The following is a 144179-nucleotide window of genomic DNA, read 5'->3' on the forward strand; positions in this document are numbered from 1 at the left end:
ATATGCATGCCTGGGAATTTGAGGACATTTGCCACCAAGCCATATATAAAGTTTGAGATTTCCTGGAGTCATATTGTTGGCGGTCTGGTCTACATGCATTAACTAAGGTATGTACCACCTGCTGTGAACTGATGACAGATTTTGAACTGTGTTCTGACTGTAATAATATTTTATCACTGTGGTATACAGAATACAAAGATGCAGGCTCATGGTGTATTTTTCACTTGTTTTGATTATAAATATGATTGTTCAGTGTTTTTTTTCCTATTGACCTTTTATATCAATAGTTCTTTGATTTCCAGAGCACAGTTTTAAATCAGTTCAATGTAAGAAATGTTTTCCAACCTGAAACATGGACTTTTTAAAACACATCAGCTAATCTTACAGACAATATACTAATAACAAAGGAAGTAATGCTTTTGATGATGCCGTTTAAAGAACTATATCTTGTTTTGCAGTTTGTACTCAGCTTTAGCATAAGTTTTATTAAAGTTTGGAAAGTATACAGACTGTGGAATTACATTGAAATACAACTGTTGACATTTTCATAAATTGTAATTGTATGATTTTTTCTTGTGTCGTTAAGTGGCTTTATGCAGGAATATCCATTAAAACGTTTAATTCACAACGCCAGTTCTAAATGTCCTACAGTGTCTAGTTTTTTCAAACATGGGAAAACAAATTCTAAAAATTATCTATCTAAAGCTGTAATGAAGCTCTTAATGTTAGTGGTAATACAAGATGTAAGCCTATTGTCCAAACTTCCGAAATTAGATAATGAAGCACAAATTAATGATGACTAGAAAACCACATTTTAAGAACGAGACATAAATGACATTATGGATTTATAACCCTTCCTGTCTGTCTGTCTTTACTGTTGATGGAAATATAATATGTTGGTTTAAAACATCAATCCATCAGTTAGTTCTGATACTCTTTATTATTGTACAAATGACTGAGAAATATGAGTGGGGTGCCTACATATATACTGTAACTACATTTTCAAATGTTATTCACATAGATCTATTTCATGTTTTTGATTTAGTATGAAGGGCTTTTCATATGGGGAGTGATTGTCGCGCCTCGTAATTCATGAGAGGCGAGCGGGCAGGTAGGGGGGGCAGAGGCAGTTTGACAGGTGACGCGACTAGCGGGAAAAATCCCATGAAACTGTCGCATTCATGCTCGTCACACGCACACGCCCGCTGCGAGAGTTGAATTGCCACACATTGATCGCATTGTCCTTCACATGAGAAGCGTAGTAGACCCCGTGGATCCACGCAACTACGCAGGCAAAGTGTTACTCCACGTGTGAAAAGCCCTTAAGGCTGGATCTAACAATTCCAATATGTTCATTGTTTTTATTTGAATGACAAGTGTTTATTCAAAGCTGGGTGTTTTAATATTAATATATTTACCTAAAAAGTATCTTACCTTACAAAGGGCCTATAATTCAGAACTGATTAAAATTGTATTGATGATTAAATAGAATGCATTTTGATTATGTCCTCTCATTTTCTTTTACACAATGCACCATTCTGAATTCATTCTGAACTTAGTGAACCAACATAAAATGTCATGTATGTTTTATTGCTCTAACTTCTTTTGGTCAAAGTGTCTCTTATGCGCAGAAAGTCACACAAATATGTAATAATTGCTGTAAATGCTTACTTATGACTGAAGAGTATGTATCTTTTCTTTTCAATTCATAGAGATGAACAGGTCATCTGCCAATGTGACGGTGGTTTTACAATATCGAGACTCCTTGTCTAAAGCTGTGATCAAGAATGTGATTGTTGTGGTTCTCGGGATCTTCATCAACTACATCAATGCAAGCCTCATTCACACCTTCTGCAAACACCAGGTCTGATGCATCTTTCATGCCATGCTACGAGTAAAACATAATTTACTCTAGATATTTGGTAGAAATGAATATTCACCTCATCAGCTGTATAGATGTTACTCTTCAATAACACATGCATTAAATGTTAGTGATAATTCTTAAACACAAATAAGATGAGGTAGGTTAGTGAAACATTCGGTCACAAAACAGAGTAAAACTACACTTTAACCAAATACATCCAACACAGAAAGCAGCACTTATTTGATCTAAAATGTCCACTCCTTGATGTCTGAGTGGTGAAAGTGCATGTCTACATATAGGAAAGTATGTATAGGTTTGTCAACTTTTGATACAACAGTGACACAAGTTCACCATTTATACTTGGCATTAACATGCAATCTGTATCTGGATATGCTGTCTGGACCTAGAAAACTGCAAGTTAATGAAAGTGTAAATTCACAGCTGCAACTTGAAGGGTCACCTGACCAACCTCTTCCTGCAAGCTCAAGCAAGCATGGCAAAAGCTACATGAAGTAACAGTAGCTCTCATGTCTTTCCATGCAAAAAAGTGATTTAAAAATGAATGACGCCCTTCCACTATACTCAGCATCCAGATTGGGATCACAGGTTTATTTCAACTGTAAGTGGGGCAAACGTTAGCACAAAGATTGAAAGCAAATATTTGCTAATGTCAACACTGAAAAAAATCTACCCGCTGTTGTTTAAACGTTCATCCATACTTCTACCCTCCAGATCTTCTACATGAATCCACGCTACATCCTTTTTATTCACCTGGTGGTCAACGACATGCTCCAAGTGACGCTGACCGTCATCCTGTTTGTCATCAGTTACACCATCTACACAATTAATGTCTCCCTGTGTTGCATCTTCATCCTGTTTGCTCTTTTCACCACTGAAAACACCCCGCTGAACCTGGCTTGCATGGCGGTGGAGTGCTACATTGCCATCTGCATCCCCCTTCGCCACGTGCAAATCTGTACTGTCAGGAGAACTTTAATGCTGATTGGTTTAATCTGGAAAACAAGCATGTTGTCTGTTCTTTCTGATCTGTTCATCACTTTGGCCACAGAGCCACTGGACTTCTTTCATTCCAAAGTATTCTGCATCAGACAAACTGTCTTTCCAAATCCCATCATCATCAAAAAAAGAGATATCACATATTCTGTGTTTCTAGTTCTAGTTTGGATCACTATCTTTTACACTTACTTCAGAATTCTGTTCACTGCAAAAACAGCGAGCAAACATGCTAAAAAAGCCAGAAATACAATCCTCCTCCACGGGTTTCAGGTGCTCTTGTGTATGACAACATATGCAGCCCCCCAGCTTTTAACTGTTCTGCAGCAATGGTTTCCTAAGAATTACACAGACTCTCTGTTTGCTTGCTATGTTATTGTACAGATCCTGCCACGATCCATTAGTCCAATCATCTATGGGGTACGAGACAATACTTTCAGGAAGTACTTGAAAAAGTATCTTTGTATAGTCAGCACACTGTAAAACGTAGGACTTTTCAATAAAAGTCAAAAAAAAAGGAAGGTTTGCACAAATTCAGGCTCAAATTATTCTGGGAGTTAGACAATATATATGTATATATGTGAGCTCCTGTTTTATAAGGGCAAATACGTCTGGTGCCCCTCCAGTTCACATAAATTTCCATCCGACCTGGCCCAGGTCATGCCAATCACAACCGTTTATCTAATATTGGGCGAGCTTCAGAAAACGGCAGACAACTTTTGGAGCATTCGTGTGACACTGTGGCAAGCATAAACATAGCTAAGTAAAGAGGAGAGTTGTGATGGCTGCGGCTGGTGTGTAACTTACTGTTGAAATACTATGCTGATGGCAAAAACGGCAATTTTAACAGACATATTGACGCTACACCATTACAACTATAGACTGTAAAAATAATGGACAAAGCTTCAGGACTTCTCATTTCCAGCAGAGGGCTACCTCACTATCTATGAGAACATGAGCCTACTACTCACTATATTTATTATCGCAGTCAACATTTTCATAATGAGTTTATAATCTCAATCACTAGTTTCAAGTCTTCTTCAATACAGCATGATGTTCAATTAGTTAATTATGCACCCCTTTATTTTAAAATTGACGTCAATGCAGTTTTTCAGTTCAGAAGCATGTGAAACACTCTTTGAATCTGCTGTAAAACCTTATTTTGCAATAGCACAGTCATATTAAAGCAGATTCATGTCCAGATTAGGCCAGGAATACAATCCTGCTCCATGGCTTTCAGCTACTGTTGAGCTTGCTAACCTACATAGCCCATGTGTTACAAAAGGCGCTGTTGTACTGGTTCCCTGAACATTATGTACTTGTACTCTTTGTTTGCTACATCATCATCCAGATCCTCCCCACGTTTCTCAGTCCTATTGTGTACGAGCTATGAGACAAGACATTCAGACAGCATTTGAAAAAGTATCTGCTGTGTTCAGTAAAAGCAAACACACAGACTGCATGCATAGTATAATCTAAAGCCCAGTTCAGACCAAAGATTCAAGACGAGAAGAAACGATTTTAGAGCATTGCAGTGAAAGCTGCAGTGGTCTGAACTGGCCTGTCTCAGGTCGACTCACACCAACTGATGGTGTCGCTACGCCTCAGCTTGTGAAGTCGACAGCCGCTGGTTTTAAATCATAAGAGACGTCACCTGTTTCAACAGCCAGTTGAGAATCTATTTCTATGTTACAAACTGTCAACTGGTGGAAATGGTTTTAGACGGAGGCTCAACGAGCTCCCACGAGCACGGAATTTTGATCGAGTGAGCTAGAGAGTGACTAAAGAGAGGGAGCGGCGTTATAAAGTAGTTGTAGTCGTAGTTTCATCAATTCTAGAAATTAAACTGTAGCAAGTATCTCACTATCACTAATGTTATCCTCGTTCATATTTTAAAATGGTACAAATTTTCTAGCTACAAAATAGCTGAACTTCTGAAGTTAGAACTAAAGTACAGTATAACGTATGTGTTTATACTTGCTGCACACCTAATCGCCCTTCGGGGACACAAATAAAGTTGAAGAGAGTTGTTGCTAGAAAGTCTCGTCGCATCGGTGTAAAATGGCAAGTTTTAGAACGTTGCAGACCGGTGCGTTGCAAATAGTTGTAATTTCAACTCATGATGTTGCAAATCTTTGGTCTAAACTGAGCTTAACTATAAAGCAAGGAATCTGAGTTTGTGTGTCTATCATTCAAATATCTCAAGAACTGGTCATCCAATGTACTTCACACTTGGCGGGAATGTTGCTGGGGAGCCGATGGCCTGCAGTGTCGATTTTGATGTAATTTGTGATTGCGTACAATTTTAATAAACAAAACTATGCAAACAGCTGTTAGCGGGTTCACGGCTTTGTGGACTTCAAGCATGTTGCAACCAATACACATATTTAAATCAATAACTCAGCTAAGTGTCTTTCATTGTGTGCATTTCTTACCGCGGATGCTGAATATAAAAATGTGACAACCGAACTCTTCTTTATTTCCCTCAAGTCAACAACTAAGAGCGGATATCCTACAAGACGCCACTCTGCGCCTGCAAGAACAACCTGCTGCTGCGACAGTATTGATACGGGGCTTTCTGTTTGAAAGTCAAAGCAGAAAAAAACATTTTTGTTTTGTATGTTTGTTATTTGTGCTGGCATTAAAATGATTGTGGTCATTATGTATTATTTTAAGTCTGTCAGGAAGTCACTTTTTACAGTAATGTCTCGTATTTAATTGTAATTTTATCTAAAATGTAGAACTTTGAAACCAAACTTATGAGGCATAGTGCACACACACACACACACACACACACACACACACACAGCTGATCTTGATCCCATGACAATTGCATGTAACTTCTATATAATAAGTAATTTCAAAATACATCTGACACTGTGTGTATGATTGCCACATATGACCTTTGCTAAGGTGAGTACATACTTTTTCTGTGTTATTATCTGTGTATTAGGAGACATTATCTTGATTTTTAATTCACTTTTGTGTGCATGGCTCATTTTGTACATTAGATTTTAAGAAAGATGTTCTCTACTCTAGAGTGAAAAAATAATCGAAAAAATAAGTTTTAATATCTCTTAATATCATGGTTTGAATGTTGCTCTCTTGATTGCTTCAAAATGCAAATGTTTGTGCTTAAAATATTATTTGTTTCTGTTTTGGTGTTCCATGAATAACAGAAAATGATCAGAGAATAGTCTTTTTTCACAGCAGACATTGTTACTATTTGTAATTTTTGATACTATTTTCATACTAAATGATTTATTACCAAGAAATGTATGAGCACATCCCTGGTTAACCAAAGATTAAAATTTGTATTTTGCATTATTCTTTGAGGAGAAACTCAGTTTTTACAGATCTGTGGATTAAATCATCTAATTGATTAGTCGACAAATCATAAGAGTGTTAGTGTTATTATTTCTTTAATCAAGGACAGACCTAGTTATCACATTGTTTTATGGTGATTTTTGTGTAAATGTCAGTCATAAAATGAACTACATATCAAACAAAAAATAACTAAAAGTGTGTATTGTTGATGAATACACCGTAAAAGTGTTATTCAAATTGAATTGACTCTTTATGGCCTATATGAGTCCAAATCTAGTAGTGTTTTTCATTTAGCATTGTAAAGCTTTGTATATATGAGAGAAGCTTCTTTCAAGATGGAGATTTGTGTCTGGCAAATAACTCAACCTTCTGATCAATAATATTCTATCATTTTGTTCTCTTTAACTCTAAAGTAACCAAGAGCTGTCTGGTGAAACAGATTTGGACAGTCGACTCATGAACCTCTCAAATACTGGCAGCAATTTCACAATAGCTGTGTATCGGGACACTTTAAACACAGCTATAATCAAGAATGTGATTACTGTGGTTCTCTGCATCTCCATCAACTATGTCAACAGTACCCTGGTGTACACATTCACAAAACATCAGGTCTGAGTCTTGTCTATTTCTAGAAATCCATTCAGCATGTATGCATGTGTGTACCAAGTTGAAATTCATTTAATCACTTCTTAGGATTAAACAGTATGTTTTGATATATTCTAATATAATCAGTGCCTGACATGGACTGGTACTCACTTCAGATTTTTGTTTACTAGTATGGTGTTATAGTTGTGCCTCATTCTTGAGCGAGCAGTTGTATATTTTGAGCACAGAGAAATATGTGTGGCAAGCACATACATTACATTTTGAAAATAAATTATACACAAGCAAAAAATTAAACAAAGTGGGATAAAGAGAGGAGGGCTAACTAGTTAGGCTGAGGATAACGCCTTATCTGCTACCACTACGCAGCATTTTCCTCACCAATGTACAGTCTTTATTTTCCTGGACTACAACATCCTCCTTAGCAACGAAGTAGGCTGTGTTAAATTTCAACATCTCTGCCTCATCTGCGCTCTGATTTACAGCCTCTTGTCTTCTAAAAGCAACCGGCAGTGGCATTGCTTTTTCATTTATTAACGTGTCACGGCATACTGTATGCTTGAAGCTAAGACTGTTTAAACTGCGAAGTGACTGCACTGTTGGCAAACCGTGTTCCCCACAGTTCTGGGATAGTGACTGCAACATTCGCAGTTCATGAAGTTTGTCTCCTTACAGTACATCAACCAGCTGCAAAATGGAGGGATTTGACCTCTCACGATTTTAACTGGTTGAGGCGGCAGATAGGGACTTGACTCCGGTCAAAGAATCAGGCTCCACAGGAAGTATGTCTGGTTAACAGAGCTTTATTTTGAGTTGCATTGGTAGTTTGAGTTTGTGGTGTTTTCCTCACGAATGCACAAACCAGACAGAATGAAGAAAAGGAATAAGGAGAAAGTCCGCTGCCTCTCTAAACAGACATCAAAGCAGAGAGCCGCTCACTCAACCGACACAGACTGCAGTATTGCCGTCCACCTGCATGGGGCGTGGACAGGCTCTCCAACACAGCCGCTCCCGAATGTCTATCGGGACATTTGATATCATGAGGAAAGTCTGTCAGCAGGTTTGTCTTCGTCTTCCAGTTTGGGCAGCTTTACCAGTCGGGCCACAGGACGTACATAAGTCCTATCTTTGACCTGAACAGCAGCAGTCCGGATGCAGCCATCCGTTCCCTCATAAGTCTCTGTGACCGTGCCAACAGGCCAAAGAGCACGTGGGAGTTGGGGATCCACAATTAGTACCACTTGTCCATTAGTAAGCTCTTTGGTGTCCATCCTCCACTTCTGCCTCTCCTGTAGACTGGGCAGGTAGTTGCGGATGAACGCGGACCAGAAGTTGTCAGCCAGCACCTGACTGTGTCTCCATCGTCGCTTCCCCAGCAGATTGTGGGGAGCGTACAGAGCTTGAGGAAGTGATGCATCTCTGCGTCCCTTAAGCAGGATGTTAGGCGTAATGGGATCCGGGTCGACAACATCAGCCGACACGTAGCCTGAAGGTTTCGCGTTCATAATATATAATAATAATTTATAGTGTTTATTGATCCCCAGTGGGGAAATTACAATTTACACTCTGTTTGTTAGGAATCACTACACACACTTCATGCACACTTCATGCACAAATGGAGAGATGTCAGAGTGAGTGGGCTGCCAGTGCTGGACCAGCGCCCTGAGCAGTTGGGGGGTACGGTGCCTTGCTCAAGAGCACCTGGCAGTGCCCAGGAGGTGAACTACCAATCCACACTCTGTACTTTGGTCCATACTGGGACTTGAACCAGGGACCCTCCGGTTCCCAACCCAAGTCCCTACGGACTGAGCTACTGCCACCCACACTGCCGTCAACTTCAGTGAGTACCGTCTGCAACACGGTCTCTGGCACAGACTGCTCTTTGAGGATGACCTTCAAAGCTGTCTTAACTGACTTGACTTCTCTCTGCCAGGTCCCACCAGAGTGAGGAGCACTTGGTGGGTTGAAACAGAAAGTGATTCTCTGCTCGGCCAGCTGTTGCTGCAATGTTGGGCCCATGGTGTAGAATGCCTCTCGCAGCTCCCTGTCCCCTCCGACAAAGTTTGTACCATTGTCTGACAGTAGCTCAAAGGGCTTACCACGTTGAGCAATGAAACGTCGCAGGGACATCAAGAAGGCATCTGTATCCAGAGATTCCAATAAATCTAGGTGTACACATCTCGTTGTCATGCACTTATACACAATGCCCCATCTCTTCTCATTCCCCATCTCTTCTCATTTACGGTAAAGGGGCCAAAGCAGTCCACTCCGGTTGAGTAGAACGGTGGCTTGTAAATGCGTAGACGTGCTTGCGGGAGGTCAGCCATCTTTGGAATTTCAGGCTTTGCCCTCCAAAACTGAAATTCTCGGCAAGCATGCTGGTGTTTCCGTACAGCTTCCCGTCCCCACAGTATCCAATACTGTCAACGTAACTCTGCTAGTACCATCTCAGGTCTGGAGTGATGAAGCTTACAGTCAAACTCCTGAATCAGTAGCTTGGTAATGTGATTACTGTGATCCAAGACAATAGGATGCATAGCGTCCCTTTCTAGATGTTCAGTGTGGCGCAGATGACCCCCAACTCGGATGAGTCCCGTGCCTTCATTGTACTCTGGAGAAAGGGAGCCAATCCTACTGTCGGGCAGGATAAGTCAATTGGAAGTGAGGGCCTTGATTTCATCAGGAAATGAATCCATTTGGGCATGTGCCAGAAGGATCTTCTCCGCTGTGATGAAGTCAGCTGCGTTATAGGACTGGCGGGAATCAGTGGAGGCCGCCCTGTGAAGGGACTGAACAACCACTTGGACGAGGTCTTTCCAGGTTTCAAATTGACCCGAGTCAGGCAGTTGAGACGTAGGTGCCATTGACATGGTGCCAATGAAGGCGGACTTCCTGAGCTCACTTTCCTCAGGCTCGGTACTGGGGGTAGCCACTCATCTGGAGGTTTGTGCAGAAAATCTGGGCCTTGAGTCCATCTGTGGGGACATGCCAACTATTTCAAAGTCAGTCCCCTGGACTTCTGCGGATTTCTGCAACAAAAGTTCCGACAAAAACTTTGTAGCAACACGTGCAGCACAGTGGTGGAATCAGACCAGAGAAAGATTTGCTCGATGGGCAGAGTGAGCTGGGAACCAGTGAGAGCCACACTCAGTTCAAGGCGAGGCATGTACAGGTGTTTTTTAGGTGCCACGCGAGACCTGGCAAGCACAAAAGAGACATAAATCTGGCCTGTGTAATCAGTTGTGCGCAGATAAAGATGTGGAGCTGTCTTGTCGAAGCAGGGATGTCAGCACAGACTGGAGTGTAGGGTCGAGGAAGCTCCAGGTGAAGCAGGTTTGGGAGTTCCTCTTCCTAGCCTTCCTGAGCCACTGGATGTATTGGGTCATCCCAGCCGATGTCTTGCATCCACAAGTCCTGAATGAGAACCTTAGCCCTGGTAGTGAATGGCACGATGAAACCGATTGGATCATACTGGCTAGCCAGGAGCTTATACAAGTCCTCATGGTGGGCTCTGAGGGTTCCATCTGTGGATGTTTGTACCCTAAGGTGTCGCTGAGACAGTTCCATCTTAAGCCCAGGGCTGGCTCTTGGAGGTCGCTGCTGCTCCTAGACAGCCAAACCTCGCTACTTGCTGATCTAGCTTCATGGGGAAGATCCTCAATGACTGAAGGGAGATTACTCGCCCATTGTCTTATCTCGAAACGACCATCGGAGAGTAGCTTCTGCAGGCTGTCAACCAGGTCTTTGGCTTCTTCTACAGTGCAGGTGCTGTGTAGGAATTTGTCAACATAGAATGACTGTTGTACCGTGTCCTTCGGTATCTCGTTGCAGTAGGACTCTGCTTTCTTAGGGTCTCTGGCGAGTTTGCGTTCTGTGCTGTGAAGACTAGGCAGTACAGCTTCTTTGGGAGCACGAAGAGTTATTTCTGGGGTACGCCAGAGCAGCGGTGTGGCATAGCGCAGGGTGCCATTGAGGTCTACTCACGTTGTAGCTGTTTGGAGCAGAGTGAGGTCTTGTTGATCCTGCTTGGAACGGGTGACCACCTTAGCGCTGTAGGGAAGTGTGTCCAGCTGCCAAAGGCGCTCAACATTCCGGAGGAACTCTTCAGCTGGTGCTGTGGCCAGGTGTAGGCACTGTTGCTCAGTCACAGTGTCTTGGGTGAGTGACGTCGGACCCTGAAGGGACCAGCCTAGTTTAGTGCACACAGCAATGGGGCTACCAGATGGCCCGGTGCGCACTGGTTGAATGGGCATAAGGAAAAGTCAGAGAGGCACAAGCTATCAGCAGTGAAGGCATGTGAGATCTGATACCTCTCTATAGGTGCATGAATGGGGGACACTTGTACAGTAACTGATGAACCATCCAGCTGAGTGACCTTTTGATGAACAGTCCACAAAGGAAGGGTCTCTGGATGTCTGAGAAGCTTCAACTGATGCACCACCTGTGGGAGAACAATACTACGTTCTGATCTGTCGTTAAGTACAGCGTAAGATTCCAAGGTCGCCGTTGTGCAGGAGGATTTTAATGACCTTCAACATAACCTTCTGAGAGGTGTTAGGACGGTCTAAATAGATCCTAGTAGGTGGTAGGCTGACCATGAGAACGGAGCGATGGACTTTCTGGACTGGCTCATGCAGGATGGTGAGGTGTGTTTCCTTACAGACTTTGCAAGGCCACTTAAGGGTGCAGCTGTCCACAGCATGGCGTCTACCGCATCTCCAGGACCTTGTACCCTCCTTAATCCACTTTGTACCCTCCTTAATCCACTTGACAATCTGGCTGGTGGTCAACTTCTTGAATTCTTCACAGGAGTTGAAGTAGTGCTCCTTATTGTTGCAATAAGGGCAATAGGGCTTAGGTTTAGCTGTGTGTTTGGCTCTAACCAGTTCTGGTGTGTCTACCTGGCCTTCCTTTGTGAGGAAGACTGACTGACCTTAGAATGAGTGATTTTTTGGATCCTTCTTGACTGGCTTGGGTACTTCACTCTAGTACAAGGATGTTGCTCGGCTGGAGATAAGCTTTGGTTGTGACTTAACCTGCAACCAAGTCGCTAGATCTGGAAGAGTGTAGGTTATGTCTGTACCAGTCTGCAGAATGTGGTGACTCAGGCAGTATTCAACAAACCCGTCACGATAAGCAGGAGGCATTTTACTCAGGAGCCGGTCCACGTGCGAGCCACAATGTAGCTCATATCCATTCTCCCCTTCTAGGGTCCTCAGCATCCCCACCAAGGACTGAACTGATAGTGCAAAGGTGTCGAAGGCATTGGCATCACCATACTTTAGCACTGGGCTGTTGAGAATGGCGCCTAGCTGAGGGGTCCATGGGCATTGAGTAAGTTGTCCATGGCCATCTTCAGTAGAGCAAAGTCACTTTCACAACCACTCTCGAACACTGGAAGAGTAGGCTTAGGAATGCCATATGCGGAAGCAATCAGCATTTCAGCTCCGGGGACTTGCATATATCCTGGATACTGAGCTGTGATGGCTGAAGCAACCTGAAGGGGTTGGGAGACTGCGTATGCCGATTTCGGCCTCACATGGTAATGCATAGCATGTCCTGGCACAGAGTGATGCGCACCTTGAGGTGCTGGCAGCGTAAGGTTGGCTGCGGCAGCAATGTTCTGTGCCTTGGCGGGAACTGCTACAGGTGGCTGTGCCACTGGGCCCATAAAGACGGGTGGTGTCACTAGAGGTGCTATTGGAGGTTGGGCTGCTAAGAAAGCAGGGGGAAGTGACGTTACCTGTAAGGACCCTAAAGGTGGCGCTGGTGTAGTTGGGGGGAGCTCATTAACCGTGGGTGTTGGAGCAGGGTGAAGGATGGCTGCATGCTGTAATTTTTAATTTTTTAATAATTTTAATGTTTAAATGTCGTTGGTGAGGGGAGGAGATCAGCTTGGCCTTGTCAGCTTGTGATGACTGGGGAAGAGCAGCAAAGCTATCTGATGTTGGGGGGTTTTCCGGTGGAGCCTCTGCATCATGTTCTTGAAGCAGGGATGATACTAGCTTTGCTACCTCCAATCTATTCTCGGCCTTCTTGAGGTGACGCTGGCGCTCCAACTGCTTTGTTAATGCTTCTTTGGCTGTGAGGGCGGGCTTCCTTAGCCTGAAGCTCTAGCTTTTGGCATTCAATGTCAGCACATGAGTCCTCTTCTATCTGACGTCGAACCTCTTTAAGCTCCATCTCCTTAAGCTTCTCCTCCAGAATGGCGGCGTGTTAGGTAGATTTGCCACTGCGGTTGCTATTTGAGCAGGGTTGAGCAGGTGGAGGATGAGCCAGTCGGGGAAAGTATCCAACTTCATAACCTGCCAGATATGGACTTGACTCCGGTCAAAGAATCAGGCTCCAGAGGAAGTATGCCTGATTAACAGAGCTTTATTTTGAGTTGCATTGGTAGTTTGGGTTTGTGGTGTTTTCCTCACAAACGCACAAACCAGATAGAATGAAGAAGAAAAGAAGAAAAGGAATAAGGAGAAAGTCCGCTGCCTCTCGAAACAGACATCATAGCACAGTGCCGCTCACTCAACCGACATCAGACTGCAGTATCGCCGTCCACCTGCAGGGGGTGTGGGGACAGGCTTTCCAACCAGCTGAATTCTCGCAGGCACTCTTCCCGAAAATGGTGAGTTCGGGCATTTTTCGCCACACAAACCTCTGACTCTGAATCATAATCCGACTGTGACACTGTAGACTCTGGAACTAGCACACTAGCTGCAGGTCGGAAGAACAAGTCAATAGTTTGCTTGCTCATTGTTCAGACGCATTTAGCAGGTTGTGACATCTGTCTCCTTCCCACAGACATTTACGCACACTTAATTATCTCTAGGACCCAAACATACTTACAGTGGCCTTCCCAATCCTTCTTACACTCATTGGCCTGCCACAGATTCCAGATTCATTGACGCACCCCTTCCACGTTAACGTAGCCCTGTGTCCTCTCATATACTCTTGCTTGGTGCTCTGGCAAACTGCTGCTGCACACCTGTCATGTCTCTATCAACCTCTCCACTCTGCCCGCACACACTCACACACTCGCTTTCTCTTCAAAATGTAATGTATGTGCTTGCAAAATATATTTCTCTGTCACAGTTACTGGTGAGCGAAATGTCCATTTGTAATGAAATGCATTAAAAAATAAATTTGAAGTGATACACATAAGATATCACAGCTTGACAGTAACGGTTGCCCGGTTGCCCTAGGCAACCATATTGAGTCAATTGGCAACTGTTTCATGGCCTCTGGTTGCCCCCTTTGGCAACCACCTGTTCAATATTTGTGTTTTTTTTAATATATAAAAAAAAAATCAAAACCTACAAAACTGGAAAATCTTATTTTAAAAGAAGTCAATATTTTATTTGGTTGTCTCCATAAAGTTTAAACACTACGTTCATGCACAACACAACATTTCAGCTGTTGTGTGACCATTTTCCACACGCATGTTTGTTGTAAAAAGATACAGTCAATACACTTTTCTGTTCACGTTAAGGGTGCATGTTAAAATCCGGTGCTAATATGGCACCGGTGCCAGGTATCTACCGGACGGAATAACAATTAAAATGTCCCCCTTTTTTGTGCTGATTTGAAAAAAAAAGTTCTGTAATACGTTGCATTTTGAGAGGGATATGAAATTATATATTGCAAGCCATTTCTCTCATTGTCTCAATATTAAAATGTGTTGTATAGTTACATAGAAAAAATTAATTGCTACAAATATAGGCAGATTTAAACATGGCAACCGTATTGTCAATTTCAGCAACCAAAAGCTGATGCCTGGTTGCCAAGCCTGGCAACCACATTAAAAAGTTAGCATTGAGCCCTGGATATGGTAAGACACATTATGTCATGAAACTGCTTAACTAAGCTACTAGGACCTTTTGGGTCCAATTCAGGCACTGAATATCATCAAAGGTACAGTTTCTACTCTTTTCCTCTTGTTTCCTTATCACTTGTGTCCTCCCCTGCAGGTTTTCAAAATGAACCCTCGCTACATTCTGTACATCCACCTGGTGATCAACGATATCATCTTGCTGAGTCTGTTTACTCTCGTTCATGTCCTGAGTTACATTGTTTTCACTCTTAAAGTCTCTCTATGTATCATTCTGGTAATGATCGCTACATTTGCAAGTCTAAACAATCCCCTAACACTAGCATTTATGGCAGTAGAGTGTTACATCGCCATATGCTTCCCTCTACGCCACACCCAGATCTGTACAGTCAGGAAAACGTATGTTGTGATCGGCCTGATTTGGGCGATAAGTATACTCTCGATCCTACCAGATTTATTTGTGGCCTTGGAAACAGAATCCCTGGAATTCTTTCGTTCCAGAGTTTATTGTGTCAGAGACATTGTTTTTAGAAACTCTAATCTGACAGTGAAAAGAGATGTTTCCAACTCAGTGTTTATGGTCATTGTTTGGCTCACTCTTTTCTATACATACTTCAGGATCCTGTTCGCAGCAAAGGCAGCTGCCAAAGATGCCAAGAAAGCGAGGAACACTGTCCTCCTCCACGGCTTCCAGCTGCTGCTTTGCATGCTCACCTACGTTTATGATCTCATGCTACAGGGTCTGACATACTTGTTACCAAAAGAGGTGCTTGTCATTCGCTACACTGTCGCAATATTTATTCAGGTACTACCTCGACTCATAAGTCCAGTTGTTTATGGGCTACGAGACAAGACATTCACAAAGTACCTGAAAAGATATCTGCTCTGTACAACTACTGCTAACACTCATCCACTAAACACTTTAAAGAGGGCATAAAGTCCTGTTTTTGAGTTGTTCATGCTATGCTTACACTGTTTCATAATAAAGGGATAGTTCAGATGTTTTGAAGTGTGGTTGTATGAGCTACCTTTTTAATAGTTAGTGTTTTAGCAGTAGATGGCGGTTGACACGGCCCCAGTTTGGAGAATCAGGCAGGTTGTAACAAAGGATACCAAACCCCAAATTGATGTGAGTGTGTGTGTGAATGTTTATCCCTCCCCTCCTGATGAGATGGCACCTTGCACATTAGGGCAGCAGCTACTCGGATGGTGTGCATTTTTTCACCGGTAAAACTCTGCCTGAATACTTGTGTCACAAGGGTTGAAAATCTGTAACTTTCCTTCTTTAGCGATGGACAGAGCACGTGTGATGTCACCCATTGGTTTGTGGAGATCTGCTATGAGTCGTCGAGTTTGCTGTTACCGGCGCAGCAATCTTGGTTGCGGATGTGACAATTTTAGACAAGAGGGAGGAGTGAAGAAGGAGCCCTTACACTCCATGTTACGTTACACATTTTCACTGGCAATCACATCATAGCCACACCCTAAAACACCCCCTGATTTATCGACGATTTTAAAATCAACAAGGCCATACTTCAAAAAATGAACATCATCCTGTGTTGCAGAAGACTTACAATTAGCAATTGAGACCATAAACTCCTTATGGAAATGTTTACTGAGGTAATCAAGTGAGAAGTGGGTCACACTCTCAACTCACACTCACTCTCTACAGAAACTGACCTCCTTTTTCTCCACACATGTCACCCCCTGCTGGAATTCAGATAGAATGTAGGTTTAAGGCACTTCCACATTTGCAGCACTTTGCCGAAATGGATGCTTTGTCCATTAATATGACTGACTTCCTGCTTCTAACAGTGCAGACGCTTTGCTGCTTGCTCCTGCCTCTGCTTGCATATTTCTGCTGATAATCTTGCTTTTCCTCTGAGAGAAACTATGAGCAGCGGCTCTTGAATACTTATAAATCACTGGACTATACATTTTTTGTAGGCTTAGTAGGCTAAAAGTAAAAACCTACAGGGAAAGCTAATGACTGGGCCCCAAACTCTGATTGTGGGTGACTCTGCTGTAAAAGATATAAAAAGCAGTAAAAACACCAAAATACTCTGTTTTCCCAAAGACATGGTGTCTGACTTGGCCCAAAGAATCCCGGATATTGTATTATACTGCATATAGGGTCAAATCATGTTCTAAAGCAAGAGTCTGAAATACTGAATAGTGACTTTATGAATCTGCTGAACACAGTCAGCTCCCTAAACGCGAAGGTGTCTATCAGTGGCCCTATACCGCCAGTCAGAAGAGGAGCTGATAGATTCGGCAGACTGTTGGCACTGAACAGATGGCTTTCAACTGCATGTACCGACCATTCTCTGCAGTTCATTGACAATTTTAAAATTTTCTGGGACCGCAGACATTTTTTTTTTAAAGCAGATGGACTTTTCATTAACAAGCCAGGAGTAAAGCTGTTCACCTCTAGCCTACTTTACTTTCTGCACCACACATCTGCTCCCTTGGCCAAGGACACAAGATGAATCAAAACAAGAGGAAGACACAACACAGTGCAGCAGTGATCCACCACAGCCCCCAAATGAGCAAAGATTTGACCATGGGAGACCACAGAGCGAAGACGAGAAATATCAACCCCCCTTTTCACCCGTCCAACACTCCTCAAACCCCCTTACCAACCCCGACGCCTTTGAGGATCCGTCACTCTCCCCTCTTTTCCCCATCCCCATGTTGGAGTTCACTGACCAGATAAAGCAGCTGGTGGATGCTGGAACCAAGTATGCTGTCTATAATCTGTATTAACTTTGACTTATTACTTATTATTACTCTTATTACTGGTGATTTTAACATTCATGTTGACAACCCCCAGGACCGAGGGACCAAAGAACTGTGTTGTGTTTTTGACAGCTTTGGACTGACTCAGCATGTGACACAGCCCATGCACAATAAAGGGCACACACTGGACTTGATTATCTCCAAGGGTCTAAACATTTCCAAGGTTGTGGTGACTGATGTTGCTCTCTCTGATAATTCCTGTGTTTTCTTTAATGGCTCTATCTCAGTGCCCAAAAGTGTTCAAACAAAGTTAATCAGAAAATGGTATATCACTGAAAACATCAGTGAAACATTCATTCAGCTTTTCCCCTCCACACCCACCCTCATTGGGGCCTCAGTCACTGAGCTTGTAGATAATTTCAACTGTAAAATTACAAATGTTACTGATGCTATTGCTCCCACTAAGGTCAAAGCTGTCTCTGGTAAGAAAAGATCTCCATGGAGAAATGTTATAGTGGTTATAGTGGCAGGTGGCAAAAAACTAATCTCCAAGTTAATTATAACACCTATAAAGAGAGACTTCGCATTTAGAATTTGGAACTAAGGAATGCATGGCGGTCCTCCTTCTCTGACATTATCGCCAGAAACAATAATAATTCACCTGCTTTGTTTGCTACTGTCGATAGATTGACAAACCCTCCAGTACCAGTAGCATCTGAACTGTTGTCTACCAAGGCTTGCAATGACTTTGCCTCCTTCTTCACAGACAAAATTCAAAAAATTAGACAAAACAGTCAGTGCCTCCATATCAAGTACAGGATATGTGTTGTCACAGTGTTCCCGCAAAACAAATTCCAATATGACACAATTTCATACAATCAACCATAAAAACCTGGAGGACATTATACAACATCTGAAAACCTCCTCCAGTCGGATCCCAAACAAGCAAAAAACGTTTCTGCCGATCAAGAATGTGGAGACCACGGTGTTTTTTTTGGTTAATTTAATAGTCCGATGGATAATTGCTGCTTGTGAAAACGATTGTTGCAGCGTATTTTTACATTTCGCACCAATGCAGTGCATGTTCTGAAATAGAAATAAACATTGCCCTGATGTACACACAGCGTTGTTTAGGTTTTTTTAGTCAGAGAAGCTACTAGGCAGTGTAATATTTTTTTTTGTTCTGTTACCTCCAACCCCCGTTTTGAGTCGCCGTATACACCCCACCCCCTCTGCGCTCCGGGACCTCCCACTTTACAAATTAAGCACTTCATGCTTAAAATATATATCAAGGGTTAAAGGACTTATGTCTCAGCAGGATTTGGAAAAACTTGTCCATGCTTTTATCTTCAGTAGACTTGACTACTTTAACAGTGTCTTTACAGGTCTCCCTAAAAATCAGACAGCTGTAGCTGATTCAGAATGCTGCTGCTCGAGTTCTCACTAAGACCAAGAAAGTGGATCACATCACTCTGGTACTGAAGTGTTTACACTGGCTTCCAGTGCCTCAAAGAATTGATTTCAATATACTTTTGCTGGTTTATAAATCACTAAACGGTTTAGGGCCAAAATACATTTCTGATCTGCTGCTACACTATGACCCACCCAGACCTCTCAGGTCGTCTGGGACAGGACTGCTTGTTGTCCCCAGAGTCAGAACTAAACACGGGGAAGCAGCATTCAGTTTTCATGCTCCACATATCTGGAACAAACTCCCAGAAAACTTCAGGTCCACTGCAACTCTCAGTTCTTTTAAATAAAGGCTGAAGACCTATCTTTTTGATGTTGCATTTCTTCAAATAACTGTTCATTTGTTATACTGAAGTTACATTGTTGAAACTGTATGACAATCTTTATAAGCATATAAAGAGAAATTCCAGTTTTATGTTTAACTGTTTTAACTGCTGTTTAATGTTTAATTTCTTATACTGCACTGTAACTTTTATTCCCGTATTTAATCTGTTTTTAATTTTTTTTATTATCTGTTTTCATGTAAAGCACTTTGAATTGCCCTGTTGCTGAAATGTGCTATACAAATAAAGCTGCCTTGCCTTGCCTAATATCATACAGTCTATGTATTTACCCTTTAGCTTAGCTTAGCACCATTGAAACCATAAACATCACTGGCCTGGACACATCATCCTAACCAGCTCTGCCCTTTTGTCCAAATATGGTCAATTCTGACACAAAATATACCAAGATGGCAGCCAGCTAAATGCAAACTGCTGGCTTCAAAACTGCAGTCAAGCCAACCACAAACACAAATCAGACTAGAGGTCACATCCAGAAAATGCACATTTTTAATGTGCACATCTAGTTTAAACAAGGGACTGTTCGTTATTTATTTAAGGGGCCACCGGAAGAGTTTTGGGACCTTTAGTCAAAACAGACCTGACCCTCCCTTCATCAGCAATACATTTTGAATGACCCTCCAACACGATTGGGAGAAATAATGATGAAACTCCACAACAATTTATTGTACTGATTTGCGCTTAAAAAATCTGTACAGATTTCCATTTTTTTTTTTTTTTTTTACAGCCACAACATTGGTGGCTAAACGGCTGCATTCTCATCTGACGCATCACACTCCTCTGTTACGGTGTGGTGGCCATTTCAGTAGATTTACTCACTAACATTGTTGTAGAAACACAATAAGCATGGAAACTAAATGCACACGTCCTGCATTACTGCATTACTTAAAATACTAAGTTACTCCTCTAGTAAACTAGTATTCACATGAAATAAAACATTGAGACCATTCAGCAAAGCACACTGGGTAATTCAACACTGCTTTCTATGGACTCGTCACTAGGCTTCCTCAGTCATTGTATATTTTAGCATAGGTAAAGCTGCCAAAGCTGAACATTATCCAAAACTCCATTTCTCAGACGAGCGTCAATTTGGGAGCTTGCATGCTACCACTCCTTCCTTCTCAAATTCCTTGAAAAGGCTGTCGTTTGCACAATTTCACAAATAATCACCGGGACCGAAAGGATATACCTCCCGTCTCATGCCTTCCCAGCTGCCGGCTGGTGCTATCCGGGCACGAGTTTCGGCTTTTCAAAATAAAAGCTTGCTTCTGGTCAGCTATGTTTTCGTATGGTGTTTTGGATGTTTTTAAACTAAACAGTACGGCAATCATGCTAATGAATAAAATTATTTTTTCAGCATACAGCAGTTACAACACAATTGAGCTAGCAAAGCAGTTTTGTGTTTATATGTGCGAGCAGGATTTATTCAGTTTGGGAAATCCCATGTTCTCTAAGCTACAGGTCTGGCTGACTAAATAGGGAGGGACCCATCTGCTAGCGAAAGGGGCTGAGACTGAGAGAGCTACATGGATAAATATGCACCAAACAAGCCACTTTGAAATTTTGCTCTTCTTATTAATACAAAAGTTGGGAGACCCTCCCCCATAGACAAAAAATAAATTGGATGACCCTCCCATCAACAAAAAATAAAACACATGACCCTCACCTATTTTCCTTTGGTGGTCCATTCCATAAATTCCGAATGGTCCCCAATGTGAGGAAAAACTATGGGCTGAAATATGTGCCACCAGAAACTGAATTTGAATAATTTATATTTGAATATGAATTGGTAAACTTAAAAAACTGCATTGAAAAACTGAATTTGAATCACATAATTTGAAGTTGTATTGTTTAATTTGAATCATTGCATTTAAAAACTGAATCTGAATAGTATAATTTTAAACTGAATTTATTCGTTTGGAACTGAAGTCTTCACATTCAGTTCTCACAATTCAAATTCAGTTCTCAAAATTCAATTATAAGATACTGTGAAAGACATCCGGGCAGTTGAAGGATGAAGGAAGAGCTTTCAAGCGCATATCAATAGATAAAGTTCATTAGAGCAGACACACAGGACTCCTCTTCAGCCAATCAGCACCTACGTTTTGGAGCACAGTACCGCCATGAAATGATGCAGAAGTGCTTGCCTTGCCCCAGAGACTGGCGTGAGCCTCGTGACCACCATGGATTCGGCTGGGACAAATACGGTAATGACAATTTAATATATATTTACGATTTAACAATCTTTTGTTTAACTGTTGTTAATGCTATAGCTATTTTGTAGAAATGTTTGGTTTTGTCCACAAGCATGAACAAATTATGTTTACAATTACATTTGACGACTAGCATGTAAGCATTGTTTGAGCTATAATTTTAGCAACGCAGGAACAAGCGCTGGAGCTAGTCTACAAAGAGCAGTGCGTACAATAACGATTGTAATAGCTATAACATTAACAACAGTTAAACAAAAGATTGTTAGATCATAGATATAGGTTAAATTGTCATTACCGTATTTGTCCCAGCCGAATCCATGGTGGTCATGTGGTCTCAGAGTCAAGGCAAGGCAAGCAATTCTTCCTCGTTTCATGGCGGTTACTGTGCTCCAAAACGTAGGTGCTGATTGGCTGAAGAGGAGTCCTGTGTGTCTGCTCTAATGAACTTTATCTATCGATCTGCGCTTGATTGCTCTTCCTACATCCTTCAACTGCCCAGATGTCTTTCACAGTATCTTGAAATTGAATTTTGAGAACTGAATGTGAAGAAAAATTCAAAAATGAATTCAATTTCAAATTATACTAATAAGATTCAGTTTTTCAATGCAATGGTTCAATTTAAACAATCAATTTCAAATGATGTGATTCAAATTCAGTTTTTCAATGCAATTATTCAAGTTTAGCAATTCAACTTCAAATATAAATTATTCAAATTCACTTTCTGGTGGCACATATTTCACCCATAAAAAAACCTGCTGCTTTTACAGTATTGATACAGGGCTTCCTGTTTGAAAGTGGAAGCAAAAAAACATGTTTGTTGTTTTGTAGTTTTGTGCGTACAATTAAATGATTGTGGTTGTGTTGTTGAAGGGTTTAAATTAGATTATTTTTGCTCTCATTGGAAGTCACTGTGTACAGATCACATCTGACAAATCAGTGTACAGTAATGTTATTTTATTGTGAATTCATCTAGAATTTACAACTTGGAAACAAAACTCATGAAACACTGCACAAACGACATAAAATGTTTCAGTCCTCCCTCTCCTAATGTACAAGCGCGTGCACACACACACACACACACACACACACACACACACACACACACACACACACACACAAACACACACAAGCCCATGACATTTGCATTTAACTTCTATATATAGGTCATTTCAAAAGACATCTGACTAATGCGATTGCCACATATAACCTTTGCCAAGGTGGGTACATTTTCTTTCTTCTATTTTATTATCTGTGTATTAGAAGACAATATCTTGATTTTGATTGCACTGTTACTATGAATGTGTATGGCTCATTTTGTACATTAGACTTGAAAAAAGATGTTCTCTACTCTAGAATTAAACAATTTTTGTGCTCATATATATATATATATATATATATATATATATATATATATATATATATATATATATACATATAACATTAAGATGATTTCTTTTCCGATTTGATTCTATATCGATTCGGTCAGGGATATTTCAATTACACACCAATTTTGCGAATATGAAGGACATTCTCAGGAAACTAATGCTTAAAATTGTACAAGAAACCCTTTAACCTGTTGCATTATTAAATTTTTAATGTTGTTAAGAATTGACCCCAAAGTAGTTACATAGAGAAAGAAAAAAATTAGTACAAGTGCTTTCTGAAGTGCAGAGGGTATGATGAAGAGAAGGACACCTAAAGCCGAAGATCTATTATGAATTGATATCGGTAAAGATCGATTTAAATCAGAAAATGGATTTTTCAAACAGCCATTATTGTTACATACTAGCAAGTTTTTAGTAAAAAAAAAAACTAATTAATAACTGCATTTCAGATGCAACACAGCCAGCAATAATTTTAATCATCACATTTGTATTACTGCTTAAAATTAACTTCATAAATGTAATGCATGTATTTTATAGATTCATATAATGTCTGATTGACAAAAAGGTTTATGGGATGCGCCTCCTTCAGTGGACTGACTTGTCTTTGACCTATTAGGAAAACTCCAGGTGTTACTAATAACCTCTATTATAGCTTTGTTCTGTGTCCCAGTAAGTTATGACATGAACAGCATGAACAGAACCAGGAACCTGAAACTGAAGCATTTATTTTTTCTTGTATTATTTACACCTGTGTTTTTGTTTTACTCTAACATTTGAAAATGTCTCCTATAAAAATGGACTATTGTAGTTCAGATTTTGAGTACATTGATGAAAAATAGCAGGTTTACGTCAAGTATTTTATTCATTTTAATTAAGTTCACAGCTTTTTTATATCAGCTCAAAGGGTTTAACTGGTTTGAAATGGGACACAAGGAGAATTAGAAATACTTTGATCTATAACAGGACAATACTGAATACAGAGTGTAAATGTAATTATGTGTTTTCACTAGGCCTGCCCCATCCACAAAAAGTTATCTTCAGTTGATTAGTCCGTTTTTATGATTTTTTCTGCTGAATGATTTAATAACAAGGCACTTATGAGTAGGACAGGGTTAAAATAATCATTAGTTTGGGTGATCTTATAAGCATTCAGAAAATCCAGAAATCAATATTTAAATATATGCCTTTTCAATGACTGTGAAGTTAGTCCTGTTAAGTAAACAATACTTTAAACTAATGTTTTGAGGGTCAATTCTTAATGTAAACATTAACTGGTGCATTATAAAAAAATATTTGAGAGTTGCTTCGTGCTTGTATGTTCACAGCAGAAGTTTTCTAAGAATCTCTTGCATCAATGAAATCAGTGGTGATGTCCAGCTCTACTTATGAGCTCATCGCTGGTAGACAAATATGTAAAGCTGGGACTTGCATGATTCTTTTTGGACAAACTCAGTGTTAGAGATCTGTCGATTAAATCAACTAATGGATTAGTTGACAAAAGAAAGTGTGAGTTAAAGTTAAATGCAAGCACACAAACGTAAATAACTAAACTAAAACTGAGTGATGTTGATAAATACACAGTGCAAGGGACATTTATTCAAATTTAATTTACTCTTCATGGCCTATATGAGTCTGAATATAATATGTTTTTATGTAACATTTTAAAGCTTTGTATTTATATGAGAAGCTTCTTTCCAGCTGTTGATTTGTGTCTGGCAAAGAACTTGACCCTCTGATCAATAATAATCTATTATTCTGTTCTCTTCAGCTGTGAAGTAACCAACCGTTTTCTGGTGAAACAGGTTTTCACAGTTGACTCATGAACCTCTCAAATACTGGCAGCAATTTTACAACAGCTGTGTATCGGGATACTTTAAACACAGCTATAATCAAGAATGGGATTACTGTGGTTCTCTGCCTCTCCATCAACTATGTCAACAGTACCCTGGTGTACACATTCACAAAACATCAGGTCTGTGGTCATCACTCAATACAAGCGCAAATAGCACTGCTGGATTTAAATTAAAAAGTTTCTTACTGTATATTAAAAAGGAGATACACAATGACAAGCCAGCTGGAATCTGCCACTCTTTGTCTCTCTCCTGTCTTCCCAATTAAGTGGAGTAAGTAAAGTTACATAGATCTGCTACGTGGTGGCATGATATGGAAATTAACAAAAAAAAAAGCAATTCGCTAATGAAGTGATAATTAATAATATTAAAGAAAAACGTATTTCGTTTTTGATCAACATTTCTGTTGTGTTGGACTGTGTTAAAATATTTCTCACAACGGCAGTGCCACCCCACCCCCTGCCGATGACCCAATGCCCCTCTAGTAGATCTGTTCTGGCACCGACTATGTATGTAGATGATACAGCTTGTCGCATTGTTGTAAACTGGCGGGTTTCAGAACGTTGCAAACCAGAGCATTGAAAGTAGATGCAAGTTTCAACTTGTCTCAATATGACTCTTTGGTTGAACTGGGCTTTAAGTTTGATTTACGGTTCTGCGTTAAATCTACCCCTAGGTACGGAGTAGCCTGATGAGTACCTCCCAAAAAATATAAGTACATGTCACAGCAGAGATGGGGACTTGAGTCTGAGACTCGGACTCGAGTCGCACTTAAGTCGCACAAACAGCTGACTTCAGACTTGACTCGGCCTCGATCCAAAAGACTTCAGACTTGACTTGCGACTCGACCCAAAAGACTTCAGACTTTAAAATGTATTCATATATTTCTATTTTCTTTTATTGGTGCATATAGCCTACGTTGGGGAAACGTATGATGAGCTGCATGTCCCCTGCCCTTTGCCATAATGTGCAACGTAACGCATGCGTTATGCCTAATGTGCGCACACTCGCATATAGAAAAAATACATTGACGATGGCAACACCAAGTGCTCCCGGAGATAACTTGCCTTGCCTTTTGTCATTAGTTTTGTTTTCAATAACTTTGTAAACAGTGGCACCAAGATAAATGATGCCGGATCAACTTCAGACTTCATCAGGCATCTCAAAACGCTCACACCATAATGTGAAAGAGACGTTACATTTAGCATATATCGTCACAGGTAACAAGCTAAGCATTGCAAAGTGTTGTGCTAATCCTGGGAACAGGCAAATTATATTTTTTTAAGTTAGTAGTTGCTGAGCCTCAGACATCCATGGCGCACAGGAGGCGGGACGCACGGATCCATCTCTCCAGGAACAAACGCTGTGTCGGGTGGGCAAACTCATGTGATGCGTAATTGATTCCGTGGATGATTTGTAGGCTATTAAGCAAACAAGGTATACCCGGTCCACCAAACACTGGGCCGTCTTGACTGTCTCATAATAATAATAATACATCAGGCGCCTTTCTCTGCACTCAAGGACACCGTACAGGGTTATAAAAGACATTAAAGCAGCAAAAAAAAAAGAATACAACAGCAATAAAACAGAGCAGTTGACATGAAATGGAATAGGCAGTTTTAAACAGATGTGTTTTGAGTTGCAATTTGAAATGGGGGAATGAATCAATGTTTCTGAGTTGGGGTGGTAATGAATTCCAGAGACGGGGAGCAGAGCGGCTGAATGCCCTGCTCCCCATGGTGGTGAGACGGGCAAAGGGTACAGACAGGTGTATGGAGGAAGAGGATCTGAAGGAGCGTGAGGTAGTGAGACACTGGAGATCAGAAAAATATGGCGGGGCGAGGTTGTGAATGGCCTTGAATGCAAACAGGTGGACTTTGAATTGGATACGGAACTGGATCAGGAGCCAGTGGAGCTGTTGGAGGACAGGAGTGATGTGATGGATGGAGGGGGTTCGAGTTATGATGCGGGCAGCTGAATTCTGGACCAGTTGAAGTTTATGGAGGGAGGCTGAAGAGGAGAGAGTTGCAGTAATCCAGACGGGAAGTGACGAGACTGTGGACAAGAATGGCGGCGGTGTGGGGGGTAAGGGAGGGGCGGAGGCAATTGATGTTTCGTAGGTGGAAGTAGCCAGACCGGGTAATGTTATTGATGTGGGGTTAAAAAAAAAAGATAGTGTGCTGTCAAGGATGACACCCAGATGCTTAACCTGGGGGGTGGGTGAAACGGGGCGGTTATCAATAGTTAGAGAAAAACTGTCGGTTTTGGATAGAGTGGATTTGGTGCCAATGAGGAAAACCTCGGATTTATTACTGTTTAATTTCAGGAAGTTTTGGGTGAACCAGGTTTTTATTTCAGAGATGCAATCAGTAAGGGAGGTGGGCGGGAGAGTGGACGAGGGTTTGGTGGAGAGGTAGAGCTGGGTGTCATCAGCATAACAGTGTAAGTGAATGTTAAATTTGCGGAAGATATTGCCGAGGGGAAGGAGGTAAATGATGAAGAGAAGGGACCCCAGGACAGAGCCCTGGGGCACACCTGAAGTGACGGAGGAGGGAATGAATTTAAAAGACTTGAGTAGAATGAACTGAGTGCGTCCGGAGAGGTAAGATGTGAACCAGTCTAACGGGGTGTGGGTGATGCCAATGGAAGATAGGGTGGTGGAGGAGGGTGGTGTGACAGATGGTATCAAAGGCTGCACTCAGGTCGAGGAGGATGAGGATGGTGAGGAGTCCAGAGTCAGCTGCCATAAGGAGGTCGTCGGTGATTTTCATAAGTGCTGTTTCAGTGCTATGGAGTGGGCGGAAACCAGACTGGAACTGTTCGTACAGGTTGTTGTGAGATAGGTGACAATGGAGTTGAGAGGCAACAGTTTTTTTTTTTTTGGGATATAGGACGGAAGTTGTTGAAGTTGGAGGGGTCGGCACCAGGATTATTTCTATTTAATTATTTCATCCATGCGTGGCGCAGTGGATCACCTGCCGTGGAGACGCTGGCCTCACTAACCTCTCCTCTTCTGAGTCGGGTCTCCCTTGCGCTGGACTCAGTTTCACTGAGTGTACTAACACTTAGAAAATAAATAAATTGCATTACATCAGTGAGTTCAAACTGCTTATTGTCCGTAATTTGGACTGACGGTGAGATGCATGTTGTTCTGTAACTGGTGTGGCGCTGCCACTATTGTCTTGATTTCCACTTCGACATTAGACATTTTTTTTTAATGAAAGAGACGTTATAGTTAGCATATATCATCACAGGAAACAAGCTAACCATCTCACAGTGTTGTGCTAATGCTGGCAACAGGCACATTGTATCTTGTTGTATCCATATGATGTGACAGACTTAGGTTAATGTTTCACCAGGTCCGAGGGCTAGAGGGATGTGTTAAGTAGACCCCATAAAGTTATCCCACAACTGATTTTAATACTTTACTGTCTGGACATGCTTTGAATTCATAAGATTTAACAATACAGTGTTAGGGACAGATCAGATGGCCAGAGACTTGAGACTTGACTTGGACTCGAGCTCAAAGACTTGAGACTCGACTTGGACTTCCAAAAAATGACTTGTGAACATCTCTGCGTCACAGCGACACAGACCACAACAAATGCAATTGGTCTGCTTGGCCGTGGCTTGGTAGCGTCGCATTTGTGCACTAAAGCTGCAAAGATTAATCAATTAATCGATTAGTTGTCAACTATTAAATTAATCGCCAACTATTTTATTAATCAATTAACCGGTTTGAGTCATTTTTATGAATAAAAAGTAAAAATTCTCTGATTCCAGCTCCTTAAATGTGAACATGTTCTAGTTTCTTCTCTCATCTGTTACAGTAAACTGAATATCTTCAAGTTGTGTACAAAATGAGATATTTGAGGACGTCATCTTGGGATTTGGGAAAGACTGATCAACATTTTTCACCATTTACTGACATTTTATAGACGAAGCAACTAATCGATTAATCAGGAAAATAATCAACAGATTAATTGACAAAGAAAATAAATGTTACTTGCAGCCCTATTTTGCACCTATTCATTCTCGGATTCTCTTTCTCCGTGAACATAGAATTGAGGAGAGGTTTAACTTTTCCTGCTACAGCTTTCCGACCATGGTCAGACTTGCAGGGGAGACACTTTGTTTCTCTGTCTCCAAGGCCAGAGTCGGTACTCGCCCGAAGGCAATACCCATCACTCTCTCACTCACTCTACCTCACACTCCTCACGCACACACACCGGCTCTGCTATACTCTTAAAGAGATACGCTAGATTGATGCAGACACACCAGTGCAGAAGTATAAATCCTAACAACAGGGTAAGTCACTTACAAAGGCTACAGCGTCAGTTCAGCAGGGAGCCTACATTCAACCATTTTTATTCTAATACAATTATTCTAATACAATAATTGGTACAGTTTCTACTCTTTCCCTTTGTTTCCTAATCACTTGTGTCCTCCCCTGCAGGTTTTCAATGTGAACCCTCGCTACATCCTGTACATCCACCTGGTGATCAACGATATCATCCTGCTGAGCCTGTTTACCCTCCTTCAGGTCCTGAGTTACATTGTGTACACTCTTAACATCTCTCTATGTATCGTTCTGGTAATGATTTCTACAATTGCAAGTCTAAATAATCCCCTTACACTAGCATTTATGGCAGTAGAGTGTTATATCGCCATATGCTTCCCTCTCCGCCACACCCAGATCTGTACAGTCAGGAAAACGTATGTTGTGATCGGCCTGATTTGGGCAATAAGTATACTCTCGATCACACCAGATTTATTTGTAGCCTTGGCAACAGAATCCCTGGAATTCTTTCGTTCCAGAGTTTTTTGTCTCAGAGACAATGTTTTTAGAGACCCTAATCTGACAGTGAAGAGAGATGTTTCCAACTCAGTGTGTATGGTCATTGTTTGGCTCACTCTATTCTATACATACTTCTGGATCCTGTTCGCTGCAAAGGCAGCTGCCAAAGATGCCAAGAAAGCGAGGAACACTGTCCTCCTCCACGGCTTCCAGCTGCTGCTGTGTATGCTCACCTACGTTTATCATCTCATAATACAGGGTCTGACATACTTGTTCCCAAACGAGGCTCTGGCCATTCGCTTCACTGCCTCGATATTTATTCAGGTACTGCCTCGACTCATGAGTCCAGTTGTTTATGGGCTACGAGACAAGACATTCAGGAATCATCTGAAAAGATATCTCTTCTGTTCAACTAGTGCTACCACTCATCCACAAACAACTCAAAAACAGGGCATAAAGTCCAGTTTTTAGTTGTTCAAGCTATGCTTAAACGGTTTCATTATAAAGGGATAGTTCAGATGTTGTGAAGCGTGGTTGTATGAGCTACCTTTACATAGTCAGTGTATTAGCTACAGTAGAATCCTGTCAGCACGACCCCAGTTTGAAGAAGCAGGCAGGAGAACCGACACGGAAGCTAACCAATGTCCTGCTGTGGACAGAGGCAGCACCTAAGCGCATTCATGCAGATGACATATACAAAACTGGGTTAATACGACATTCTCTTGAGCTTCGCCTTTTGTCCAAATATAGTCACATCTGGCTCCAAAATGGCGACCGCAAAAAATGCAAAGTGCTGGCTTCAAAACTTCAATCAAGTCAACAAACCATTCACGGCCACAAACCAATGGGTGAGGTAGAGGTCATAGAGTCATAGACAGTCAAAGCAGAAACCAAAATTATTTTCTGTTTTGTGCCGACATATTATTATGATTGTGGTCCTAATCTGTCTGAGTTACAGGTGTAAATTAGATTATATTTAGTCTTAAAGATAGTCTCTTTGTACGGAAGCATTTGCTAAATCAATGTACAGTAATGTCATTTTATTGTAATTTTAGCTAGAATTTACAACTTGGATACAAACAAAACAAACTGCATGAAAAGTTTCAGGCCTTCCCCAATGTTCACTTACTGATCACACACACACACACACACACACACACACACACACAAACACTCTCATCTTGATCCCATGACAATTGCATTTAACTTCTATATATACACACACACTATAACTACTATATAATAAGTAATTTTAAAAGGCATCTGGCTTACTGTGCGATTACCACATTTGACCTTTGCCAAGGTGGGTACATATATTTTTCTTTGTAATTATGTGTATTAAGAAATAATATCTTAATCTTTATTTTACTTTTATTGTGTGTATGGCTCATTTTGTACATTATATATACATATATTCGAAAAAAAAACATTTTAATATCTCTTATTAACATGATTTGAATCTTGCTCTCTCGATGAATTCGAAATGCAAATTATTTGTGTGCTTAATATGTTTTTTCTTTAAATAATTTCCAAAAACTCAACTGTTTCTGTTTTGGTGGTCCACGAATAACAGCAATTGTCCATAGAATTTTCACAGCGGACATTGTTAAAATCAATCAGTAATTTTTTATGATTTCATGCTAAGTAATTTATTACCTAGAAACGTATGATCACATCACTGGTAAAAACAAAGATTTAATGTTGTGTTCTGCATTATTCTTTGAGTATAAAAACAGTTTTACAGATCTGTAGATTAAATCAACTAATCAATTAATCAACAAAATCATACGAGTGTTAGTCGGTTAAGAATTTCTTTAATCAAGGACAGACCTAGTCATCACATTGTTTTATGGTAGTTTTTGTGTAAATGTCAGTAATAAAATGAACTACGTATCAAAATAAAAATAACTAAAATTGTGTATTGTTGATGAATACACAATAAAAGTGACATTTATTCTAATTGTTATGGCCTATATGAGTCAAAATCTAGTAGTGTTTTTTCATTTAGCATTGTAAAGCTTTGTATTTATGAGAAAAGCTTCTTTCAAGATGGAGATTTGTGTCTGGCAAAGAACTCGACCATCTGATCAATAATATTCTATTATTTTATTCTCTTTAACTCTAACGTAACCAACAGTTGTCTGGTGAAACAGGTTTGGACAGTCGACTCATGAACCTCTCAAATACTGGCAGCAATTTCACAACAACCCTGTATCGGGACACTTTAAACACAGCTCTAATCAAGAATGTGATTACTGTGGTTCTCTGCATCTCCATCAACTATGTCAACAGTACCCTGGTGTACACATTCACAAAACATCAGGTCTGAGTCTCGTCTATTTCTAGAAATCCATTCAGCATGTATGCATGTGTGTACAAAGTTGAAAATCATTTCATCACTTCATAGGATTAAACAGTATGTTTTGATATATTCTAATATAATCAGTGCCTGACATGGACTGGTACTCACTTTAGATTTTTGTTTACAAGTATGGAGTTATATTAGTGCCTCATTCCTGAGTGAGCAGAGAGAGACAGAGAAATGTGTCTGGCAAGCACATACATTATATTTTGAAAATAAATTATACACAAGCATGAAGTTATTTTGTTTGAGCAACAAAAATTTATTTTAATTTTAATAATAATTGTATTTGCATGTTTGCTATTGTCCATAATAACGTGCAATAATACCCTCTCTCACGCAGTTCACTCATATGTGCACTCATATCTCTTTCTTGGTGCGCTGGCTAACCGCTGCTTCACACCTGTCATGTATCTCTCATCCTCTCCACTCTGTGCACACACACACACTCGCTTTCTCTTCAAAATGTAATGTATGTGCTTGCAAATTATATTTCTCTGTCACAGTCGCTGGTGAGCAAATAAATGTCCATTTATAAGGAAATGCATTCAAAAATGAATTTGAAGTGATACACTTATAAGATATCAGGGCTCGACAGTAACGGTTGCCCTTTGCAACCAGATTAAGTCAATTGGCAAACGTTTCATGGTCTCTGGTTGCCCCCTTTGGCAACCACCTGTTCAATATTTGTGTTTTTTTAAATATATAAAAACAAATAAAAACCTACAAACTGGAAAATCTTATTTTAAAAGAAGTCAATATTTTATTTGGTTGTCTCCGTGAAGTTTAAACACTACGTTCATGCGCAACACAACATTTCAGCTGTTGTGTGACCGTTTTCCATACGCATGTTTACCGTAAAACGATACAGGCAACACAATTTTCTGTTCGCATTAAAGGCGCACATTTAAATCTGGTGCTAATATGGCACCAGTGCCAGGTAACTACCGGACGGAATAGCAACGAGGATTTCGTTGCCTCATTATGGTGCCACCTTAATGTCTGAGCTGCTCTCTGATGCTCTGAAACAGATGTTGAAGGTAACAGAAACATCACTGCATGTCACACTAGTAAACATTAATAAGATGTTACACTTGGCAGCAGGTAATGTTAGCCTACCGTTAGCTACAGTAGTAACTGGATTAAACAGTTAAAATGCTGACAGCTAAACAATGTAAAAAGTGTGACTGTATATCGCTGTTGAGGATTCCAACAGTGGGACATACAACTGTGATGGCACTAAGGCTATGAGCTAAAATACACAAAAGTAGCATCAGGATCTTTGCTAGCACACACTTGGTCACTGCAGTTGTCGGAAAAACAACACAGACGGGACTAAAGGTTGCGTTTACTTAAAACTGGTAAACCTCGTGGTGCATTCAACGTTATTGTAAAATACCATTTTCTCATCTGTTTATGTTGTTTAACAGCAAGTTATTGGTAAAAGAATTAATTATTGTTAACATTTCTAATAATCATTTAAATTTCCCCCTTTTCTGTGCTGATTTGAAAATTTATCCAATTTGTGACTCAAAACCTTTATCTGATTGGTGAGGTTTGTGATACGTTGCATTTGAGAGGGAGGGGAAACTATATTGCAAGCCATTTTCTCAATGTTTGCCATTAAAACATGGCAACCATATTTTCAATTTTGGCAACCAAAAGCTGATGCCTGATTGCAAAGCCTGGCAACCACTTTAAAAAGTTAGCGTTGAGCCCTGGATATGGTTATGAATAAAAATATATCCAAGACACATGCAAGGATTATGTCATGCAACTGCTTAACTAGGCTACTAGGACCTTTTCGGTCCAATTCAGGCACTGCATATCATCAAATGTACAGTTTCTAGTCTTTTCCTCTTTTTTCCTAATCACTTGTGTCCTCCCCTGCAGGTTTTCAAAATGAACCCTCGCTATATCCTGTACATCCACCTGGTGATCAACGATATCATCTTGCTGAGTCTGTTTACTCTCGTTCAGGTGCTGAGTTACATCGTTTTCACTCTTAATGTCTCTCTATGTATCGTTTTAGTAATGATCGCTACATTTGCAAGTCTAAACAATCCCCTAACACTAGCATTAATGGCAGTAGAGTGTTACATCGCCATATGCTTCCCTCTCCGCCACACCCAGATCTGTACAGTCAGGAAAACGTATGTAGTGATCGGCCTGATTTGGGCGATAAGTATACTCTCGATCCTACCAGATTTATTTGTAGCCTTGGCAACAGAATCCCTGGAATTCTTTCGTTCCAGAGTTTATTGTGTAAGAGACACTGTTTTTAGAAACTCTACTCTGACAGTGAAGAGAGATGTTTCCAACTCAGTGTTTATGGTCATTTTTTGGCTCACTCTTTTCTATACATACTTCAGGATCCTGTTCGCAGCAAAGGCAGCTGCCAAAGATGCCAAGAAAGCGAGGAACACTGTCCTCCTCCACGGCTTCCAGCTGCTGCTGTGTATGCTCACCTATGTTTATGATCTCATGCTACAGGGTCTGACATACTTGTTACCAAAAGAGGTGCTTGTCATTCGCTACACTGTCGCGATATTTATTCAGGTACTGCCTCGACTCATCAGTCCTGTTGTCTATGGGCTACGAGACAAGACATTCACAAAGTACCTGAAAAGATATCTGCTCTGTATAACTAGTGCTAACACTCATCCACTAAACACTTTAAAGAGGGCATAAAGTCCTGTTTTTGAGTTGTTCATGCTATGCTTACACTGTTTCATAATAAAGGGATAGTTCAGATGTTTTGGAGTTGGTTGTATGAGCTACCTTTTTAATAGTTAGTGTTTTAGCAGTAGATGGCGGTTGGCACGGCTCCAGTTTGGAGAATCAGGCGGGTTATAACAAAGGATACTGAACCCCAAATTGATGTGAGTGTGTGTGTGAATGTTTATCCCTCCCCTCGTGATTAGATGGCACCTTGCACATTAGGGCCGCAGCTACTCGAATGCAGACGAACGGTGCCAGTGCCCGAAAGTCCGCATTTTTTCACCGGCAAAACTCTGCCTGAATACTTGTGTCACAAGGGTTGAAAATCTGTAACTTTCCTTCTTTAGCCATAGACTGTATAATATTAATGGACAGAGCACGTGTGACATCACCCATTGGTTTGTGGAGATCTGCTATGAGTCGTCGAGTTCGCTGTTACCGGCGCAGGCATCCTGGTTGCGGATGTGACGATTTTAGATGAGAGGGAGGAGTGAAGAAGGAGCCCTTACACTCTATGTTACGTTACACATTTTCACTGGCAAACACATCATGGCCACAACCTAAAAACACCCCCTGCTTTATCGCCGATTTTAAAATCAACGAGGCCATACTTCAAAGAATGAACATCATCCTGTGTTGCAGAAGACTTAAAATTAGCGATTGAGACCATAAACTCATTATGAAAATGTTTACTGAGGTAATCAGGTGAGAAGTGGGTCACTTTCTCAAAGACATCTACAGAAACTGACCTCCTTTTAATATCTCCATTAATAACATACAGTCTATGTCTTTACCCTTTAGCTTAGCTTAGCGCCATTGAAACCATAAACAACACTGGCCTGGACACATCATCCAACCCAGCTCCACCCTTTTGTCCAAATATTGTCAATTCTGACACGAAATATACAAAGATGGTAGCCAGCCAAATGCAAACTGCTGGTTTCAAAACGGCAGTCAAGCCAACCATAAACACAAATCAGACACAAACCAATGGGTGAGCTAGAGGTCACGACCCGAAAGTGCACATTTTTAATGTGCACATCTAGTTTAAATTAACAATGTGAGGAAAAACTATGAGCTGAAATATGTGCCACCAAAAACTGAATTTGAATAATTTATATTTGAATTTGAATTGCTAAACTTAAATAATTGAATCTGAACTGAATTTGAATCACATAATTTGAAGTTGTATTGTTTAATTTGAATCATTGCATTGAAAAACTGAATCTGAATAGTATAATTTTAAACTGAATTTATTCGTTTGGAACTGAAGTCCAATAAAATTTGATCCTCACTGAAAATATATATCTTCACATTCAGTTCTCACAATTCAAATTCAGTTCTCAAAATTCAATTTCAAGATACTGTGAAAGACATGCGGGCAGTTGAAGGATGAAGGAAGAGCAATCAAGCGCAGATCGATAGATAAAGTTCATTGGCGCAGACACACAGGACTCCTCTACGGCCAATCAGCACCTACATTTTGGAGCACAGTACCGCCATGAAACGAGGCAGAAGAGCTTGACTTGCCTTGACCCAAAGACTGGCGTGAGCCGGGTGACCACCATGGATTTGGCTGGGACAAATACGGTACATAAACAAATCATGTTTCCAATTACATTTGACAACTAGCACGTTAGCATTGTTTGAGCTATAATTTTAGCAACACAGCAACAAGCGCTGGAGGTAGTCTACAAACAGCAGTGCGTACAATAATGACCCATATTTTTTTACCGTCAGTGAATAGCACCGAGTGAAAGTCAACGTTGTCTTTATATGTAGTGACAGTCATCATGTTGTTAGCTCAGATAAGTACTAGTAAACTTAGTCAGAAAATCTAGAAATAGAAGGCGTCATGCTAGCTAACTTGCCAGTCCCACCGGTGACTTGCCTGTCTGCCCCGACCCCAGCTCGTCGCTGTGTTGCTAAAATGATAGCTAAAACAATGATAACGTGCTAGTCATCTAATGTAATTGTAAACATGATTTGTTTATGCTAACAGACAAAACCAAACATCTCTACAAAATAGCTATAACATTAACAACAGTTAAACCAAAGATCGTTAGATCGTAGCTATATGTTAAATTGTCATTACCGTATTTGTCCCAGCTAAATCCATGGTGGTCACGCGGCTCACGCCAGTCTCTGGGTCAAGGCAAACACTTCTTCCTCGTTTCATGGCAGGTACTGTGCTCCAAAACGTAGGTGCTGATTGGCCGAAGAGGAGTCCTGTGTATCTGCGCCACTGTAATCTATCGATCTGCGCTCAATTGCTCTTCCTTCATCCTTTAACTACCCGGATGTCTGTCACAGTAACTTGAAATTGAATTGTGAGAACTGAATGTGAAGAAAAATTCAAAAATGAATTCAGTTTCAAATTATACTATTCAAATTCAGTTTTTCAATGCAATCATTCAAGTTTAGCAATTCAAATTCAACTAGAAAATGCATTTCCTGCAGAAAATGCATTTCCTGCAGAAAATGTGTGGGAATGCTGAATAGCTGAATAGCTAAAGCTAAACTGGATGAATAGCTTAAATCTGTAAGAAGAAGTTGAAGTAGTGAGAATAGTTGAAAAAGTGAAAATCGGTTTAATAAGTATGAATTTCATTAAAAAGTTAAAAGCTGAATTGTTGGCTTTAAAAGTTGAAAAATGACAAAATATGTAGAACATTGTGAGGTCTGAGTATATTTTCTAACTGATAATGACTCACAAATGCAGAAATATGAAACAAGTTGTATGAAAAATCTTAAAGCCCAAATGTATTGCACTGCACTTCTGAAAAATCTGGAAAATTGTTAGATATGGAAGCTAAACTGCATTACCTAAATAAGTGAAAAGCTGGAAGCTGAACCGTAATACTGTCAAAGATGAAAGTTGACATGAATTACCTAAAATTTTCTTAATATTTAAAAAAGTATAAATAGTAGAAAAAAGTTGAAGAAGTCCTATTATTAGCTGAAAGAGCTGAACATTTTAAAACTTTAATGGTTTTAATAACTGAACGTATGCAGAAGTTACAGAGAGCCAAAAAACGTACGGAATAATAAAAATAAAGAACAGGATAACAATAGTTGGAATGCTGCTGAATCAGCTTTCCCACTAAATATAAATGATTCAAATTCAGTTTCTGGTGGCACATATTTCACCCATAAAATCCTGCTGATTTTACAGTATTGATACAGGGCTTCCTGTTTGAAAGTCGAAGCAAAAAAAACATGTTTGTTGTTTTGTAGTTTTGTGCTGACATTTAAATGATTGTGGTTGTGTTGTTAAAGGGTTTAAATGAGATTATTTTTGCTCTCATTGGAAGTCACGTTGTACAGATCACATCTGACAAATCAGTGTACAGTAATGTTATTTTATTGTGAATTCATCTAGAATATACAATTTGGAAACAAAACTCATGAAACACTGCACAAACGGCATAAAATGTTTCAGTCCTCCCCTAATGTACGTGCCCGTGCACACACATACACACACACACTCTCACGCACACACACACACACACACACACACACACACACACACACACACACACACACACACACACGATGCCATGACATTTGCATTTAACTTCTATATATAGGTCATTTCAAAAGACATCTGACTAACTGTGCGATTGCCACATATGACCTTTGCCAAGGTAGGTACATATGCTTTCTTCTATTTCATTATCTGTGTATTAAGAGACAAAATCTTGATTTTGATTGCACTATTACTATGAATGTGTATGGCTCATTTTGTACATCAGACTTGAAAAAATATGTTCTCTCCTCTAGAATTAAACAATTTTAATGTTTCTCATTAATATGGTTTCAATCTTGCTCTCTTGATAGCTTCAAAACGTAAAGTATTTGTGTGCTCATATATATATATATATATATATATATATATATATATATATATATATATATATATATACATATAACATTAAGATGATTTCTTTTCCGATTTGATTCTATATTGATTTGGTCAGGGATATTTCAATTACACACCAATTTTGTGAATATGAAGGACATTCTCAGGAATCTAATGCTTAAAATTGTACAAGGAACCCTTTAACCTGACCCCAAAGCAGTTACATAGAGACAGAAAAAATGAGTACAAGTGCTTTCTTAAGTGCAGAGGGTATGATGCAGAGACAGAGACCTAAAGCCAAAGATCTATTATGAATTGATATCGGTAAATCAAATCAAATCAAACTTTATTTCTATAGCACATTTCATATAAGTTAATATAACACAATGTGCTTTGTACAAAAAAGTACACTTACAAATAAAACACTTTATACATAGTATACAGAGGATATTAGGCACACGCACACAAACACACACACTTAAAAAGACCAACATTGAACAGCGACAAACGCTGTTAATAATAAACCTTTGTAAAAAGCATTATCTGTGTATTAAGAGACAATATCTTGATTTTGATTGCACTATTACTATGAATGTGTATGGCTCATTTTGTACATCAGACTTGAAAAAAGATGTTCTCTCCTCTAGAATTAAACAATTTTAATGTTTCTCATTAATATGGTTTTAATCTTGCTCTCTTGATAGCAAGAAATGTAAAGTATTTGTGTGCTCATATATATATATATATATATATATATATATATATATATATATATATATATATACACACATATACATATAACATTAAGATGATTTCTTTTCCGATTTGATTCTATATTGATTTGGTCAGGGATATTTCAATTACACACCAATTTTGTGAATATGAAGGACATTCTCAGGAATCTAATGCTTAAAATTTTACAAGGAACCCTTTAACCTGACCCCAAAGCAGTTACATAGAGACAGAAAAAATGAGTACAAGTGCTTTCTTAAGTGCAGAGGGTATGATGCAGAGACAGAGACCTAAAGCCGAAGATCTATTATGAATTGATATCGGTAAATCAAATCAAATCAAACTTTATTTCTATAGCACATTTCATATAAGTTAATATAACACAATGTGCTTCGTACATTACAATACAGTAGAGATTTATATACTAGGAGCAGAATCTTAAAATCAATTCTAGCCTTGACTGGGAGCCCGAGTAAAAGTCTAAGGACAGGTGTAATATGTTCAAACTTCTTTGTACCAGTCAGAACACGTGCAGCCGCATTTTGAATTAATTGTAATCGCTGCACAGTTGATTTCGGAATGCCGGTGAAAAGACCGTTACAGTAATCTAATCTACTTGTTATAAATGCATGGATCAATTTTTTGGCGTCTTCTTTTGACAAAAAGCCCCTTAATTTAGAAATATTTTTAAGATGGTAGAAGGCTGATTTTGTGACTTGGTTGATATGACGCTTAAAATTTAAATCACTGTCTAATATAACACCCAGATTTCTAGCTTCGCTTTTGCTCTCTACAGACAGAGAACTGAGATAAGCCACTATTTTCTGTCTTTGAGCCTTAGCACCAAAGACAAGTATTTCTGTTTTATCCTTGTTTAGTTGTAGGAAATTCTCTGACATCCACATATTAATATCACCAATACAACTGATTAGAGAGTGTATGGGATTCATGTCATTAGGAGTTAAGGATATGTATAGCTGTGAATCATCTGCATAATTATGGTAATTTATGTTGTGTTTCTTTATAACATGTGCTAATGGGAGCATGTAGAGATTGAACAATAATGGTCCAAGAATTGAACCTTGGGGAATTCCACACATAGTGGCTGTATAATAGAAGGTGTAAATATGGGTTAATAGGTGTGGCAGCAATCGCTTCAGGGTGTCGGGTCAGGACACTATTCCAATGTTCAGGTGAGAGTGTGGGGAGAAAGGAGATGCAGAGTCCAGGGTTGCAGTTTAGATGGTTTATATAAACAAATAGGCTTGTGTTTCTGTGCGTGTGTGGTTCTGTAACAACAAAGCACAGCAATACAGACTGTTTAGAAAGAATAGTTACAGACCAATAGCAAAGGCAAACCTAAGCTAAAACATAGCCAGCTACAAATAGCATGCACAGAGCAATGTTAATAGCTAACAATAGTAACTGGACTGCAATGAGCTATCAATTAAAGATTAGCAAGCACAAGGCATTCATGTAACCTATATAAATGACAGTCATAAGAATTATAACAAGCATTTAAACTAAATAAACAACCGAAATATTCAGTGCACAGCATAGAAAACAATAGCCATTAAAATGTAGAACAGTTAAACAGACTATTACAAGCTAGCGGCTAGCTCTGAATCCTGTTGTAAGCTAACAGAAACCTAAATACATTCACGGCTAATAAACACTTACGGTGTGTTACTTAACACAACAATTAAACTCACATTTCCATGGACGCACACACGGAAAAGAAACTGTCCGTCAAAAATCGCCGCAGTCTAAACTCAAGTCCAGCTGATGTCTGCTCCTCCGTGCTTCTCACTCGCTGCTGCGTTCAGGGGCCGTTGTCAGGGTGGGAACAGAGAGTGCACATGCAGAGCGTGTGATCAGACACAGTGGATACATAATGGGAATGCATACTCAGGGCATGGCCTTTTTTACAGTGGCCCTTTTGTCCGAGACAAAATCCCCAATGGACACAAATAATTCCCTATCCAACAGGTAAGTTCTAAACCAGTTTAAGACTGGATCAGACAGGCCGACCCATGTTTCTAATCTGTGTAATAAAATCAATGGTGTCCAGAAGCACAAGAACAGATCATTTATTAGAATCAGTATTTATATGCAGATCATTCACAACTTTAATAAGTGTGGTTTCTGTGCTGTGATAAGGCCGAAAGCCTGATTGATAATTATCCAGGAGGTTGTTTAACGTTCAGCTGAAAAACAACCTATCTTGCTGAGAAATGGTAGGTTGGAGATGGGCCTATAGTTACAGATGACTGTTGTGTCAAGATTGCTCTTCTTCAGTAGTGATGTAATGACAGCTGTTTTTAGCACTGCAGGAAATATGCCTGATTTAAGAGATGAGTTTACAATATCTAATATGTGCTCATGTGCCAAAAAGTTAAAAACTGTTTTAAAAAATGGGGTGGGGAGAGGGTCCAAGCAGCAAGTAGAAGACCTGAGTTGTCCAACAATGTCTTCTAATTTTTTTAGGTCGATGAGGACAAAATGAGTCATAGTAGAAATCCTAATCCAGGAAAACTGTTGGATAGGATGATTTTAGGTTGTAAAGGTAGATTTAAATCAGAAAATGGATTTTTCAAACCGCCATAATTGTTACATATACAAGCATGTTTTTATTAAAAAAAACTAATTAGGGCCCGAGCGCCGACAGCGGTGAAGGCCCCATTGAAACTGAAAGAATTATTAGGGCCCGAGCGCCGACAGCGGCGAAGGCCCTATTGAAACTGAAGGAATTATTCTTTCTTTTTCCCGTTAAATGAATTACCTTTTTGGCGGACACATCAAGTCTGGTGAAAATTTACGTATTTTAAGGGTTTCGGGAATAGGCGCACAAAAATGGCTCGCTAGCGCCCCCTAGAAAGTTAAGAAAATTGAGCCCCTGCAGTGCGTTTAACGTAGACACACGAAACTTAGTACACATACAGTGGGGGAAATAAGTATTTGACCCCTTGCTGATTTTGCAGGTTTGCCCACTTACAAAGAATGCAAAAATCTACAATTGTAATCATATGTACATTCTATCAGTGAAAGACAGAATCCCAAAGAAAATTCCAGAAAATTACATCATATTTAATTATTATTAATTATTTATTATTTAATAAATAATTGAATTTATTAAAATTGATAACCATCTGATGAGGAAAAACAAGTATTTGACCCCCTGGATAAACAGCAAGTATTCTGGCTCCTACAAGCCAGTTAGTCTTTCTTTAAGACACAGTCCCAATCCGAACCAATTATCTACATCAAATACACCTGCCTCACCTCGTTACCTGTATAAAAGACACCTGTCAACACCCAAACAACCAGCATCCAACATCACCACCATGGGCAAGACCAAAGAGCTTTCTACGGACATCAGGGACAAGATTGTTGATCTGCACAAGGCTGGGATGGGCTACAAGAGAATCGGAAAGCAACTTGGAGAGAAAAGATCAACTGTCGGTGCAGTTATCAGGAAATGGAAGAAGCACCACACCACCGCCAACCTCCCTCGGTCTGGGCCTCCACACAAGATCTTGCCTCGTGGGGTGTCCCTGATCATGCGAACGGTGAGGAATCATCCCAAAACCACAAGGGGGGAACTGATGAATCAACTGAAGGCAGCTGGGACCACAGTTACAAAAGAAACGGTTGGTAACACACTACGCCGTCATGGATTGAAATCCTGTAGCGCACGCAAGGTCCCCCTGCTCAAGAAGAAACATGTACAGGCCCCCATGAAGTTCGCCATTCACCACCTGGACGACTCAGAAGAGGCCTGGAAGAAGGTGATGTGGTCAGATGAGACCAAAATAGAACTTTTTGGCCTCAACTCAACTCGTCGTGTTTGGAGGGCAAAGAACACCGAGTACAACCCAAAGAACAAAATCCCCACCGTCAAGCATGGTGGTGGCAACATCATGCTTTGGGGGTGCTTTTCAGCCAAGGGGACGGGACAACTCCATCGTATTGAGGGGAGGATGGACGGGGCCATGTATCGTGGAATTCTGGACCGACATCTCCTTCCCTCAGTGAAAGAGCTGAAGATGGGTCGAGGATGGGTGTTTCAGCACGACAACGACCCTAAGCACACCGCCAAAGCAACAAAAGAGTGGCTGAAGAAGAAGCACATCAAGGTTCTGGAGTGGCCTAGCCAGTCTCCAGACCTGAATCCGATTGAAAATCTTTGGAGGGAGCTTAAAATTGAGTTGCCAGGCGACAACCTCGGAACCTGAATGATTTGGAGGCTGTCTGCAGGGAGGGTGGGCCAACATCCCTGCCGAAATGTGCACAAACCTTGTCACCAACTATAAAAACCGTTTGACATCTGTGCTGGCCAATAATGGCTTTTCTACAAAATATTAACATGCTGTTTGTCCAGGGGGTCAAATACTTGTTTTCCCTCATCAGATGGTTATCAATTTTAATAAATTCATATGATGTGATTTTCTGGAATTTTCTTTGGGATTCTGTCTTTCACTGTTAGAATGTACATATGATTAAAATTGTAGATTTTTGCATTCTTTGTAAGTGGGCAAACCTGCAAAATCAGCAAGGGGTCAAATACTTATTTCCCCCACTGTATGTAACATGTCAAGATACCCTAGTTACCCTAAACCCAACAGGAAGTCTGCCATTTTGAATCAAATGTTCAAAATTTGTGCGATTTTGGCCATTTCCACATGTCGTACTTTAACGAACTCCTCCTAGAGATTTCATCCAATCAACTTCAAACTCGGTCTGTGCCACCCATAGATGTTAAAGATGAAAAGATGTTAAAAGAAAAACTTTTCGTCATAGGGCGTGGCTGTGGCAGGGCGGCCATTTTGTGCATTTCGCCGCCGAAACAGGAAGCGGGTGTAACTCGAGTGTACGTTGTCCAATTACCTCGAAACTTTTCAGGATTCATAAGAGTCCAACCCTGAGGACAAATAAAGGCCGATATTTACTTAAAGTCATAGCGCCCCCTAGTGGCAACAGGAAATCTGCCTTATATGACAAACATCATCCGATTTGCATGAAACTCAGAATGTGTGGTCTATGTGTGATACTGACCCGCCCCCTATAATATGACCACGCCCACGTACTCAGGCCACGCCCCCTTTCATTACATTTGAACCGTTTAAGGTAGTCTTGTGTGAGGTGTCATTGAACTCAGCAGAGACTTCCTTATTCATTGGTGATGGTTTGACCCGCCCCCTATGATTAAGCCCCGCCCCCTTTCATACAATTTGAACTTTTTAAGTTTTACCCTTGTGTGAGGTATCATTGAACTCAGCATAGACTTCTTTCTTCATTGGTGATGGTTTGACCCGCCCCCTATGCTTAAGCCCCGCCCCCTTTCTTAAAATTTGAACGGTTTAAGATAGACCCTTGTGTGAGGTATCAATGAACTCAGCAGAGACTTCCTTATTCATTGGTGATGGTTTGACCCGCCCCCTATGATTAAGCCCCGCCCCCTTTCATACAATTTGAACTTTTTAAGTTTTACCCTTGTGTGAGGTATCATTGAACTCAGCAGAGACTTTCTTCTTCATTTGTGATGGTTTGACCCACCCCCTATGCATTAGCCACGCCCCTTTTCACAGCTGATGAACCGTATGACGTGCGGTATCGTTGAACTCGGCGGGAAGTTCCCTTTTCATTGGTGACAATTTGCGGCGTCTGAGTGCTGCGCAAATGCACGGTCGCAAGTAGCGGCATCCGCCGGTAATGCCGACACGCACCGAGGCGCGAGGGCCCGTCCATCGCTGCTCGCAGCTTTAATTAATAACTGCATTTCAGATGCAACACAACCAGCAATAGTTTTAATCATCACCTTTGTATTACTGCTTAAAATTAACTTCATAAATTTCATGCATTGATTTTATAGATTCATATAATGTCTGATTGACAAAAAGGTTTATGGGATGTGCCTTCTTCAGCTGACTGTTTGACTTGTCTTTGACATATTAGGAAAACTTCAGGTGTTACTAATAACCTCTAATATGGCTTTGATCTGTGTCCCTGTAAGTTATGACAGTGTGAAAGTGAGTCAGCATGAATAGAACCAGGAAACTGAAACTGAAGCTTGTATTATTTCTTATATTGTTTACACCTGTGTTTTTGTTTTACTGTAACTTTTCATGCCTCCTATAAAAATGGACTATTGTAGTTCAGATTTTGAGTGCATTAGCAGGTTTACGTCAAGTATTGTATTCATTTTAATTAAGTTCACAGCTTTTTTATATCAGCTCAAAAGGTTTAACCGGTTTGAAAAGGGACACAAGGAGAATTAGAAATACTTTTATCTGTAACAGGACAATACTGAATACAGAGTGTAAATGTAATTATGTGTTTTCACTAGGCCTGCACCATCTTAGTCGACAAAAATTTATCTTCAATCATGATTTTTTTTCATGCTGAATGATTTAATAACAAGGCACATATGAGTAGGGCTGGGTTAAAATAATTATTAGTTTGGGTGATCTGATATTGATTCAGAAAATCCAGAAATCAATATTTTAATACATTGCCTTTTCAATAACTCTCAAGTTAGTCCTGTTAAGTAAAAATACTTTAAACTAACGTTTTGAGGGTCAATTCTTAATGTAAACATTAACTGGTACATTATAAAAAATATTTGAGAGTTGCTTCGTGCTTGTATATTTACAGCAGACATTTTCTGAGAATCTCTTTCATCAATGAAATCAGTGGTGATGCCCAGCTCTACTTATGAGCTCATCTCTGGTAGACAAAGATGTAAAGCTGAGACTTACATGATTCTTTGTGGACAGACTCAGTGTTATAGATCTGTCGATTAAATCAACTAATGGATTAGTTGACAAAAAAATGTGTTGGTTAAAGTTAACTGCATGCATACAAATGTAAATAACTATACTAAAACTGAATATTGTTGATAAATACACAGTGCAAGGGACATATATTCAAATATAATTTACTCTTCATGGCCTATCTGACTCTAATATTTTTTATATAACATTTTAAAGATTTGTATTTATATGAAAAGCTTCTTTCCAGCTGTTGATTTGTGTCTCGCAGAGATGGGGACTCGAGTCTGAGACTCAAACTCGAGTCGCACTTAAGTCGCACAAACAGCTGACTTCAGACTTGACTTCCGAATTGACCCAAAAGACTTCAGACTTGACTCGGACTCGAGCTTCGAGACTCGTCAACAACCTGATTTCATGCAATTATTGCTTTTCAAATCTAAATTCATTCATGTACTTCTAATTTCTTTTATTGCCACATATACGTTTGGGAAACGTATGACAAGCTGCATGTCCCCTGCCCTTTGCCATAATGTGCAACGTAACGCATGCGCTATGCCTATGTGCACGCACTCTCATGAACGCCTTGACGATGGCGACACAAAGTCCTCCCAGAGTTGTGCCTTTTTCCATTAGTTTTACTTTCAATAACTTCGTAAACAGTGGCAGTAAGCGAAGAGCTACATGCAAGGTGTGCGGCACCAAGATAAATATGATGTGACAGACTTAGGTTAATATTTCACCAGGTTGTTGTTAAATAGCAATATTGAAAGTATCAGTTCTCACATGTTTGCACCATGGTTAGTGTACTAACTTTCAATACAGTTTTTTCCCTCACACTTTGAACACTGAAAAATGTAATACATCATAAGGTTGGGCTTTACAGCCAGTTAGTAACAGACACATATGTATTCTTTGGTGCAGATACCAAAATGTTGAAAAATACAGTTATGAAATTGAAACAGAGTTCTTAATTTGTGTTTCTTCAGATTGCATTGCAGTAGAACCCATAAAGTTATCCTACAACTGATTTTGATACTTTAACAATACAGTGTTAGGGACAGATCAGACGGCCAGAGACTTGAGACTTGACTTGGACTCGAGCTCAAAGACTTGAGACTCGACTTGGACTTTCAAAACATGACTTGTGAACATCTCTGGTGTCTGGCAAAGAACTTGACCTTCTGATCAATAATATTCTATCATTTTGTTCTCTATAACTCTAATGTAACCAACAGTTGTCTGGTGAAACAGGTTTGGACAGTCGACTCATGAACCTCTCAAATACTGGGAGCAATTTCACAACAGCTGTGTATCGGGACACTTTAAACACAGCTATAATCAAGAATGTGATTACTGTGGTTCTCTGCATCTCCATCAACTATGTCAACAGTACCCTGGTGTACACATTCACAAAACATCAGGTCTGAGTCTCATCTATTTCTAGAAATCCATTCAGCATGTATGCATGTGTGTACCAAGTTGAAAATCATTTCATCACTTCATAGGATTAAACAGTATGTTTTGATGTATTTTAATATAATCAGTGCCTGACATGGACTGGTACTCACTTTAGATTTTTGTTTACTAGTATGGAGTTATATTTGTGCCTCATTCCTGAGCAAGCAGTTGTATATTTTGAGCACAGAGAAATATGTCTGGCAAGCACATACATTAGGGTGAGAAGCTCAGTCATCCGTGAGGAGCTAGTAGAGCCGCTGCTCCTTCGCGTCGAAAGGAGCCAGTTGAGGTGGTTTAGGCATCTGGTAAGGATGCCCCCTGGGCGCCTCCCTAGGGAGGTGTTCCAGGCACGTCCAGCTGGGAGGAGGCCTCGGGGAAGACCCAGGACTAGGTGGAGGGATTATATCTCCAACCTGGCCTGGGAATGCTTCGGGATCCCCCAGTCGAAGCTGGTTAATGTGGCTCGGGAAAGGGAAGTTTGGCGTCCCCTGCTGGAGCTGCTCCCCCTGCGACCCAACACCGGATAAGCGGACAAAGATGGATGGATGGAAGCACATACATTACATTTTGAAAATAAATTATACAAAAGCAAAAAATTATTCAGTTTAGTCATATGTCCTCTCATATACTCTTACTTGGTGCGCTGGCAATACGCTGCTGCACACCTGTCATGTCTCTCTCAAACTCTCCACTCTGTGCACGCTCAACTCTGCCCGCACACACTCGCTTTCTCTTCAAAATGTAATGTATGTGCTTGCAAAGTATTTCTCTGTCACAGTCTCTGGTGAGCAAAAAAATGTCAATTTGTAATGAAATGCATTAAAAAATGAATTTGAAGTGATACACTTATAAGATATCAGGGCTCGACAGTAACGGTTGCCCTTGGCAACCAGATTGAGTCAATTGGCAACCATTTCATGGCCTCTGGTTGCCCCCTTTGGCGACCAGCTGTTTAATATTTGTGTTTTTTAAAATATATAAACCCAAATAAAAACCTACAAAACTGGAAATTCTTATTTTAAAAGAAGTCAATATTTCATTTGGTTGTCTCCGTAAAGTTTAAACACTACGTTCATGCGCAACACAACATTTCAGCTGTTGTGCGACCGTTTTCCACATGCTGCAGTGCTGCTTCCACGTTACACTTGGAAGCAGGTAACATTAGCCTTTGTGCAGATTTGAAAATTGATCCGATCTGTGAATCAAAACCGGTATCAGATCAGTGAGTTTTGTGATACGTTGCATTTGAGATGGATGGGAAATTATATTGCAAGCCATCTTCTCATTGTTTCACTATTAAAATCTGTGGTATAATTCCAGAAAAAAATGAATAGCTCCAAATATAGGCAGTTTAAAACATGGCAACCGTATTGTCAATTTCAGCAACCAAAAGCTGATGTCTGGTTGCCAAGCCTGGCAATCACTTTAAAAAGTTAGCGTTGAGCCCTGGATATGGTTATGAATAAAAATATTTCCATGACACATGCAACTGCTTAACTATGCTGCTAGGACCTTTTTTGGTTCAATTCAGGGACTGAATATCATCAATGGTACAGTTTCTAGTGTTTTCCTCTTTTTTCCTAATCACTTGTGTCCTCCCCTGCAGGTTTTCAAAATGAACCCTCGCTACATCCTGTACATCCACCTGGTGATCAACGATATCATTCTTCTGAGTCTGTTTACTCTCATTCAGGTGCTGAGTTACATCGTTTTCACTCTTAACGTCTCTCTATGTATCGTTCTGGTAATGATCGCTACATTTGCAAGTCTAAACAATCCCCTAACACTAGCATTCATGGCAGTAGAGTGTTACATCGCCATATGCTTCCCTCTCCGCCACACCCAGATCTGTACAGTCAGGAAAACGTATGTTGTGATCGGCCTGATTTGGGCGGTATGTATAATCTCAATCCTACCAGATTTATTTGTGGCCTTGGCAACAGAATCCATGGAATTCTTTTTTCGTTCCAGAGTTTTTGTCTCATAGACACCATTTTTAGAAACTCTAATCTGACAGTGAAGAGAGATGTTTCCAACTCAGTGTTTATGGTCATTTTTTTGGCTCACTCTATTCTATACATACTTCAGGATCCTGTTCGCAGCAAAGGCAGCTGCCAAAGATGCCAAGAAAGCGAGGAACACTGTCCTCCTCCACGGCTTCCAGCTGCTGCTGTGTATGCTCACCTACGTTCATGATCTCATAATACAGGGTCTGACATACTTATTACCAAAAGAGGTGCTGGCCATTCGTTACACTGTTTCGATATTTATTCACGTACTGCCCCGACTCATCAGTCCGGTTGTTTATGGGATACGAGACAAGACATTCAGGAAGTACCTGAAAAGATATCTGCTCTGTACAACTAGTGCTACCACTCATCCACTAACAACTCTAAAGAAGGCATAAAGTCCTGTTTTTGAGTTGTTCATGCTATGCTTACACTGTTTCATAATAAAGGGATAGTTCAGATGTTTTGAAGTGTTATTGTATGAGCTATCTTTTTAATAGTTAGTGTTTTAGTAGTAGATGGTGGTTGGTACACCCCCAATTTGGAGAAGCAGGCAGGTTATAACAAAGTGTCCCTGGGCAGGATGCCAAACCCAAAATTGATGTGAGTGTGTATGTGACTGTTTATCCCTCCCCTTCTGATGAGATGGCACCTTGCACGCTAGGGCAGCAGCTACTCGGATGCAGATAAACGGTGCCAGTGCACGGAGGTCCACGTTTATTCACGGGCAAAACTCTGCCTGAATTCTTGAATCACAAGGGTTGAAAATCTGTAACTTTCCTTCTTTAGCCTTTAGCTTAGCGCAGCACCATTGAAAACAAACAACACTGGCTTAGACACATCATCCTCCCCAGCTCCGACCTTTTGTCCAAATATGGTCTACTGGCACGAAATATACCAAGATGGCGACCAGCAAAATGCAAACGGCTGGCTTCAAAACGGCAGACAAGCCAACCACAAACACAAATCAGCCACAAACCAATGGGTGGTCACATCCCGAACATGCACGTTTTTAGCGTGCACAGCTACTTTAAACCATGTGAGGAAAAACCTGCTGCTGTTACAGTATTAATACAGGGCTTCCTGTTTGAAAGTCAAAGCAGAAAAACATGTTTGTTGTTTTGTAGTTTCGTGGTGACATTTAAATGATTGTGGTTGTGTTGTTGTCTGAGATAAAGGGTATAAACGAGATTATTTTTGTTCTTATGGGTAGGGTTGAATACCGAACCCTGTACTTATACCGGTACCGACCGAATCACATCGGTATTACCGAGTATTGGTTCACATAAAATCATATGGTGCCAAATTTCGGTACCTGACACTGAGTAAGCGCAAACTTATCTGTCCTCTCTGCATGTTGACAGAGAGTGGAGCTCCGACACACACACACACACACGTGGAGAGGTTCGGACGGAGCAAACTACTTTGGCTCTGCAGTTTTGTTGAAGTCACAGTGAGTCATGGCGATGCCGATGTGGTTTCAAATGTGGTTACAGTTTTTCAAAACTTCACGCAAACACCTTTCACTGTGATATGATATTAATGGTGAGTTGAAAGCAGTTGCTGTGCAGGCACAACAGTGGTTTCTATGCCCTGGGGACCGGTGTTGGGAGTAACGGCGTTTAAGTGTAAAGGCGTTTAAGTATAACAGCGTTACTAACTGCGTTATTTTACGTAAAAAAAAAAAATGACATGCAATGTAAATGACATGCAACGTTATCTTTACTGAGAATGTAAAGTGGCGCATTACTACAATTTTGTTGAATGAAGCGCGAGGTGGCTTTCGCTACACATCAGCTACCTGGAGAGAGCAGGGGTGGGGATGATGACACCATTGCAAATGCGATGATGATTGGCTGGGTGGGCAGATGCCCTGCTCACGCTGTTTCACGCATGCTCTGACTACCACTAAACTCAACACAGCGACAATGGAGACGAGCCAGAGAAATTCAAAGGTAGCGTTCTCGAACTGGAAGTACCGGCATATTGAAATTAAAGGCAAGAATGTTTATGTAACATGCACGCTATGCCCAGGAAAAAAGACTTTGTCCACGTCTGTCTCAAGCAACTCGAATCTTATGAAGCCTTGACGTTAAAGATGTTATAGAACATAATAGCATTATAGAACATAAAAAATAACATCACAGTTACTTTGCTGAGTAACTAATTACTTTTACAATGTTGTAACTGTGTTACTAACTCAATTACTTTTTGGGAGAAGTATTTTGTAACTGTAACTAATTAATTTTTTTAAGTAAGATGACCAACACTGCTGGGGACTGATAGCCTGGATGCCAGCCGAACTTAGCCCCGCCCACAACATTCAAGGTCGGGAAGTTTGGTCTGGACTTGCTCCGTTGAGGAGCAATTATTGCCCGAACAGGATCTGTTTGGACCAATCAAATTTTTGGACAGATGATCAACAGTAACAGAATCAACCACGTCACCAAAGAACGCTTGGGTTGAATTTGTGGCTGCTGCTGGAGAATTGGGATGTGTAGATTCCACCATCGCGTCTGTTACAGATGATATCGACAGCGCATTCATTTTAAAATCCTCAGCGGAGGAGCCTCAACAACTGCCCGAAAGCACGGTAGCGTTATATGGTGGAGCGAGATAGAGAGTGAATGAAGAGAGGGAGCGCCCAGCGGCGCTAGAACAAAGCCGTGAATCATTGACATTCATCTCTAGAAATGCAAGTGTAGCAAGCATGTCACGATCACTAACGTTATCCACATTTATATTTACACACAAATGATATATCCAGCTTCAAAAAAGTCTAAAAGTCGGAAGTTATAAGAATGCATTGTGCAAAGAGTGGTTGCTATGGAGACGATACACAGTGTTGAGTTCTGTTGACAGTTGAGTTGAGTTCCGTTGCTCTGATTGGTTGTAGGTCTATCCAACGAATGCAGAGGCATTTTTTTTTCCTGGTTCGGTTGGAACATGCCCCATAATCACAGCCCAATGGAGCGGTTTCAGACTCACATTCTGACTAGAATCTGAGTAGGACCACGTCAGGCTAGGGGACTGACTGACAGGCTGAGGTTGTAAGGCAAGGCAACTGTATTGCTATAACACCTTTCAGGAACAAGGTAATTCAAAGTGCTTGACGTGACACATTAAAGAGCAATTAAAATGATGAATATAAAAAGTTGAATAAATATTCAATTTAATAGTTTATATTAGGCAGGTTTGGGAGGAGAGAGGGAGGGATTTTATATTTATTTAATTTCTGTCAGTATAAAATATTCTAAATAAATAACAATGTTCTAAGTAAATATGATAAATAGGTTTGGAATTATTTAACTGTATAACCACTAAACTATATAACGTTATATATAACGTAAATAACGTCTACATATAATGTTTTTGTAATTACAGAGGGAAAGTATTGAAAAAAGTACCGTTGGATACTGGCAACTGAATTTAAGGTACCGGTACTGGTACCGGTACTGATATTGGTTCAGATGCAAGTACCCAACCCTACTTATCCCTTGTGTCGTCTTCGGGTCAAATTTGACCCGTTTCCAAAGTTTCTTTATCAGAAATATGGGTTTCTTTCAACCAAATTAACCAAAAATAGCATGGGTCGTTCCCAATTAAGTTCTTCGCAAGTAAAATTAATGATCACTGCTTTCATAGAATTTTGGGTGTTTAATTTTATTGCATTTGGGTTCTTCCCGGGTCAATTTTGACCCGGTGGTGCAATGGGGCACTTTTACGCTCAACACCAGATGAACACACACACACGTACATGAATGCACATGCGGAGACACACAAACACCCCCCACAAACGCACACATTCATATAAACAGCAGCTGAGAACTACCTCATGTAATTAATCACATTATTGTGCTTTCCAGCACATGGAAATGCACCCAAACACACACACACACACACATGGACAACAAACGTGCACATGTACACGTGTGTGCGCGCACATGCATTCACATTCATTTACCTTTACCTTTACACAGACACACACTCACAAACACAACATACTGAAATTGGGCAATGGATCATTATGATTTTCAGGAGATGAACACACACACACACACACACACACACACACACACACACACACACACACACACACACACACACACACACAAACACACAGTAGCTGAGACCTCCAAAGATTAAACTATTGTGCTTTTCAGCACATAAACGCACGCACACAAACACACACACATGCCCACACACACATGCCCACACACACACACACACACACACCCGTTGCAGTGGATCACACTACTGTTCTTTTCAGCAGATGAACACACACACACACACACACACACACACGCACAAACACACACACACACACACACACAAACATACAGACACAACTTCAAACTACAGTTTTGTAAACTTGTTGTTATAATACCTTTGATGTGTCTTTTCCTAAAAGGGGCCAAGTAAACTTTCCGTAAATTATTTTTTTCCTTTTTGGTAGCTCTCCTTTGTTTGTGAATACAATTGCATTCGCTAATTTTAACCTGGGAATATAATAATTGTCACATACCAGCCATTAATCCAAACACAACTTTCTCAATATCTCAGATCTCAACTGATTTTACTCAGAAGGTAGGTATAATTTTATGTAAATGAGGTCTGTTGACCATAAATAGAACAGAATAAGTGTAAAACTAGTTGAGATGAATTGGAATGAAGTTGAATAAAAGTGGTAACACAATCACTTTTTGCCCAGGAAGACACCAGGTGTGATTATTGGCTGCCATTCAAAATAATAAAATGGTTTCAAAACTATATCTTGACTAATCACTACCATATACCAGTCAGTGATTATCCACAAACATAGGTTCATCTGATCTAAACTATAATGAAAATAATTAATAATTAATGCATATTTTACCCCTAAAATTAGGTATTATTTCATGTAAATGAAGTTTATTCACCATAAATTCTGAAAATAAGTGTAAAACTAGTGGTAATGAGTTGGAATGAAGTTGTTAAGAAGGTGTAAAATAGAATTGGGTGATAATTCATACTTTATACTTTATTAATAGCCAAAACAGACCGGGTCAATTTTGACCCGGAAGGACAACAAGTGGGATTATCGGCTGCCTTTAAAAAAATTGAAATAGTTTCAAAACAGTATTTTCACTAAACTTTGACTTATATCAGTCCGTGATAACCTGTCAACATATTTTCCCATTGATCTCAACTGTTAGTCAAAATAATTAATAATTTCAGCTTTTTTTAACTCAGAAATTAGGTATAATTTGATATAAATGTGTTTTTTTGACCATATATAAGAAGAATAAGTGTAAAATTAGTGGTAATATGTTGGAAAGAAGTTGTTAAGAAGATTTAACACAGAATTGCGTGATAATTTATACTTCATGCTTTATAAACTGGCAAAACAGACCGGGTCAATTTTGACCCGGGAGGACAACTAGTGCATGGTCGACGGGAGGAAAACACAAGGGTTAAGGGAAGTCACTGTGTACAGATCACATCTGACAAATCAGTGTACAGTAATGTTATTTTATTGTGAATTCATCTAGAATATACAACTTGGAAACAAAACTGATGAAACATACTGCACAAACGGCATGACATGTTTCAGGTCTACCCTAATGTTCACCTACTGATCACACACACACACACACACACACACACACACAATCCCATGACATTGGCATTTTACTTCTATATATAGGTCATTTCAACACTACCTGTGCGATTGCCACATATGCCCATTGTCAAGGTAGGTACATATTCTTTCTTCTGTTTTATTATCTGTCTATTATGAGACAATATCTTGATTTTGATTGCACTATTACTATGTGTATGTATGGCTCATTTTGTACATTTGACTTGAAAAATGTTCTCAACTCTAAAATTAAACTATTTTAATGTTTCTCATTAACATGGTCTTAATCTTGCTCTCTTGATGGCTTCAAAAAGTAACGTATGTATGTATATATATATATATATATATATATATATATATATATATATATATATATATATATATATATATACAGTGGTTAAATTGGCTTTTGTAGGGAGGGGGAGCCCTTATTTACGGAGAATGGTCGTCATTCAAAATCGTGCCGTAAAATGACTTAATGTGTTTTTACACCAAATGGGCTCTTTTTCCAGTATTAATGTGTAATGTAGGGTTGATTAGTTATTCAAACAAAGAGAAACACTTCACAATTCACTTACTTTATTATTATTATTATTTTTAACCTTTTATAGGCTAATGTTAACAGGCAGGCAATGGATTTCACCCTTGGAAAATGTATAAAATTGAACATGTTTGAAAATATTGGTTGGCAAATATGTAAACATCTTTTTAAACAAGAAAATTATGTTGATTTAAGAGAATCAGAAACCACTATTATAGCCTTTTTAACAGTGATTGGCTGGCCCAGCTTGTTAATAGCCAGTGTATGTTCATTTTAGCTTCCAGTTTGTTAGATGGCACCAACATTTGGTCTAATAATAACTGGCCTGGCAAGTCAAAGGCCAAGGTTTTGCTTCCAGATTTGTTTGGTGACTTATGATGTGGGGGTCTGGGGGTCCTCCCCCAGAATTTTAGCATTAAACACTTCATTTTCTGCATTTTGGTGAATTTGTATGCACCTATTTCTACCTTTTTTCTTTATGTAAAGGGAAACATTAGGCTACAATCCAAATATAACAACATACCGGTAATGGAAAATATTGCAGTAAGGCTGTCAGGAATTCTGTATTGCTTTCATCTATTTATTCTCCTTTAGATTGACATTTATTCTTCCCTTTTTGCATCTTTTGTTGGGGAAGTAACCTCCGTAAATGTGCATATGACAATTATTCACCTTAGTGATACATTATTCATTTAATGTATTAATAAACCTCTTGATTGTAATATTTCAGATGATTGAACAAGATTTCTGCTCATGTCCAAAACTTTGTGCACATTCAAGATATAACTCATCCCATCTGTGCTCTCTGAGATTTGAAGGAGTCGTGATATTTTGTGAAAAAAAAATACAGTTATAATATAGGCTATTACGAGAATAAAGTCACTATATTTTAGAAAATAATCTATAGGCTACCTGCACCATAGTCTGCTGTGCATTCCGTGATTGCTCTGCTGATACGGTAGATCTCAGACCTCCTGACAGACACAGAGCCCCGTTTGAGACGTTTAGGGAAGTGGCTGTACGCTGCTAAACATCGGAGGTGGAAACCCGAAACTTATGGCAGAAATACACGGAGCTCAAACGCGACACATCTGCCGCAGCATGTCCACAGCAGAGCGCATCCATAAACCTGAGGCTGCGCAGCTTTTTACAGCGAGAGTGGACACTAAGCGACGTCCGGTTTCATATTTGTCAGTCAACTTTTCAAAATACATTTGGGGTTACACTCAAAACATTCGGGGCTGAACCCCCGGCAAAATGTTTGATGCTGAAGGAGACGGAGCTGAGCTCCGGCAGGGTGTGTTGTGGCCCTGAGGAGGGGAAGCTGTGCTCCGGTGCGCTCCAGCCCAATTTAACCTCTGTATATATATATATATACATTAACTGGTGCATTATAAAAATATTTGAGGGTTGCTTCGTGCTTGTATATTTACAGCAGGAGTTTTCTGAGAATCTTTTCATCAATTAACCCTTGTCTGGTGTTCGGGTCAGTGGTACCCATTTTCAATGTTTCCTAAAAGACAAATGATGCTATTTATTATTTATTCTAACTCAAACTCACTGGCCTTGGCTCATTTTCTGTGAAGAACATAAAAACATAACTTATTTTCAATGACTGCACATGGTACACCCCCCGCCCCCACACACATAACTGGACCCGAGTGTATTTAAATGTAGGTGCCATGAAACTATTTTGTCTTTCTGCACCTGCTATTCCCACATAAAGTTACTAAATTGTTACATTCCAAGCACTTTCACCTGTTCTGATTAAGTTCTAAGAAATAAGCACCAATAATGATCAAAAATCTTGTTTCTATTTTTTTTTTATTTTCTTTATAATTGAATTTACTTATTTTCTCACAAAAAAACAAAATTAACATATGATCATAAATGTGATCTCACAGGGGTAAATGGCAAATATGAACCATAAATGATGGATATATTATTGTTAAATGAGCTAAGTATTTTTAAATAAATTGTCATGGCTGTATTGATTTAAAAGCCTGATAATGTGGTGGGTCCACCAGACCCTGGAACATTGGCTGTGTAACAAAAATCTGAACACCACACAAGGGTTAAATCATTGTCGATGCCCAGCTCTACCTATGACCTCATCTCTGGTAGACAATGATGTAAAGCTGTGACTTACAGGATTCTTTTTGGACAAACTCAGTTTTATAGATTATTCAAATGTAATTTACTCTTCCTGGCCTATAAGAGTCTGAATCTAATATTTTTTTTATGTAACATTTGTAAAGCTTTGTATTTATATGAGGGTCTGGCAAAAACTCAACCTTCTGATCAATAATAATCTTTTATTCTTTTCTCTTCAGCTGTCAAGTAACCAACAGTTGTCTGCTGAAACAGGTTTGGACAGTCGACTCATGAACCTCTCAAATATTGGCATCAATTTCACAACAGCTGTGTATCGGGACACTTTAAACACAGCTATAATCAAGAATATGATTACTGTGGTTCTCTGCATCTCCATCAACTATGTCAACAGTACCCTGGTGTACACATTCACAAAACATCAGGTCTGAGTCTCGTCTATTTCTAGAAATCCATTCAGCATGTATGTACCAAGTTGAAATACATTTTATCCCTTCAAGTCCGGTTCAGACTAAAGATTTGCGAGCCAATCAACTCATAGCACTGAGTGACTGAAGAGAATCAAAATCAGAAAAGGATTTATTGCTAAGTAGGTAACACTTCAAGGAACTTGCCTTGGTGTATGGTGCATACATAAAAGAGCCCGACCGATATATCGGCGGGCTGATATTATTGGCTGATATTAGGCATCTTCCAAACTTTCGGTATCTGCATTTTTAATGGCCGATAAATGTTGGCATAATAATGTAAACATAATAAAGGAAATAACGTCTAAAAGTAACGCTACCTGAAAACAGTAGTTTCTTTTTAGCATCTCACATCACACTTTCAGTCACTATGACCACTACTACGGTCAGAAACATTGTGCCAAAATATGAAAAATAACGTCACTGTCAACAGGCTTATCTGCTAATGTTAGCTACCGACCATTATCTTGAAAGCATCCAGCAAATAGACGGTACTGTAGGGTGCCGTTACCTGAAACCGATGATTTAACGTCACCGCTCATTTTAAGGTGTAGACACATATAGCCGACGGCCAACCGTTGACAGAAAACCCCGTCGATATGATCAGTCGCGTCCCCGAGGTCCAAAAAATTGCCACAGAACAGACCAAAAAGACGAGAGGAGACGAGACGTAATACATCTCCATAACAGCAGGCGGCGCTACTCTGTAATGTTGCCCAAGAAATGAAAACTGATCCAAAGCCAGACTGTCATGGCGGCCGTTCAGAATACGATCTCATATTGTACTAAAATTGTTCACTAAAACTGTGAACATTTTAAGCGAGAAATAGGCCATGCAGTTGCTGAATCTGTCTTCATTTCAGCTCAACAAAGGTCAGTTTAAAAGATTTTCGTCAGATTTTCAGAGACTCTAGTCACCTCATTCCGCTCGTCATTTCCGGGTGAGTCCCGACGGCCCTGCCGCCAACCGAACATGTCAGGTCGGCCAAAATGAACGCCGGGACGGCACGGGACACACCGAACAGATTCAAGTCACTGACCTCGCCAGACTGTCCCACGGCCGATAATCGGCCTGATGTGTCCCGGCCCTTACACACAGTTTAACAACAAAACAAAAAAGCTGCGTAAACATTACCAGCTACGTTTTTTATGTTGGTTTTGAGCGGTATGCACCTCCACTAACCTGGAAAACGGTTTTAAATCAGTAAAGAGGAATACAGCGTCTCCTGCAGCTGGGAGTCAAAGGCAGAGGGACCACAGCGTTCGCTAACGTTAGCTTCTTGTCTCATCTGGGGTCTGATAAACAGTGAATTCATCAAATTAGGCAGCACGGTGGCTCAGTAGTTAGCACTTCTGCCTCACAGCAAGAAGGTTCTGTGTTTGAACCCAGGTCCTCCCAGGCCTTTCTGTGCGGAGTTTGCATGTTCTCTTGCGTGGGAGACGCATAAAGACATGCATGCAACTAGGACTACAGTTGAAAATTAGCTGACTGGCTAATACTGGCACATTTACAGAAATGTTGGTTAATGTGCATTGTTCTAATCAAAATAAATACATCTTAAATTCAGTGTCCACAATTCCAATAAACTGTAGCTGTCATATTTCACGGGAGTGTGGATTTCATGTCGCAGCTTTCGTCGCCATTTGTCACTTTGCCTAAGATTGAGTGACAGGTAGTACTCGCCCTGTTGTTTATTTGGTTGCCATGACTTTGTGAGTGATGACGTCCTGTCACTGTTCCAGTTGCTCACCCTAAAGGGGAGAGAGAGCAGATGACAGTTCGCTTGAGTTCAGTAGAGCAGATGGCTCTGCAGAGTCGTGTAATAACGACTTCATGACTTGTCATAAACAGGTGAAGGAGCCGAGGTAAGCGATGTACATAGTGGAAACCCTGTTGTGCGTCTGCCTTATTTCTGATACCATGGCAGCAGAAATGTTACCGTGGCGCGCCGCCACAGAGAGTCATTGCCATGGAGATGATACAGCTTGTCGCATTGGTGTAAACTGGCAGGTTTCAGAACGTTGCAGACCAGAGCATTGAAAGTAGATGCAAGTTTCAACTTGTCTCAATATGACTCTTTGGTTGAACTGGGCTTTAAGTTTGATTCATTGTTCTGCGTTGAATCTACCCCATAGGTACGAAGTAGCCTGATATCTACCTCCCAAAAAATGTAACTACACAGTGTTGTCTTCACAGTGACGCAGAACACAACAAATGTCATTGGTCTGCTTGGCTGTGGCTTGGTAGCGTCGCATTTGCACCTACTCATTCTCGGGTTCTCCTTCTCCGTGAACAACATGGAATCAAAGAGAGATTTAACTTCCCCTGCTACAACTTTCCGACCATGGTCAGACTTGCAGGGGAGACACTTTGTTTCTCTGTCGGTATTAGCTCCGAAGCCAATACGTATTACTCTCTCACTTGATCTACCTCACACTCAACACGCACACACACCCGCTCTGCTATTCTCTTAAAGAGATACGCTAGATTGACGCAGACACACCACCACAGAAGTATAAATCCTAACAATGGTGTAGGTCACTTACGAAGGCTAAAGCTTTGGTTCTGAAGAGAGCCTACATACAACCATAAATCAGAATTAGGTGTAAAGATTATGTTTTGATTTATTCTAATACAATAAATGGTACAGTTTCTCCTCTCTCTTTGTTTCCTAATCACTTGTGTCCTCCCCTGCAGGTTTTCAACGTGAACCCTCGCTACATCCTGTACATCCACCTGGTGATCAACGATATCATCCTGCTGAGTCTGTTTACCCTCCTTCAGGTCCTGAGTTACGTTGTGTACACTCTTAACGTCTCTCTATGTATCGTTCTGGTAATGATTTCTATATTTGCAAATCTAAACAATCCCCTAACACTAGCATTTATGGCAGTAGAGTGTTACGTCGCCATATGCTTCCCTCTCCGCCACACCCAGATCTGTACGGTCAGGAAAACGTATGTTGTGATCGGCCTGATTTGGGCGATAAGTATCCTCTCGATCCTACCAGATTTATTTGTGGCTTTGGCAACAGAATCCCTGGAATTCTTTCGTTCCAGAGTTTTTTGTCTCAGAGTCAATGTTTTCAGAAACTCTAATCTGACAGTGAAGAGAGATGTTTCCAACTCAGTGTTTTTGGTCATTGTTTGGCTCACTCTATTCTATACATACTTCAGGATCCTGTTTGCAGCAAAGACAGCTGCCCCCGATGCCAAGAAGGCGAGGAACACTGTCCTCCTCCACGGCTTCCAGCTGCTGCTGTGTATGCTCACCTACATTTATGATCTCATAACTCAGGGTCTGACATACTTGTTCCCAAACGAGGTGCTGGCCATTCTCTACACTGTTTCGATATTTATTCAGGTACTGCCTCGACTCATCAGTCCAGTTGTTTATGGGCTACGAGACAAGACATTCAGGAAGTACCTGAAAAGATATCTGCTCTGTACAACAAAGATGCCCTAAAGTCCTGTTTTTGGCTTGCTCATGCTATGATTAAAATGTTTTATAATAAAGGGATAGTTAGGATCTTTTGAAGTGTGATTGTATGCAGGTTTTGTGTAAACTGAACTGAGACTCAGCAGAGGACTACGAAGCAAGATTTGGTGTTAACGAAGTAACTTCAGGTTCAACCCAGGGTTTTCTCTACCACGACAGTGGATCACTTGTTACCGGGTTAAATTGCCGTGCTAATTTGCGCTGAACACCTAACCTGGTCGGGAGCAGGTTACGTTGGAGATTAGAGATCAACTGGTGTAAAAGCACCGCCTACTGACCAATCAATACTCGATTGATAACGGCGTCCCCATTCTTAGAAGATCCGTTGGAGCTCGGTGTGCGGAGAGTGAGGGAGAGAGAGAGAGAGAGAGAGAGAGAGAGAGAGAGAGAGAGAGAGAGGGTGTGCACATAAATGTTAAAACATTCCCTGATGGGTATTTTTATGAAATGTATAGATTTAAATGGGAGGGAATTACAAATAGGCTATTTGTCGACTTCTTGAGCCGTGTGTTGCCAATAGGCACATTGGTTTGAATTATGTTTTTATATATTTTATTTGCTCTCACGATCGCTTCCACCGCCAGGGTAGCAACTGAAATAATAGGCTAAATCAACGACAGTTTATAGAAAGCACAAGTGTAAATATGGTCAGAGATATTGATAAGCCTTGTAATTTACGCATTTACAGCGTTGGCTATGTTTTTTCCAGCTTTCCTCCTATTTTAGAAAACAGCGACTGTATTGTGTTTTTTCCTGTAAAACCGGGTCTGTGTTCTTCATATTTATGTAGAATTATAATTTGCTCTTCTCATATAAAATATGTGGCTCTGGTAGATGTTTGCGATTGGTCGTGCTGTGCAAACACCGCCTCTTTTATGTGAACGTGCGAGCCGCTGGATTGGGAAACCCTGGGTTGACTGAACTAGTTGTTAACCACCGTTGTGACACAGGTTATGTGGAACAACGCTTGTTAGGGTTAGTGAAGCCGGGGAACTGAAAGAAATCCAAGACATGTTGATCTTGATTCGTAGTACAGGTCTCAGTTTTCTTACATCTGAAGGATAAAAGACATTTGTTCAAGGTACACATTTTAGGGAGAGAAGATGGATGGTTTAAGAAGGGTGTGAAGGAAGCCATTTAAATTCGGTGCCGTTTTCATCCATGTTACCCATTCTGTCCAGCCACACCGGCTGAGATCAGGCGTGAACGTAGCCACGTGCTGCAGCGATCGTTTCGGCATCTCCTCTAACTCTTCCGCGAGCTAATGTGTCGAGCCAGGCAAGTAATCACATACAGGAAGGTCACAGGAAGGCAGGATAAATGAGATCATTTTTGTTCTTATGGGAAGTCAATTTGTACAGATCACATCTGAAAAATCAATGTACAGTAATGTTATTTTATTGTGAATTCATCTAGAATTTACAACTTGTTTGAGGTGTTCATATTGCCCTTTCCTGAAGACTCAGGTGCCAATCATGAAGCCTAGTGGTATAAATGAGGTCTGACACTGGGCACCAGAAATCCCTGGGCTGGCTGTAGCACACTCATGTCTTAATTACATCCTAATTAAGCCACTCAAACACACATGTGGAATCTGTATGCTGATGGTGTGGAAATTCTCAGTTGAATATACGCATAGGATTGTTTTGTCTGTAAGAGGGACATAGGGGCTTTGCAGCAGCTTTTTTATGCATCTGCCAAGATGTGTATATTATCACAAATATCACACTGCATGCTGCTGCTAGCTTAGAAATCTAGACGCACCCTAGCGGCAGCAAATGTAATTTGCAGCCAGGGTCAGCCTAGCAACTCTCCGTTGGCTTGCGAGCTGGAAAAACCAAATTCTGGTCAGACCAATCACATTGTGTATAGAGTCGGTAGGCGGCCTTAACATAAGGACAACAGAGTTGCGATGGTTCCGCGTGAATTCCCTGCTACTCGAAAACAAAGAAGATGGCTGCTGCTGCTGGCGAACAGCGGTCTTTGGAATCGGCTTTAGCCACAACTCTGGAAGACTTGGCACTGAAGTCATTCTTAAAAAAGCAAGATGTGTTCGGAGTTTTGCCGGCCGGATACGGCAAAAGTTTAATCTATCGACTAGCGTTGCTCTGGTTGGCTATGAGTGCAGAGGGAATTTGAAAGACAACCGTTTATCCCGCCCCTCGGATTGAGCCCTGCCAATGGTGAGTTCCCAGACCCAACATCTTGACGTGGGTCTGGTTTGTCAGGCTATGCGGCTGCTGCTAATTGTTGTGATATCCAGCTACACTGGTTCGGATGAACTTGCGTGTCTCTCTAAACAGTGGCAAAAGGACACTGCAGCGTGATTTTGCGTATCATTACACTAATTTAATCCCCAACAACCCCCCAGAGTTTCATTTCGATATAGCTGAAATACAATTTGCACAAGAGAAATGCAGAGAAGTTATATGTGTCACACACACACACATCTGCTACATTCTGAATCAGCCATGAATTAAAAATATGTCTTAATTTTCTTTTTTACATTGTGAGAGTTCATGGGCAGGCACATTCTGAACTGCTGTGAAAAGCAACATACACATTTTTGGTGCCAATATCATGTCATGGGGAGGCAGGGCGAGTCGAAGATTACTAATCTAGTTCATAGCACGGTGGCTCTCATGTGTTTTCAACACAGGGCTTCCTTGATCAGACTCCAGGGTTTCATGGCAGGACCTGGATTTAGTGAGGCCCGTCACAATTAAATGAGAGTGGTATGAATATAAAAAAAACACATAAGTCACAGTAAAATTAAACAAGGATAAAACAGTAAAAATTACTTACACACAATGGCGTCATTATCAGCATCATGTAAATCTGGACTTGCAGACATAGCTCCGAGAAAATAGGAGGTCATGGCCTCGTTATGAGGCAAGGTTAGTCTGTAAAAAAATGTATCTGTCCTTATAAAGAAGAATAAATTAAATGCATTCAATGAAAGCATATTCTTTAAATCTTACCCTTGCTCGGTTATTAGCACCTACAAGTTGCCTCTGAGTTGTGAAGATGGTGTACTGCTTCCTGTAAATTACAAGACCAAAAAAAATACACTTTTATAAAGCAACTCACCCGCTAATGAATCACGCTGAGAGCAGCCAGGCAAACAGCTGTGCTGCTCATGTTTAAACTTGCATGCATGGTGGGTTTAAAACATTACTGCCAAAGTCTAAGTAGCCTGTTTAACATCCAAAGACAGTCACTGTACTTCTCAAGAGGAGCCCCGGAGGTGACATGGAGGAGAAAAAAACAAATCCGTACATCTTGAACAACTCCTGTGTGTTTCCTTTTTAGATGCGTGGTTGTGCTCGTGATAAGCAAGTGAAGTTTGACAGAGTGTACAGACAACTCTTTTACCAATTGGCATGAAATACTCCCATACTTTGGAAGCTTTTGCTCTAACTCTCGGAGTCATCTCCCTCCGCTATTTTTCAAATCAAAGCAGTGAAGGCCGGGATAGGGGGAAGAAAGAGGATAGGAGATTAACCAGGGCACGAACAGCACACAGACTGGTGTGGAGGTGAATTACAGTGAGTTTTAATGGAATTCTGGGAAAGCTTAATAACAATAGGACAACTGAAGTCCAGGTTATGAGGCCATTTCAGCCGAGCCAACAGCTTCAATATATGCAATGGACATGTAAATATAGTGCTGAATTTGCCAGTATTTTTAGAAGACAAATGTTGGACCTTGTCATGCATTGACACAGCTGATATGCTTTATGTGAAGCACAGTGTTTTGGTGTCAACAGAAAGACTTCTCTTAGAAAACTGTACAGTGGTGCATCTGTCTCCATTCCATCAGACAATCTTGGATGAGCAAGACCAAAGTTTTTTGCATGGAATGCAGATTTCACCTTTGTGGCAAAGCCTGATTAAAACTAATTGTTGAAATAAATTTAAGTAAGTTTTGTGTATCTTTTTTACATAACATTGGTCATTGCTAATGACATACACAGTAATTAATCTAGCATACTTTCATTAAATAAATCAATTCAAGCTAAAATTTAAGAGTCTACTTAGTCTGCTATTAGGGTATACTGAGCCTGATCTACTTTAAGAGATTTTCTTAAAATTAAGTTAATCAAACCCCTTTTTAGAAAAATGTCACCAATGCCGGGGATAAAACTACCTAGGAACCTTTTGCTACCCTGATTGGCATTTGTATAGCTCACAGAATTTTCATTTACATGTTAAAGCCTCCGTTGCAAGATCCAGAATTAGTTTGGGACTTTGTGGGGGTTCATTTTGGCCCACCAAGCAAGGCCCATGTCAATTTCCGACAATTCAAGGCATAATATTTTGTTTATATAATTGTGAATAAAGTTTTCACCTGGGGTAAAACTCCGTGTTGACTGTAAATTGCTGTGTACATTGCTGTGTACAGGCGTAAACCAGAAGTTCCACGACAATCTACAGTGCCGCTTTTAATCACGAAAATCACGAAAAATTTAAATAAGATGTTTCTGTGTCTGTGTACCCATGTTAATTTACAGCAGCAGCCTCTTGCAGTATGATTCAGAAGTATTTTGACATTGTTGTTGTTCGAGCTAACAGGAGCTAACTAACTTAATTTGTTAGAATTGGTTGAGCTTGCTGGGGGGCGTGTAATATCCGTGGGGTCGTGACTGCCAACGACTTATTCTATTATAAAATATAAGATATGAAATAAAAGGTGGCATTAGGAAGAATGCCATTTTGAAATAAACATGTCTACATCTTTATTATATCATACATATTTGTATTTATTATACATATTTATCAATGTGATTATTTTATTTATTTCATAATGAATATTTGGGTTTGCATGCCTTTTAAATTGAATTAATTTAAAGCATTTTACCACCTAATCACTGAGGCTCAGTATCTCTATACATGCAAGCTCACAATTCCAAATTAATAATTCACAAGGTCAACTATTGAGTTAATGTTTTGTTAGCAAACATCAGAAACCAATGCTATACATTGTAGTTGAGTTATTCAATCATATACATAATTTAATTTAATTACATTTCTAAAAGAATCTATCTATCTATCTATCTATATATATATATATATATATATATATATATATATATATATATATATATATATATATACCAATCTGTGATTCTGAACCTTTGTTAAACCCTAACTTGAGGCTCTGTTGAGAGAGATGTGAAAACTGTTGCATGTCTTGAGAAAAGTCCTCCCTTTGGATGGTAATGCTATTGCACCCTTTGGATGGTAACACACCACCCAGGCTTAGACAAACAATCTCCAGGAGACAATAGAATTGGTGAGTGTATTTTCTCATCATGTCATGCCAAGTTCACAAGTTCACACACACACACACACACACACACACACACACACACACACACACACACACACACACACACACACACTCCCATGACATTCCCATGACATTCATTCAACTTCTATATATACTGTAGGTAATTTCAAAAGACATCTGACTAACTGTGCGATTGCCACATATGACCTTTGCCAAGGTAGGTACTCTTTCTTCTATTTTATTATCTGTGTATTAAGAGAGAATATCTTGATTTTGATTGCATTATTACTATGAATGTGTATGGCTCATTTTGTACATTAGACTTGAAAAATGATGTTCTCTACTCTACAATTTAACAATTTTAATGTTTCTCATTAATGGCTTCAAAACGTAAAGTATTTGTGCGCTCATATATTTACATATATTTTTTACAGACCAATTTTGCAAATATGAAGGAGATTCTTAGGGAACCAATGCTTAAAATTGTACAAGGAACCCTTTAACCTGTTGCATTATTACATTTTTAATGTTGTTAAGAATTGACCCCAAAGCATTTACATAGAGACATAAAGGAATTTGTACAAGTGCTTTCTTAAGTGCAGAGGGAGAGACATAGAGACAGAGACCTAAAGCCGAAGATCTGTGAAAACGGCCATGGCAGTTTTTCCCTCTTCCCTGCCAAAATGTAACCAACTTTTTGAGCATTATTTATCTTGACATTAATTCCTTAGATCATCTATGTTTCTTCACTCTAGCTTGAAAACCGAGCCTGTTAAATCTTTTCTTCAATCTCAGGATATTATGAATTGATATCAGTAAAGATCGATTTAAATCAGAAAATCGATTTTTCAAACAGCCATAATTCCATATACTAGCATGTTTTTTTCAGATGCAACAGAGCCAGAATTAATTTTAATCATCACATGTGTATTACTGCTTAAAATTAACTTCATAAATGTCATGCATGTATTTTATAGATTAATATAATGTCTGATTGACAAAAGGTTTATGGGATGTGCTTTCTTTAGCAGTTTGACTTGTCTTTGACCAATTAGGAAAACTCCAGGTGTTACTAATAACCTCTATTATAGCGTTGTTCTGTGTCCCACTAAGTTATGACGTGAAGTGTGAAAGTGAGTCTGCATGAACAGAACCAGGAAACTGAAACTGAAGCACTTATTATTTCTATTATTATCATATATTATTTACACCTGTGTTTTTGTTTTGCTCTAACATTTCAAAATGTATCCTGTGAAAATGGACTATTGTAGTTCAGATTTTGAGTGCATTGATGAAAAATAGCAGGTTTACATCAAGTATTTTATTTATTTTAATTAAGTTCATAGCTTTTTTAGGTCAGCTCAAAGGGTTTAACCGGTTTGAAAGGGACACAAGTAGAATTAGAAATACTTTGATCTGTAACAGGACAATACTGAATACAGAATGTAAATGTAACTATGTGTCTTCACTAGGCCTGCCTCCTCTTAGTCGACAAATCAGGTGTTTAAAAGTCATCTTCAGTCGATTAGTCAGTTTTTATGATTTTTTTCATGCTGAATGATTTAATACCAAGGCACTTATGAGTAGGGCCGAGTTAAAATAATTGTTAGTTTGGGTGATCTGATATCCATTCAGAAAATCCTGAAATCAAGTTAGTCCTAACTTTTTGAGGGTCAATTCTTAATGTAAATATTAACTGGTGCATTATGAAAAATATTTGAAGGTTACTTCGTGCTTGTATATTTACAGCAGAAGTTTTCTGAGAATCTCTTTCATCAATGAAATCATTGGTGATGTGCTGCTCTATTTATGAGCTCATCTCTGGTAGATAAAGATGTAAAGCTGAGACTTACATGATTCTTTGTGGACAAACTCAGTGTTATAGATCTGTCGATTAAATCAACTAATGGATTAGTTGACAAAAAAAAGTGTTGCATGCATACAAACGTAAATACCTAAACTAAAACTGAGTGTTGTTGATAAATATAGTTGCAAGTGACATTTATTCAAATGTAATTTACTCTTCATAGCTTATAGGAGTCTGAATATAATATTTTTTTACGTAACATTTTAAAGCTTTGTATTTATATGAGAAGCTACTTTCCAGCTGTTGATTTGTGTCTGGCAAAGATTTTGACCTACTGATCAATAATAATCTTTTATTCTTTTCTCTTCAGCTGTAAAGTAACCAACCGTTTTCTGGTTAAAGAGATTTGGACAGTCGACTCATGAACCTCTCAAATACTGGCAGCAATTTCACAACAGCTGTGTATCGGGACACTTTAAACACAGCTATAATGAAGAATGTGATTACTGTGGTTCTCTGCATCTCCATCAACTATGTCAACAGTACCCTGGTGTACACATTCACAAAACATCAGGTCTGAGTCTCAGCTATCTCTAGAAATCCATTTTGCATGTATGTACCAAGTTAAAATTAATTGCATCCCATTGAAATCAGAAAAGTATTTATTGCCAATGAGGTAACACTTCAGGAAATTTGCCTTGGTGTATGGAGCATACATAAACATAATAAAGGAAACAAACAAAAAATGTAAAAGAAACGCTAACATCAACAAATATGTACAATATAACTGTTTTAACAATAATTAAGAGCGGGAGCGGTGTAAGAACAAAGCAAATCAGAATCAGAGAAATAAAAGGTTTTCGCTTTTTCATCACTACTAGAAATGCAACTGTAGCAAGTATCTCACTATCAGTAATGTTATCATCGTTCATATTTAAAAATGATAAATCCAGCTACAAAAAAAGGATTAGATAGATCTTCTATTAAAGATAGAATGAATGCACAATGCACAATGAGAGTCGTTGCTATGGAGATGATACAGCTTGTCGCAGTGGTGTAAACTGGCAGGTTTCAGAACGTGTCAATATGACTCTTTGGTTTAACTGGGCTTCAAGTTTGATTTATGGTTCTGCGTTGAATCTACTCTGTAGCTACTGGTCTGCTTGGCCGTGGCTTGGTAGAGTCGTATTTTTTGCACTAAAGCTGCGAAGATTAATTAATTAATCGATTAATTGTTAATTATTAAATTAATCAACAACTATTTTGATAATCGATTAACCAGTTTGAGTAATTTTTAACAATTATCTGATTCCAGCGCCTTAAATGTAAATATCTTCTAATTTCTTCACTCCTCTGTGACAGTAAATTGAATTTCTTTAAGTCATGGACAAAATGGACATTTGAAGACTTCATCTGGGAAAACACTGATCAACATATTTCACCATTTTCTGACCTTTTATAGACCAAGCGACTAATCGATTAATCGAGAAAATAATCAGAAGATGAATCGACAAAGAAAATAATCATTAGTTGCAGCCCTATTTTGCACCTATTGATTCTTGGGTTCTCTTTCTCCGTGCACAACATGGAATCAGAGAGAGATTTAACTTCTGCTACAGCTTTCCGACCATGGTCAGACTTGCAGGGGAGACACTTTGTTTCTCTGTCTCCACCGCCGGAGTCGGTACTCGCTCCAAAGCCAATACCCATCAATCTCTCATTCACTCTACCTCACACTACTAACGCACACACACCCGCTCTGCTATTCTCTTAAAAGAGATATGCTAGATCGATGCAGACACACCAGTGCAGAAGTATAAATCCTAACAACAGGGTAGGTCACTTACGAAGGCTACAGCATTGGTTCAGCACAGACCCTACATACAACCATTTTTATTCTAATACAATTAATCTAATACAAGAATTGGTACAGTTTCTACTCTTTCCCTTTGTTTCCTAATCACTTGCGTCCTCCCCTGCAGGTTTTCAATGTGAACCCTCGCTACATCCTGTACATCCACCTGGTGATCAACGATATCATCCTGCTCAGTCTGTTTACCCTCCTTCATGTCCTGAGTTACGTTGTGTACACTCTTAACGTCTCTCTATGTATCGTTCTGGTAATGATTTCTACAATTGCAAGTCTAAACAATCCCCTAACACTAGCATTTATGGCAGTAGAGTGTTACTTCGCCATATGCTTCCCTCTCCGCCACACCCAGATCTGTACAGTCAGGAAAACGTATGTTGTGATCGGCCTGATTTGGGCAATAAGTATACTCTCGATCACACCAGATTTATTTGTAGCCTTGGCAACAGAATCCCTGGAATTCTTTCATTCCAGAGTTTTTTGTCTCAGAGACAATGTTTTTAGGGACCCTAATCTGACAGTGAAGAGAGATGTTTCCAACTCAGTGTGTATGGTCATTGTTTGGCTCACTCTATTCTATACATACTTCTGGATCCTGTTCGCTGCAAAGGCAGCTGCCACAGATGCCAAGAAAGCGAGGAACACTGTCCTCCTCCACGGCTTCCAGCTGCTGCTGTGTATGCTCACCTACGTTTATCATCTCATAATACAGGGTCTGACATACTTGTTCCCAAACGAGGCTCTGGCCATTCGCTTCACTGCCTCAATATTTATTCAGGTACTGCCTCGACTCATGAGTCCGGTTGTTTATGGGCTACGAGACAAGACATTCAGGAATTACCTGAAAAGATATCTCTTCTGTACAACTAGTGCTACCACTCATCCACTAACATCTCAAAAACAGGGTATAAAGTCCCGTTTTTGAGTTGTTCAAGCTATGCTTACACAATTTCATAATAAAGGCATAGTTCAGATGTTTATAAGTGTGGTTGTATGAGCTACCTTTCCATAGTCAGTGTATTAGCTACAGTAGAATCCTGTCAGCACGCCCCCAATTTGAAGAAGCAGGCAGGAGTACCACACGGAAGCTAAGCCATGTCCTGCTGTTGACAGAGGCAGCAGCTAAACGCATTACATGCAGATGACATATACAACACTGGGTTAACACAACATTCTCTCGAGCTTCGCCTTTTGTCCAAATATGGTCACATCTGGCTCCAAAATGGCGACCGCAAAAAATGCTAAGTGCTGGCTTCAAAACGGCAATCAAGCCAACAAACCAATGGGTGAGGTAGAGGTCACGCCCACACAGGCACATTTTCAACAGGCACAGCTACTTTACACAATGTGAGAAAAAACCTGCTGCTGTATTGATACAGGGTTTTCTAATTGACAGTCAAAGCAGAATCAAAATTATTTTTTTCTTTTGTGTCTAAATGAGATTATATTTAGTCTTAAAGATAGTCTCTTTGTACAGAAGCATTTGCTAAATCAATGTACAGTAATGTAATTTTATTGTAATCTTAGCTAGAATTTACAACTTGGATAAAAACAAAACAAACTGCATGAAAAGTTTCAGGCCTTCCCCGATGTTCACTTAATGATCACACACAAACACACACACACACAACACACACACACACACACACACAAACACTCTCATCTTGATCCCATGACAATTGCATTTAACTTCTATATATACACACACACTATAACTACTATATAATAAGTAATTTTAAAAGGCATCTGGCTTACTGTGCGATTACCACATTTGACCTTTGCCAAGGTGGGTACATATATTTTTCTTCGTAATTATGTGTATTAAGAAATAATATCTTAATCTTTATTTTACTTTTATTGTGTGTATGGCTCATTTGTACATTATATTTTAAGAACGAAGTTCTCTACTCTAGAATTAAAAAGTATTCGAAAAAAAAACATTTTAATATCTCTTATTAACATGATTTGAATCTTGCTCTCTCGATGAATTCGAAATGCAAATTATTTGTGTTTTTTCTTTAAATAATTTCCAAAAACTCAACTGTTTCTGTTTTGGTGGTCCACGACGAATAACAGCAATTGTCCATAGAATTTTCACAGCGGACATTGTTAAAATCAATCAGTAATTTTTTATGATTTCATGCTAAGTAATTTATTACCTAGAAACGTATGATCACATCACTGGTAAAAACAAAGATTTAATGTTGTGTTCTGCATTATTCTTTGAGTATAAAAACAGTTTTACAGATCTGTAGATTAAATCAACTAATCGATTAATCAACAAAATCATACGAGTGTTAGTCGGTTAAGAGTTTCTTTAATCAAGGACAGACCTAGTCATCACATTGTTTTATGGTAGTTTTTGTGTAAATGTCAGTAATAAAATGAACTACGTATCAAAATAAAAATAACTAAAATTGTGTATTGTTGATGAATACACAATAAAAGTGACATTTATTCAAATTTTTATGGCCTATATGAGTCCAAATCTAGTAGTGTTTTTTTATTTAGCATTGTAAAGCTTTGTATTTATGAGAAAAGCTTCTTTCAAGATGGAGATTTGTGTCTGGCAAAGAACTCGACCTTCTGATCAATAATATTCTATTATTTTATTCTCTTTAACTCTAACGTAACCAACAGTTGTCTGGTGAAACAGGTTTGGACAGTCGACTCATGAACCTCTCAAATACTGGCAGCAATTTCACAACAACCGTGTATCGGGACACTTTAAACACAGCTCTAATCAAGAATGTGATTACTGTGGTTCTCTGCATCTCCATCAACTATGTCAACAGTACCCTGGTGTACACATTCACAAAACATCAGGTCTGAGTCTCGTCTATTTCTAGAAATCCATTCAGCATGTATGCATGTGTGTACAAAGTTGAAAATCATTTCATCACTTCATAGGATTAAACAGTATGTTTTGATATATTCTAATATAATCAGTGCCTGACATGGACTGGTACTCACTTTAGATTTTTGTTTACTAGTATGGAGTTATATTTGTGCCTCATTCCTGAGCAAGCAGTTGTATATTTTGAGCACAGAGAAATATGTCTGGCAAGCACATACATTAGGGTGAGAAGCTCAGTCATCCGTGAGGAGCTAGTAGAGCCGCTGCTCCTTCGCGTCGAAAGGAGCCAGTTGAGGTGGTTTAGGCATCTGGTAAGGATGCCCCCTGGGCGCCTCCCTAGGGAGGTGTTCCAGGCACGTCCAGCTGGGAGGAGGCCTCGGGGAAGACCCAGGACTAGGTGGAGGGATTATATCTCCAACCTGGCCTGGGAACGCCTCGGGATCCCCCAGTCGAAGCTGGTTAATGTGGCTCGGGAAAGGGAAGTTTGGCGTCCCCTGCTGGAGCTGCTCCCCCTGCGACCCAACACCGGATAAGCGGACAAAGATGGATGGATGGAAGCACATACATTACATTTTGAAAATAAATTATACAAAAGCAAAAAATTATTCAGTTTAGTCATATGTCCTCTCATATACTCTTACTTGGTGCGCTGGCAATACGCTGCTGCACACCTGTCATGTCTCTCTCAAACTCTCCACTCTGTGCACGCTCAACTCTGCCCGCACACACTCGCTTTCTCTTCAAAATGTAATGTATGTGCTTGCAAAGTATTTCTCTGTCACAGTCTCTGGTGAGCAAAAAAAATGTCAATTTGTAATGAAATGCATTAAAAAATGAATTTGAAGTGATACACTTATAAGATATCAGGGCTCGACAGTAACGGTTGCCCTTGGCAACCAGATTGAGTCAATTGGCAACCATTTCATGGCCTCTGGTTGCCCCCTTTGGCGACCAGCTGTTTAATATTTGTGTTTTTTAAAATATATAAACCCAAATAAAAACCTACAAAACTGGAAATTCTCATTTTAAAAGAAGTCAATATTTCATTTGGTTGTCTCCGTAAAAGTTTAAACACTACGTTCATGCGCAACACAACATTTCAGCTGTTGTGCGACCGTTTTCCACATGCTGCAGTGCTGCTTCCACGTTACACTTGGAAGCAGGTAACATTAGCCTTTGTGCAGATTTGAAAATTGATCCGATCTGTGAATCAAAACCGGTATCAGATCAGTGAGTTTTGTGATACGTTGCATTTGAGATGGATGGGAAATTATATTGCAAGCCATCTTCTCATTGTTTCACTATTAAAATCTGTGGTATAATTCCAGAAAAAAAAAATGAATAGCTCCAAATATAGGCAGTTTAAAACATGGCAAACCGTATTGTCAATTTCAGCAACCAAAAGCTGATGTCTGGTTGCCAAGCCTGGCAATCACTTTAAAAAGTTAGCGTTGAGCCCTGGATATGGTTATGAATAAAAATATTTCCATGACACATGCAACTGCTTAACTATGCTGCTAGGACCTTTTTTGGTTCAATTCAGGGACTGAATATCATCAATGGTACAGTTTCTAGTGTTTTCCTCTTTTTTCCTAATCACTTGTGTCCTCCCCTGCAGGTTTTCAAAATGAACCCTCGCTACATCCTGTACATCCACCTGGTGATCAACGATATCATTCTTCTGAGTCTGTTTACTCTCATTCAGGTGCTGAGTTACATCGTTTTCACTCTTAACGTCTCTCTATGTATCGTTCTGGTAATGATCGCTACATTTGCAAGTCTAAACAATCCCCTAACACTAGCATTCATGGCAGTAGAGTGTTACATCGCCATATGCTTCCCTCTCCGCCACACCCAGATCTGTACAGTCAGGAAAACGTATGTTGTGATCGGCCTGATTTGGGCGGTATGTATAATCTCAATCCTACCAGATTTATTTGTGGCCTTGGCAACAGAATCCATGGAATTCTTTCGTTCCAGAGTTTTTTGTCTCATAGACACCATTTTTAGAAACTCTAATCTGACAGTGAAGAGAGATGTTTCCAACTCAGTGTTTATGGTCATTTTTTGGCTCACTCTATTCTATACATACTTCAGGATCCTGTTCGCAGCAAAGGCAGCTGCCAAAGATGCCAAGAAAGCGAGGAACACTGTCCTCCTCCACGGCTTCCAGCTGCTGCTGTGTATGCTCACCTACGTTCATGATCTCATAATACAGGGTCTGACATACTTATTACCAAAAGAGGTGCTGGCCATTCGTTACACTGTTTCGATATTTATTCACGTACTGCCCCGACTCATCAGTCCGGTTGTTTATGGGATACGAGACAAGACATTCAGGAAGTACCTGAAAAGATATCTGCTCTGTACAACTAGTGCTACCACTCATCCACTAACAACTTTAAAGAAGGCATAAAGTCCTGTTTTTGAGTTGTTCATGCTATGCTTACACTGTTTCATAATAAAGGGATAGTTCAGATGTTTTGGAGTGTTATTGTATGAGCTACCTTTTTAATAGTTAGTGTTTTAGTAGTAGATGGTGGTTGGTACACCCCCAATTTGGAGAAGCAGGCAGGTTATAACAAAGTGTCCCTGGGCAGGATGCCAAACCCAAAATTGATGTGAGTGTGTATGTGACTGTTTATCCCTCCCCTTCTGATGAGATGGCACCTTGCACGCTAGGGCAGCAGCTACTCGGATGCAGATAAACGGTGCCAGTGCACGGAGGTCCACGTTTATTCACGGGCAAAACTCTGCCTGAATTCTTGAGTCACAAGGGTTGAAAATCTGTAACTTTCCTTCTTTAGCCTTTAGCTTAGCGCAGCACCATTGAAAACAAACAACACTGGCTTAGACACATCATCCTCCCCAGCTCCGACCTTTTGTCCAAATATGGTCTACTGGCACGAAATATACCAAGATGGCGACCAGCAAAATGCAAACGGCTGGCTTCAAAACGGCAGACAAGCCAACCACAAACACAAATCAGCCACAAACCAATGGGTGGTCACATCCCGAACATGCGCGTTTTTAGCGTGCACAGCTACTTTAAACCATGTGAGGAAAAACCTGCTGCTGTTACAGTATTAATACAGGGCTTCCTGTTTGAAAGTCAAAGCAGAAAAACATGTTTGTTGTTTTGTAATTTCGTGGTGACATTTAAATGATTGTGGTTGTGTTGTTGTCTGAGTTAAAGGGTATAAACGAGATTATTTTTGTTCTTATGGGTAGGGTTGAATACCGAACCCTGTACTTATACCGGTACCGGCAGTACCGGCCACAGTTGCTGTGCAGGCACAACAGTGGTTTCTATGCCCTGGGGACCAGTGTTGGGAGTAACGGCAACGTTATCTTTACTGAGAATGTAAAGTGTCGCATTACTACAATTTGGTTGAATGAAACGCGAGGTGGCTTTTGCTACACATCAGCTACCTGGAGAGAGCAGGGGTGGGGATGATGACACCGTTGCAAATGCGATGATGATTGGCTGGGTGGGCAGATGCCCTGCTCACACTGTTTCACGCATGCTCTGACTACCACTAAACTCAACACAGCGACAATGGAGACGAGCCAGAGAAATTCAAAGGTAGCGTTCTCGAACTGGAAGTACCGGCATATTGAAATTAAAGGCAAGAATGTTTATGTAACATGCACGCTATGCCCAGGAAAAAAGACTTTGTCCACGTCTGTCTCAAGCAACTCGAATCTTATGAAGCCTTGACGTTAAAGATGTTATAGAACATAATAGCATTATAGAACATACAAAATAACATCACAGTTACTTTGCTGAGTAACTAATTACTTTTACAATGTTGTAACTGTGTTACTAACTCAATTACTTTTTGGGAGAAGTATTTTGTAACTGTAACTAATTAATTTTTTTAAGTAAGATGACCAACACTGCTGGGGACTGATAGCCTGGATGCCAGCCAAACTTAGCCCCGCCCACAACATTCGAGGTCGGGAAGTTTGGTCTGGACTTGCTCCGTTGAGGAGCAATTATTGCCTGAACAGGATCTGTTTGGACCAATCAAATTGTCGGACAGATGATCAACAGTAACATAATCAACCACGTCACCAAAGAACACTTGGGTTGAATTTGTGGCTGCTGCTGGAGAATAGGGATGTGTAGATTCCACCATCGCGTCTGTTACAGATGATATCGACAGCGCATTAATTTTAAAATCCTCAGCGGAGGAGCCTCAACAACTGCCCGAAAGCACGGTAGCGTTATATGGTGGAGCGAGATAGAGAGTGAATGAAGAGAGGGAGCGCCCAGCGGCGCTAGAACAAAGCCGTGAATCATTGACATTCATCTCTAGAAATGCAAGTGTAGCAAGCATGTCACGATCACTAACGTTATCCACATTTATATTTACACACAAATGATATATCCAGCTTCAAAAAAGTCTAAAAGTCGGAAGTTATAAGAATGCATTGTGCAAAGAGTGGTTGCTATGGAGACGATACACAGTGTTGAGTTCTGTTGACAGTTGAGTTGAGTTCCGTTGCTCTGATTGGTTGTAGGTCTATCCAACGAATGCAGAGGCATTTTTTTTTCCTGGTTCGGTTGGAACATGCCCCATAATCACAGTCCAATGGAGCGGTTTCAGACTCACATTCTGACTAGAATCTGAGTAGGACCACGTCAGGCTAGGGGACTGACTGACAGGCTGAGGTTGTAAGGCAAGGCAACTGTATTGCTATAACACCTTTCAGGAACAAGGTAATTCAAAGTGCTTGACATGACACATTAAAGAGCAATTAAAATGATGAATATAAAAAGTTGAATAAATATTCAATTTAATAGTTTATAGAGGCAGGTTTGGGAGGAGAGAGGGAGGGATTTTATATTTATTTAATTTCTGTCAGTATAAAATATTCTAAATAAATAACAATGTTCTAAGTAAATATGATAAATAGGTTTGGAATGATTTAAACTGTATAACCACTATTTAACTATATAACTGAAATAATGTTTTTGTAATTACAGAGGGAAAGTATTGAAAAAAGTACCGTTGGATACTGGCAACTGAATTTAAGGTACCGGTACTGGTAAATGAAGTTTATTCACCATAAATTCCAAAAATAAGAGTAAAACTAGTGGTAATGAGTTGGAATGAAGTTGTTAAGAAGGTGTAAAATAGAATTGGGTGATAATTCATACTTTATACTTTATTAATAGCCAAAACAGACCGGGTCAATTTTGACCCGAGAGGACAACAAGTGGGATTATTGGCTGCCTTTAAAAAAATTGAAATAGTTTCAAAACAGTATTTTCACTAAACTTTGACTTATATCAGTCCGTGATAACCTGTCAACATATTTTCCCATTGATCTCAACTGTCATAATTTCAGCTTTTTTTAACTCAGAAATTAGGTATAATTTGATATAAATGTGTTTTTTTGACCATATATAAAAAGAATAAGTGTAAAATTAGTGGTAATATGTTGGAAAGAAGTTGTTAAGAAGATTTAACACAGAATTGCGTGATAATTTATACTTCATGCTTTATAAACTGGCAAAACAGACCGGGTCAATTTTGACCCGGGAGGACAACTAGTGCATGGTCGACGGGAGGAAAACACAAGGGTTAAGGGAAGTCACTGTGTACAGATCACATCTGACAAATCAGTGTACAGTAATGTTATTTTATTGTGAATTCATCTAGAATATACAACTTGGAAACAAAACTGATGAAACATACTGCACAAACGGCATGACATGTTTCAGGTCTACCCTAATGTTCACCTACTGATCACACACACACACACACACACACACACACACACACACACACACACACACACACACACACACACACACACACACACACACACACACACACACAAACCCATGACATTTGCATTTAACTTCTATATATAGGTAATTTCAACACTACCTGTGCGATTGCCACATATGCCCATTGTCAAGGTAGGTACATATTCTTTCTTCTGTTTTATTATTTGTCTATTATGATACAATATCTTGATTTCGATTACACTATTACTACGTGTATGTATGGCTCATTTTGTACATTTCATTTGAAAAATTTTCTCAACTCTAAAATTAAACTATTTTAATGTTTCTCATTAACATGGTCTTAATCTTGCTCTCTTGATGGCTTCAAAAAGTAACGTATGTATGTATATATATATATATATATACAGTGGTTAAATTGGCTTTTGTAGGGAGGGGGAGCCCTTATTTACGGAGAATGGTCGTCATTCAAAATCGTGCCGTAAAATGACTTAATGTGTTTTTACACCAAATGGGCTCTTTTTCCAGTATTAATGTGTAATGTAGGGTTGATTAGTTATTCAAACAAAGAGAAACACTTCACAATTCACTTACTTTATTATTATTATTATTTTTAACCTTTTATAGGCTAATGTTAACAGGCAGGCAATGGATTTCACCCTTGGAAAATGTATAAAATTGAACATGTTTGAAAATATTGGTATAGCCTTTTTAACAGTGATTGGCTGGCCCAGCTTGTTAATAGCCAGTGTATGTTCATTTTAGCTTCCAGTTTGTTAGATGGCACCAACATTTGGTCTAATAATAACTGGCCTGGCAAGTCAAAGGCCAAGGTTTTGCTTCCAGATTTGTTTGGTGACTTATGATGTGGGGGTCTGGGGGTCCTCCCCCAGAATTTTAGCATTAAACACTTCATTTTCTGCATTTTGGTGAATTTGTATGCACCTATTTCTACCTTTTTTCTTTATGTAAAGGGAAACATTAGGCTACAATCCAAATATAACAACATACCGGTAATGGAAAATATTGCAGTAAGGCTGTCAGGAATTCTGTATTGCTTTCATCTATTTATTCTCCTTTAGATTGACATTTATTCTTCCCTTTTTTGCATCTTTTGTTGGGGAAGTAACCTCCGTAAATGTGCATATGACAATTATTCACCTCAGTGATACATTATTCATTTAATGTATTAATAAACCTCTTGATTGTAATATTTCAGATGATTGAACAAGATTTCTGCTCATGTCCAAAACTTTGTGCACATTCAAGATATAACTCATCCCATCTGTGCTCTCTGAGATTTGAAGGAGTCGTGATATTTTGTGAAAAAAATACAGTTATAATATAGGCTATTACGAGAATAAAGTCACTATATTTTAGAAAATAATCTATAGGCTACCTGCACCATAGTCTGCTGTGCATTCCGTGATTGCTCTGCTGATACGGTAGATCTCAGACCTCCTGACAGACACAGAGCCCCGTTTGAGACGTTTAGGGAAGTGGCTGTACGCTGCTAAACATCGGAGGTGGAAACCCGAAACTTATGGCAGAAATACACGGAGCTCAAACGCGACACATCTGCCGCAGCATGTCCACAGCAGAGCGCATCCATAAACCTGAGGCTGCGCAGCTTTTTACAGCGAGAGTGGACACTAAGCGACGTCCGGTTTCATATTTGTCAGTCAACTTTTCAAAATACATTTGGGGTTACACTCAAAACATTCGGGGCTGAACCCCCGCAAAATGTTTGATGCTGAAGGAGACGGAGCTGAGCTCCGGCAGGGTGTGTTGTGGCCCTGAGGAGGGAAGCTGTGCTCGGTGCGCTCCAGCCCAATTTAACCTCTGTATATATATATATATACATTAACTGGTGCATTATAAAAATATTTGAGGGTTGCTTCGTGCTTGTATATTTACAGCAGGAGTTTTCTGAGAATCTTTTCATCAATTAACCCTTGTCTGGTGTTCGGGTCAGTGGTACCCATTTTCAATGTTTCCTAAAAGACAAATGATGCTATTTATTATTTATTCTAACTCAAACTCACTGGCCTTGGCTCATTTTCTGTGAAGAACATAAAAACATAACTTATTTTCAATGACTGCACATGGTACACCCCCCGCCCCCACACACATAACTGGACCCGAGTGTATTTAAATGTAGGTGCCATGAAACTATTTTGTCTTTCTGCACCTGCTATTCCCACATAAAGTTACTAAATTGTTACATTCCAAGCACTTTCACCTGTTCTGATTAAGTTCTAAGAAATAAGCACCAATAATGATCAAAAATCTTGTTTCTATTTTTTTTTTTATTTTCTTTATAATTGAATTTACTTATTTTCTCACAAAAAAACAAAATTAACATATGATCATAAATGTGATCTCACAGGGGTAAATGGCAAATATGAACCATAAATGATGGATATATTATTGGTAAATGAGCTAAGTATTTTTAAATAAATTGTTATGGCTGTATTGATTTAAAAGCCTGATAATGTGGTGGGTCCACCAGACCCTGGAACATTGGCTGTGTAACAAAAATCTGAACACCACACAAGGGTTAAATCATTGTCGATGCCCAGCTCTACCTATGACCTCATCTCTGGTAGACAATGATGTAAAGCTGTGACTTACAGGATTCTTTTTGGACAAACTCAGTTTTATAGATTATTCAAATGTAATTTACTCTTCCTGGCCTATAAGAGTCTGAATCTAATATTTTTTTTATGTAACATTTGTAAAGCTTTGTATTTATATGAGGGTCTGGCAAAAAACTCAACCTTCTGATCAATAATAATCTTTTATTCTTTTCTCTTCAGCTGTCAAGTAACCAACAGTTGTCTGCTGAAACAGGTTTGGACAGTCGACTCATGAACCTCTCAAATATTGGCATCAATTTCACAACAGCTGTGTATCGGGACACTTTAAACACAGCTATAATCAAGAATATGATTACTGTGGTTCTCTGCATCTCCATCAACTATGTCAACAGTACCCTGGTGTACACATTCACAAAACATCAGGTCTGAGTCTCGTCTATTTCTAGAAATCCATTCAGCATGTATGTACCAAGTTGAAATACATTTTATCCCTTCAAGTCCGGTTCAGACTAAAGATTTGCGAGCCAATCAACTCACAGCACTGAGTGACTGAAGAGAATCAAAATCAGAAAAGGATTTATTGCTAAGTAGGTAACACTTCAAGGAACTTGCCTTGGTGTATGGTGCATACATAAAAGAGCCCGACCGATATATCGGCGGGCTGATATTATTGGCTGATATTAGGCATCTTACAAACTTTCGGTATCTGCATTTTTAATGGCCGATAAATGTTGGCATAATAATGTAAACATAATAAAGGAAATAACGTCTAAAAAGTAACGCTACCTGAAAAAGTAGTTTCTTTTTAGCATCTCACATCACACTTTCAGTCACTATGACCACTACTACGGTCAGAAACATTGTGCCAAAATATGAAAAATAACGTCACTGTCAACAGGCTTATCTGCTAATGTTAGCTACCGACCATTATCTTGAAAGCATCCAGCAAATAGACGGTACTGTAGGGTGCCGTTACCTGAAACCGATGATTTAACGTCACCGCTCATTTTAAGGTGTAGACACATATAGCCGACGGCCAACCGTTGACAGAAAACCCCGTCGATATGATCAGTCGCGTCCCCGAGGTCCAAAAAATTGCCACAGAACAGACCAAAAAGACGAGAGGAGACGAGACGTAATACATCTCCATAACAGCAGGCGGCGCTACTCTGTAATGTTGCCCAAGAAATGAAAACTGATCCAAAGCCAGACTGTCATGGCGGCCGTTCAGAATACGATCTCATATTGTACTAAAATTGTTCACTAAAACATGTTTCTGTGAACATTTTAAGCGAGAAATAGGCCATGCAGTTGCTGAATCTGTCTTCATTTCAGCTCAACAAAGGTCAGTTTAAAAGATTTTCGTCAGATTTTCAGAGACTCTAGTCACCTCATTCCGCTCGTCATTTCCGGGTGAGTCCCGACGGCCCTGCCGCCAACCGAACATGTCAGGTCGGCCAAAATGAACGCCGGGACGGCACGGGACACACCGAACAGATTCAAGTCACTGACCTCGCCAGACTGTCCCACAGCCGATAATCGGCCTGATGTGTCCCGGCCCTTACACACAGTTTAACAACAAAACAAAAAAGCTGCGTAAACATTACCAGCTACGTTTTTTATGTTGGTTTTGAGCGGTATGCACCTCCACTAACCTGGAAAACGGTTTTAAATCAGTAAAGAGGAATACAGCGTCTCCTGCAGCTGGGAGTCAAAGGCAGAGGGACCACAGCGTTCGCTAACGTTAGCTTCTTGTCTCATCTGGGGTCTGATAAACAGTGAATTCATCAAATTAGGCAGCACGGTGGCTCAGTAGTTAGCACTTCTGCCTCACAGCAAGAAGGTTCTGTGTTTGAACCCAGGTCCTCCCAGGCCTTTCTGTGCGGAGTTTGCATGTTCTCTTGCGTGGGAGACGCATAAAGACATGCATGCAACTAGGACTACAGTTGAAAATTAGCTGACTGGCTAATACTGGCACATTTACAGAAATGTTGGTTAATGTGCATTGTTCTAATCAAAATAAATACATCTTAAATTCAGTGTCCACAATTCCAATAAACTGTAGCTGTCATATTTCACGGGAGTGTGGATTTCATGTCGCAGCTTTCGTCGCCATTTGTCACTTTGCCTAAGATTGAGTGACAGGTAGTACTCGCCCTGTTGTTTATTTGGTTGCCATGACTTTGTGAGTGATGACGTCCTGTCACTGTTCCAGTTGCTCACCCTAAAGGGGAGAGAGAGCAGATGACAGTTCGCTTGAGTTCAGTAGAGCAGGCGGCTCTGCAGAGTCGTGTAATAACGACTTCATGACTTGTCATAAACAGGTGAAGGAGCCGAGGTAAGCGATGTACATAGTGGAAACCCTGTTGTGCGTCTGCCTTATTTCTGATACCATGGCAGCAGAAATGTTACCGTGGCGCGCCGCCACAGAGAGTCATTGCCATGGAGATGATACAGCTTGTCGCATTGGTGTAAACTGGCAGGTTTCAGAACGTTTCAGACCAGAGCATTGAAAGTAGATGCAAGTTTCAACTTGTCTCAATATGACTCTTTGGTTGAACTGGGCTTTAAGTTTGATTCATTGTTCTGCGTTGAATCTACCCCGTAGGTACAAAGTAGCCTGATATGTACCTCCCAAAAAATTTAACTACACAGTGTAGTCTTCACAGTGACGCAGAACACAACAAATGTCATTGGTCTGCTTGGCCGTGGCTTGGTAGCGTCGCATTTGCACCTACTCATTCTCGGGTTCTCCTTCTTCGTGAACAACATGGAATCAAAGAGAGATTTAACTTCCCCTGCTACAACTTTCCGACCATGGTCAGACTTGCATGGGAGACACTTTGTTTCTCTGTCGGTATTAGCTCCAAAGCCAATACCTATTACTCTCTCACTTGATCTACCTCACACTCAACACGCACACACACCCGCTCTGCTATTCTCTTAAAGAGATACGCTAGATCGACGCAGACACACCACCACAGAAGTATAAATCCTAACAATGGTGTAGGTCACTTACGAAGGCTAAAGCGTCGGTTCTGCAGAGAGTCTACATACAACCATAAATCAGAATTAGGTGTAAAGATTATGTTTTGATTTATTCTAATACAATAAATGGTACAGTTTCTACTCTCTCTTTGTTTCCTAATCACTTGCGTCCTCCCCTGCAGGTTTTCAATGTGAACCCTCGCTACATTCTGTACATCCACCTGGTGATCAACGATATCATCCTGCTGAGTCTGTTTACCCTCCTTCAGGTCCTGAGTTACGTTGTGTACACTCTTAACGTCTCTCTATGTATCGTTCTGGTAATGATTTCTATATTTGCAAGTTTAAACAATCCCCTAACATTAGCCGTAATGGCAGTAGAGTGTTACATCGCCGTATGCTTCCCTCTCCGCCACACCCAGATCTGTACGGTCAGGAAAACCTATGTTGTGATCGGCCTGATTTGGGCAATAAGTATACTCTGGATCCTACCGTATTTGTTTGTGGCCTTGGCTACAGAATCCCTGGAATTCTTTCGTTCCAGAGTTTTTTGTCTCAGAGTCAATGTTTTTAGGGACCCTAATCTGACAGTGAAGAGAGATGTTTCCAACTCAGTGTGTATGGTCATTGTTTGGCTCACTCTATTCTATACATACTTCAGGATCCTGTTTGCTGCAAAGGCAGCTGCCACAGATGCCAAGAAAGCGAGGAACACTGTCCTCCTCCACGGCTTCCAGCTGCTGCTGTGTATGCTCACCTACGTTTATGATCTCATAACTCAGGGTCTGACATACTTATTCCCAAACGAGGTGCTGGCCATTCGCTTCACTGTCTCGATATTTATTCAGGTACTGCCTCGACTCATCAGTCCGGTTGTTTATGGGCTACGAGACAAGACATTCAGGAAGTACCTGAAAAGATATCTGCTCTGTACAACTAGTGCTACCACTCATCCACTAACAACTCTAAAGAGGGCATAAAGTCCTGTTGAGTTGTTCAAGCAATGCTTACACAACACAGTCTCACTCCCTACTCGTCAAATGTATGACGCATGGTCAAGGACCCTGGCGTCAAGTTTCAACGAAATAGCGGTACCCTTGACGTTATTTTTCGACGAGGGGGGTCCGTCAGATAGACATTAATGTTATTCCCTCACCGTCGGATATCGACGAAAGAAAAAAACACGCCCCCCGCCCCTTAACTCGAAATCTGTGACAGTTATTGGTATTTTTAGCCCAATCACCGCTGTTTTAATCAACATTATTCACGAGATATTATCATGGTTTATATGTATTTCTTTTTATGTTATTATTTCGGTATATTTCGGCCAGGGAAGCTGGATTGCTTTTTTTGTTGATTTATATTTTTTAAACTATAATGCTACATCTATCAACATTTATTTAGATGTTATCATGGTATTCATTTCTTTACTTTAATAATATTATTTCGGTCTTATTACCGGTGAAATATTACAGTATATGCTGTAATACAGAACATTACGATATGATCCGAGCAGGAAGCATTCAAAGCCGATAGGCCTATCCCCCCTCAATATACATATATACAGTCAGTGGTCAGTATCACTTCAATATACATATATACAGTCAGAGGTCAGTATCACTACAATATACATATATACAGTCAGTGGTTGTGTCACCAGCAACAACACGTTGCTCAGTTTTATTCCAGTAAGTTATGAACCATAATAACGTTTAAACGAATCCGCGAAAAACTCCGGAAGTGACGTAGTACGTCCCGCTCGGCGGATACGAAGATAAAAATATATAGGCCTAACATTCGTAATATTTATGTTTTTTTCTAATGTTGTATTTGAGGAGTTAAACAATAAAGATTGTTATAATATTAAAATACAGTTTCATGTATTTGTCTACGTTTAAACGAATCCGCGGAAGTGACGTGGAAATTCCACATCTCGTCTGTGAAAGAATGTTCCACGTTGTACGTGAGACTTTACACAATAAAATACTAATAATGAAAAAATTGTGTTTTATATTTAGCACTTTGATTTGCCTTATATATACTATATAAAAAACCTACAGTTGAGTGTTTAGAAATACAGCCTAATGGCTTGTTTGACTAATTTGCATTTGTTTTGAATTGTACTGTTGTGAAAAACAATATACAAAGAGAAGCATTTTTTTATTTTATTTTCCATAGATAGTTATTTAAAAACGCAATTTTCTAATTTTGCAGTTGATGAATATTAATAGCAAAGACTAAAGGGGAAAAACATAAGTATATTTATGTGTGGGACTTAGTTTGATTTAAAATCACACTGCATTATTAGTTGTTTTAAATAAATTACTTTTTTGAAATATCAATTTATGGTAGGCCTAACATATTCATTATTATATTCAGAACATGATCCTCATATCAATCACCGTGGTTACAGCTTGTAGCCATCCTAACCTTTGTAGCCTTTACTGAGACTAGCTTTTCAAAATTAAGAAGGGACTAGTTTTAAGAAGCATTTTCAGGAAATTAAAAGGATAAGCAGATTGTTACCGAGGTTTTTGTTCACAGAGTAAGATGTATATAGCTTTGTTTGGGTATGTATACATATACAACATTTGTATATGTATGGCATTTTTGGCACACTTCTACCTCAGCCCTACTGCACAAAGACAAAACTCACACATCTCATTCAACCATTTCACAAGCTGAGAAAAGGGTCATGACATGGGTCAGAGCAGTGGTTCCCAACCTTTTTTCCTTGGTGCCCCCCCACTCATGTCTAAGAAAAGCTGACCCCCCCCCACACACACACACACACACACACACACACACACACACACACACACCTTTGAAACTGAAGTTGAGGTAACTCTCGAGATAGAGCTGGGTCAGAGGATATCAGAGGTCATAAATGATGAACCAATCCATCGGCTCTGCTCCTATAGGCCCAATGGTGTTCATATGGACAACATGCACCTTTGGCTGGAAGGCCCGTGTTGAAAGTGTGTGTTATCATTTAGAGCAGACACCCACGGTGAATCAGATGGTTTATGTTATACAAGGCTGCATTACAGAGAATTTTATTATGACTCTCATGAAGGTTGTGTAAGGAATAGAAACCAGTCTCTCCAGGCAAGCACACAGAATATGGTCTGCTCTATCTTTATTCTCCATGCGAAGTATGAGCTCTTATCCTCTGGCAGAAGATATGGGTAAACTTAACATTTCTAAACTATAAAAACGTTGATGATGATATAGGCCTAATTTGGACCTACCTCAATTAAAACTTTAAATAATGTTGCTTGAGATTGAGGGTGTGCAATAGCTTCATGATATGAAGCATGGTTGTGTTGCTCTTGTCACTGTTTGTGAAAGATGAGCAATAGATTGTTGCTGTGTGATGTGCTTCAGTCTGACTACATATCACTTTGTTCATGTTGTTTTTTATTTTAAGTATGTCAGCTGTATGATAAAACAATATGTCAAGTGTTATTTGTGAAGCATTTGAACTCAAGGCAAATATCCCTCTGGGGACAATAAAGTATCTCCTGCTAAGTGGTCTCCATGATGTGTAAAAATTAAAACGTTGTCGTAGGACTATAGCAAACACATCGTTGGAAAGGTCTCAACCTGGAGAGTAACATATGTCAGTCTGAAGAGGATACATTACTCCTGCTTTGAAATATTGACCTCTGAACCTTGAACCCAGTACATGTATGAAGGCCTGTCATTTAGCAACAGAAGGTTATACACACATAAAACCAGCTGTTATAGAAAGCTCTGGACCTCAGCTGTCATGTACATATGGTCACCAAATTACCTACTCTAAGCACTGTCAAATATGGTAATAAGCTATTTTCACCTATTTAACGATTCAATTTTTAAAATCTGATGACACCAGTGTGTTCTCCATCCCAAAAAACCCCAGGGTGTATCCAAAATTATACACTGCCAACTTCTACTTATGAGAAATACACTTTAAAACTACAACTCCCATAAGAAACGCCACAGAAGCTGTTACAAAGCTTGAGCACTTGTAGTTCTTCCGGGGTGGGTGGGGGGACTCGTTCGGCTCCTGTTTCTGCTGTCTGCCATGAAATGGCTTGATTCCATTTCAGATTGATGCCGCCCGCCGGCCGGCCGAGAACACAATATATGAGACAAATACATGAAACTGTATTTTATTATTATAACTATCTTTATTGTTTAACTCCTCAAATACAACGTTAGAAAAAAACATCAATATTACGAATATTATATATTTTTATCTTCGTATCCGCTGAGCGGGACGTACTACGTCACTTCCGGAGTTTTCCGCGGATTCGTTTAAACGTTATTATGGTTCATAACTTACTGGAATAAAACTGACTAACGTGTTGTTGCTGGTGATACAACCACTGACTGTATATATGTATATTGAAGCGATCCTGGCGTTAAAGACCAGCTGATCGCTGCCCGATTCTTTGAAATGAATGGCCGCATTGCATTGGGGGATAGGCCTATCGGCTTTGAATGCTTCCTGCTCGGATCATATCGTAATGTTCTGTATTACAGCATATACTGTAATATTTCACCGAAATATTATAAAAATAAGACCGAAATAATATTATTAAAGTAAAGAAATGAATACAATGATAACATCTAAATAAATGTTGATAGATGTAGCATTATAGTTTAAAAAATATAAATCAACAAAAAAGCAATCCAGCTTCCCTGGCCGAAATATACCAAAATAATAACATAAAAAGAAATACATATAAACCATGATACTATCTCGTGAATATTGTTGATTAAAACAGCGGTTATTGGGCTAAAAATACCAATAACTGTCACAGATTTCGAGTTAAGGGGCGGGGGGCGTGTTTTTTTCTTTCGTCGATATCCGACGGTGAGGGAATAACATGAATGTCTATCTGACGGACCCCCTCGTCGGAAAATAACGCCAAGGGTACCCCTATTTCGTTGAAACTTGACGCTAGGGTCCTTGACCATGCGTCATACATTTGACGAGTAGGGAGTGAGACTGTGTTGGCTTACATGGTTTCATAATAAAGGGATAGTTCAGATGTTGTGAAGCATGGTTGTATGAGCTACCTTTCCATAGTCAGTGTATTAGCTACACTAGAATGCTGTCAGCACGCCCCCAGTTTGAAGAAGCAGGCAGAAGAAGCCTACCGACACGGAAGCTAACCAATGTCCTGCTGTGGACGGAGGCAGCAGCTAAACGCATTTCATGCAGATGAACGTATACAACACTGAAAAATGGTGACCGCGAAAAAATGCAAAGTGCTGGCTTCAAAACGTCAGTCAAGCCAACAAACCAGCCACAGCCATAGCCACAAACCAATGGGTGAGCTAGAGGTCACGCCCAAACAGGCACATTTTCAACGGGCACAGCTACTTTACACAATGTGAGGAAAAACCTGCTGCTGTATTGATACAGGGTTTTCTATTTGACAGTCAAAGCAGAAACAACAAGTTTTTTGTTTTGTCGTTTGGTGCTGACATATTATATTGATTGTAGTCATATTGTTGTCTCAGTTACAGGTGTAAATAAGATTATATTTATTCTTACAGCTAGTCACTTTGTACGGAAGCATCTGCTAAAGCAATAATAAGTAATGCCATTTTATTGTAATTTTAACTAGAATTTATAACTTGGATACAAACAAAACTTACAAGGCATACTGCACAAACTGCATGAAAAGTTGCAGGCCTTCCGCAATGTTCAATTACTGATAACACACACACACACACACACACACAGTCTTATCTTGAGCCCATGACAATTGCATTTAACTTCTATATATACAGACACACACACACACACACACACACACACACACACACACACACACACACTATAACTACTACATAGGTAATTTTAAAAGGCTTCTGACTTACTGTGCGATTGCCACATATGACCTTTGCCAAGGTGGGTACATATATTTTTCTGTGTTATTATTTGTGTATTAAGAGATAATATATTGATCTTTATTTTACTTTTATTGTGTATATGGCTCATTTTGTACATTATATTTTAAGAATATAGTTCTCTACTCTAGAATTAAAAAGTATTCAGAAAAAAACTTTTTATTATCTTATGGTTTAAATCTTGCTCTCTGGATGGATTTGAAATGCAAATTATTTGTGTGCTTACATTTTTTTTTTCATAATTTTCAAAAACTGTCAACTGTTTCTGTTTTGGTGCTCCACGAATAACAGCAGATGTACAAAAGTAGTTTTTTTATGATTTCATGCTGTGTAATTTATTACCAAGGAACGTATGAGCACATCGCTGGTAAAACCAAAGATTTAAAGTTGTGTTTTGCATTTGAGGAGAAACTCCGTTTTTACAGATCTGTCAATTAAATCAAGTAATCGATTAGTCGACAAAATCATACGAGTGTTAGTCGATTAAGAATTTCTTTAATCAAGGACATACCTAGTCATGGCAACGCTTTATGGTCGTTTTTGTGTAAATGTCAGTAATACATTTAACTAAATATCAAAATAAAAAATAAAATTGTGTATTGTTGATGAATACACAGTAAAAGTGACAATTATTCAAATTATATTGACGTTTGACTTTTTTTACCTATTTGAATCCAAATCTAGTAGTGTTTTTCATTTAGCATTGTAAAGCTTTGTATTCATGAGAGAAGCTTCTTTCAAGATGGTGATTTGTGTCTGGCAAAGAACTTGACCTTCTGATCAATAATATTCTATCATTTTGTTCTCTTTAACTCTAACGTAACCAACAGTTGTCTGGTGAAACAGGTTTGGACAGTCGACTTATGAACCTCTCATACTGGCAGCAATTTCACAACAGCTGTGTATCGGGACACTTTAAACACAGCTATAATCAAGAATGTGATTACTGTGGTTCTCTGCATCTCCATCAACTATGTCAACAGTACCCTGGTGTACACATTCAAAAAACATCAGGTGTGAGTCTTCTAAATCTATTCAGCATGTATGCATGTGTGTACCAAGTTGAAAATCATTTCATCACGTCACAGGATTAAAAAGTATCTTTTGATATATTCTAAAATAATCAGTGCCTGATATGGACTGGTACTCACTTTAGTATGGTGTTATATTTGTGCCTCATTCCTGAGCGAGCAATTGTTGCAAGAAATGATGCCGTGAAACTGCTGAACTAAGCTACTAGGACCTTTTTGGTCGAATTCAGGCACTGGAACTGAAAACTCTTATTTCCTAATCCCTTGTGTCCTCCCATTCAGGTTTTCAAAATGAACCCTCGCTACATCCTGTACATCCACCTGGTGATCAACGATATCATCCTGCTGAGTCTATTTATTCTTGTTCAAGTCCTGAGTTACATCGTTTTCACTCTTAACGTCTCTCTATGTATCGTTCTGCTAATGATTTCTATATTTGCAAATCTAAACAATCCCCTAACACTAGCATTTATGGCAGTAGAGTGTTACGTCGCCATATGCTTCCCTCTCCGCCACACCCAGATCTGTACGGTCAGGAAAACCTATGTTGTGATCGGCTTGATTTGGGCGATAAGTATACTCTCGATCCTACCAGATTTATTTGTGGCCTTGGAAACAGAATCAATCTCAACTGAAAAATGTCTACTTTCTGATTCTCGCAAGCTGTGACAAATCGAGCAATTTGGAAAATGTCTGGACGAGGAAAAACCGGAGGAGGTAAACTCGGCTGAGTTTATCCGCCAAGCCTCCTTCCTCTGTCCGATATTGTTTGAGCGCTCCTAAAAATGGCAGCTTACTCCGAAAAGTTTGGCTCACACTGGGCAAGATTAAAATTTGGAGGACAAGGCCCTGCGCCCAACAGAGATTTTGTGGCTGAACATTTATTGTTTCAGTCGTCATGGGTGAGTCCTACGGACATTTACTCCTTTATTGCCCTGCCTAATCGGAGAGATTTTGAATTGGTGTTTTATCAGGAAGCCCAACTCCGACGCTTTTTGGAGGTAGTTTCCACCAAGTCAAATGATCCAAAATGGAGTGAGTGGAGCGTAGAGTCGTCTGTGGCTATAGACGTCATAGCAATAGTGGTGAAATTCTGGACAGGTAGAGTGGCTGACCATGATATTGAACTCTACTTAAAACGTTACTGTGATATCATACAATCTGTATATAGACCAGTAGACAAGTATGGTATCTGGTACGGTGTCCGAAAGTACAAAGTCCGAATACATACTGACACCTCCGGTCACTTAGTCCAGTTACCCAATTCCATCTCCCTGGGTCCATACAACGGCCGCATCATATACACTGGACAGTTAACCAAATGCTTCATTTGTGAAGCTACAGACCACCAAGTGCTGACCAAGTGCTGGCGATGTGGTAACTTAGGCCCCAAAGCCAACAGCTGCGAAAGTGAAAGCGAATGCTCCCTGTGTGGCGAAAAAGGCCACACCTTCTTCAGCTGCCCGAGGTCTTTCGCCAACAAAACTAAAGGCTTTGCTCAGCGGGGAGACACCGCTGCTCCTCCTCCCACCCCCAGCGGCCCAGCAGCCTGGAGGAAAGCAGCGAGACACAGCTACCCAGCAGCCTGGAGGACCGTCACAACAACCAGCGGCCCAGCAGCAGCTGCATCTCACCCAACCCACCTTGCAGACCAGGAGCCCCCCTCCTGAAGTCTCCCTTCAATCACGTGAGGAGAAAGTTTTGTGTATAAGCGGCATAGAAAGTATGAGTGACGATAGTGATGGTGATGAAAATGAGGAAAACGAACAGAGTTATGAGAGCGCCAGTGAGAGTCCCAGTTCAGATTTTAGCTCTACCGGGCTGACAGCCGGTCAGCGGGCCAGCAGCACCCCCGCTGCTGATAACGCTGACTCCGCTCCAGGTGACAGTAACTCTGGCTCGTTCTCCACGACACCTGATTTCCCTTCTCCAGAGTCTCAGCATGGTCTTCCCTTTGAGGAAGTTAAAAAGAGAAAAAAAAGAAATCGTACTATAACATATAAAGAAAACAAACGTGTGGATGTTAAACCTTCACCATAGACTTAGTCTCTCCCCAAAAACATCATGTCCCGTTTAAAAATATCCACCTGGAACGCTCGAGGCATCCAGTCTAAATCTTTTAGATCTACGAAATTGAAATATCTTTTAGACACCGATTTTGATATTCTGTGTGCTCAAGAGCTCAGAAGTACCCAAAATGACGTCACTGATGTGTGTAATATGTGGAACAAAGGACAGAGTATAATATCTATTGGGGAAAGCAGAGCTGATGGTGTTGGTATATTTTTTAAAACAAATGATGTTATAATACGAAGAAGAGATTTAATCCCAGGTAGACTTCTTATGATTGACTGTTATTATAGGGGTGAAAAATACCGTGTCATTAATGTGTACACTGCTCCTGATAGAGTTAGAAAAATGCAATTATTTAAAAGACTTAGAGAGCTTTTAACAGTAGGCTATAAAGTTATTCTGTGTGGTGATTTTAATACAATCACGGATAAATACGACATAGTTAGTCCCAATGGTTTTAAACTACTAAGGGAAGGTAAGCTTTTAAAAGAAATATGTGATGAAGCTAAATTAATAGATGTGTGTCGCGAAATTTATCCTGTCGGGGTTCAATACACCCGATTTGACCACAAGACAAAGACTCGTATTGACCGAGTCTATGTGTCTAATCATTTTAAAATTAAGCATTATAGAACAGTAATAAATGACTTCTCTGATCATTTAATTGTTACAACCGTCTTGTCATCTGAGTCCTCTGAAACAAGAGGATTCTGGAAGCTAAACTCTCAGATCCTGAAGGACTCAGACTTATTAATAGAATTAAAACAAGAAATTCATAAAAGTTTTCAATTAAAATGTCTAACTAAATCTCACATTGAGCTGTGGGAGTTATTAAAACGAAGATTAAAAGACTTTTTCAAATTTAAATGTAGAGAAATAAATAAGATTAAAAATATAAAATATAAAGCCTTAATGGAACAATACGTTAACTTAAAACAGATGAAGAAAAGATCAAATTCAGAGGATGAAATCATGTTAGAAGTAAAAACACAAATAGATAACTCTAATAATGAAATATTGTATAACATTTATAAACAAACAAATACAGATAATAGAGGAAACTTAATACATACTCTTAAAGCTGGACATCAGCAAATTCAAAGCAAATTTATTAAATCTATAAAGAAACAGGACGGTGATGTAGTGTTTGATGAAAAGCAGAAAAGACAAGTGATCAGAGAATTATGTACAGAAGCATATAAAAATATAGAAATAGATAGTGGTTGTGCAGATATTTTATTAGATGGGCTTCCCTCATACAGCTCACTGAGCTTTAAGGAACTTGTGGGAAACATAAGAAAGGATGAAGTGATACAAGCCATCAAACAACTAAACGTTGGTAAAAGCCCCGGCCCTGATGGCCTGTCTACAGAGTTTTATCAGTTAATTATCGATGATGTAACAAACGTCCTTACAGAGATGTATAACGAAGGTGTGAACAGTGGCTGTATGGGGGAATCCTTTTATCAGGGTGTAATGTGTTTATTATATAAGAAAGGGGATGAAAACGACATAAATAGCTACAGACATCTGACCATAATGAATACTGATTATAAAATATTAGCTAAAGTAATTATGAATAGATTAAATAATATATTAGATGAAATTATAGAAAAAGAACAAACGTGTGCCATTAAAGGCCGTTTGATGTGGGATAACCTTTGTATATTGAGAGAAATGATAAATAAACCTAATAAAAAAGACTTTTATATAATCGGGCTGGACCAAAAAAAAGCCTTTGATTATATCTCTAGAGACTATTTATGGGCTGTAATGAAGTCTTATGGCTTCCCTGAAAGTTTTATCCACTTGATCAGATGTCTGTATGTTAAGTCTAGTGTGTGTATTAATGTAAATGGTGTTTTAACAGAATCCTTTAATGTAGAGAGAGGGGTGAAACAGGGCTGTCCTCTTAGTGCCGCTCTATATGTCCTGGCCATTAGCCCCCTTATTAAAACCATAAACTCTGAGAGGCTCATATCTGGTACTCATGTTGGCCTTGCGCCCAAAATCACTGCCATGGCCTACGCAGATGATGTCACTATTGTTATTAAAAATCAGATGGAGATGGATGTCTTAACTAATCACCTAAACTTATATGAACTGGCTTCAGGAGCTAAATTAAATCAGGATAAGACAGAGGGAGTTTGGATCGGAGTTGAAAGTAACAAACGTGATATCAACATAAAAGTAAAGGATGAAATTAAAATCTTGGGCCTGACCATTTGTAATCAAGACTGTAGCGAAAAAAACTGGGAAAATAAACTATGTGAAGTTAAAGAAGAAGTTAAAAAATGGGAAAATAAAAACACCAATTATAAATCAAGAGTCAACATTGTTAAAACTTTCATCTTATCCAAACTCCTGTTTTTAGCCAATATCTTTCCTCCATCTCACAAAATGATATTGAAATTAAATAAACAGTGTGTAAATTTGGTCTGGGGCACAACTAGGGAGGTAACAAAAAGAGAAATAATGTATAAAAGTAAAGAATATGGGGGGTTAGGGGCAGTAGATATGAGAATTAAATTGTACATAGCCTTTATTAAAAACATGTCAGCAGCCATCTCAAGGAATGCTCTCTGGGTCGGTGATCGCTCCAAGTGGAGGAAAAGGAGAGGGAGAGCCAGACAAGGTCCTGAACACAACCTTATCTACGGTGATTTTATGTATGAATATGTAAATCTTAAAATTGACTGGAATGGCCTCCCAAGTAAAATGATTTAAAAAAAAATTAATGATTATAAATATGGTGGATATATTAATTATAAATATCTAACACACAACGAAGGAACCCAGTTCCTGAAATATTTAAAAAATAAGAGCCTCTCGGAGAGCATTCGCGATATGAGATGGCTGATGTCGGTGAATAGACTCGCTGTTAGAGCCGTAGTTTCATGGAGTTGTTATGTAAAAACAAAAAAGTGTCCCATGATTAACTGCGACGAAGACGAGACCCAACAGCATCTATTGATGGATTGCTACAGGGCAAAAGAAGTCTGGGACAAATTAAAAGTGTATGGTGTTAATTTTGTACTTTCATATAAATCTGTCATGTACTGTATTGTTGTTGAGACTCTACCAGAGAAACAAAAAGAACTTTTACAAATAATCATATGTATTGTATGCATCAAGTTGTGGAAAACCAGATGCTGTATGGTTATTCAACAAACGATCATAAATAGTGACGATGTGTGCAAACAAGTGCTTGCTGAGCTCAGGAGAAGAAAAGCTCTGGACAGAAAACGGCTCCTTCCATGGGACACTTTTAACCTGTGAACTGCAGCACTTTATAAAAAGACTCTATATGCACTTTATAAAAAAGACTTCAGCACTTTATAAATATCTCTATGCACTTTATGAGAGGCTCTAGGCACTTTACATTTTAGCTTGGTTTGCACATTTTGTATTATATTTTTTGTAATTCTTGTATAGTTTATATTTGTTAGGTAGCCTACTGTATGTTTAAATGTATAAATTGTAATTTGTAAAAACTTAATAAAGCTCTTTAAAAAAAAAAAAAAAAAGAAACAGAATCCCTGGAATTCTTTCGTTCCAGAGTTTTTTGTCTCAGAGTCAATGTTTTCAGAAACTCTAATCTGACAGTGAAGAGAGATGCCTCCAACTCAGTGTTTTTGGTCATTGTTTGGCTCATTCTATTCTATACATACTTCAGGATCCTGTTTGCTGCAAAGGCAGCTGCCCCCGATGCCAAGAAGGCGAGGAACACTGTCCTCCTCCACGGCTTCCAGCTGCTGCTGTGTATACTCACCTACATTTATGATCTCATAACTCAGGGTCTGACATACTTGTTCCCAAATGAGATGCTGGCCATTCGCTACACTGTTTCGATATTTATTCAGGTACTGCCTCGACTCATCAGTCCAGTTGTTTATGGGCTACGAGACAAAACATTCAGGAAGTACCTGAAAAGATATCTGCTCTGTACAACAAAGATACCGTAAAGTCCTGTTTTTGGCTTGCTCATGCTATGATTAAAATGTTTTATAATAAAGGGATAGTTAGGATCTTTTGAAGTGTGATTGTATGCAGGTTTTGTGTAAACTGAACTGAGACTCAGCAGAGGACTACGAAGCAAGATTTGGTGTTAACGAAGTAACTTCAGGTTCAACCCAGGGTTTTCTGTACCACGACGGTGGATAACTTGTTACCGGGTTAAATTGCCGTTCTAATTTGCGCTGAACACCTAACCTGGCCGGGAGCAGGTTACGTTGGAGATTAGAGATCAAAAGCACTGCCTACTGACCAATCAATACTCGATTGATAATGGCGTCACCATTCTTAGAAGATCCGTTGGAGCTGGGTGTGCGGAGAGTGAGGGAGAGAGAGTGAGTGAGTGAGTGAGTGAGTGAGTGAGTGAGTGAGAGAGAGAGAGAGAGAGAGAGGTGTGCACATAAACGTTAAAACATTCCCTGATGGGTATTTTTATGAAATATATAGATTTAAATGGGAGGGAATTACAAATAGGCTATTTGTCGACTTCTTGAGCCGTGTGTTGCCAATAGGCACATTGGTTTAAATTATGTTTTTATATATTTTATTTGCTCTCACGATCGCTTCCACCGCCAGGGTAGCAACTGAAATAATAGGCTAAATCAACAACAGTTTATAGAAAGCACAAGTGTAAATATGGTCAGAGATATTGATAAGCCTTGTAATTTACGCATTTACAGCGTTTGCTATGTTTTTTCCAGCTTTCCTCCTGTTTTAGAAAACAGCGACTGTATTGTGTTTCTTCCTGTAAAACCGTGTCTGTGTTCTTCATATTTATGTAGAATTATAATTTGCTCTTCTCATATAAAATATGCGGCTCTGGTAGATGTTTGCGATTGGTCGTGCTGTGCAAACACCGCCTCTTTTATGTGAACGTGCGAGCCGCTGGATTGGGAAACCCTGGGTTGACTGAACTAGTTGTTAACCACCGATTCGTAGTACAGGTCTCAGTTTTCTTACATCTGAAGGATAAAAGACATTTGTTCAAGGTACACATTTTAGGGAGAGAAGATGGATGGTTTAAGAAGGGTGTGAAGGAAGCCATTTAAATTCGGTGCCGTTTTCATCCATGTTACCCATTCTGTCCAGCCACACCGGCTGAAATCAGGCGTGAACGTAGCCACGTGCTGCAGCGATCGTTTCGGCATCTCCTCTAACTCTTCCGCAAGCTAATGTGTCGAGCCAGGCAGGTAATCACATACAGGAAGGTCACAGGAAGGCAGGATAAATGAGATCATTTTTGTTCTTATGGGAAGTCAATTTGTACAGATCACATCTGAAAAATCAATGTACAGTAATGTTATTTTATTGTGAATTCATCTAGAATTTACAACTTGTTTGAGGTGTTCATATTGCCCTTTCCTGAAGACTCAGGTGCCAATCATGAAGCCTAGTGGTATAAATGAGGTCTGACACTGGGCACCAGAAATCCCTGGGCTGGCTGTAGCACACTCATGTCTTAATTACATCCTAATTAAGCCACTCAAACACACATGTGGATTCTGTATGCTGATGGTGTTGAAATTCTCAGTTGAATATACTCATAGGATTGTTTTGTCTGTAAGAGGGACATAGGGGCTTTGCAGCAGCTTTTTTATGCATCTGCCAAGATGTGTATATTATCACAAATATCACACTGCATGCTGCTGCTAGCTTAGAAATCTCGACGCACCCTAGCGGCAGCAAATGTAATTTGCAGCCAGGGTCAGCCTAGCAACTCTCCGTTGGCTTGCGAGCTGGAAAAACCAAATTCTGGTCAGACCAATCACATTGTGTATAGAGTCGGTAGGCGGCCTTAACATAAGGACAACAGAGTTGCGATGGTTCCGCGTGAATTCCCTGCTACTCGAAAACAAAGAAGATGGCTGCTGCTGCTGGCGAACAGCGGTCTTTGGAATCGGCTTTAGCCACAACTCTGGAAGACTTGGCACTGAAGTCATTCTTAAAAAAGCAAGATGTGTTCGAGTTTTGCCGGCCGGATACGGCAAAAGTTTAATCTATCGACTAGCGTTGCTCTGGTTGGCTATGAGTGCAGAGGGAATTTGAAAGACAACCGTTTATCCCGCCCCTCGGATTGAGCCCTGCCAATGGTGAGTTCCCAGACCCAACATCTTGACGTGGGTCTGGTTTGTCAGACTATGCGGCTGCTGCTAATTGTTGTGATATCCAGCTACACTGGTTCGGATGAACTTGCGTGTCTCTCTAAACAGTGGCAAAAGGACACTGCAGCGTGATTTTGCGTATCATTACACTAATTTAATCCCCAACAACCCCCCAGAGTTTCATTTCGATATAGCTGAAATACAATTTGCACAAGAGAAATGCAGAGAAGTTATATGTGTCACACACACACACATCTGCTACATTCTGAATCAGCCATGAATTAAAAAAATATGTCTTAATTTTCTTTTTTTTTACATTGTGAGAGTTCATGGGCAGGCACATTCTGAACTGCTGTGAAAAGCAACATACACATTTTTGGTGCCAATATCATGTCATGGGGAGGCAGGGCGAGTCGAAGATTACTAATCTAGTTCATAGCACGGTGGCTCTCATGTGTTTTCAACACAGGGCTTCCTTGATCAGACTCCAGGGTTTCATGGCAGGACCTGGATTTAGTGAGGCCCGTCACAATTAAATGAGAGTGGTATGAATATAAAAAAAACACATAAGTCACAGTAAAATTAAACAAGGATAAAACAGTAAAAATTACTTACACACAATGGCGTCATTATCAGCATCATGTAAATCTGGACTTGCAGACATAGCTCCGAGAAAATAGGAGGTCATGGCCTCGTTATGAGGCAAGGTTAGTCTGTAAAAAAATGTATCTGTCCTTATAAAGAAGAATAAATTAAATGCATTCAATGAAAGCATATTCTTTAAATCTTACCCTTGCTCCGGTTATTAGCACCTACAAGTTGCCTCTGAGTTGTGAAGATGGTGTACTGCTTCCTGTAAATTACAAGACCAAAAAAAATACACTTTTATAAAGCAACTCACCCGCTAATGAATCACGCTGAGAGCAGCCAGGCAAACAGCTGTGCTGCTCATGTTTAAACTTGCATGCATGGTGGGTTTAAAACATTACTGCCAAAGTCTAAGTAGCCTGTTTAACATCCAAAGACAGTCACTGTACTTCTCAAGAGGAGCCCCGGAGGTGACATGGAGGAGAAAAAAACAAATGCTCCGTACATCTTGAACAACTCCTGTGTGTTTCCTTTTTAGATGCGTGGTTGTGCTCGTGATAAGCAAGTGAAGTTTGACAGAGTGTACAGACAACTCTTTTACCAATTGGCATGAAATACTCCCATACTTTGGAAGCTTTTGCTCTAACTCTCGGAGTCATCTCCCTCCGCTATTTTTCAAATCAAAGCAGTGAAGGCCGGGGTAGGGGGAAGAAAGAGGATAGGAGATTAACCAGGGCGCGAACAGCACACAGACTGGTGTGGAGGTGAATTACAGTGAGTTTTAATGGAATTCTGGGAAAGCTTAATAACAATAGGACAACTGAAGTCCAGGTTATGAGGCCATTTCAGCAGAGCCAACAGCTTCAATATATGCAATGGACATATAAATATAGTGCTGAATTTGCCAGTATTTTTAGAAGACAAATGTTGGACCTTGTCATGCATTGACACAGCTGATATGCTTTATGTGAAGCACAGTGTTTTGGTGTCAACAGAAAGACTTCTCTTAGAAAACTGTACAGTGGTGCATCTGTCTCCATTCCATCAGACAATCTTGGATGAGCAAGACCAAAGTTTTTTGCATGGAATGCAGATTTCACCTTTGTGGCAAAGCCTGATTAAAACTAATTGTTGAAATAAATTGTTTTGTGTATCTTTTTTACATAACATTGGTCATTGCTAATGACATACACAGTAATTAATCTAGCATACTTTCATTAAATAAATCAATTCAAGCTAAAATTTAAGAGTCTACTTAGTCTGCTATTTGGGTATACTGAGCCTGATCTACTTTAAGAGATTTTCTTAAAATTAACCCCTTAACGCCGACTGTCGCTAATTTGCATCAAACCCCTTCCATTCCGACTGCAGGCGTGATAGCGTGTGTATTCCCCCCAATGCCGGTTTGTTTAGATGCGAAACATACCTAGGAACCTTTTGCATGCGCTGGTTTCTCGTAGGACCGGTCGGAGTGGGAGATACATCCGGTTCACTGATGCGAAATTAACCCTAACCCTAACCCTACCCCTAAACCTAACCCTACCCCTAACCCTAAAGAAACTACTGTCAATGTTAGGGAGTAGGAGAGTGTTTTCTTTCTTGCCGTTGTCAAGATCCATGTATTTGTCATTTACAGTTTAGAAGTTCTAACAACTTTGTGACATGAATGAAATCTACTATGTGTTTTATTAATTTTACCATTTTGTAAAGAATTTTACCATAATGCCTGTTGTCGCTAATTTGCATCATACCTAAATTTATATCTATTCCATATGCTATAGACAAATTAACAATCTCAACTTAATTTAGCATCAGCTTGGAGCCAGAAACACACATAATATTTTGTTTATATAATTGTGAATAAATTCAGGCGTCAAGGGGTTAAGTTAATACCTTTTAGAAAAATGTCACCTGGGGTAAAACTCCCGCTGCTACCCTGATTGGCATTTGTATAGCTCACAGAATTTTCATTTACATGTTAAAGCCTCCGCTAGAATTAGTGGGAGGGGGGTTCATGGCCCACCAAGCAAGGCCCATGTCAATTTCCGACAATTCAAGGCAGTTTTCGGTGTTGACTGTAAATTGCTGTGTACAGGCGTAAACCAGAAGTTCCACGACAATCTACAGTGCCGCTTAATCACGAAAATCACGAAAAATTTAAATAAGATGTTTCTGTGTCTGTGTACCCATGTTAATTTACAGCAGCAGCCTCTTGCAGTATGATTCAGAAGTATTTTGACATTGTTGTTGTTCGAGCTAACAGGAGCTAACTAACTTAATTTGTTAGAATTGGTTGAGCTTGCTGGGGGGCGTGTAATATCCGTGGGGTCGTGACTGCCAACGACTTATTCTATTATAAAATATAAGATATGATATAAAAAGTGGCATTAGGAAGAATGCCATTTTGAAATAAACATGTCTACATCTTTATTATATCATACATATTTGTATTTATTATACATATTTATTAATGTGATTATTTTATTTATTTCATAATGAATATTTGGGTTTGCATGCCTTTTAAATTGAATTAATTTAAAGCATTTTACCACCTAATCACTGAGGCTCAGTATCTCCATACTTGCAAGCTCACAATTCCAAATTAATAATTCACAAGGTCAACTATTGAGTTAATGTTTTGTTAGCAAACATCAGAAACCAATGCTATACATTGTAGTTGAGTTATTCAATCATATACATAATTTAATTAAATTTCTCTCTCTATCTCTCTCTCTCTCTCTCTCTCTCTCTCTCTCTCTCTCTATATATATATATATATATATATATATATATATATATATACACCAATCTGTGATTCTGAACCTTTGTTAAACCCTAACTTGAGGCTCTGTGAAGAGAGATGTGAAAACTGAGCCATTCTTGAGAAAAGACAAATCCTGTTGCATGTCCCTCGCTAGTCCTCCCTTTGGATGGTAATGCATTGCACAGCTTAGACAAACAATCTCCAGGAGACAATAGAATTGGTGAGTGTATTTTCTCATCTCATGTCTCTGCCAAGTTCACACACACACACACACACACACACACACACACACACACACACACACACACACACACACACACACACACACACACACACACACACACACTCTCCCATGACATTCGCATTCAACTTCTATATATACTGTAGGTAATTTCAAAAGACATCTGACTAACTGTGCGATTGCCACATATGACCTTTGCCAAGGTAGGTACTCTTTCTTCTATTTTATTATCTGTGTATTAAGAGAGAATATCTTGATTTTGATTGCATTATTACTATAATGCAATCAAAATGTGTATGGCTCATTTTGTACATTAGACTTGAAAAATGATGTTCTCTACTCTACAATTTAACAATTTTAATGTTTCTCATTAATGGCTTCAAAACGTAAAGTATTTGTGCGCTCATATATATATATATATTACAGACCAATTTTGCAAATATGAAGGAGATTCTTAGGGAACCAATGCTTAAAATTGTACAAGGAACCCTTTAACCTGTTGCATTATTACATTTTAATTGACCCCAAAGCATTTACATAGAGACATAAAGGAATTTGTACAAGTGCTTTCTTAAGTGCAGAGGGAGAGACATAGAGACAGAGACCTAAAGCCGAAGATCTGTGAAAACGGCCATGGCAGTTTTTCCCTCTTCCCTGCCAAAATGTAACCAAATTTTTGAGCATCATTTATCTTGACATTAATTCCTTAGATCATCTATGTTTCTTCACTCTAGCTTGAAAACCGAGCCTGTTAAATCTTTTCTTCAATCTCAGGATATTATGAATTGATATCAGTAAAGATCGATTTAAATCAGAAAATCGATTTTTCAAACAGCCAGAATTAATTTTAATCATCACGTGTATTACTGCTTAAAATTAACTTAATAAATGTCATGCATGTATTTTATAGATTAATATAATGTCTGATTGACAAAAGGTTTATGGGATGTGCTTTCTTCAGCAGTTTGACTTGTCTTTGACCAATTAGGAAAACTCCAGGTCTTACTAATAACCTCTATTATAGCTTTGTTCTGTGTCCCACTAAGTTATGACAGTGTGAAAGTGAGTCTGCATGAACAGAACCAGGAACCTGAAACTGAAGCACTTATTATTTCTTATATATTATTTACACCTGTGTTTTTGTTTTGCTCTAACATTTCAAAATGTATCCTGTGAAAATGGACTATTGTAGTTCAGATTTTGAGTGCATTGATGAAAAATAGCAGGTTTACATCAAGTATTTTATTTATTTTAATTAAGTTCATAGCTTTTTTAGGTCAGCTCAAAGGGTTTAACCGGTTTGAAAGGGACACAAGTAGAATTAGAAATACTTTGATCTGTAACAGGACAATACTGAATACAGAATGTAAATGTAACTATGTGTCTTCACTAGGCCTGCCTCCTCTTAGTCGACAAATCAGGTGTTTAAAAGTCATCTTCAGTCGATTAGTCAGTTTTTCTGATTTTTTCATGCTGAATGATTTAATACCAAGGCACTTATGAGTAGGGACGGGTTAAAATAATTGTTAGTTTGGGTGATCTGATATCCATTCAGAAAATCCTGAAATCAAGTTAGTCCTAACTTTTTGAGGGTCAATTCTTAATGTAAATATTAACTGGTGCATTATGAAAAATATTTGAGGGTTACTTTGTGCTTGTATATTTACAGCAGAAGTTTTCTGAGAATCTCTTTCATCAATGAAATCATTGGTGATGTGCTGCTCTATTTATGAGCTCATCTCTGGTAGATAAAGATGTAAAGCTGAGACTTACATGATTCTTTGTGGACAAACTCAGTGTTATAGATCTGTCGATTAAATCAATTAATGGATTAGTCGACAAAAGAAAGTGTTGCATGCATACAAACGTAAATACCTAAACTAAAACTGAGTGTTGTTGATAAATATAGTTGCAAGTGACATTTATTCAAATGTAATTTACTCTTCATGGCTTATAGGAGTCTGAATATAATATTTTTTTACGTAACATTTTAAAGCTTTGTATTTATATGAGAAGCTACTTTCCAGCTGTTGATTTGTGTCTGGCAAAGATTTTGACCTTCTGATCAATAATAATCTTTTATTCTTTTCTCTTCAGCTGTAAAGTAACCAACCGTTTTCTGGTTAAAGAGATTTGGACAGTCGACTCATGAACCTCTCAAATACTGGCAGCAATTTCACAACAGCTGTGTATCGGGACACTTTAAACACAGATATAATGAAGAATGTGATTACTGTGGTTCTCTGCATCTCCATCAACTATGTCAACAGTACCCTGGTGTACACATTCACAAAACATCAGGTCTGAGTCTCAGCTATCTCTAGAAATCCATTTTGCATATATGTACCAAGTTAAAATTAATTGCATCCCATTGAAATCAGAAAAGTATTTATTGCCAAGGAGATAACACTTCAAGGAATTTGCCTTGGTGTATGGTGCATACATAAACATAATACAGGAAATAAACAAAAAATGTAAAAGAAACGCTAACATCAACAAATATGTACAATATAACTGTTTTAACAATAATTAAGAGCGGGAGCGGTGTAAGAACAAAGCAAATCAGAATCAGAGAAATAAAAGGTTTTCGCTTTTTCATCACTACTAGAAATGCAACTGTAGCAAGTATCTCACTATCAGTAATGTTATCATCGTTCATATTTAAAAATGATAAATCCAGCTACAAAAAAAGGATTAGATAGATCTTCTATTAAAGATAGAATGAATGCACAATGCACAATGAGAGTCGTTGCTATGGAGATGATACAGCTTGTCGCAGTGGTGTAAACTGGCAGGTTTCAGAACGTGTCAATATGACTCTTTGGTTTAACTGGGCTTCAAGTTTGATTTATGGTTCTGCGTTGAATCTACTCTGTAGCTACTGGTCTGCTTGGCCGTGGCTTGGTAGAGTCGTATTTTTTGCACTAAAGCTGCGAAGATTAATTAATTAATCGATTAATTGTTAATTATTAAATTAATCAACAACTATTTTGATAATCGATTAACCAGTTTGAGTAATTTTTAACAATTATCTGATTCCAACTCCTTAAATGTAAATATCTTCTAATTTCTTCCCTCCTTTGTGACAGTAAATTGAATTTCTTTAAATCATGGACAAAATGGACATTTGAAGACTTCATCTGGGAAAACACTGATCAACATATTTCACCATTTTCTGACCTTTTATAGACCAAGCGACTAATCGATTAATCGAGAAAATAATCAGAAGATGAATCGACAAAGAAAATAATCATTAGTTGCAGCCCTATTTTGCACCTATTGATTCTTGGGTTCTCTTTCTCCGTGCACAACATGGAATCAGAGAGAGATTTAACTTCTGCTACAGCTTTCCGACCATGGTCAGACTTGCAGGGGAGACACTTTGTTTCTCTGTCTCCACCGCCGGAGTCGGTACTCGCTCCAAAGCCAATACCCATCAATCTCTCACTCACTCTACCTCACACTACTAACGCACACACCCGCTCTGCTATTCTCTTAAAAGAGATACGCTAGATCGATGCAGACACACCAGTGCAGAAGTATAAATCCTAACAACAGGGTAGGTCACTTACAAAGGCTACAGCATTGGTTCAGCACAGACCCTACATACAACCATTTTTATTCTAATACAATTAATCTAATACAAGAATTGGTACAGTTTCTACTCTTTCCCTTTGTTTCCTAATCACTTGTGTCCTCCCCTGCAGGTTTTCAACGTGAACCCTCGCTACATCCTGTACATCCACCTGGTGATCAACGATATCATCCTGCTGAGTCTGTTTACCCTCCTTCAGGTCCTGAGTTACATTTTGTACACTCTTAACGTCTCTCTATGTATTGTTCTGGTAATGATTGCTACAATTGTAAGTCTAAACAATCCCCTAACACTAGCATTTATGGCAGTAGAGTGTTACTTCGCCATATGCTTCCCTCTCCGCCACACCCAGATCTGTACAGTCAGGAAAACCTATGTTGTGATCGGCCTGATTTGGGCGATAAGTATACTCTCGATCCTACCAGATTTATTTGTAGCCTTGGCAACAGAATCCCTGGAATTCTTTCGTTCCAGAGTTTCTTGTCTCAGAGAGAATGTTTTTAGGGACCCTAATCTGACAGTGAAGAGAGATGTTTCCAACTCAGTGTGTATGGTCATTGTTTGTCTCACTCTATTCTATACATACTTCTGGATCCTGTTTGCTGCAAAGGCAGCTGCCACAGATGCCAAGAAAGCGAGGAACACTGTCCTCCTCCACGGCTTCCAGCTGCTGCTTTGCATGCTCACCTACGTTTTTCATCTCATAATACAGGGTCTGACATACTTGTTACCAAACAAGATGCTGGCCATTCGCTACACTGCCTCAATATTTATTCAGGTACTGCCTCGACTCATCAGTCCAGTTGTTTATGGGCTACGAGACAAGACATTCAGGAATTATCTGAAAAGATATCTCTTCTGTACAACTAGTGCTACCACTCATCCACAAACAACTCAAAAACAGGGTATAAAGTTATAAGGTATAACCTATTTTTGAGTTGTTCATGCTATGCTTACACGGTTTCATAATAAAGGCATAGTTCTGATTTTTAGAAGTTTGGTTGTATGAGCTACCTTCGTATAGTCAGTGCATTAGATACAGTAGAATGCGGTCGGGAAGCTAACCAATGTCCTGCTGTTGACAGAGGCAGCAGCTAAACGCATTACATGCAGATGACATATACAACACTGGGTTAACACAACATTCTCTCGAGCTTCGCCTTTTGTCCAAATATGGTCACATCTAGCTCCAAAATGGCAACCGCAAAAAAGTGCTGGCTTCAAAACGGCAATCAAGCCAACAAACCAGCCACAGCCACAAACCAATGGGTGAGGTAGAGGTCACGCCCACACAGGCACATTTTCAACAGGCACAGCTACTTTACACAATGTGAGAAAAAACCTGCTGCTGTATTGATACAGGGTTTTCTAATTGACAGTCAAAGCAGAATCAAAATGTTTTTTGTTTAGTGCCGGCATATTATAATGATTGTGGTTGTATTGTTGTCTGAGTTACAGGTGTAAATAAGATTATATTTAATCTTATAGCTAGTCACTTTGTACAGAAGCATCTGCTAAATCTAATGTCATTTTATTGTAATCTTAGCTAGAATTTACAACTTGGATACAAACAAACTGCATGAAAAGTTTCAGGCCCCAATGTTCACTTACTGATCACACACACACACCTTGATCCCATGAAAACTGCATTTAACTTTATATATATATATATATATATATATATATATATATATATATATATATATATATATACACACACACACACACTATAACTACTATATAATAAGTAATTTTAAAGCTTAGCTTAGCTACTGTGCGATTACCACATATGACCTTTGCCAAGGTGGGTACATATATTTTTTCTGTGTTATTATCTGTGTATTAAGAGATAATATATTGATCTTTATTTTACTTTTATTGTGTGTTTGGCTCATGTTGTACATTATTTTTTAAGAACTGCTCTCTCGATATTATATATATACAATATTTGTGTGCTTAATATTTTTTTACCGTTTCTGTTTTGGTGCTCCACGAATAACAGCAAATGTCCAGAGAATAGTCTTTTTACAGCAGACATAGTTAAAATCAATCAATCAGTCATTTATTTATGATTTCATGCTGAGTGATTTATTACCAAGATGTGTATGATCACTTCTCAGGTAAAAACAAAGATTTAATGTTGTGTTCTGCATTATTCTTTGAGGAGAAACTCTGTAAATTAAATCAACTAATCGATAGTCAACAAAATCAGTTAGTCGATTAAGGGCGTTTTCACACATACCTCGTTTGGTCCAGACTTTCGGACTTTTTAGTTTGATCCAAACCAAAATTCCAGGTGTGATCAAAAGACCAAACTTTGGTCCGATAAAAAGAGGTGGTCTCGGTCCGGACCAAACTGAACCATGGTCCGGTTCGTTTATAGTGTGAAAGCATTTTTTGGATGGTTCAGACTTCTGGACCAAATACAAGAAGCTCTGGCAGGCTCTCCTTGTGTTACAAGACCGGGGAAGCTCTTTTAAGGTGCTTAGTGAGAGAGAGTGACGGTGAAGACAGCTGTCGGCTATCAGAGCAGAGAATACATCAGCAGTTTATTTGTTAAGTGGTAAATGTACAGCGTAGGTTTCAGTTTGTCTCTGAATAAATGCTCCAGAAAGAAAGTTCCCGTGTCTTGCTTCTCAACATCACAACAAAACAAAATGGGGCGGCAGCAGGGGGGAGAGCAGCAGTCAGTAGGGGGGAGAGCAGCAGGCAGTAGGGGGGAGAGCAGCAGTCAGTAGGGGGAGAGCAGCAGGCAGTAGGGGGGAGAGCAGCAGGCAGTAGGGGGAGAACAGCAGGCAGTAGGGGGGGAGAGCAGCAGGCAGTAGGGGGAGAGCAGCAGGCAGTAGGGGGAGAACAGCAGGCAGTAGGGGGAGAGCAGCAGTCAGTAGGGGGAGAGCAGCAGGCAGTAGGGGGAGAGCAGCAGTCAGTTGGAAAAACTCCGACACAGAGAGAGGATATGAGAGGACGAGGAAGCCCTTCAACAAACCAATCAGTTAGAAGTATCTGGAGACGTAGCTCACGTATGTGATGACGGCAGGACGTAGGTTTGTCACGTATAGATCTTTAGTGCGCTTGCAAAACTGCAGTGTGAAACCACAACTTACCGGATCAAATGTATACAATGTAACAAAAACATGAACCTTGGTTCGGACTTTCATGTGTGAAAACGCCCTAAGAATTTCTTTAATCAAGGACAGACCTAGTCATCAAATTGTTTTATGGTGTTTTTTGTGTAAATGTCAGTAATAAAAAGACCTACATATCAAAATAAAAATAACTAAAATTGTGTATTGTTGATGAATACAAAGTAAAAGTGACATTTATTCAAAAAGAATTGACATTTGATGTCCTATTTGAATCCAAATCTAATAGTGTTTTTCATTTAGCATTGTAAAGCTTTGTATTTATGAGAGAAGCTTCTTTAAAGATCGTGATTTGTGTCTGGCAAACAACTTGACCTTCTGATCAATAATAATCTATAATTTTGTTCTCTTTAACTCTAACGTAACCAACCGTTTTCTGGTGAAACAGTTTTGGACAGTTGACTCATGAACCTCTCAAATACTGGCAGCAATTTCACCATAGCTGTGTATCGGGACACTTTAAACAAAGCTATAATCAAGAATGCGATTACTGTGGTTCTCTGCATTTGCAGTTGAACAGTACCCCGGTATACATATTCACAAAACCTTAGGTCTTATATAATATATATTCTTATACAGTGGGGGAAATAAGTATTTGACCCCTTGCTGATTTTGCAGGTTTGCCCACTTACAAAGAATGCAAAAATCTACAATTTTAATCATATGTACATTCTAACAGTGAAAGACAGGATCCCAAAGAAAATTCCAGAAAATCACATCATATGAATTTATTAAAATTGATAACCATCTGATGAGGAAAAACAAGTATTTGACCCCCTGGACAAACAGCATGTTAATATTTTGTAGAAAAGCCATTATTGGCCAGCACAGATGTCAAACGGTTTTTATAGTTGGTGACAAGGTTTGTGCACATTTCGGCAGGGATGTTGGCCCTCCTCCCTGCAGACAGCCTCCAAATCATTCAGGTTCGAGGTTGTCGCCTGGCAACTCAATTTTAAGCTCCCTCCAAAGATTTTCAATCGGATTCAGGTCTGGAGACTGGCTAGGCCACTCCAGAACCTTGATGTGCTTCTTCTTCAGCCACTCTTTTGTTGCTTTGGCGGTGTGCTTAGGGTCGTTGTCGTGCTGAAATCCTCGACCCATCTTCAGCTCTCTCACTGAGGGAAGGAGATGTCGGTCCAGAATTCCACGATACATGGCCCCGTCCATCCTCCCCTCAATACGATGGAGTTGTCCCGTCCCCTTGGCTGAAAAGCACCCCCAAAGCATGATGTTGCCACCACCGTGCTTGACGGTGGGGATGGTGTTCTTTGGGTTGTACTCTGTGTTCTTTGCCCTCCAAACACGACGAGTTGAGTTGAGGCCAAAAAGTTCTATTTTGGTCTCATCTGACCGTATATGTCAGACTTCTGGACCAAATACAAGAAGCTCTGGCAGGCTCTCCTTGTGTTACAAGACCGGGGAAGCTCTTTTAAGGTGCTTAGTGAGAGAGAGTGACGGTGAAGACAGCTGTCGGCTATCAGAGCAGAGAATACATCAGCAGTTTATTTGTTAAGTGGTAAATGTACAGCGTAGGTTTCAGTTTGTCTCTGAATAAATGCTCCAGAAAGAAAGTTCCCGTGTCTTGCTTCTCAACATCACAACAAAACAAAATGGGCCGCGGCAGTAGGGGGAGAGCAGCAGTCAGTAGGGGGAGAGCAGCAGGCAGTAGGGGGAGAGCAGCAGTCAGTAGGGGGGAGAGCAGCAGGCAGTAGGGGGGGAGCAGCAGGCAGTAGGGGGGAACAGCAGGCAGTAGGGGGAGCAGCAGGCAGTAGGGGGGAGAGCAGCAGGCAGTAGGGGGAGAACAGCAGGCAGTAGGGGGGAGAGCAGCAGTCAGTAGGGGAGAGCAGCAGGCAGTAGGGGGAGAGCAGCAGTCAGTTGGAAAAACTCCGACACAGAGAGAGGATATGAGAGGACGAGGAAGCCCTTCAACAAACCAATCAGTTAGAAGTATCTGGAGACGTAGCTCACGTATGTGATGACGGCAGGACGTAGGTTTGTCACGTATAGATCTTTAGTGCGCTTGCAAAACTGCAGTGTGAAACCACAACTTACCGGATCAAATGTATACAATGTAACAAAAACATGAACCTTGGTTCGGACTTTCATGTGTGAAAACGCCCTAAGAATTTCTTTAATCAAGGACAGACCTAGTCATCAAATTGTTTTATGGTGTTTTTTGTGTAAATGTCAGTAATAAAAAGACCTACATATCAAAATAAAAATAACTAAAATTGTGTATTGTTGATGAATACAAAGTAAAAGTGACATTTATTCAAAAAGAATTGACATTTGATGTCCTATTTGAATCCAAATCTAATAGTGTTTTTCATTTAGCATTGTAAAGCTTTGTATTTATGAGAGAAGCTTCTTTAAAGATCGTGATTTGTGTCTGGCAAACAACTTGACCTTCTGATCAATAATAATCTATAATTTTGTTCTCTTTAACTCTAACGTAACCAACCGTTTTCTGGTGAAACAGTTTTGGACAGTTGACTCATGAACCTCTCAAATACTGGCAGCAATTTCACCATAGCTGTGTATCGGGACACTTTAAACAAAGCTATAATCAAGAATGCGATTACTGTGGTTCTCTGCATTTGCAGTTGAACAGTACCCCGGTATACATATTCACAAAACCTTAGGTCTTATATAATATATATTCTTATACAGTGGGGGAAATAAGTATTTGACCCCTTGCTGATTTTGCAGGTTTGCCCACTTACAAAGAATGCAAAAATCTACAATTTTAATCATATGTACATTCTAACAGTGAAAGACAGGATCCCAAAGAAAATTCCAGAAAATCACATCATATGAATTTATTAAAATTGATAACCATCTGATGAGGAAAAACAAGTATTTGACCCCCTGGACAAACAGCATGTTAATATTTTGTAGAAAAGCCATTATTGGCCAGCACAGATGTCAAACGGTTTTTATAGTTGGTGACAAGGTTTGTGCACATTTCGGCAGGGATGTTGGCCCACTCCTCCCTGCAGACAGCCTCCAAATCATTCAGGTTCCGAGGTTGTCGCCTGGCAACTCGAATTTTAAGCTCCCTCCAAAGATTTTCAATCGGATTCAGGTCTGGAGACTGGCTAGGCCACTCCAGAACCTTGATGTGCTTCTTCTTCAGCCACTCTTTTGTTGCTTTGGCGGTGTGCTTAGGGTCGTTGTCGTGCTGAAATCCTCGACCCATCTTCAGCTCTCTCACTGAGGGAAGGAGATGTCGGTCCAGAATTCCACGATACATGGCCCCGTCCATCCTCCCCTCAATACGATGGAGTTGTCCCGTCCCCTTGGCTGAAAAGCACCCCCAAAGCATGATGTTGCCACCACCGTGCTTGACGGTGGGGATGGTGTTCTTTGGGTTGTACTCTGTGTTCTTTGCCCTCCAAACACGACGAGTTGAGTTGAGGCCAAAAAGTTCTATTTTGGTCTCATCTGACCACATCACCTTCTTCCAGGCCTCTTCTGAGTCGTCCAGGTGGTGAATGGCGAACTTCATGCGGGCCTGTACATGTTTCTTCTTGAGCAGGGGACCTTGCGTGCGCTGCAGGATTTCAATCCATGACGGTGTAGTGTGTTACCAACCGTTTCTTTTGTAACTGTGGTCCCAGCTGCCTTCAGTTGATTCATCAGTTCCCCCCTTGTGGTTTTGGGATGATTCCTCACCGTTCGCATGATCAGGGACACCTCACGAGGCAAGATCTTGTGTGGAGGCCCAGACCGAGGGAGGTTGGCGGTGGTGTGGTGCTTCTTCCATTTCCTGATAACTGCACCGACAGTTGATCTTTTCTCTCCAAGTTGCTTTCCGATTCTCTTGTAGCCCATCCCAGCCTTGTGCAGATCAACAATCTTGTCCCTGATGTCCGTAGAAAGCTCTTTGGTCTTGCCCATTGTGGTGATCTTGGATGCTGGTTGTTTGGGTGTTGACAAGTGTCTTTTATACAGGTAACGAGGTGAGGCAGGTGTATTTGATGTAGACAATTGGTTTGGATTGGGGCTGTGTCTTAAAGAAAGACTAACTGGCTTGTAGGAGCCAGAATACTTGCTGTTTGTCCAGGGGGTCAAATACTTGTTTTTCCTCATCAGATGGTTATCAATTTTAATAAATTCATATGATGAGATTTTCTGGAATTTTCTTTGGGATTCTGTCTTTCACTGTTAGAATGTACATATGATTAAAATTGTAGATTTTTGCATTCTTTGTAAGTGGGCAAACCTGCAAAATCAGCAAGGGGTCAAATACTTATTTCCCCCACTGTATAATCAGTGCCTGACATGGACTGGAACTCACTTCAGATTTTTGTTTGGTATGGTGTTATGTTATTATGTTATATTTGTAGAAATATGTCTGGCAAGATACATTACATTTTGAAAATAAATAATACACAAGCAAAAAATAATTTCATTTGAACAAATAAAAATATATTCAGTGCTCAATAATTGTAAACCCCATCTCATGTAATGTATGTGCTTGCAAAAAATATCTGTATATATATATATATATATATATATATATACACACATATACATAGACAGATATAGAGGTCGTTCGGCTCCAGTCTTCCTTGGCTTCAATTAGAGCAGTGGTTAGTTTGAGTGGCAAACACAGACTAACTTGCTTTGGTCGGTGTGGCTCCTTTTGTCCTGGCCTGACGAGGGCAAACGAGAGGCAGCTGGAGGCGGTGATTAGTGGTTGCCAGCCGTGCCTTGTTGTAGGCTGGCTTCTTGGCCATGTGCTTGTTTTGACAAACACCTCTGAAGGCAAGACCCGGCCTTGCAACAATTCAGGGGCCATTTGGTACATGCCAATAACCCTTGTTCAAATCCAGAGTAGATATAAACCTGCTCTGCCTAACCGTTCCACCAGCTCGTCGAAACAGCGAAGGGGGTAGCTGTCAAACTTAGAAACTTTGTTTAGTCGGCGGAAGTCATTGCAGAATCTACAGGCCCCATCTGGCTTCGGAACCAGTAGAACGAGCATTTTCTGGACTTCCTTATCCACAGCTTATCGTCTGGCTTCAGGGATTTGGTAGGGCCATTGCCAAAAAAGGGTGGGGAGTGCAAATGTCATGCTGCACAACGTTAGTCCGGCCTGGGTTAGAGGAAAAATCATCCCAGTGTTTGTCGATCAGCTCCTGGAGCTCCTGCAGTTAGGCAGGACTAAGCCCCTCACCACAGTGGACTGGGGGTTGGCCAGCATGGGCACAGGCCATCAGCAGAGGACCAGGCTCAATCCATCGTTTGAGTAAGTCGATGTGGTATGTCTTGACCAGATGTCGACGACCTGGTTGCTGGACACGGTAGTTGACAGGACCCAGACGTTCCACCAAGGTGTGGGGACCCTGCCAGGTAGTGAAAAACCTACAAGATGTGGAGGGGATGAGGACCAATACACAATTGCCTATCTGGAACTCCCGTGTTTGTGCTGGACGATTGAAGGTCTGCTGTTGGGCACGCTGGGCCTCCTCCATGTGGGAACGTACACCCCAATTTTTTCAGGTTTTTATTAAAATTCATGCAGTGCAATGTCTTATTGTACTCTGAAATGAAATAATAGAACAAATGAGCAATTTAAGTTAAAAAAGAAATCATGGAATCAATTTATAAACGAAAATGTATTCTACATTTTTTACTAGCCCCCTTTGGCAGATATAACAGCTGAACACACTTGTGGCATTCTTACTACAATGGAAATTAAATATTCTTCAGAAAGTTCTTCCCAACTCTGTTGCAGATGTTCCCATAAATGTGTGGCACTTGTAGGTTGCTTTGCTTTCACTTTTCTGTCCAGTTCATCCAAAACCAGCTCAATAGGGTTTAAGTCTGGTGACTGTGCTGGCCACCCCATGTTTTTAAGCTTACCATCTTGTTCTTCTTTGCTAAGGTAGTTCTGGCATAGCTTGGACTTTGGGTCATTATCTTGCTGTAGGATGAACCCCTGACCAACTAGGCGCATATCAGAGGGTACTGCATGGCGCTGCAAAATGTTGTGGTAGCCGTTTTGGTTCAGGGTGCCTTTCACTCTGTACAAATCACCGACCCTGGATCCAGCAAAACAGTACAAAAAACCTGCGTGATGAACCGAAGATTTCAAATTCTAATTCATCAGTCCATAACACCTTCTTCCAGTCTTCAGTAGTCCATTGACGATGCCTCTTTTTCTTATTCTGACATCTTAGCAATGGCTTTCCTGCTGTAACTTGACCTAACAAACCTGCAGCTCAAAGTCTTCTCTCTACAATTGAAACTGAGACTTGCTTATTATGACCCCTATTAAGCTGTGCTTGTGAGCCGCCTATCACTCAAGCTGTTGACTCTCAGAAACTTCTTGTCTTCTGATTCTGTTGTGGCTTTGGGTCTGCCAAACCTCTTCCTGTCAGAGTTTCCCCCAGTTTCTAAGTGCCTTTCGATGGTGAAGAATACTGTACTCACTGACACCTTGACTTTCTTTGCAATTTCTCCGTTGGAAAGACCAACATTCTTAAGTGTTATGATGGTCTGTCTCTCTTCCATTGTTAATTGCCTTTTTCCCGCCATTTTTATGGCAACACACTACTTTCTGCAGTATAATACTGTACAAATAATGCACACAAGGGTATGGTACCACAGCGTGTTCCAACAATACTTTTATACAAACAGAGGGGGTTGTAAGTAATCCAGACAAATTGGAACACCTCTGGGAATTGGTAGCACCAACTTTCAAAGCTTGATCAACCTCCATTGCTGCAGAACAGCTTTACGTTGTTAACCCATTTCTTGTTCCCTAAAAAAGGCCTTTTTGTAAAATTCTGAAATGTACATTATTTTTCAGTTTTGGGTAACCTTACTTTTTTTTTAACCTCAGGCAGTTCACCACTTACCTTTGTACCATTTCAAGCTATTCATTGGACTTGAACTGCTAAAATTTCAATAACAAACTAGAAAAATTAGGGTGTTCTAAAACTTTTGACCAGTAGTGTACAAGCAGCATTACCCTGTCAATCCGTTCTTGCATCTCCTTGACATGCTCAGTGGCGGTATGGAAGGGTGACAGCTGCTGTTCCCAGCTCCCTTGGGCCACATCCAGAAGGCCTCTACAGCAATTCAAAAGAGCTAAAGCCAGTTGACGCATGGGGAACCTCCATTGAGAAAGCGAGAGAAAAAGAGAACAGAAGGGAGAAAAGGTCCCAGTTGCGTCCATCCTCATCCACCACTCGTCGGAGCATTCTCTTCAATGTTGTGTTGAAGCGCTCCACAAGCCCATCTGTCTGGGGGTGGGAGACAGAGGTGTGGAGGTGATGGACCTTCAGAAAAGCACAAAGGGCTTTGGTCAAACGAGACATGAATAGGGTACCTTGGTCAGTGAGGATGTCCTTTGGGATTCTGACGCGGCTAAAGAGCAAGAAGTGCACCCGAGCAATGTTCTTGGAAGTGGCTTTACGCAGGGGCACAGCCTCAGGATACCGAGTTGCATAGTCCACGATGACCAGGATATACTTGTGTCCACGACCAGATCTTGGGAGGCAAACACAGACTCCCTTGCTTCTTCTTCTTCTTCTTCTTCTTCTTCTTCTTCTTCTTCTTCTTCTTCTTCTTCTTCTTCTTTCTGGTTTATTTGCGGTTGGCAAACCAATTTAAAGGTGCATTACCCTCACCAACTGGACTGGAGTGTGAACAAGAGATAAATGCAGGAAATAAAATAAATACATTTTAAAAAAAATTAAATAAACCTAAATCTCTTTAATAGATCACCTTCTCTTAGAAACTTAATAATATAGTGATATACCTTGCCAGCTGTTTTCCCCAAAAGCCCTTGACAATGAAAAGGTGTGATGGCCTTATGGTGTTATATTCCTTGCAATGAATTATAATGTGTTTAACAGTTTCTGGCTGGTGACAGTATGCACATTTCCGGTAGAATGTTTGCTTATTTTATATAATGAATAATTAAGTATGGCAAATTCTGAGACGAGTATAAATACTTTCTTCTTTACTGTCTACGCAAATGAAATTTATAGCCATTTAATTTGCATTCTGTACAATATAATAAATATTTCATTGATGATATCTGTTCTAGATGATGATCAGCCTGTTCTAATGCTAGAAAGTGCTGAAAAACTGTCAGATGCAGTTTTGGTAAGTCCCTTCTCCTCTATCCACTGGAATGCCAGTAACACTGCCATCAACTCTATAGTGTATACTGATGAATGGTCTGTTAACCTTTTCTTTATTGATGTATCACTCGCTGGGATATACACTGCCGCACCTACACACCCTTTTTTGGGATGTTTAGAGCCATCTGTGAAAATGAAAACCGAATCTGAGAAATTCTTTTTAACAATTCTGGATTATGCGCCATACTGGAAAAAGTTCTGACTTATTTTTCAGTTCCTGATGTATCCTAAGATCTACACTTGGAAAGGGAAATAACCATAGAGGAATGGAGGAGATTGAAACAGTAGGACTATATTGTAGTCAACCTAATCCACTGCTTGCTGCTTTAGCATCACCAATCCATCAAAAGCTAATGAAAACTGACTTGTTGTGTTCCCAGCAGTCTGTTAAAACGCCCATTGCAGGATGTGAATCACAATGCCCCTGGAGATTAACCCAGTATGCCAGCAGTAACTTGACCCGTCTCATTCTCAGAGGCATCTCTCCCATTTCCTCCTGCATCGCTGAAACTGGAGATGTTTTAAAAAACCCACTACAGATCCTCAGAGCCTGAGCTTGCAAGACATCCAGCTTCTTGAGATGACATTCTGCTGCTGACATGAACGCTATACACAACCATAATCTAAAACCGGTCTTATAAGTGCCAAATATATGTTTTGTAGAGATGATCTACTTGCTCCCCACTCCTGTCCTGCCAAACACCAAAGTAAATTAATGACCGTTTTACATTTATTCTGAATCTTTCCTATATGCATATTCCATGTGCACTTTTCATCAAACCATATATCCAGAAATCTAATTGCTTTTACTTGTTCAAGAGTGCAATTTTATTTTATTTCCACTGCAGCCTGTACTTTTTTAATTACAAATGCCACATTGCGGCCTCTTATCAACAAAGCCGCTTCATCTGCATACAAAGACCTTCCTTTGATCAACATTACAAAATATATTGTTTATCATAATGTCGAAAAGTAATGGACTACAAACGCTTCCTTGCAGGGTACCATTCTCCACCGCATAAACACTGGAGTATTCTGCACCTACTCTAACTTGTATGTTTCTCTCAAATAAAAAATTCAATTATATGCTCTACCACCAATTCCCAAAGATTTCAACTTATTTAGTAGTCCTTCTTTCCAGAGCATATCATATGCCTTTTCCACATCAAAGAATATAGCCATCACCACTTTCTTATTGGTCTGTGCTTTCCTATTTTCTGATTCCAAGCACAACACTCAATCCATTGTATTTCGACCTTTACGGAACCCACTTTGATATGGAGAAAAAAGAGCTTTACTTGCTAGGAAATATGTTAACCTTTCAGTAACCATTCTTTCCATGATTTTACATAAATGTGATGTTAAGGCAATAGGTCTAGAACTAGATGGGTCTGATGGGTCTTTCCCTGGTTTTAGTATAGGCACTATTATCGCTTGTTTCCACATTGATGGAAGTTGACCGATTTCCCAAACACTGTTAAAAAGTTTTAACACTTTGGCTAGTAAGTTCTCTGTCATATGTTTCAACGTTGTATAGCACACGCCATCTTTTCCAGGAGTTCTTTGACGAGCACCAAAAACTGCTCTTTTCAATTCAAACATACTTAAAGGCAAATCCAATTCTGATTCTACATTAGTGTTCTGTTTCTACACTGCCTGGCCTCCTCTGAAAGATTATCTGAACTATGCACTGTCCTAAATGTTTGATCAAGAAGCTCAGCCTTCTCTAAATTGTTGACAGCCATTTTGTCCCCACTAATCAACAATTGAATTTCATAATTCCCACGGATCGCACCTCCTCATTCTCCTAATCATTCCCCAGATATCTGACAACTGTACTTTTTCCAATACTATTGCATTTCTGCATCCAAAATGTGCATTTTTGAGTCCTTATTGTTCTTACTATAGCCCTTTTTTATTGAACCAAAGTGTCCAGAGAATGGAGTTTTTTGAGTTGCATAAATGCTTTATTTGTTTTTTTATGGCTTTACTACATTCATTAGTCCACCAGGGTACATTCTTGTTCCGTCTAGCTCCTGCACTTTCTGGAATGTTTCCTTTAGCCCATTGTATTGTTACATTAACTATATAATCACACAATTTCATTAAATTTGTTTACATCCACCTGATTCTCCACTTTAAAACGGTTTGTACTTTAGTCTTGGAAAGTTTCCCAATTAGCATTTCCTAATTTCCACCTAGGAATATTCTTTACCTTTTCAAAAAGAATCTTAGTACCAACTTCAGTCCTCAAAGGATAGTGATCACTACCCACTGTCATATGCCTTACCACATTCCATGTTCTATGTATACTTGCTATTGCACTGGATACAAAAGTCAGATCAAGTGCTGTTTTGGTATTTTGTGTGCTATTATAGCATGTACCTTCCTCAGTATTAATACAGACTAAATTGTGCTCATCTACAAATTCTTCAATAACTGCACCATTTGCATATTTTCTATTTCTACCCCACAGTGAGTTATGATAATTAAAGTCCCCGTACCATACTATCCTATCTTGAAAAGAACCCCGAACATCCTCTAAAATATGTCGACTTAATTGTTTACATGGATTATAATAATTTATTATACCAATAGGGTCTCTTTCTGGCCATATCTTCATCCCAATTGCTTCATGACCTTTGCTCACATAAACAACTTCGTAACTCATTCCAGTCTGTATGAATGTTGCAACTCCTCCCCCTCTTCCAGTTTCCCTATCTTTTCTTACTGCAGTCCCTTTGTAACAAAATCCAACTGTGGTTTCAGCCATGTCTCTTGTATACAAAGCATGTTAGGTTTCTCTTTTTAAATTATCTATAGACTTCTTGAACTCTTGACCATTCGCTATTAAGCTTCTTGCATTCCACTGTACAGAGTAAAGTACAATTAACGCCATTAGGAATAGCTAGCCCATGCCTGAGAAACTTGTACATCATCATTAAGAATATCTTTAACCATTTCCCAGTGAAGCCCTGTCACATCAAGGTACTTTTCATCTGATTTGACAATTATTTTGATCCTTTCATTTCTGCTATTTGTCTGTGCTGAACAGTTGATTATCTCTAACATAAACACAATAAAATCATTTTCCTCACAAAGTTTCCTCTTTCAACTTATCACAATTGTTAAATTTTCCTGCATTTTGTTCATACTTTCATTTTTCCTTGTGACCTGCTTGTCTCCTGAAACCCTTTTTGCTGCCTCAGCATAGCTTATTCCCTGGGTAACCCTGCCTCCCCAATTTCCTTAGCAATGGTTTTAGTTAACCCTATTGGATTCCATGTGCCGAACAAAGTCCCTACAAGTTCGACTAACACCTTAAACTCATCTCTACTTCTTTCTGCAACATTTGTTCTACGCACGCAATCATTATCACTATCATCCGATTTAGCATTCCTACTCTTTTTGCGTTCATTTTTACTAACTACATTCCAATCTCCAGTTTCAAACTCCCGCCATCACCATTGTCCATCTCTAACCCGTTTCCTACTCCGTCACTTCCCGCTGCCATCTCTCGTCCAGTCCAGTGTTGCCAACCAACAGTTGAGCAATACCAAATATATATAATATAAATATATATATATAATATGTTTAACTGTTAACATGGATGATTTGTATTGGATAGACTAGTAGTAGTAGTAGACTACTGTGCCACCGCTCAACACAGGAGCACAGCTGTTATTCAGCGCTTAGTCCACGGCTGGAACATGGCGACCTGTCCGCACTAGCGGTCTGAAGCTCAGTTGATCTCTGCGCAAGCTTTGCGGAAAGTTCAGACCCGAAAGCGAGCAGATAAAAATGGCAGGTGGAGGTGGTGTTCCCGCAAAGAAATTGAAATATAGCTGTAAATTTCAACATGTTGGGCGCAACAATTTACATGTATCTTACCTAGTCATATCGACAACCTCCATGCTTTTTGTAAGGTGTGTCGCATTGATTTTAATGTAGCGCACTGCGGGGAAAATTACATTACCCAGCACATTAAAACACAGCGGCACCATCGAGCAGAAGAAGCACATAAGGGCACACAGGCGATTTCATCCTTCATCATCAAAGACAACAGACAGAGGCAGAAAAAGTGAAGCAAGCTGGTAGCACAGACTTACAGTACACTTAACACTAACCCCCCCACCCCCCGGAGAGGATGGATGGTTTAAGACAGGTGTGAAGGAAGCCATTTATACTCGGAGCTGTTTTCATCCATCTTATCCATTCTGTTGTTCTATCTATTTATCGTTTCGGCGTCTCCTTTATTTCTTCCGCAAGCGAATGTGTCGAGCCAGACAGGTAATCGCATACAGGAAGGCCACAGAAAGGCCGGATACTTTACAAAATAAAACTAATTTCTAAATAAAAGACCCAGGTTTATGGTGATTTTGGCTGTCTGTTCTCAGCTGTGTCTACAGCAAGACATGCAATCAGACCAAGGGGGTAACCCAGCCTCTGCAAAGCGTACCTCTTTTGGAGCCATTTTGTTGCTAATAAGCCATCACCTGTCATTAGCCTTCCATTGACTGCTATTCATTTTGGTGTCACTTTGAAAGCAAATAACTTCACATCTGAAGCGTTTATTTGTCCATTGTTTATTTCTAAAGGAACACGACAATATATAAAAGGCTCCTTTACCATATATCTAACGTTATGGCCCGATAGCAGCCATTTTTTATAAAAAATAGGCTAACGATTGTGTTATAATCTCGTGACTTTCTGTCACATAGTAGAGGTATTACTGTACTGTACAGGAGAAGCTTGCAGGCAATTGGTGGGACGTGGAGGCAATGGCCAAATAATTGTCCATTATTTGAAAATAATGAATCAGAATACTTACCAAAAGTTGCTCCTGCTCCTACGCTCATTGATAGCTCCTACTCATGCTCTCCGTCTCTGCAAGATTGAATGATTGAGATTTCTCCTGGCACAGCTACCAGAAGACTTGCAACTTTCAGACAGGTTGCTCACGTCACATCTACATCGTCAAGCTCAGTTTGAGGCTGCGCAGCAATGCTCAGCCATGAACGGAAAAGATCTTCTAATAGACTTCACTGGTCTCCGTGGAAGTCTGTGGCGTGGCTTTATCTATTCATTTTACTGTCTATAGATCAGACACACGGAGAGAGAGAGACGGATGGACGGACAGACAGACAGAGAGAGTGACATACACACACACACACACACACTTACACACACACACACACACACACACACAAACACACAGGGGAGAGAGAAAGAGAGAGACGTTCTATGGAGTTCTTTGCAGCGCTTCGCCAGCAGTGTCCCAGTGTTAGTCTGCTTAGGTCTGCTCACAATTGATTCCCCACAATGGTCACAATGCTGTCCTCTCATCTCTTCCCAGGAAACTAAACAAATGCTCATATTTGCCCAAACGGGCAAGTAAAGTTTTATGTTTACTCAGGCAACCGTTATTGTTGAACCCTGAAATCTGTTATTAAAACAAAACTAATCTTGGAAGATAATAGATAACTCCTGCTAAGGAGCAATTTCTTAGAACCTAGAAAAAGGACTTTGAAGAATATCTTAAAACTAAGGAGGTTTTGTGGAACGGGCCAGGGGAATCTACCATTCACGTTTACTCATGTGCAAATGATCCCTGCTTGAATTACCTGTCATTACGTCTGTCCTCACTTAATTGCTGTGTAACATGAACCCTGACATGCTCTTAATTTGCTTTGTGTTGAAGAACTGACAGATGAAATCCATCTGCTGGAGTTCACCAGATAAATAAGAAGCTGTTGGTTTTGGACTTGCTCTCGCTGTATTTTCATTCTGCTCATTCATGCTTAATTAACATGCTTAATTAATTGACAGCTAGAAGCTTAGCGAGAGGTATAAAAAGATTAAAATGCTTTTTAAGATATATTTATTTTGGCATTAAAGTGATGGTTCGGAGTAATTTCACCCTAGGGTCCTTTGCACCATGACCTCGAGCCAAACACCCCCCCAGAAGCTTTTTTCACCTGGGTCTAACATTGGAAGAGTTAGCGTAGAGTAGCGTTATCAGCTGAATAGCTTAGCGCAGGGGCTAATGGACCCACGTTTGTATCTCGTAAATGACCCCACTAATAATGCCCGAAATGATACCAAACATCTACACTAGTACATATAGGTTATGTACTCCTAAAACGATGGATTGGAAGGTTTGTAAGTACACCAGAAGTTTATGTAAATAACACTTGCCTGCTGGCTTCTGCTCTCTGCTGTTGTTGTTGCTGCTGTAAGACAAGTGCTTAGGGCCGTCTACAAATTACAACACCAAAAAGAGATGCAACAAAAATACTTTTTAATTTAACTTTTTTTTTTAAAGTAAGTGCTGTAGTATAACTAGCAGGAGACAAGTAATAATTGAGGTAAGTTTGGAGACATTACCTTATTTAATCATTAAATTAATAAATATTTTTGTTGTCTCTCTTTTCGGTGTAGTAATTTGTAGACGGCCCCTAAGCACTCGTCTAACTGCAGGTAGCAGCAGCAGCAGCAGCAGCAACAGAGAGCTGAAGAGAGCAGGCAAGTGTTCATAAACTTCTGGTGTACTTACAAACTTTCCAATCCATCGTTTTATGAGTACATAACCTATATGTACTAGTGTAGACATTTGGTATCATTTCGGGCATTATTAGTGGGGTCACTTACGAGATACAAATGTGGGTCCATTAGCCCCTGCGCTAAGCAATTCAGCTGATAACCCTACACTACGCTAACTCTCCCAATGTTAGACCCAGGTGAAAAAAGCTTCTGGGGGCATGTTTGGCTCGAGGTCATGGTGCAAATGACCCTAGGGTGAAATTACTCCAAACCATCACTTTAAGGCCTTTATTAGTGACAGCTTGGACATGAAAGGGGAGAGAGATGGGAAATGACATGCAGGAAAGTGCTACAGGTCAGAAACGAACCCGCGTCCTCTGCATGGAGGACTGAACTTCCATATATGGGCGCACACTCTACCAATAGAGCCATCCAAGCACCCAAATGTCAGTAATGGTTCAATAAATTGAAGTTAATCAAATTCAAATAGCAGAATTGAGTGCTTAGAAGCTTATTAATAACAAGTCCTGACCAGGCGAGACTGTCTGCTGAAGAAAAACAAGAGCAGCCAAATATATATTTTTTTAAATAAATAAAAGTGCAGCCAGACGGCTAGTGTTTTTGTATATGTTTATTGCAAAGTGTGGGGTTTTTCTTTTGCTTGTGGTGTTTTCTTTGCTTGCCTGGCACAGACACTGAGCACACCTCCAAACGCACCTGAAGCACATCTCCTAATCAGGGGAGAGGGGTGAGATGGGAGCAACTTGTGTGTTCTGTGGTTGAGTGCAATGGAGATTTATGCTATGTTTACACGTGGCCGGCTAGATACATGACATTTCAACCTCTCCGTTTTCAAAAAATAACATTGTGCACAGCTGTCAGTTATCAGAAAAGTGTTCGTTTACATGTACCCGTGTATATATACGCCGTCAATGCAGCCAAGAGCACGCCAGACCTGTAGGTGGCAGTGTAACGAGAAGCTCAAGCCCACGTTAGCCAATCAGAATCCCGAAAATAGCAACAACAGCAACCAATGACGTCCTCTTTCTCTCTCTCGGCTGCCTAAACCTCCGTTTGTCACAGTTTACATGCAAACGTGCAAACGAAGTTTTCAAAAATCTCCACTTTGGTTGGAGTTTTTAGAAATAATCGTTTTCTGTGATAAAAACAGGGTTTTCGTGTAAATGAGAGGCCAAACCGCAGGAAAATATCTGCGTCTTCCCTTCGTGTAAACGGGGCCTCAGATGTGGAAGAGACCAGAGGTGGTGGGGGGCTAGATGGCGGTTGGGAACTGCGGAGACACCCTTTGGGTGTGCAGGACGTATAGGGACTGGCCTGGACAGCGGATCTGAACACAGGAAAAAAAGGCAGGCTCTCGGACGTCTGAGCAGATTGGCTAGGGTGATAGGGTAAAGACTGTAGTTCCCTTTTTTTACACAACAGACTGATCCTCTTTTTTATTGTCTATAAAAAGATTTTACATTTGCAGCTGCACAGAAGAAAAATAATTTTTTCAATTTTAAAATAACCTAAATGTCTACATTGTGATAGATAGTGTACTATACAAATGTACAGTACACTAATTTTCAAAACCCTTCACAAATTAAGATAAGGATTACACAATATAGAATCAATGAATAAACAGCAATAAAGAAGAAAACATGCTATTAGAAACTAAACAAAAAAATCAAGAACTCAGATAATAAGATAAAGATAATATGACAAAAGTTTAATATTTAAAATGATAAAATAATGAAAAAACCCTACAATTTGTATTAATTGTAGTAATTTATAAGGTAGAAGTGTTATATTGAGCATCAACCTCACGCTTATTGTCGAAAAAGGGGACTTGAAGCGTAAATTTAAGCTTCAGGCCGCATTTATGTGACTGAAACGTAGCTGAAACGTGACCCTTCCCGGAGCCCATACAAACAGCTGCATAGATTCAAATGAGAGTATATCTGCTGCGTGAGACGTGGGAGTAATAAACGCGTCTGACACACTTGCGGTATAGACTGGGGTAAAGTTTCTAGCATTAATTAGGACTTCTTTGTCTCACAGAAACAAAGTCAGGTGTCATTATTATCGAGCCACAAACTCTGCAGAGGGAGTATAATACATACTGATTTGAAAACAGCAAATACAACTTCGGCAGTATTGACGGAAAAATAGGCTGCAGAATATTTGGTTGTTTGTTGTTTTGCAATATTTGAAAATTGATAATTATTTATTTTTTTAAATTACATACATATCTGCATTTGTGTCAAAACCTAGAGACTTTCAAACAACAAAATGTCATTTATTAAATGTATTTGTGTCAAAATGACACATTCCAATTCTATTTTGCCTGGAAACGCTTCCAACACGCATGTTTGTCGCGTGATTTCTAGCATGCACGCGTTTTCAGCACGGCTCGAGCCGCGCCTGAGATGTACGCGTCGCGCAGGACGTGTGCGAGCTCTAACCTGTTAACATGGGAGCCAAATAAAAATGGAAATGCCACGCAGCTGACACGCTCACGCCACGCAGGCACTGTGCAGGATGCACCAGTAGAAGGGCTGGTTATCGTTCAAAAATTTCTGATTCCGAGACCAATACCGTGACTATATACCGGTTTCTAAACGATACTTGTCTGATACCATTTTTATAAAACAAAAACAACATTATGGCACAAATCTTTCAATTTATTTTTCAGCACATACTACATGAGCCCAGTCTCTGTGTAACTTAGACTTTTTCCTGCGTGTCTCTACGACGTGTAACGTTAGACAGCCTATCACAAACATTAGGTTAAAGCATGCTGCATGCTGATTGGCTCACTGACGCTGATGATATTTATTAATAAAAAAGGTATTGAAATTGGGTATTGAATGCCGAGGCATTTTTCAATACTCGATACTTTAGAGGCAATTCGGTCGGTGCTTAAAAAGTTTTGTATTCAGTACCCAGCCCTAGACAGTAGAGCTGCAAACATAAATCAATCATGTAATTAGTCAACTATGAAATGAATTGCCAATTATTTTTGATAATCGATTAATTGGCTTGAGTAATTTTTTATGAAACAAAAGTAATAGTCTAATTCCAGTATCCTAAATGTGAACATTTTCTAGCTTCTTCTCTCCTCTGTGACAGTAAACTGAATATCTTTGAGTTGTGGACAGAACAAGACATCTGAGGACGTCGTCTTGGGCTTCTGGGAAACACTGATCCACATTTTTCGGCATTTTCTGACATTTTATATAACAAACAACTAATCGGGTGATCGAGAAAATTTAGTTGCAGCCCCAGCCTGATTCTTTTTTACTTTCGGACATCTTACACATGCAGACAGGAGCGATTCAGCTCTTTCCAATTAGAACGTAACACTAAAATATGCATTGTGACCTGGTGACGATTTGGTACGAATACACACACACACACATACACAATATGGGCTAAACATAATCCCAAATGTGTTCCATCAACATATATAAACATCAACACCCTCACCAGACCGATGCTATGTGTTGTCCTGCTGGGTAAGTAGCCTACAGTCTAGTCATGCCTACTGCTTCATTGAACTGATAATGTATGGGCTATATATGTCTGTATTATTGTGTATATCACATTTTGTATTACTTTAGTTTGTATCATGTATTCTGTCTGTGATTGAGAAGGATATTTTGTGTAATATTCAGTAATATGTATTACTGGCTTCCCAGAGTGATCGTGATTCCTCTGAGGAAATTATGCTCAACTATTATTTTAGACAAAGCAAATACTCGGTGCAGCTGTATCATCTGCTCTGAAATGATTTCAAAATAAGGTTGGGTATCGCCACTGATTTCCTGAATCGATATGAATCCGAATAACAAGATTTGATTTGATTTCCGATTCAATTTGATCAGGGATAGTTCAGTTACAACACCAATTTTGCTTGAATGTCAAAGAGATTTTCAGTGAACTAATGCTGTAAATTGTAAAAGAAACCCTCTAACCCAGGGGTCTTCAACTTTTAAGCCAAGAACCCCTTAACTGAAAGAGATACTGAGAAAGGACCCCCTACTACTAATATTGTATAAAATTAAGTTGCATATTAAACTGGGCCTACAATAACGTGTGGGCGGCCTAAAGCCTTTATACATAGCTTTTTAGTGCATAGAATACTAAGCTATTAAATTAATAATTGCTGCATGTTTTATTGTTACACAAACATGTGGCACATTGAATCATTATGATTACCTAGGCCAGTCAGCAGTGGGGACATATTTGCTGATAATATGTTGGATTCATGTTAAGACATTATTTGGAAAAAAACCTTTTAAAAATTAACAATAATTTGGAGTCTCCCCTGCATTGACTCCGAGGAACCCCTGTTGAAGACCCCTGCTCTAACCTGCTGCATTAATAAAAATATTAATGTTGTGGTTCAGAATTTAACCCAAAGCAGTTACATAGAGACAAAAAAAATATTTTCTTTAGTGCAGAGGATGTGATGCAGAGACAGTTAACCTAAAGCCATACATCTGTAAAAAAAGGCCATGGCAGCTTTTTCCTCTTCCCTTATAAAATCTAACCTCTCTTTGGAGTGGTATTTAGCATGACGTGGATTCCTTACATCATCTAGTTTCATATGATACCAACATCTTCACCAATTACGTTCAAATGAAGATCGATTTTAATAAAAAAAAAGTTTTTAAACCCAGCCCTATTTCAAAATAAGTTAAATAATTTGGGACAGAGCAAAAATATACTCCACAAAGAGGCAGGAAATTACAAATTGTTTTTTAAAGAAGTATTAAGATTTATAAAAGAATGATTTATAACATGAATCAATGTGTCTCATGACACATTTTAAACTTGACACAATAATCTAGAATAATAATCTTTGCTTATTTCAGACGGGAAAGAATTTTGACATTTTAGATATGAATTTTTCATCCGTCAACGGCACTTCAACCGTAACGGAGTATGAGCGGGACAACTTCACCACAGCGGTGATCAAGAACGTGATTGTCACAGCCCTCTGCATCTCCATCAACTACATCAACAGTACTCTGGTCCACACCTTCAGAAAGCACCAGGTCTGAAATGTGCTTAGTTTTTACACTATATTTATCACTATGTTATGATTTTCTCTCCCTCATCTTTCCCATTCAGCTTTAAAGGGGTGATAGAATGATTATATAGGGTATTTTACACTGTTCCTTAAGGTCTCCTAATGGGGTATGTAACATTGGTTGGGCTGAAAATTGCCCGAATGCTATTTTATTAGGCCCTTAACTACCCTGTGAATATGGCTCTATTTGGAACAAAAGCTTTTCTTCCAAATATGGTACGCTAATGAATATTCCGAATGAGCTACGCGCTGATTGGTTTGAGCAAACTACATAGAAACACATGGGAGACTCGGCAGCAGGCCTCATATTTCAGACACTGCAAAGTTATACATTGTTTGTTGGGCTATTTCGTTATTAAATTCACTTCTGAGACTTTTTTAAGCGAGAAATCAACTATATAAAGCTCAAATATGGGCCATTTTACGAAAATTGATCGCTAATTGCAAATTTGGTAAGACTGTGTGTCGGAGTTCAGCCGCTGGTGCTGCCTCGCCGCCCGTTGGTGCTGCCTCGCTGCCCGCCGGTGCTGCCTCACCACCCGGCCTGCCTTCCTTCACAGACCCCGGCCTGCTATGAGGTACTTGGAGCTCCGTCACGGCTGGCAGCCCACAGCAGGGACTACCAACGCCGCTGCCCTGACAGAGCTCCAGGGCCTTCAACTTCCCTCTTCCTGCTAGCTAAATGTCCCGTTGTGTGGTCTCTTACCACATGTTACACACATGTCAAGCTGCGACTGTCCCTTCAATCCTAGCTACAAATCACGGATAGTTAGCTTCCTTTTCGCCTTAATTCGAGTATATTTACAGTTTGAATTTCGTCACGCCACTTACACAACATCTAACTAAATGTCTTATAAACCTAACAACTGTGTCCGATTTCAAGTTAATAAATATTTGTGAAGACTAGGTGTTTCGTTAGCTGTGACTGTCCCTTCAATCCTAGCTACAAATCACGGATAGTTAGCTTCCTTTTCGGCGTAATTCAAGTATATTTACAGTTTGAATTTTGTCACGCCACGTATACAACATCTAACTAAATGTCTTATAAAGCTAACAACTGTGTCAGATTTCAAGTTAATGAATTTTTGTGAATTCCAGATGAATTCTAAGAGGAGGCTAGCTAGCTAGCTCTCATTGATAGAGCTCCATCCAGCCGCAGGCTCTATCAATGAGACTCACGGACAAGCAGCGTTTATTTCCCCAATCGTTTGTTTAAATAACTTAATTTAGCGGTTCTATGTATGTCCTAGTTACCCACTAAACTGTCATTATTCAACTATGACAAGGTAAAATCAGTTTTGCATTCTATCACCCCTTTAAGAAAGCGAGAGCTACATTTTGAAACTGTAGATTGTTTTCACAACTTTAACAAGTACGTTTTTAGAAAATCTATTTTCTATGAGTCATATTCAGTGAAAACATCTGTGATGTTAGTTATCATTATTTGATAAGCTAAACACCAAATTTCCCATTGTTATTTACAGAAAACATCAACCTCTGAGAGGCAAGTTAGCTTTTATTTATTGGCCATTTATTCGTGGTAAACTTGCTCTGATCATTAGCAACTAATTCAACTATTTTGTGAGTCAATTATAGCAGACTGTAGGGCTGCACCTGGATTTGGCTGTTCAATATGAAGATTTGACTATTCTCAACATGATGAAAGGATTAATAAAGTCTGTCTAACATGTGATCGTGTTGTCACTTCTCTATTACTCAGATATTTTACACAAACCCTCGGTACATCCTGTTCATCCACCTGGTGGTGAATGACATGATGCAGCTGGCCCTGTCAACTATTCTCCACATCATCAGCTACACCCTTTACACCATCAGTGTACCCTTCTGCCTCATCCTGCTGATCGTTGCCATCCTTGCCACACTCAACACGCCACTAAACCTGGCCGGCATGGCGGTCGAGTGCTACATCGCCATCTGCTTCCCCCTCCGCCACGGACAGATCTGTACTGTCAAGAACACCTACATCCTGATTGGATTGATCTGGTTGGCGAGTTGGTTCTCCATCCTACCAGATCTCTTTATCCTCCTGGCCACAGAGCCGCCGCACTTCTTTCACTCTCAAGTTGTATGTGTCCGAGATTACGTGTTCAGGAGCTCCTACAGCCTGAAGAAGAGGGACGCGTCACACATTGTTTGTCTTGTCCTGGTTTGGCTCACTGTCTTTTACACGTACTTCAGGATTCTGTTTGCTGCCAAGGAAGCAACTCCAGACATTAAAAAAGCCAGAAACACTATTCTCCTCCACGGTTTTCAGTTGCTGTTGCAGATGTATGCTTACGTACGTTCGGCCCATGTTTGAACAAGGTCTGCTCTACTTTTTCCCCAAACGTTACCTGGACATACGCTTTGCCTTTTATGTCATTGTCCAGATCCTGCCACGCTTTGTTAGTCCCATTGTGTACGGACTGCGAGACCAGACCTTCAAGAGACATATGAGAAGGTACCAGCTCTGTAAAGTGAATATACGCAACCGCACAGAAATTATCCAATGTCAAACATGAAATCTACAATGAAACTCCAGTGAATTGAGAGTAGAAGACATATATTATGTAACCAATAGGAATGTTAATCATTAACCATTTTAGCGTCAACCGACAATCAGAATTTAGACTGATTAAAACTATCATTTAAGAAAAATAGGCTCTACAATCTATTTGTTTACTGTTAGTTAACTTGCTAATCCCAATTTTGCACTAGTTGCATTTAAGCCCTTTTTGTTCTGCTCGTGGCTCTCTGCTGGAAAATGCCCACAGTGGAGAGCTAACATTACGTGACACATATCACTATCTCGATGAGGACTGGCAAGTAAAATGGTCTTCCACACATAGTTTGCCAGGCAGACACACAGCTGAAAACCCTGCAGGTGGATGTGTGTGGAGACAGGCTCACACATACAAACCACAGACCACTGTTGACTTATGTCAGGCGCTAAGCAGTTCCAGCAAAGTTGCTGGATGCGTCTACGAGAATGCAAGAAACATCGGGCTGCGTGATCGGTACAAGTCCGCGTAAAGCAAAAAGTATGTCCTAGCATCCTAGACGGGGGAACTGGAACTCTGTTGCCTTCTTGTCCGTTAACAGTTAATGATCGGGTAACGAGGGTCGGCTATCATCAGAAAAAAATTCTAAATTACCATGTCTAGTAACCAAAAAAATGTTTTATCTTTACAGCAGTACATAACATGATAATTTGATTCTTAGATATTTGTAGTTATGTTTTTACTTTCTGTTTATATTGCCGTAGAGACAGAAGTTCAAATATATAGGTACTACGAATACATTTGAATAAATAATGAGAGTAGTCAAAAAATTCTAAGATATGACACATTTTGTAAAACAAATGTTGTACGTTTGTCAAACCATCATATCAGCTAGGGGTGGGAATCACCAGTGGCCTCACAATACGATATCATCACGATACTTATGTCACGATACAATATTACTGCGATTTTAAACATATTGCAATATTCTGCAATATATTGCGATAATATTCATTACATAATTTCAAATTATGTCCCCAAAAGGAAACCTTGTCAACATCTGTTTTATCTAAAATGTTTTGTTCATCTCACTTCAATTTGATTGCTGCAATATGGGATTTTCAAGCAGAGAAACTGACCAACACATATATAATATTAGATCGATACTTGGCGTCTGTGTATCTATACAGTATTGTCATGGAAAATATCGTGATACTATGCTGTATCGATTTTTTTTCCCACCCCTAATTACAGCAACTGGAAAGTAGAGGCTGATTCAACGCAATTGTATGACGAGGTATGTAATTACTTAGTCAAAATGTTCACAGATTGTTAGAATGAAAAAATGAATAAAAGACTGATAACGGAGTGCTTTCTTCTGCTTCAATAAAAATGTCCCCTCATTGTATATAAATTATAAGCCGCGCTAGCAGCAAGGAGACAAACTCAATAACAACTATTGGATGGATAGCCATGACATTTGTACACACATTCAAAGATGCATTCAAATAAGATGTTTAAGATATAAGAGTGGCATATAAATGACAATTAAATTATTATTATTGCTCCAACAATTGAATTCAGCCTATATTTACATATAGACACTTAACTTGAAAACCAGCTCTGACTGAGGATTTTCTTTAAGGTCTGGTCCGGTATGTTGAAGTGCTACAGTGCCTCCAACACTTCTTGGCAACATTGAACTTAAGTCAATCATTGTGAATAAAAGAAAAGTTTCATCACAGGATGAAACACCCTGCTTTGACCACAAGAGCTGCAAAGATTAATTAATTACAGTAATTGTCAGCTATTAAAATAACTGTCAACTACTTTGATAATCGATGAATCAGTTTGAGTCGTTTTTTATGAAAAAAAGAAATATATTCTTGATTGCAGCTTGTTAAATGTGAATATGTTCTAGTTTCTTCTCTCCTCTGTGACAGTAAACTAAATTAGTTTTAAGTTGTTGACAAAACAAGACATTTGAGGACGTCATCTCTGGCTTTGGGAAACACTGATCCACACTTTTCACCATTTTCTGACATTTTATAGACCGAACGACTGATTATTCAAGAAAATAAACAGATTAATCAATCAATAAGTAATCATTAGTTGCAGCCCTACTGACCACACTGTCAGCCTCAAGACTGCCATTAACTATCATCATCTATACATTCTGGCATTGTTTTTTTTTGCATTTTATTGATAATCTTTAGTGTTCATATTTAGTTTTTATTTGAACTCTGTATATTTGCAAGACTGCTGCACAACAATTTCCCTCAAGATTAATAAAAGTTCGATCTTATCTTCACCTTTTTTTACTTCTCTAACAAACACTGACGATGACGCAAAAATTAATTAAGTTTTGTTTCAAAGTGTTTATAAAGACTCTTGTGTCGCGCTGTCTACCTTCAGGGTGTGATCTGGACTCAGGTAGGTGGGGCAGGACGAGACTTTCATTTGGATAAGTATATACATGTAATGTATTATTTTGGCTGATAGTGATTTGACTAAAATCTTGCCAGCATGTTCATCCCAAAGCTCAGTTTCTAATGTCACTTTTCTGCTGCCAGTTTGTTGTCACATTGGGATCATTTGTGATTAATTTACTTGTGTTTTGCACTGGAAAAATAAACAGCAGAACTGTAACATTTCAGCAGCTGACTTGAGTTTTGCTAAGGTTATTTGGGTTTATTTTAAATGAAGGGTTAATTTGCTAAATGAGATGTATCCATATTCATAAATCTTGTTTTCTCTCTCATGTATGTACTCAATCAAGGGAATGTCAAACTGTTGCTGATATATTCATTTTAAGAACATCTCTGCCTTTATGCACCAGTTATGTGAATATAAATGATAATAATTAACGCTATGCTTTAACATTATGTTGGGTTGATTGCTGTCCGACAGCTTTTAAGGGAGAAAAAAACAAATCAGGCTGTAGGTGAAAAGAAAATAATGGCAGAACGCTGCATGGCAGGAAGCAGGAAATATGTGTTTTGATGTATTTCTAAAAAACAAGGTCAACTTTGGTTTAGTGTTAGATTTACAAATTGCCTTCAGCTCTGCAGCTTCAGGTCTCTGCTCAGATTTACAGCAGTGAGTTAGCAGAACATGAAACTTATGTAACTACAGTATCTGATTTTCTATAAAGACAAATAAAGCCAAAGAAAAAAAAAAAAGATATGTATTATATCTCAAATACATGTACTCTATGTGGCCAAAGTAGTGTGTATGCATCATAATTTTAATACGTTACATTTTAATACATAAAAGTTTGACTGATTTTAAAAACATTTATTGAATTGATTAGGATGCAGTTTTGGATAATTACTTTATGCATTTTTCAATATGTATTTTCTGTGTTGCATCCTCTCTATCAGGTCTGAGTGCAGTATGAGTTCCTCAGTGAGTCCTGGAAGCAACATGACTTCTCAGGTTTGGTGAAGAAATTGTTCAGAAAATAATATTTATATCAAATAAAACTGACCAATTATTGATTTGCTTGTAAGTTGTATTGCTAATTTAGATGTTAAATGTAAAGTTTCTAGGCCTAGGCGGAGGTGGTTCAGGTGCGTCCACTGCTAAATTTTAAAAAAGTACATTTTTTTATAAACCTTGACACTAATCATCAATATCTGCTTTCGCAAAACTTTCTGGGCGGAACATTAAACCAGTATCTAATCACAGCATCTTCACTTGAACTGTTGTTGATTTCACACTATCACCAATTTGTAGCCTGGTCTGGTACCTTATGCCCAAATATTATATTAGAACTCACTGTGTAATGTAGATGCTTCTATCTCCTGATTCACAAATGTGATAATAGATAAAGGATTCTTTGCTTTAAAAATTACTTTCGCAGCTCAGCTGATATTCACAGAAATATACGTATGTAAATATATGGGCTGGTGTGTAAGAATTTCACTTTCAGTTCAAACTACTTTTTAATGTCCCCCATCGTGGTGAGACTGAGAGTGACCAATGAAAGCTTGCTTACTTTTTTGTGGACATAGTGCATACAAAATTGTAATATTATTTGATCATCTCATAAAACACAGTGATGGAACAAAAATAAATTATGGTGAATTGTGTTTGAAAGTAATTTCTATGTCTTTCTCTTTGGCTCCCTCTATGGTTGGATCAGTTGGTGCTTGTCAGAGAAACCTTCACCACAGCGTTGGTGAAGAACCTGATTGTAGTTATGGTCTGGCTCATCCTCGGTTACATCAACGGCAGCTTGGTTGCCACATTTTTTAGACATCAGGTACACACACACACACACACACACACACACATACAATCGCTTGTTTGCCCTTCTTAAATTTGAGGATTTGCTATTTTTTAGGAATGCAACTTACTTTTTTTCTGTTGATTATTTTCTCTCTATTTTTTGGTCTCTAAAATGTCAGGAAATGGTGAAAAATGTGGATCAGTGTTTCCCAAAGCCCAAGATGACGTCCTCAAATGTCTTGTTTTTTCCGCAACTCAAAGATATTCAGTTTACTGTCACAAAGGAGAGAAGAAACTAGAAAATATTCACATTAAACAATCTGCAATCAAAGAATCTCAAAAAAATACTCAAACTGAGTAATCTTTAAAGAATTAGTCAAACTGATTAATCGATTGCTGCCCTACCTATATTTGTTTCTCTCTCTTCACTCAGAAGATTCTTTCTTCCCCTTAATATAAAAAAACAGCATGCTGATCAACAATTATTAATATACTGCAATTAATAATTCACTTCAAGATGGTTAATGATGCCATCCAGACTTTTCATCCAGGACTTTACTCACTAACACCAACACTTCTTCCTTCTTAATCCATGAATTGTTTCATCCTCTCTACGTTTTTCACTCCCCTCTCTCTTCCTTTATCTTCCTGCAGACATTTTGTGAAGACCCTCGTTACATCCTCTTCATCCACATGGTGATCAATGACGGCATCCAGCTGACCGTCACAGTCACACTTTTTGTCCTCAGCTACCTCTTCTACAAGATTAAGGTCTCTTTCTGCTGCTTCTTCATCCTGGTGGCGGTCTTCACCACCAGAATCACACCGGTCAACTTAGCTAGCATGGCCATAGAGCGCTACGTTGCCGTTTGCGAGCCTTTACGGCACCCTCAAATCTGCACAGTGAGAAGGACTTACATTGTTATCGGGTGGATGTGGTTTATCTGCGTGGCTCCGGATATCACAGATCTATTTATGACGCTAGCAACGGAGTCCCTAAGCTTCTTTCATGAGTCTGTGTTCTGCACACGACAAAATGTGTTCAAAGACCCGATCCTGGCATTCAAAAGACAAGTTTTTGATATCATCTACTTCTCCTGTGTGTTTTTGACTCTGGTCTTCACCTACTTGAGGGTCCTGTTTGCAGCCCGGGCCCTCTCCACGGACAAGATGTCCGCCCAGAGAGCCAGGAACACCATTCTGATCCACGGGGTCCAGATGGCCATGTGCATGCTCTCCTACATCTCCCCTAGTGTGGAGATCATTCTGCAGCTAATTTTCCCCGGCCGAATCTCAGAAATCAAATATGCACACTACCTAATTGTCTACATCCTGCCGAGGTTCCTGAGCCCAATCGTCTATGGTGTCAGAGACAAAAAGTTCAGGGTGTACCTCAGGATGTACCTTGTAAGCAACAGGTGCAGGGTCAAAGTGCAGACAGTTGCCCCGCTTAAAACAACCCAGATGAATTGGAAGAAAAAATGAACTAATAGATATCAGCATGAAACTTCCCCAGTTGATTACTGACATTAAGAAAAATATCTTTTGTATTACAAGTTTTTAGAATATTTATGTTTAAATGTGCAAATTAGGTATCATCTCATTAAATTATGGGTGGTGATGGTGCAGTGGATGTGACACATGCCTTTGTTGTGGGAGATCTGGGTTCAATTCCCACTGCGATCCATCAACCAGTGTGTCCCTGAGCAAGACACTTAACCCATAGTTGCTCCAGAGGTGTGCGGCCTCTGACATATGTAGCAACTGTAAGTAGCTTAGGATAAAAGCATCAGCTAAATGACATGTAATGTAATTTGTGGACAAAACAAGACATTTGAGGATGTTGTCTTGGGCTTCCGGGAAACACTGATCCACAATTTTCTGACATTTTATATAACAAACAACTAATCGGTTGATCGAGAAAATCTGATCTGATTCTTTTTTACTTTCGGACATCTTACACATGCAGACAGGGGCGATTCAGCTCTTTTCCAATTAGAACCTAAATGGTCTTACACACATAGTTTGCCAGGGACACACACAGCTTAAAACCCTGCAGGTGGATGTGTGTGGAGACAGGCTCACACATACACTCCGCAGACCACTGTTGATCTTATGTCGGTCGCTATGCAGTTCCAGCAAACTTGCTGCATGTGTCAACGAGAATGAAAGAAACATCGTGGCTGTGTAACCGGTACAAGTCCGCGTAAAGCAGAAAGTATGTCCTAGCATCCTAGACGGGGGGAACTAGAACTCTGTTGCCTTCGTGTCCGTTAACGGTTAATGATCGGGTAACGAGGGTCGGCTATCATCAGAAAGAAACCTCTAAATTAGCATGCCTAGTAACCAAAAACATTTTTTATCTTTACAGCAGTACGTAACATGATCATTTGTGTTTTAGATATTTGTAGTTTTGTTTTTACTTTCTGTTTATATCGCAGTAGAGACAGAAGTTCAAATATATGGGTACTACAAATACATTTGAATAAATACTGAGAGTATTCAAAAAATTCTGAAATATAATATAATATAATAATATAATTTTTTTTGCACGTTTGTCAAACCATCATATCAGCTAGAGGTGGGAATCACCAGTGGCCTCACGATACGATATCATCACGATACTTATGTCACGATACAATATTACTGCGATTTTAAACATACTGCAATATTCTGCAATATATTTCAATTCATTACCTAATTTCCAATGATGTCCCCAAAAGGAAACCTTGTCAACATCTGTTTTATCTAAAAAGTTTTGTTCATCTCACTTTAATTTGATTGCTGCAATATGGGATTTTCAAGCAGAGAAACTGACCAAGACATATATAATATTAGATCGATACTTGGCGTCTGTGTATCTATACAGTATTGTCATGGAAAATATCGTGATACTATGCTGTATAGATTTTTTTCCCCACCCCTAATAACAGAAACTGGAAAGTAGAGGCTGATTCGACGCAATTGTATGACGAGGTATGTAATTACATAGTCAAAATGTTCACAGATTGTTAGAATAAAAAAATGTGTGCTGTCAAACGATTAAAATATTTAATCGCGATTAATCGCATTAATATCATAATTAACGCGCAATTAATCACAAATTTTTATCTATTCTAAATGTTCCTTGATTTCTTTTTGTCTCATTATTTTTTTCTCATTTTAATGCTCTTATCAATATGGAAAAGTGGATTGGCTTGCTTTGTGCAAATGTTTTTTTAAGTTTGTTCTTAGTTGTGGTATCCATGTGCTTCTGTCTGAAGTCATCCATTGTCGCCTGGCTTTGACGAGGGGGCGGAGAATTCCCATCAGCTGTGTGCTTGGCCATCAAGTGGTATTTCAGACTGGACGTGCTGCGATGATAGCTCAGTTCACAATGACAAAAAACACACAGATCACTTTGGTCTGGTCAATGGAACCATTTGGCAACTCTTTAAAAGTAATCTTTCCATTCAGAATCTTACTGGCATCCATTTTGTAGTGGTGGGCAGATCGAAGCTTCATGAAACAATGAAACAGTTGAAGCAAATGTGCCATATTGTGTCGAGGCTTCGAAACAATCCGACACCCGTCTCAACGATGACACCTAGTGGTCATTTGCAGGTGTTGATCTGAAACAACCTTGACAATGAGCCATTAAAAAAAAATTTATTATTTTATTTTTGTAATATGTGAAGCTGTTAAGGCTTGTAGGCTCCTCACTGTGCATAATGTTATTTTGGTCATGAAAAATGAATATTAATAAAAAATCAAGCCACAATGTCTCACTTTTTTATAGATTTTGATTCCAAAATATTAATTTCTCTGCTGTGGAAGGACTTAGCCTACTTCTTTTTTTACACATAATTTCTCCAGCCTTTGAAAAAATCCTCTCACAAGGGACACTTGTTGCTGGCATGTAAAGATATTTTTTAGCAAGGACATACAAATGAGGAAAGATTACTGCTCTCTCTTTCCAGTAAGTTAGGGGATCATGAGTTCTGGGCAAAAACGCAGAGTGGAGGTATTTTTTCACTTCCACTGTGGCATGAGCTGTAGCATTGTGTATCATCTGGGTTTCACGGATAAGATCATCAAAACGTTCCCATAAACTGTCCTGTATTTCTACTGGTGTTGATGTTGATTATGATGGTCCTGATGTTGACATTCGTGGCTCTGAATGAAAACGGAGTTTCCATTTTTATCTATCTATCTATCTATCTATCTATCTATCTATCTATCTATCTATCTTAATTTATTAATGTGTCACTGTATGTATACTCTGTCTGTCTCTAGCCTATCAGTCTATGTGTAAATTTAAATGTAAGCCTAAATATAACTAAACAAATCGCACTATAAATGTCACTACGTCATCGAAACACTTGTGAAACACTCCGAAGCTTCATTTAGCCGTAGTCACGTGACATGGGTGTTTGGAATCACGCTTCGGATCAGTGTTTCGAAACATCTGCGCTTCGGGATCTCGACAAAGCTTCGGAACGTCAGTTTCGCGTCAGCCATCCCTACCATTTTGGCGTCTCGCGCTCGCCATCCACTCAAAACGTAACGTTAGCCTACTACTCTTTGGCCGGCTTGCAAGCCCAAACAAGTGTATGCGGCGTGCCTGTTGTTTTGTTTCCCGTCTAGCTAGATCCGGTGTGGTGTTGTAGTTTATCTAACGTTACTAGTGGTTGCAACAGCATGTGAAAAAAACAACAAAGTTTTCTAGGCCAAAAAGAACGTTAATGTCATGATAAAAAAAGTGACTCCTTTAAAATGGGTTTGCGTTAACGCCGTTAATAACGCGTTTACCTGACTGCACTAAAAAAAAATTAATAAAAGACTGATAACGGAGTACTTTCTTCTGCTTCAATAAGAATGTCCCCTGATTGTATATAAATTATAAGCTGTGCTAGCAGCAAGGATAATATATACTTAATATAACATTGGCATAAACGACAGAATTAAATTATTATTATTGCTACAACAATTGAATTTCAGCCTATATTTACATGTGATGAAGCAGAGTCTGTTCACATTGGCTGTGGACACTTGAACACTTGAAAACCAGCTCTGACTGAGGATTTTCTTAAAGGTCTGGTCTGGTATGATTGCAGTGCTACAGTGCCTCCAACACTACTTGGCAACATTGAACTTCAGTCAATCATTGTGAATAAAAGAAAAGTTTCATCACAGGATCAAACACCCTGCTTTGACCACTAGAGCTGCAAAGATTAATCGATTGTCAGCTATTAAAATACGTAAATGTCAACTATTTTGATGATCAATGAATCAGTTTGAGTCGTTTTTTATGGAACAAAAATATATTCCCGATTGCAGCTTGTTAAATGTGAATATTTTCTAGTTTCTTCTCTCTTCTGTGACAGTAAACTTCACAATTTTCTGACATTTTATAGACTGAACAACTGATTGATTATTCAAGAAAATAAACAGATTAATCGATCTACTGACCACACTGTCAGCCTCAAGACTGCCATTAACTATCATCATGTATACATTCTGGCATTGTTTTTTTGTTGTTGTTTTTTTGGGGGGGGGGGGTTTACACCTTATTAATAATCTTTAATGTTCATACATTGTTATTTGAACTCTATATTTGCAAGACTGCTGCACAACAATTTCCCTCAAGATTAATAAAAGTTTGATCTTATCTTCATCTTTTTTTACTTCTCTCACAAACACTGACGATGACGTGAAAATTAATTAAGATTTGTTTCAGAGTGTTTATAAAGACTCTTGTGTCGCGCTGTCTGTCTTCAGGGTGTGATCTGGACTCAGGTAGGTGGAGCAGGACGAGACTTTCATTTGGATAAGTATATACATGTAATGTATTATTTTGGCTGATAGTGATTTGACTAAAATCTTGCCAGCATGTTCATCCCAAAGCTCAGTTTCTAATGTCACTTTTCTGCTGCCAGTTTATTGTCACATTGGGATCATTTGCAATTAATTTACTTGTGTTTTGCACTGGAAAAATAAACTGCAGAACTGTAACATTTCAGCAGCTGACTGAGCTTTGCTAAGGTTATTTGGGTTTATTTTAAATGAAGGGTTAATTTGCTAAATGAGATATATCCATATTCATGAATCTTGTTTTCTCTCGTATGTGTGTACTCAATCAAGGGAATGTCAAACTGTTGTTGATATATTCATTTTAAGAACATCTCAGCCTTTATGTACCAGTAATGTTAATATAAATGCTATAATTAACTAATTAATTGCTATGCTTTAACATTATGTTGGGTTGATTGCTGTCCGACAGCTTTTAAGGGAGAAAAAAACAAATCAGGCTGTAGGTGAAAAGAAAATAATGGCAGAACGCTGCATGGCAGGAAGCAGGAAATCATTTCTTTGGTAAAAACATCCAAGCAAAATGGTTTGATGTATTTCTTTAAAAAAACAAGTTCAAGGTCAACTTTGGTTTAGCTCAGATTTACAGCAGTGAGTTAGAGCATGAAACTTATCTAACTACAGAATGTGATTTTCTATAAAGACAAATAAAGCCAAAGTTAAAAAAACATATTACATGCTTTTGATATCTCAAATACATGTACTCTATGTGGCCAAAGTAGTGTGCATGCATCATAATTTCAATAAGTTACATTTTAATATGTAAATGTTTGACTGATTTAAACAGATTTATTGAATTGATTACATTATGCTGTTTTCTATATGTATTTTCTGTGTTGCATCCTCTCTATCAGGTCTGAGTGAAGTATGAGTTCATCAGTGAGTCCTGGAGGCAACATGACTTCTCAGGTTTGGTGAAGAAATTGGTCTTAAAATAATCTTTACATCAAATAAAACTATAACCAATTATTGATTTGCTTGTAAAGTTGTATTGCTAATTTAGATGTTAAAATGTAAAGTTTATAGGTGTAGGCGGCTGTGGCTCAGGTGGAAGAGTGGTAGCTTATCAATAGGAAGGTTGGTAGTTCAATCCTTGGCCCTGCAGTATGTCAAAGTGTCCTTGGGCAAGACACTGAAACTAAAATTGCTCCTGATGCTGTGGCACCTTGTATGGCAGCCTTGGCCAACATTGTGTGAATAGTTCATACCCAAATATTATATTAAGCCTTTAAAGAGATAACTCACTTTGTGTCATGTACATGCTTCTATCTCCTGATTCATAAACATGATAATAGATAAAGGATTATTTGATTTAAAAAATACTTTTGCAGCTCAGCTGATATTCACAGAAACATACGTATATAAATATGGCTAATGTGTAAGAATTTCATCAACATTTTGACAACTACTTTTTAATGTGCCCCATCGTGGTGAGACTGAGAGTGACCAATGAATGCTTACTTACTTTTTTTGTGGACATAGTGCATACAGAATTTTAATATTATTTGATCAGCTCATGAAGCACAGTGATGGAATAAAAAATAAATTATGGTTCATTGTGTTTAAAA

General features: G+C 39.5%; 10 protein-coding genes and 3 pseudogenes across 10 annotated transcripts; all 13 read left to right on the forward strand.

The window, feature by feature from the left end:
* The first annotated feature begins 1714 nt into the window (after window positions 1-1714).
* Window positions 1715-3361, forward strand: LOC114554804 (odorant receptor 131-2-like). Its single transcript, XM_028576847.1, has 2 exons — window positions 1715-1864; window positions 2597-3361. Exons 1-2 carry the CDS (start codon window positions 1715-1717, stop codon window positions 3359-3361), a joined length of 915 nt encoding a protein of 304 aa, XP_028432648.1.
* Window positions 3362-6661: 3300 nt separating this feature from the next.
* Window positions 6662-15570, forward strand: LOC114553491 (odorant receptor 131-2-like). The gene is made up of 2 exons (XM_028574698.1): window positions 6662-6814; window positions 14773-15570. The coding sequence occupies exons 1-2, from the start codon at window positions 6662-6664 to the stop codon at window positions 15568-15570; spliced, it is 951 nt and encodes a 316-aa protein (XP_028430499.1).
* Window positions 15571-24600: 9030 nt separating this feature from the next.
* Window positions 24601-29900, forward strand: LOC114553492 (odorant receptor 131-2-like). The gene is made up of 2 exons (XM_028574699.1): window positions 24601-24753; window positions 29088-29900. Exons 1-2 carry the CDS (start codon window positions 24601-24603, stop codon window positions 29898-29900), a joined length of 966 nt encoding a protein of 321 aa, XP_028430500.1.
* Window positions 29901-31599: 1699 nt separating this feature from the next.
* LOC114553493 (odorant receptor 131-2-like) lies at window positions 31600-34482 on the forward strand. The gene is made up of 2 exons (XM_028574700.1): window positions 31600-31752; window positions 33685-34482. The coding sequence occupies exons 1-2, from the start codon at window positions 31600-31602 to the stop codon at window positions 34480-34482; spliced, it is 951 nt and encodes a 316-aa protein (XP_028430501.1).
* A 12665-nt stretch (window positions 34483-47147) lies between these two features.
* Window positions 47148-49744, forward strand: LOC114553494 (odorant receptor 131-2-like; annotated as a pseudogene).
* Window positions 49745-57891: 8147 nt separating this feature from the next.
* LOC114553496 (odorant receptor 131-2-like) lies at window positions 57892-61552 on the forward strand. The gene is made up of 2 exons (XM_028574704.1): window positions 57892-58044; window positions 60785-61552. The coding sequence occupies exons 1-2, from the start codon at window positions 57892-57894 to the stop codon at window positions 61550-61552; spliced, it is 921 nt and encodes a 306-aa protein (XP_028430505.1).
* A 7553-nt stretch (window positions 61553-69105) lies between these two features.
* On the forward strand, window positions 69106-71479 carry LOC114553500 (odorant receptor 131-2-like). Its single transcript, XM_028574715.1, has 2 exons — window positions 69106-69258; window positions 70667-71479. Exons 1-2 carry the CDS (start codon window positions 69106-69108, stop codon window positions 71477-71479), a joined length of 966 nt encoding a protein of 321 aa, XP_028430516.1.
* Window positions 71480-73227: 1748 nt separating this feature from the next.
* Window positions 73228-75827, forward strand: LOC114553501 (odorant receptor 131-2-like). Its single transcript, XM_028574716.1, has 2 exons — window positions 73228-73380; window positions 75030-75827. The coding sequence occupies exons 1-2, from the start codon at window positions 73228-73230 to the stop codon at window positions 75825-75827; spliced, it is 951 nt and encodes a 316-aa protein (XP_028430517.1).
* Window positions 75828-82042: 6215 nt separating this feature from the next.
* LOC114553502 (odorant receptor 131-2-like) lies at window positions 82043-85740 on the forward strand. Its single transcript, XM_028574717.1, has 2 exons — window positions 82043-82195; window positions 84943-85740. The coding sequence occupies exons 1-2, from the start codon at window positions 82043-82045 to the stop codon at window positions 85738-85740; spliced, it is 951 nt and encodes a 316-aa protein (XP_028430518.1).
* A 4275-nt stretch (window positions 85741-90015) lies between these two features.
* LOC114553504 (odorant receptor 131-2-like) lies at window positions 90016-97739 on the forward strand (annotated as a pseudogene).
* Window positions 97740-105631: 7892 nt separating this feature from the next.
* On the forward strand, window positions 105632-107997 carry LOC114553506 (odorant receptor 131-2-like). The gene is made up of 2 exons (XM_028574719.1): window positions 105632-105784; window positions 107191-107997. The coding sequence occupies exons 1-2, from the start codon at window positions 105632-105634 to the stop codon at window positions 107995-107997; spliced, it is 960 nt and encodes a 319-aa protein (XP_028430520.1).
* A 21839-nt stretch (window positions 107998-129836) lies between these two features.
* On the forward strand, window positions 129837-132549 carry LOC114553507 (odorant receptor 131-2-like; annotated as a pseudogene).
* Window positions 132550-136684: 4135 nt separating this feature from the next.
* Window positions 136685-138246, forward strand: LOC114553508 (odorant receptor 131-2-like). Its single transcript, XM_028574720.1, has 2 exons — window positions 136685-136795; window positions 137416-138246. Exons 1-2 carry the CDS (start codon window positions 136733-136735, stop codon window positions 138244-138246), a joined length of 894 nt encoding a protein of 297 aa, XP_028430521.1. The 5' UTR covers window positions 136685-136732.
* The last annotated feature ends 5933 nt before the right edge of the window (window positions 138247-144179 follow it).

This window comes from Perca flavescens, chromosome 4 (genome assembly GCF_004354835.1).
Source record: "Perca flavescens isolate YP-PL-M2 chromosome 4, PFLA_1.0, whole genome shotgun sequence".
In the NCBI taxonomy this organism is placed as follows: Eukaryota; Metazoa; Chordata; class Actinopteri; order Perciformes; family Percidae; genus Perca; species Perca flavescens.

Excerpts from the sequence above, each read along its gene's own strand:
- LOC114554804 (XM_028576847.1), top strand. The coding sequence starts at position 1,715 with ATGAACAGGTCATCTGCCAATGTGACGGTGGTTTTACAATATCGAGAC. Across the intron at positions 1,865-2,596 it reads ACACCTTCTGCAAACACCAG|ATCTTCTACATGAATCCACG; the intron begins GTCTGATGCATC and ends TCTACCCTCCAG.
- LOC114553491 (XM_028574698.1), top strand. The coding sequence starts at position 6,662 with ATGAACCTCTCAAATACTGGCAGCAATTTCACAATAGCTGTGTATCGG. Across the intron at positions 6,815-14,772 it reads ACACATTCACAAAACATCAG|GTTTTCAAAATGAACCCTCG; the intron begins GTCTGAGTCTTG and ends CCTCCCCTGCAG.
- LOC114553492 (XM_028574699.1), top strand. The coding sequence starts at position 24,601 with ATGAACCTCTCAAATACTGGCAGCAATTTTACAACAGCTGTGTATCGG. Across the intron at positions 24,754-29,087 it reads ACACATTCACAAAACATCAG|GTTTTCAATGTGAACCCTCG; the intron begins GTCTGTGGTCAT and ends CCTCCCCTGCAG.
- LOC114553493 (XM_028574700.1), top strand. The coding sequence starts at position 31,600 with ATGAACCTCTCAAATACTGGCAGCAATTTCACAACAACCCTGTATCGG. Across the intron at positions 31,753-33,684 it reads ACACATTCACAAAACATCAG|GTTTTCAAAATGAACCCTCG; the intron begins GTCTGAGTCTCG and ends CCTCCCCTGCAG.
- LOC114553496 (XM_028574704.1), top strand. The coding sequence starts at position 57,892 with ATGAACCTCTCAAATATTGGCATCAATTTCACAACAGCTGTGTATCGG. Across the intron at positions 58,045-60,784 it reads ACACATTCACAAAACATCAG|GTTTTCAACGTGAACCCTCG; the intron begins GTCTGAGTCTCG and ends CCTCCCCTGCAG.
- LOC114553500 (XM_028574715.1), top strand. The coding sequence starts at position 69,106 with ATGAACCTCTCAAATACTGGCAGCAATTTCACAACAGCTGTGTATCGG. Across the intron at positions 69,259-70,666 it reads ACACATTCACAAAACATCAG|GTTTTCAATGTGAACCCTCG; the intron begins GTCTGAGTCTCA and ends CCTCCCCTGCAG.
- LOC114553501 (XM_028574716.1), top strand. The coding sequence starts at position 73,228 with ATGAACCTCTCAAATACTGGCAGCAATTTCACAACAACCGTGTATCGG. Across the intron at positions 73,381-75,029 it reads ACACATTCACAAAACATCAG|GTTTTCAAAATGAACCCTCG; the intron begins GTCTGAGTCTCG and ends CCTCCCCTGCAG.
- LOC114553502 (XM_028574717.1), top strand. The coding sequence starts at position 82,043 with ATGAACCTCTCAAATATTGGCATCAATTTCACAACAGCTGTGTATCGG. Across the intron at positions 82,196-84,942 it reads ACACATTCACAAAACATCAG|GTTTTCAATGTGAACCCTCG; the intron begins GTCTGAGTCTCG and ends CCTCCCCTGCAG.
- LOC114553506 (XM_028574719.1), top strand. The coding sequence starts at position 105,632 with ATGAACCTCTCAAATACTGGCAGCAATTTCACAACAGCTGTGTATCGG. Across the intron at positions 105,785-107,190 it reads ACACATTCACAAAACATCAG|GTTTTCAACGTGAACCCTCG; the intron begins GTCTGAGTCTCA and ends CCTCCCCTGCAG.
- LOC114553508 (XM_028574720.1), top strand. The coding sequence starts at position 136,733 with ATGGTCTGGCTCATCCTCGGTTACATCAACGGCAGCTTGGTTGCCACA. Across the intron at positions 136,796-137,415 it reads CCACATTTTTTAGACATCAG|ACATTTTGTGAAGACCCTCG; the intron begins GTACACACACAC and ends ATCTTCCTGCAG.